At 42.6% G+C, this 140,636-nt stretch overlaps 5 protein-coding genes and 1 long non-coding RNA gene across 10 annotated transcripts in view; 2 read left to right on the top strand and 4 right to left on the bottom strand.

The window, feature by feature from the left end:
- Window positions 1–8,429: 8,429 nt before the first annotated feature.
- foxj1.2.S (forkhead box J1, gene 2 S homeolog) lies at window positions 8,430–15,528 on the bottom strand. 2 transcript variants are annotated; one of them, XM_041578770.1, is made up of 3 exons: window positions 15,366–15,528; window positions 10,828–11,313; window positions 8,430–9,789 (listed from the first exon to the last, which is right to left on the bottom strand). In XM_041578770.1, exons 2-3 carry the CDS (start codon window positions 11,284–11,286, stop codon window positions 9,136–9,138), a joined length of 1,113 nt encoding a protein of 370 aa, XP_041434704.1. In that variant the 5' UTR covers window positions 11,287–11,313; window positions 15,366–15,528; the 3' UTR covers window positions 8,430–9,135. The 2 variants fall into 2 exon arrangements, with proteins under 2 accessions (XP_041434704.1, XP_018094748.1); XM_018239259.2 differs by having other exon boundaries at window positions 15,239–15,374.
- A 5,423-nt stretch (window positions 15,529–20,951) lies between these two features.
- dnaja3.S (DnaJ heat shock protein family (Hsp40) member A3 S homeolog) lies at window positions 20,952–29,957 on the bottom strand. 2 transcript variants are annotated; one of them, XM_018239257.2, is made up of 12 exons: window positions 29,685–29,957; window positions 27,838–27,962; window positions 26,415–26,498; window positions 26,043–26,246; window positions 25,795–25,947; window positions 25,259–25,406; window positions 25,111–25,175; window positions 24,603–24,731; window positions 23,102–23,217; window positions 22,913–23,010; window positions 22,472–22,593; window positions 21,520–21,655 (listed from the first exon to the last, which is right to left on the bottom strand). In XM_018239257.2, the coding sequence occupies exons 1-11, from the start codon at window positions 29,857–29,859 to the stop codon at window positions 22,484–22,486; spliced, it is 1,407 nt and encodes a 468-aa protein (XP_018094746.1). In that variant the 5' UTR covers window positions 29,860–29,957; the 3' UTR covers window positions 21,520–21,655; window positions 22,472–22,483. The 2 variants fall into 2 exon arrangements, with proteins under 2 accessions (XP_018094747.1, XP_018094746.1); XM_018239258.2 differs by lacking the exon at window positions 22,472–22,593 and having other exon boundaries at window positions 20,952–21,655; window positions 29,685–29,953.
- Window positions 29,958–32,238: 2,281 nt separating this feature from the next.
- LOC121398762 lies at window positions 32,239–109,621 on the top strand. The gene is made up of 4 exons (XR_005964513.1): window positions 32,239–32,600; window positions 50,932–51,014; window positions 102,732–102,786; window positions 109,274–109,621. It is a non-coding gene; the product is annotated as an uncharacterized LOC121398762 (long non-coding RNA).
- vasn.S (vasorin S homeolog) lies at window positions 74,690–90,245 on the bottom strand. The gene is made up of 2 exons (XM_018239256.2): window positions 89,780–90,245; window positions 74,690–77,156 (listed from the first exon to the last, which is right to left on the bottom strand). The coding sequence occupies exon 2, from the start codon at window positions 77,147–77,149 to the stop codon at window positions 75,161–75,163; it is 1,989 nt and encodes a 662-aa protein (XP_018094745.1). The 5' UTR covers window positions 77,150–77,156; window positions 89,780–90,245; the 3' UTR covers window positions 74,690–75,160.
- Window positions 109,622–118,361: 8,740 nt separating the features above from the next.
- pam16.S (presequence translocase associated motor 16 S homeolog) lies at window positions 118,362–130,212 on the top strand. Of its 2 annotated transcripts, none has more exon segments than NM_001096816.1 (5): window positions 118,362–118,415; window positions 121,383–121,467; window positions 123,128–123,264; window positions 125,683–125,748; window positions 129,851–130,212. In NM_001096816.1, coding segments are annotated over 5 exon segments (369 nt in total). In that variant the 5' UTR covers window positions 118,362–118,412; the 3' UTR covers window positions 129,929–130,212.
- Window positions 130,213–136,555: 6,343 nt separating this feature from the next.
- The window catches only part of glis2.S (GLIS family zinc finger 2 S homeolog), a 25,673-nt gene continuing 21,592 nt past the window's right edge, over window positions 136,556–140,636 (bottom strand). The window contains 1 exon segment of one of the 2 annotated variants that reach the window (NM_001088623.1): window positions 136,556–140,122. In NM_001088623.1, the coding sequence (NP_001082092.1) occupies window positions 139,389–140,122 (734 nt within the window). In that variant the 3' untranslated portion in view covers window positions 136,556–139,388. 2 annotated transcript variants of the gene reach the window in all.

Genomic DNA, 140,636 nt, shown 5'->3' with positions numbered 1-140,636 from the left:
GCAGCTACACGCAGGGTGATCAGCTGGAGAAATTGTATAGATTTATGTAGTGTCGTTTGTAGATTCTACTTGGGCCATCCATGAACTCATGTTAGGTCCCAGCAAAGCTTAATTAGAGCCCCACTGGGTCCTCTACACTCTTACACCCCCCTCTGCAACCACAGGGTCTGCTTCCTTTATTGATATGCCTCTTGGAAACTCACTGGGCTCTCTACACTCCTACACCTCCCTCTGTCTATCAATACATTTTATTTGAGGTTTAGTTTCATCACATGATCACAGACTAGCAGGCCCAGCACTAACAGGGCATCTTAATTTCTATTATTTTTGTTAGTCCAAACACTGCCTATAGATTTCTTACTTATCACTGGAAATCCATATTGTCATTGACTTTTTGTTCCTAGCCCTCCACTGATGGCATAAGTCATGTACAATGTACTAATCCACACGAAAACCAACAAATTGTCTTGGGCAGCCCAGAGCATATCGAGCATGTGCAGTGTCACACCATGGACCAAGATCAGAAAGTCATGGAGCTGCAACAGAGAATTTTGTAGGTTTGGACATTTCCTGCCAAAGGGCAGCTCTAGTTAGGGGCTGGTATTATAAACTCAAGGCACAAGGGACATCATATCTTGGTTGGTTACTAACTACCCTTTTAGCTGGTGGTTTAAGCCAAGATGGCCTTTTAGGCTAAGGTTAATGCCAGACGAAGGAATGTATCCCAGGGCGGCACCTGACCTCATTGCACTTGTGACATCAGCAGAAGTGATGTCATGATGTACTGCACATACTCGTGATGTCACTTTAGCAGTATTCCAGACCCAATAACTCCCACCTCTGCCTCTAGATTTTATAGAAATACTTTATATCCAGCAGCAGGGGAGAAGTTTTTTGTATTTTGCAATAAAATGTATTTACCATATATGCATCTCAAGTGCCTATATGGTAAATACTAGGGATGCACCAAATCCAGGATTCGGTTTGGGATTCGGCCTTTTTCAGCAGAATTCGGATTCTGCCGAATCCTTGTGCCTGGCCAAACAGAATCCTAAATTGTATATGTAAATTAGGGGTGGATAGGGAAATCACGTGACTTTTTGTCAAAGAGAAGAATTTTTTTCCACTTTTTCCTTTCCTGGCCCTAATTTGCATATGCAAATTAGGATTTGTTTCGGTATTCGGCCAAATCTTCACCAAGGATTCAGGGATTCGGCCGAATCCCAAATAGTGGATTCAGTGCATCCCCAGTAAATACAACCCTGGCCAGACGGGGTATGAAATTAGCCTTCTGTAATACACAGACCAAAAATCAGCCCTACGTGATTATTATCCTCTTCTCAAGCTCTTTGGGTTATTGTCTATTACTCAGTGGAGTGTCAGATGCCAATGCAGCCAAATGGCTAAAATTGGAAATACACAGGTCAAAAATCAGCCCCTATGCCTGCATTAGCCTCCTCTCCTACCTGCACCCAGAACTGTTGTTTTAGCTCAGGGGATGAGAAACGCCACACACTAATTTTGAGTTTGCATTCCTGCGCCGAAATTAGCTGAATGTGCCTGCACCCAGGCCAACACCATTATTGTGGGTGCAGACAAGAGAGAAGGCTAATTCCCATGTGTATTTCAGCAGGCTGATTTCAGTCCTGTGGGTGCATTGGCATCTGACAGTCCACTGAGTAATAGACAATAACAGCAGCACTTAACCCAAAGAGCTTGATCCTTTCTGACTTAGGCCTAAATAAATGATTCCATGAGATGAAAGAACAATCCTTAGGGGTGTGACTGCCTCCTACATGTTCGTAACAGCTGAAAGTACCTCTTCTAAGAAGCTCCACACTCCCTGGATTCTTCTGATCATGGAGCTTGTACCGTCTCCTGTTGAGCTTTATTTATTAGCCTTTTTTTTTTTGGGGGGGGACCCTTTAAACTTTTTGCTTGGGATGGGACTGAAAGCAATTACAGGCCAATGTCACAGGGGGCTTAAAGCAGTAGACCAGAAATATGGTATCAAAGCGCTCCAAATCCTGCAGTGATGCAAATAATAGATTTCAGTTATAAGGGTTCATTTATTGATGCCATTCCAAAAAAAAAAACAAAAAAACACTTGTGCCCTGCATGGTCCTAGCATACCAGGGGGACCCCAAAATTACAGCCAGCCTGGACCTGGCACTACTTATAGAGTTCCCCTAGCAGATACCATTCTGTGTTTGGTCACTTAAATCCTATATGCAGTTTGTCACTATGGGGTTGAGCATTATAATGAGCCCAGTGTGCTCCCTGGTTAGCCTTATTGCAGCAAGGGGTTAAATGCATGCAGCGGAATGTAAGAAGCAGTTGAGGGAGGCAAGTTCGGGCAGGCCTGGGTGACTGTGCCCATTGAGTGACTGCCAGTCACACTGCCCCAAGAGGTAGGATTTGGGGCGGGAAACACGTGATGGGGATGTTTGTTTTTGTTGAACATTCCAGAGAGGAAGAAGAAATGGTTAACACCTGCCTGGACTTGTTTCTCCGAGTATAAAGGACAGAGCTGCGGCAGTACAGGATAGTCTCTTGCTACTGGCTCTTTTAAGGGTTAATGGAGAAAAGTGCAATAATGTCAGGAGCTCCTCACATATTATATGAAGCGTACATTTTCTGCACTACATACCCTTGCAAAACTATAATATGGAGTCTGTTAAGTAGGGCCTGAAAAAAAAGTGTTTGTAAAGTTCAAAGCAAAAAAAAAAGAAAAACATTAAAACCTGTGTCTTTTCAGTATATTTATGGTTTTAGGTGTCTGACAGGTATTTACAGTGCTACGCAATATGTTGGCGCTATATATATACATGTTAATAATAATAATAATAATAATAATTTATTGACTGATACACAAGCTGAAGAATCCCACGTGGATTTCATTGAGAGGCAAAATCCCCAAACCAACACCAATTAATTTCATACAATGTATAAGATGGAGGCACTATACAAGAGCTGCCACTGCATTTATACAATATGTCCTGAGGTTATTATGGATACAGTTGGCACTGTATTTATTCTGTTGTGTGTTCTGGGGTATTAACCATGGAATTGGCACTGTGTTTATTCTGCCTTGTGTTTTGGGGTATAATACCTGGAATTGGCACTGTATTTATCCTTCTATGTGTTCTGCGGTATTATACATAGGATTTGCACTGCATTTATCCTGCCATGTGTTCTGGGGTATAATATATGGAATTGGCACTGTAGTTATTCTGCCATGTGTTCTGGGGTATTATACATAGGATTTGCAACGCATTTATCCTGTGGTGGGTTCTGGGGTATTATACATGGATTTTGTACTGTATTTATCCTGCTATGTGTTCCTGGTATATACATAGATTGGCACTATATTTATCCTGTTGTGTGTTTTGGGGTATTATACATGGTATTGGCACTGCATTGTGTGTTTTGGAGTATAATACGTGGAATTGGCACTGCATTTATCCTGACGTGTTTCCATTATACATGAAAATGGCCCAGGGATACCTATACTGTATATGAAATTATATTGACCGCCTTATTAGTTTAGAAGTTGGATGAGAAAAAGGCCAGAGGTGGCTTTTATGACACTTGATCACGCTGACCCCATTGTGCTAAAAAAGCTCTGCTGGTCAGTTTATCTCCCTTTTTAGTGACTTTCTGGGCACAGGACCATTGTGAGAGCCAATAAGTAAGAGGGAAGGATCGATGCACCTGCAAGTGGCTGGGATAAGGTTAACTGCCTCTCCGACACATGATCCCTGGCTCGCTACCAGATGAGGTTACAGGTTTTGTTCTCTCACATCTGACACCAGGAAGGGATCCCAAAATGACTGCTGCACACTCACACAAGGAATCATAATTAAACCCGTGTGGGCTGTTTGTGCAGAAGAAACGTTACACAGGATCTGACTGGGTCTCCTATTTGGGCCTCAGCTAAGAGCATTTCATACAATATCTCATAGAGTCTGTGGGCAAACAGTTTGCTCTACACTACACGTACTGATAGTAATGATGTAGTATCTTGTATGGTTGTGTACATACATTAACAGTGTCGGACTGGCCCACCAGGGAAAGCTCCCACTGGGTCCAGGTGTCAGCGGTCCCTCCTGTTCAGCCAACCGTGTGGAGTCTACTGATATCTAGAACTAATCAAAGAGGGATTAATTTTGTGTATGGGGAGGATAATTAATGTTTTTTTCTACATGGATTCATTCTTATTACCCTAGGGCCAGTTCCATGTGTAATACCTTAGATCAGGGGTCCCCAATGTTTTACCTGTGAGCCACATTCCGATTTAAAAAGAGTTTGGGAGCAACACAAGCATGAACAAAGCCCCTGTGGGTGTCAAATAAGGGCCGTGATTGGCTATTTGGTAGCCCCTATGAGGACCAGCAGCCTACGGGAGGCTCTGATTGGCTGTACATCTGGTTTTTATACAACAAAAACTTGCCTCCAAGCCAGGAATTCTAATATAAACACCTGCTTTGAGGCCACTGGAGCAACATCCAAGGGGTTGGAGAGCAACATGTTACTCATGAGCCACTGGTTGGAGTTCACTGCTTTAGATAAAGAGATTGTGGCCAGCCTACCAGTCAGAATTGGGACAGGTTTCAAAATGAAGAATGCACCAGTTATACATTAACTAAACTAAACCCATTAATCATAGGGCACCTGGATAAGCCCCCGACCCTCTACTTAGAGAAGAGAAAGATGTCAGATGCATAAACTGAATAATAGGGGAAGGTAGGAAAATGAAGATGGCAGGAGGATGAAATTCATAGTGCAGGTGTATGGATCAGAATAATTAAGGAGGGTTGAACGCAGTAAAAGGAGAAGGAAGAAATCCCGGAATAAGATCGGAATAACCATCAGTGTGAGAACAACAGAAAGGTGAGTGATGGTATGAATGATTCATTTCACCTTAGTATATTAAATATTTACACAGGCCTGGGCTTTGTGTTGCGGCAGCTTGCGTGTGAGAGAGGAGAAATGCTGGCTTTAGAGTACGGTTTGGGAGAACAATGGGAGGCCTTTCCTATGGTGGGTATTGGTGTGAAGGAGCGCACTCAAAGGTTCTTTTACAAACAGAGATGGGGGGGGGGGCAAAATGCTACTGGCAATTGCTCCCAGTGCCCATAGGTGCAACATTTTTGGTAGCAGAAGAGTTTGAAGGGTTCCAGATCAGGTGAAGGATTTGGGTGCATTGGGGAGGATAGGGTGGCTCATGGGCATGGCCAGGTAGGTTTATGGAGCATTGTGATTCCTCAATGCAATTCTGTGGTCAGTCCATATGACACATTTAGCCTTATTTATCACAATCTACTGCTAAATTAAATACTTTGGTCAACATCTTCTGGGCATGCAAAAATTACTAAATTGGAGGCTGCTGTGCTGAGAATTCTGGAAGAAAACTTTGGTACTGAAAGTCATCAGTAAGACTAATTAAAAGAAGAGATAAGCACAGATATCATTGTACCGAGACAACCCCAGGGTCTGAAATGCCTTATTACCCAGAGACTTTAATTAATCTTGGGTCATTCAGGTCATAGCGGTACCTTTTCTCCCCCTGTGCCTCTCCACCTACACATAAATCCCAATACCTCCCCCATGCCGTGTAATTACACCACGAGTAACTGAGACCCTGCTGGAAATAATTAGCTGTCATCCGCTGAGAGAAGGGATGATCACATAGGACTCTAGGATTACACCGGGAACTTCACATTATGCAATATGACGGAGCCACTTGAATAATCTGCTTAAACTGTAGGTGCTCCTTAGAGTGTGGGAGAGTCAGCCGAGTGACGGGCCAATTATGCTGCTCAAATGAGGGGGGAACATCACAGTTGAAATCCTATAAAACCTCTGGGAATAGGGTTTTCAGCTTTTCTCCAAATTCCCCAGATTGTGAAAGGATTTAGGCTATTGATGAGCTCATTAACATTGGTACTGGCTAATTTATACACAGCATACTCCTGCTGGGACTTTGTGCAAGGGACCCCCAGAACCTTTAGGGCTCTTACACATGAGCGTTTTTTCCTGCGCCGAACGCAGGAAAAATGCAGCATGTTGCGTCTCAACCTGCGTTCGGCGCCTACATGCGCCTGTGTGAGTACAGCCCCATTTGAAATAATTAAATGCGTCTATTCCTGCGCTCCCCTGCGGCTGAACGCCAAAAAACGGAACGCAGGGGAGCGCAGGCAAAAACGCTTATGTGTAAGAGCCCTTATAATGAGTTAAAACTCCAACTTATTTGTCTGCATAAATGCAGAAATTCTGGGAAAGATCTTCTGCTGCAAAGTTCTACTGCACAGTAATTAATGGGATGGATGTTGATTGCTTGTACCTTGTACTTCTATTTATTCTCTGTCTATTTTGCCCACCAGCTCTGCATCCCACACACTCACATCCATTATATTCTTATATGTGTTTTCAGCAGGGCTCAAGTTGGAAACATGGTGTCATATTGGTGTTTCAGTCCATGCATGTCCCCAATGAGGCTGTTGATCACTTCTCTGACTCCCAATTGCTCAAAGCTTTTGAACTGTGCAGTTTTTTAGGGAGCACCTTAGTTTGTTTGGTAGATGAGTCACCACCTAGTAATATTGAAATAAGAATTAATTTAAAATTAACTGTGGTTAAAAATTATAATTTGGAAATCAAATATATTTTCTAAAAATCTAGTGGCAGCCATAGACAAGGCCATACTGCAAGACTGGCACCACCTTTCCCATTAGTAAAATATACATTTCAATTCCTGTTTCTGGTTGGAAGCATCAGTATTAAAGTTCTTCAACTTATGGTCCACCTACATTCTAAACATTCCCCCGTGTACCAGACACCTAACCAATGTCCCCATTCTGCCATATACAGGTATGGGACCTGTTATCCAGAATGCTCGGGACCTGGGATTTTATGGATAACGGATCTTTCCATAATTTAGATCTTCATACCTTGTCTACTGGAAAATCATGTAAACGCTAAATAAACCCAATAATCAGATTTTGCTTCCAATTTTCATTAATTAGATCTAAGTTTGGATCACGTACAAGGCACTGTTTCATTATTACAGAGAAAAAGGAAATCATTTTTAAAAATGTGGATAAAATGGGAGTCTATGGGCGAAGGCCATTCCATAATTCTGAGCTTTCTGGATAACGGGTTTCCGGATAATGGATCCCATACCTGTACTACATGGTATGATATAGAGAACCTGCATGGCAAAAAGCCACTATAATTAACCTAGACATATCAGGAATGGATTGTGTATGTCACCAAGATCCAGCACATCACCGCTCAACTATTGAACACTACAGACTGCAATTTGATTGGATGGGACCATATTATCTGACAGTCTTGTGTACGTAAGTCTATGTAATTGAATGTTTAGTGGCATAGCTATAACTTTTTATCATAGTGCACTTAATGTGTGTACAATAGAAAAATAAACCCATGTTTAAGCACAAAACATTTATAATTCTAGAAAAAAAATGCCTTCCCATGACAAGTGCCGCTCTCTTTAGAATATATGTGGCCCTCCTTGTCTGAAATGCCACACAAAAGAATTAAAAATTGTGTGTCATTTTATACTATAACACCAGTCTGGTATATGAAATGCATTATTAGACCCTGGTCCCTGTACCTTAAGGGTCTTCCATTCTCCATTAGTAGCATAAAAACCATTGGCCAATATATACGAATTGTGCATGTGGTGCTCATGACCAGAATGGTTTCTTGGCCAATGGTTTCTTGGCCTTGGTTGCCTTGAACAGAAATTGCCTTGGGTTAATCTCCAAAAACTACCTGCCCCTCTGATGATTTTCCATGGTGGCTGATTTGTTATATAAAACTTACCCAACACCTTAGAAGTCAAAATCCTTGTTTTTCTGGACAGTTTATAAGTAGTATAAATGAAATGTAACCTCTCACTTGGCTTCCATAATTGAAATTGGACTTCTGTTCATACTATCATACCCAAGAATCATGTGGTATAAGTATAAAGCTTGCATTTAGGTCAAGCACCATACTAACCAATCAAATGTTTCTTGTTAAACAGCCACCTCCTGATCGGAGAGCTCCAGTTTAGGGCACAAAGAGCCCTGCTGGTCTAGGGTTGCCAACTTTGTAGGAAATAAAAACATTTCTTCTTAACTCTATTCCTTCCCTACTGATGATATTGACATCAAGCATCCTATCCTGAACCTATGGCAATCTGACCTGAGCTCCCCAGTGCAACAGGGGTACCCGGGGGGGGGGGAAACTGAAGCTAAATCGTACAAAACAATTGTTCATTTTCATGTCTCCTGTTGCTAATGAGTGTTACAAAAAATAAAACCACACTCTGCAGTTTTGAATTATAACATCTGTATTAACAATTTAAAAAAAAAAAAAAAAGCCATATTGCCACAAATAAAAGGACAAATTGCACATCAAATTGGAAATTTGTATTCCCCTTATCATGCCATACACATTTAGGCTAACCACTCACAATAAGGCAACGTGTGCAGGCAGGTTACCAGTCCTGTAATTTATAACACAACCCCGCCTGCAGCCAAAGTCTCAAGTGCCCTATAATGGAGGCATGGTGTTCTGCAGCAGTTTATTCCCTTTGTCTTTTAACTTCAAAGCACCCAGCATCCTGAAAGTAAAGGCACTGCGGCACATTTATCACCAGAAAATTATTCCCTATTTGTTGGAAAATATCTGTAAAAAATATCTATATTCTCTGCCAGTTACAATAAAGATTTATCTTTCAATATTCTTCTCTCCACAGTTTCTCACAACCTTGCAGTGACCATTTTCCATCAAGTCCAAGGCCTGGAACAGGAAAGGGTTTGGTATTCCACAAAAAAGTGGCAGAGAAGCTCTATAGGTGTCATATGGCTAAGGACTCTCTGCACAGAGAAATGGATGGCAACAAAGTCCACAGCATAGTCTACAAGGACTTATTGGATCCATACATCATGTTATGTTCTTATAGTTGTCCGGAGCACCAATCTCTGTCTTTCTTTTGCAGTTTGGAGGTTGGCAGCTCTTCAAACAAGAGTTCAGAGAGATAAAATGATTGATGACGGTTTCTCACCCCTTTGGTTATGACTTCTGTCTCTGCTAACAAAGCTATAAATAAGTCTTAGGTCATAACAAGGTCTCCACTCGTTCCCAAGGCGGACACTCATAAAGCACATCTTCCACAAAACCAGTTTCACTGTACCACTGCTCCACCACAGGTTCTTCCTTTACCTGCTCCCAGGTCTGCTGCCCTTCAGTGGAGAGGTACCAGTGGTTGTCTTGCATGGGAGGATCCTGCTGATTCATGTCCATTCCTGAGGTGCCTGTAAGGGTGCTATTAAGATTAGAAGCCGCCAGATCTCCTTCCCAGCACATGGATATTAAAGCTGATTGTAAATCCAGATCATCAAAGTTGCTCCCTTGCAGGGGGTCTTCAGGAGTGAACAGGCCGTCCCCTTGTCGTTCTGGGGCTCTTAGTGCCGGCAGGACAGGATTGGGCTTCTCGTACCGGCGAGACTGCCTGTGACCACCGGATACATGCTGCATGTGATGGCTGCTGGGCCTTGAAACTGGTAGATAAGGATGGTGGCCTATGGCCTTGTTACAGCGTGGTGGGTCTAGGTGCGAGGAAGGCATTCTTCTCCTTTTCAGCACCCCATTGACAAACATGTCAGCATAGCGAGGATCCATCTGCCAGAATCCGCCTTTGCCTGGCTCGTCTTTGCCCCTCGGGACTTTCATGAAGCACTTGTTCAGGGAGAGGTTGTGACGGATCGAGTTCTGAAACACAGATCAGAGGGTGAACATGTGAAATAAGACTATTTGTTCATACTTTGTTGTAATCCCTTGATCATCAATAAACCAAGCCCTCACTAAACCCTAAAAAGTTATCTGGCTGCTCTTTCCCACAGCTCTGGCCACCGACATCACCCAAAGTATTGTCCTTCAAAGCTCTGGTTGGATGATGATCCACTAAATGCCCTATCCCTGCAAAAATAAGGCTACGTTTACTGACTATATTTGTTTATCATATGCAGAAGACCCAGAGACTTATAAGAGCGATCTGGGTCCCCTTATAAGTCTCCGGGTCTTCTCCTTTGTGAACTTTATGTTTGAGGAAAAATGTTCCATGCATATACTCACATCCCTTTATATTACAAAGCACTAATCCCTCATAATAACCAATTTATGCCCTTTTCTTCCCCAGATCAGGTGTCTCTCTCCGGCAGAAATGCCCCATTGTGCAGCTGTCTATGGGACCAGTCAGCATATGCTTGACCATTGACAGACACCTGGCTGGAGCTTGCACAAAGACTTGCCATGAATAATGCATGGGTCACAGACAGGAGAGCTGCTACCGGCAGACAGAAAGCATTTCATCTGCTGCCCATCAGTAATCAGCCAAAGCCCCTCAGACGCTATATATGTAGATAAAATGAATCATCAAACCCCCTAAAGCAACACTTAAACTAGACTTATCCCTAGTAAATTATGGCCCCTGGAAATACTCCCTTTTCCACGTGATACAATGGCCCAGCACCATCTTAAATTCATTTCACACACTGCCAGATAATACTATGTTTACCCTAAATACAAGCAGGAACCCACCAATGCTTTATGTACAGACAAGAAGTCAACCCAAAGTTATGGGACGAAAAAAAAAGCTCAATGATCTTGGCTTAAAAAAAAAAACACTGATTGGATGTTGTAAAACTGTATATAACATAAAGTCTCTAAGTATTCAATTTCAGTAACCTTGGCTAAACTGAGCATTCTGATTGGATGTTGGGTTCACCACTGCTAATGATCCTTACTCACCTGCCAGCTTGGGTCAGCATGCCGATAATAGCAGAAGTTCTGTGTGATCCAGTTGTATATGGCTGATAGGGTGAGTTTCCGTTGCTGGCTGGCTTCCATGGCCATGCAGATGAGGGTGGCATAGGAATATGGTGGCTTGACATTAGCATTGGTTCTATAATCCACCTCCTGTACAGGACTGGGGGATGGAGTTGGCAGGGAGGCCCAGGTGGTGGGAACTGTAACTCTCTGTTTTCCAGTTCGAGGAGCCTGGCAAGAAGCAGTATCACCCGCTGGTGGGCTACTTGGTCCCTGAGAGGCACGGGGAACAGGGGGGCGACTGTTGGCGATGGAAGACAAGTCTGTGCTCAAGATGGAGAAGTCCTGTAGCCACTGGAGGTTGGTGAGGCTGTCATCCTCCCGATTGCGATCCCATTGCACAGAGAGCGGGAGTTGGTGAGTGGTGGAAAGGACTGGCATGGTTCTAGGGCAGAAGGCACACACTTTCTACAGGGAGACAGAGAAATGGATGAGAGCTCTATAGACAATGCACAACCAGTGGACTTCATACATCTTGGGGTCTCCCATAGCTCATAACAAGGTTATAACAAGGTTCCAGGCATAACCACCCAATCTAACCCTGGACTTCAGTCCATGCCCCACCTAATGCGATAGGCCACCCTAGAGGGACCAGCCCCATAATTTGGGTATCTTAGTTTTCTACTTTATGATACATTGGATAGTTTTGTATGTGAGTAAGAACGTCATATATCTGAAAAGGGAGTGAAAACACATTATTAAAGGAGTGGGTTTGGGGCAAAAAGGGCTTGACTAATATGGATCAGGGGCATGGCCTATGTCCCTCTGAATATTCTATATGGGAATGCTGGAAGGTAAGTCAGCTCAGAGTTCTATAAAGGATCAGAATGGACTCCCGAGAGACTGGGAACAATCTGGTGGACTTTGACCATTATGGGAACAACATGGCAGCCCCCGGCCCACTGCCTGCCCAGGATCTGTGGTGGGATTGGTTTGCAGTTTCCAGTTAGATTCTAGCTAAGAAGGAACCCTGTGACTCAGGGGCACTGCCTCATAAATCTATCATCTATCTATCTATCTATCTATCCATCCATCTATCTATCTATCTATCTATCTATCTATCTATCTATCTATCTATCTATCTATCTATCTATCTATCTATCTATCTATCTATCTATCTATCTATCTATCTATCTATCTATCTATCTATCTATCTATCTATCTATCTATCTATCTATCTATCTACTATATCCATCTATCTATCTATCTATCTATCTATCCATCCATCCATCCCTCTGGTGAATACAGGAACCTGGTCAATCATTTCTGCTAATAAGCATATATACATACATATATAGTGAATAAAGTACCCCCTCTTGTAAAATATAAGGATATTATAAGTTACCAAGGAGTTTCATGACCATATAAAAACACGAGGCTGAAGGCCAAATGTTTTTATACAGTTCATGGAACTCCGAGGTAACTTCTGATATCCTTATATTTTTAACAGGAGGTACTTTATTTATTATAATACACAAGTTTCAGTGAGTCATGTGACAGAAATGACATCAGAACTCACCGTTTATAACTGATGACATCAGAACTCACCGTTTATAAGGATATAATTTACAAGATATTTATGGCTTTTGTGTATTATATATTTATATTTAACCTCTTTGAAAACCTGCCTGCTCTAGGAGGAATTGTTCTAACCTAATTACCTGCAGATCATGATAATTTGCAACTGCAGCTCTCATAGATTGCAAGCTCTGCTGAACACTGGTTGGTGCCTTTCTCATTACTAAATGAAAATTGCTCTTCTGTCTATACTATGCTATTCATTTAACGTACCGAGCACACAAATATTTTTGTATCTGGAGCAAGTATGGGTTTTATACAGTTGTGCACCTATGCAGGGCTCAGTTGCCTTGTTTGCCATTTGCTCTCCATTTAGCTGCCTCTTCCCTAATGAGGGTAAATATAAGCACATTATTGCCCCCACTGGGCCCTGAGAATGGATCGTCACCTCCCACTAGACTTCACCCCAGAGCCTGTTTGTTGCTCTGCACAGAACAAATAGCGCGTGTTCTGCCTGCTGGCGCGCGAGTCCCTAGGTCTCCCAGGGAGAGACTTTCTATCCGCTTGTTAACCCTTTCCTGGTCTACAGCAGTGAATGACAACACCTTGAGCACTGGCACAGGCAACAGTTAACCCCTGAGTGCTGTTAGTTCAGCAACATGCATCTCATCCTTCCCTTTAACTTGGTTACTCATGGCTCACTATGTACACAGCATGTTCCTTATCTGCATATTTCCATTGATACCCAGGGATGGAAGCTGCCACGCTGCTTGTCTAGGCTGACACATTCTTCATAGACCCTTGTAGACAATTTCTGTATATTTATTATAAAAGTCTTAGAAAAAGACACAGAAGGGCCCTACTACACAGCTATCACCTGAGTCCTTAAGATGTGGGCCAGTGTTATAGCACTGACTCTACTGTGTATAGAATTTTCTGAATCAATATGGCAGCTTCTACTCAATGTGCAGTGAAGGGACGTTACATGCATTTAGCAAGCCTTACCGTCACAGGTTATTTTCTTTAGTATAATAGTATGAAAAAAGATGCATTTCATTAGACAAGACCATCACAGCCCTCCCCAATAAAATGCAATAAGGATATAGCAGTAAAACTTACTGACATCCCAGTTAAAGGGCCACACTGCATTTGCCTGCATCCAGCACCCGTCAGCTCCAGGTGACATGATATAAATTAGAAATCCAACACTGTCTGGGCTTCTCCTGCAAATCTGCCATCAGAACCCACTAGACTTACTATGAACCCGACTCTGGTTAGATAATCTGTAGTGGCAACACAGCAGCGCATACTACTTTATAGGGTCTCAGCCTGACCTGTAATGTTGTAAACCAGTCCTCCTCATAACAACCCACAGGGTATCACGCTGAGTTTGATATAAACCCAGCACGTGTCAGCCGGTCCTGATAAACCAAACAGTGACGGTACAGAAATCCAGCGCTAGCTGAGCCTGTCTTGCTCATCTGGAAACTGCATAAATCTGAGGCTGCACTGATAAACTGCAGTCACATGGCCATAGAAGCCTGTCCTGTTAATCTGATGTTAAATGAGCAGTTGTACCTATAATATGAAGTCAAAGGGTCAGAGAAACCTGTCCTGATAAATTGATGTTGGATAAATCTGTCCCTATGATATGAAGTCAAATGGCCACAGAGGCCTGTCCTGTTAATCTGATGTTGAATGAGTGCCTGTCCCTATGATATGAAGTCAAACGGCCACAGAGGCCTGCCCTGTTTATTTGATGTTGGATGAGCCTGTCTGTAAAATATGTCAAAAGTCAAATGGCCACAGAGGTCTGTTCTGTTAATCTTATGTCAGTTGAGCCAGTCCCTATGATATGAAGTCAAATAGCCACAGAGGCCTGTCCTGTTAATCTGATGTTGAATGAGCTCCTGTCCCTATGATATGAAGTCAAATGGTCACAGAAGCCTGTCCTGTTAATCTAATGTCAGTTGAGCCAGTCCCTATGATATGAAGTCAAATAGCCACAGAGGCCTGTCCTGTTAATCTGATGTTGGATGAGCCTGTCCCTATGATATGAAGCCAGTGCATATTGCATGATACAGACATGCAATACAGAGAGAACCTGTCCTGTTAATAAATTACCTAATGGTATTTGATATTGTACCGACCAAGTTAGGATGTTCCCTTCACAGCCTTGGTCTGCACTGCCCTAGATAACAGTGACAAAGCAAGACGATGTAATGTCCCACAGCAAAGTCAATTTAGCTGGAGATGATCAGTCAGTGCCCCTATACCCCCTGGGCCCCCGTAGCAGTCACATACCCCCTGATGTTGTGCAGTAGGGGAGGTGACACTGTATGTTGGGGTTTTGTATCAGTCAGGAGACCATGTGATGACAAACTGACCAGGCAATCAGTCTAAACTCAGAGCCCTGAGCTGCATGCTGGAGGTTGTAGTTGAGCAACAGAGACAAACAATCTGATCTAATTGTCTTACACTTCCATAACCACCAACCAGGGCTGAACTACAAGTCCCAGCATCCCCAGCAGGACATTTTCTCCAGCAGTAATGCATTGTAATCATCTGACTGGCATCACCCTGTGCTTTTCTGGCAGGTTTCAGCCTGAATTCTTGTTCTTTCTGTATAAGATATATAGTAAAATGCATTCTGTGTTTCTATTGTGACAAGGACTAACTGTAACTGTGTATAAAGATATAGATATGAAATATAAAAACTGCGTAATCCTATGACGTCACCTGCCACCACTTGTGCGTTTTCTCCTTTTAAATTGCCTGACAGTTCCATAAATACAAAGCTGATTTGGCATCTTACCTCTGTAAGTTTAGCGCAGCCCCAAATGAAAAGCCTGGGCCGATAAGGAGACGTGTGTGTTGTGAGCCGTGTCCTGGGATCAATAGACACTGAACCCTCAGCAGATAACTAAGCAATGCCACCTTACCTCCCTGGGGGACCTCAGCCCTTTAAACAGATCTCCGGCATGTGATTGGCTGGCGGTTGCCTGGTATCCATTTTCCGCGCTGGCCAATAGCGTTCGCAGGAGCTTCAATTGTTAAGGGATTGTCTGTCAACTCCTCCCCCTGTTACGGGGCGCAGAATGAGAAGTCACGCTGGCTGAGCCTGTGGAATGTTACAGTTGAGGGAGGGGGGGATTCTGCGGGCAGGACCAAGAGGCGGTGCTGAGAACAGAACCATGTAGTCCCTACCTTTCCCAACACGGCATTTCTAGTGACTTTATTGCCTCCTGTTGCAGTTACTTTTTATTTAGATTCAGGGGTCTATTTAAGATCCAACCTCTGACCAGCCCCCCCCCTCTTCCTTCCTAATAAGTTGATCAATGTGAAGAAAGGACATACATAGTGACATAGTAAGTTAGGTTGAAAAAAAGACACTGGTTCAAGTTCAACCTTTTAAGTCTATATATAACCTGCCTAACTGCCAGTTGATCCAGAGGAAGGCAAAAAACCAGGGCCGGATTTACATATTGTGCGCCCCTAGGCCCACTGCCGTTTGTCACCCCTGTCCCCTCCCCTTTATTTGTGCATATTTTCATCATCTGGACTGGAGCAATTGGGATTGGTAGATGGGAATTGTATTTCCTGAGCATCACCTGTGTTTTTGAACCAATGTGGATGTGGTTGGGCAGCATGCCGCCCCCCTAAAATCCTGCCGCCCTAGGCCCGGGGCTAGGTGGCCTTTCCACAAATCCGGGCCTGCAAAAAACCCATCTGAAGTCTCTCCAATTTGCCTCAGAGGGGGGAAAATTCTTTCCTGACTCCAAAATGGCAATGGGACCAGTCCCTGGATCAACTTGTACTATGAGCTATCTCCCATATCCCTGTATTCCCTCACTTGCTAAACACCATCCAACCCCTTCTTAAAGCTATCTAATGTATCAGCCTGTACCACTGATTCAGGGAGACAATTCCACATCTTCACAGCTCTCACTGTAACAAACCCCTTCCGAATATTTAGCTGGAACCTCTTTTCTTCTAATCGGAATGGGTGACCTCGTGTCAGCTGGAAAGACCTACTGGTAAATAAAGCATTAGAGATATTATTATATGATCCCCTTATATATTTATACATAGTTATCATAGATCCCCTTAATAGGGTTGCCACCAGGCCGGTATTTTACCGACCTGGCCAGTAAAAATGTTGCTTGATGCCAATGTTATTTAAGAACACAAAAATAAAGGAAGGCCGGTATTTTTTTCCAGATAAGGTGGCAACCCTACCCCTTAAGTGCCTCTTCTCCAGTGTGAACATCCCCAATCTTTAGCTAAGATTTTCCATACCTTTTACCAGCTTAATTGCCCTTCTCTGTACCCTCTCTAATACAATAATGTCCTGTTTGAGTGATGGAGACCAAAACTGTACGGCATATTCTATATGGGGCCTTACCAGTGCTCTATACAGTGGAAGAATGACCCCCTCCTCCCGTGACTCTATGCCCCATTTAATACAACTCAAGACCTTATTTGCCCTTGATGCTGCTGACTGGCATTGCTTGCTACAGACAAGTTTATCATCTACAAGGACTCCAAGGTCCTTTTCCTTATTGAGTATTATTTGTTTATACCAAAAATATCTAGGGCAGCAAATAAGTATTCACCCTGAATCTCATCCCGAGTTGGTCATTAAGATGTACTTTCAGGAATATCCAAAAAACAGTAAATTATCATTTACCCTGGGTACCCTGAGGTGCACATGATTCTTAGATAGGACTCTAGACTGGAGAACCAGTTGCTGATTCAGTGATTCATTTATTCAAAATTTGCACAACATGTTTCGGGCCTAGTGGCCCTTCCTCAGGTGCTTGTACAAATACTGGGGGTAACCCAGATCCCTTTTAAACCCATCAAAAACAAACAAGTATGTCCATTCCCACGTGGCTAGACACATTCACATACAGTGTAACAAAATTCTCTTACAGAGCACTGCCATCTTCTGGCCTGCCCCGATATTGCACCACAAATTCAGTAATGTTATACATTCAGTATTCATTATGCAGGGCTGCTGTAAGATCTCATAGACACTCACTATTTATTGGGCCTGTGGGGCTGTTTATGCCTCTGTGTGCTTGAAATGCCAAGGCCAATTTTGAATAGTAGTTCAGCTTTCAATGGATTTTCTAGCACAGTGATCCCCAACATGTTGCTCTCTGACCCCTTGGATGTTGTTCTAAGTGGCCTCAAAGCAGATGCATAATTTTAAATTCCAGGCTTGAAGGCAAGTTTTGTTGCATAAAAACTGTGTGTTCTGCCTACCAGAGCCTCCTGTAGGCTGCCAGTCCACATAGGGGCTACCAATAGCCAATTACAGCCCATATTTGGCACCCCAGGAACCTTGTGCTTTCTTATGTTGCTCTCCAACTTTTTTACGTTTGACTGTGGCTCACCGGTAAAAAAGGTTGGGGACTCCTGTTTAGCACATATGAAACTTCATGGGCATCAGTTATAAGCAGTGGTGCTGAAGATGCCTGTCCTTTAGCAACCCCCCTAGTGCTCTCCTCCAATGTGAACAGGAATGAGGTGGGGCTGCACCCAGGGGTGCCTGTCATGAGGTAACACAAGACCCCTGACTAAGGCAACACTATCCCAGGGGCTGCAATAAGGCTCCCGTAGAAATGGAGTCTAGTTCCCATTTGGCAACTTCAAAGAGATGGTTAACTTCTAATATGTTATAGAATGGCCAAGTTCAAAAACTTTTCTATTGACCTTAATTTTTTCTATTTTATAGTTTTTTTTCTTCCGACTCTTTCCAGCTTTCAAATAGAAGTCACTGACCCCACCTAAAAAAAATGCTCTGCAAGGCTACAAATTTATTGTTTTTGCTATTTTTTATTACTCATATTCCAGTCTCAAAGCAAAGCAGGGTTGCTAGGTTAATTTGGACCCTAGCAACCAGATTGCTTGAATTGCAAACTGGAAAGCTGCTGAATAAAAAGCGAAATAACTCAAAACCCACAAATCATAAAAAACTAAAAACAATAGCACATGGTCTCAATATCACTCTTTATATCATTCTAAAAGGTCATTTAAACCTCTTAGGCAAAATAATATTACAGCTGGCCAGTTCTGATATTCTACTTCCATCCTTACATCCCCACACTGTGTGATTGACCCTCCTGGGCAGCCCAAAGTATTAAAAGAGACAGTGCTAATTAGTATAATATTTTAATGGGAAAAATGATATCTTACTATCTCAGATATCCCTGCCCGACAGGACGGTGATCTGTTTTATTATATCAGCTTAAAGAGATACTGACACCAGAAATTGAACCTTTTTTACATCTACCATAAAATTTACTTTGCATGCTTATAATTTTGCCATAAAGTATTTGCCCAATGCTTTTACATTATCTGACTCTCTGTGTTCCTCTATGAGGGGGCTGCCATATTTGTGCAGCAGGAGTCCGTTAGTATTAGAAACTCTAACTGACAGGCTGAGATGGGACAGTCAGGTTGACAAAACAGTCAGGTTTAGGAACTTCAACTAACACTTACTTACAAAAACAAACCTCTTAAAAACCTATCAGCATGACCTATAGGTTTTATTTAAAAAGTAGTTTTAGTCAGTATCACTTTAAATCCCTCTGCTATATATCCTGGTATTTCATATAACACATGTAGCTTCCCATTCTTAGCTAATAATAATAATGGCTCATTTATATCAAATGGAGGAGCATTAAATTCAACTATAGGCAGTTTTATGCAAGTGAATTTGGGGTTCTCTTTTGTCAGATACTACTATGATATATGCACTGTGATAAATCCTGACCCTGGGTGCAGTTAGCCACAGTAATCAAACAGTGTTTTGAATGGTGTAGGCCTACCATAGAATAGTGAAAGCAAATATCTGATTGGCTGGGTTAATGAACTGATCCAAATGAGCACTTATATTATTAGAAAACCCAGCCCTCTTATGTGTACAATAAAGCGTCACGCCCAGGACAGTAAAAAGAAGGATCGAAAAAAATACAACACTCTAATCACAGATTTTAGGTAGAAGAACTGCTGTTTATTCCATCCTGCAAGTGAACAGTAACATTGTCCTAGTGCAATAAGTGCAGAGAATAGCCTTGCTAGGTTAGGAAGTCTCCAGTTTTTTTTCTAACCTCAACCACTATACAAATATTATCTTATCAGAACAGCAACTGGCAGCCATCCCTACTGCTGCATTACAGTCCCAAATTCCCCCCAACACCTTTCAAGTAAAGGCAGGACTTTGGGAGAACTGCTGGTTGCCCTGGTCTAAATTAAAGAAACACTAAATAGCAATGTGCATCGTGTTCCCTTCCTGATGATGTCTGAGCAATTTTTATATATATATATATATATATATATATATATATATATATATATATATATATATATATATATATATATATATATATATATAATATATATATAATATATATATATATATATATATATATATATATATAATATATATATAATATATAGTCCACAAGGCCGGTGCACACAGAACACAAACATAATGCCTAGGTGCTGGAACAATCAGTCATAATATCATAAGCAGTAATGGATCTGCACTCATATATATATTTTATTTCTTCTGATATGGATAGCCTTGTGTTCCTGCTCACCACCTCCAAGGGACTGCCTCTCATTGAGATGCAAACAGAATTCTCCAATCAGCAAACTGATTCAAGGGAAAAATGCAGGGATCCAGAGGCAAACTCATTGCATTTAAATTGAAGGTGATCCGTATTGTGTTTTTAGATGGATTTTCTAGAAGCATCCTGGATTTGACACTAGATTTGGGAAACCTATCCATTGCAAGAGCTTGGCCTACTTGCTTATGAAAAAACAAAGTCAATGGCTGTTGGGTGCCCTCTACTGGTTACATTTTAAAATTAAAAAAAAAAAGGGAGGCTAAAATGTCTTCAGTCACTTGCAATGTTTATGGATCTTGTTATTTAAAACAAAAATATAAAACAAAAAAAGAAAACATTAATTTAAAGGACACACATGCCTAGGATTTAATGCAACGTGGCACCTGCCATTAAAGGGCATGTAAAGGCAAAAAAATAAAATCCCATTTTTACTTTCTTTAATGAAAAAGAAACCTATCTCTAATATACTTTAATTAAAAAATGTGTACCGTTTTTATAAGAAACCTGACTGTATGCAGTGAAATTCTCCCTTCATTTACTGCTGTGGATAGGAATTGTCAGACGGTCCCTAACTGCTCTGCAGGGCACAATCATACTTGTGAACAGCAGGGGGAGCCCCCGCCTTACTTCCCAGCCATGCAGAACTCAAGCAGCTTTGTTTATGATGATCCCTAAGCAGCCCAGACCACATTGAGCATGTGCACAGTCTTAGTCTTGCAAAGATGTTTAACAAAGTTACAAGATGGTGACTCCCTGTAGCCAACTTTGAAAGCATAAATTATTTGTTTGATTAAGCTTGTGGTGCAGTAAGTTCATATTTATATTTAGTATACAAAATACAGCATTTCTAGCCTTATTCTATTTTAGACTTTACATGCCCTTTAAGGGGCTTGACTTGCACAAAACATTTAAAGATACTGACACTTTATTCTATCAAAGAGAAAGCATCCTTATGGTCAGCTGGCCAAACGATCGCTGACTTTTCAGGCTGTGGGCTCTCAGCCTGCGGAGGTTCCCCCAAAACCACAATCCAGCCCCTATTTTTCCTATAAGCCCTCCATTTACAGGTACAGTAAAGCACACTGTTGAAAACACCATCCTTTTATGGTGATTAGCATGAACACAATTGTTTTGTAGCTAGGCTATGCTTAAACCTAAACTGAATAGGCTATCCCAGAATCTCAGCGGGAGAGTATACAGCATTGGCACTGCAAGTCTTCCTTTTTTAAAGGGAACATGTGTAAGGTTTTAACAAATGGGACAGAAGCTGTTACCTCACTTACCCAACTCTTGCCCACACTTGGCATTATTCATTTCCAAAGAACAGAAGAGAGAGAACATGACAATGTAAAGATCTACAAGATTTCTTTAAAGTTTGTTACAAGAATGATAAGGTGGTCTGTGCGGCAGGTGCCTCCTTCATTCAAACTAAGCGTCAGTCCTCGGTTATTCTGATGTGCCTGAGCGAGGCGCAACCGATTATGGTTTCTTCTGGCTGCCTGGGAAACGTTTACGCTTATTCCATATATTTGCTCCATCTTCACAGACAGGTTAGCCCTGCAATAACTAGCTTTCTTTTGATCGCTTTCCTGTGGGGAAAGAAAGAAGACACATTTTGAATAGGAGATAACAGCAGTTATTGTATATTATTTCACGATGGAAGGCTGTCATGGCCTGGGACATTGGCAGGTGAAATTTGAGAACATATGGAGGAGCCTCATTGCCCATCCCTGGCCTAAACAAATCAGATAATTATCCTATATTTAAGATGTAATAAGTAACAGCCATAAGCGAAAATCATTGGGAAAGGGAGAGGCAAAACTTAAACAAAACATGTATTTGTTATTGGTATTTTAGTGATCTCTGAATACTGCCTAGATATGTTTTCTCTGCAGTTCTTCATTTGAGCCTTTAGACTGGAGGGCTCTTGTTTGCACATCCCTTGCTCCTAGGGACGCACCGAATCTAGGATTCTGCCTTTTTCAGCAGGATTCAGCCAAATCCTTCTGCCTGGCTGAACCCTAATTTGCATATGCAAATTAGGGGCAGGGAGGGAAAATCTCGTAAATTATTGTCACAAAACAAGGAAGTACATTTTTTTCCCAATTCCCACCTCTAATATGCATATGCAAATTAGGATTCGGTTTACGAAGGATTGGGGGGTTCAGCCAAATCCAAAATAGTGGATTCGGTGCATCCCTACTTGCTCCTTACATTAACTGCAGCTAAATTGGTTGCCATTGAGGGAGGGAAGAGGCCTGAGGCTAGGCAGGCAAAGAATTAGCCATTTTATTACCTATAGAAAAAATCCAATAGGAACAAAAAAAATTTAATTGGCAAATTTCATGGCTAGTGGGTCATCAAGCTTGTTAGATTTTAGGGTAGAAATAAAATGCTGTTCCTACCTCACAGAGGTGTCAGGAGCTAAACATTCTCTTTAGTTTGCTTAGGAATCCCTCCTTGTTCTCCCCTGCCTGCTCAGTCTCAGGTCTCTCCTCCCCAGCTGCAGATTTGTGCTGGTTTCTCCCTGATGAGCACAGCAAAGAAACCTTAAAAACCTTGTATCTTACATGCAAGGGATTCCCCATGGCAAACACATGCATGGCAACACCTGTCACAGGATCTAGATCTGCCCAAGTAGATTAGATTATGAGCCCCCAGCTCTTCCCACTAGTAAAAATGGGCAATTTTATTCCATTGCTTTAAACCACAGCAACCAGTCACACAACTAAAAGTTTATTGTGGATTGGTTGGTATGTGTTGCTGCTCTGAGGCAACATGACAGAGAGTTTGTAAATAAGCCTACATAGTTCTATTGGCTTGGGGAACCTGTAAGGATCACTCACCTGTTGTTGTGTTAGTGATGCCATTTACTGTTCCTTCTACATCAGTCTCGTCTTCTGCAAAGCTAAGCATTAGCATCCGCTGCCTGTCAGTCAGATGCCTGCAAACAAGGAGAAACAGGCAGATCAGTTAGTTGGTTTTCATTCTCCCCAGCTTGGCATTTCATGATCTATTCTCAAAGGAACTCTCACCTGGGTACTCTGACCTTGATGTGGATATAGTGATCACCAAAGCCGTAACTGTTCATACGAGAGATACCTTTATCACCGATCCGAATCCTTTGGTCTGCTTGTATGCCAGCAGGGATCTAGGAAGGGCAGCAAGACATCAGTTTTAGGGGAGAGCTAAACAAAAGCCTTTTCAAAGATATATATACTAGGTATGCCCCACATTTTGATTGAGGGGGAATAACAAATATGGCATAGTCTGGAAAAAAATGTTGCTTTCAGTTGCCCAATGCTTTAAAGGAAAGCAAAACCCCCATTATATTTTTAAAAGTTCTGCACCTGAAAAGGACCCCCCGCCCCAACAATATCTAATCCTCCCCCTTGGACCGACTGTACTGCAAGTAGGGATGCACTGAACCCAGGATTCGGCCGAATCCTTGTGTCTGGCTGAACCGAATCAGAATCCTAATTTGCATATGTAAATTAGGGGCAGGTAGGGAAATCCTGTGTCTTTCACAAAAGAAGAATTGTTTCCTTTCCCTAATTTGCATGTGCAAATTAGGATTCGGTTCAGTATACGGCTGAATCTTTCACGAAGGCTTCGGGATTTGGCTGAATCCCAAATAGTGGATTCGGTGAATCCCTAACTTTAAGCAGAGAATGAAAAACAGCACAGCAAGGTTGATGGCCATGCGTAGGCTACAAGGAGTTGTTTGCCAGAAGAAACATGTGCACAGAAGCCAATTGGACCCTGGTATGATATGATGTGCATATTCCGTGTTGGTGATCAATGCTGGGAGACTGCAAATCAGACATGATGCAACCAGACATAGCGGCTGTTGCACTACTTTGTGTTCTCAGCTTAGGTGTAAGGCAGCAGCTGTGGCAGAAGCATTGGATGTGGTTCAAGAAGGAGCCCTTTCCTAGAGCAAGTATAACGGGGGTTATGTTTTCCTTTAATGTTACATAACTTCTGGATGTGGGTTCCACAGATGAGGAAGGGACAGACATTGTATTTGCTGTGATGTTGGTGTTATGTAAAGCTACTAAATAAAACACGCACTTTATACTTTTTTTTTTTTTTTTTTAATTCATTTTATTTTGCCGTGGGTTCAGTTTAGCTCTACATCAGATTCTACACTAAAGGGGCATATTTTTAATCTCCTAGTGAATTCTTTAACTCTGTCACATTTTCTGGCATCAATTATTTTCTTTTTACAAGATTTCTTTTCCCCCCTCAGATTTTTTCAAACAAATAAATAAACAAATGCATAAATAAAAAGCTTAACACCTAAAACTGGCGGTTTACTTTTCGGAAAAAAAACATGGAAGATATATCCTGCACGAAAATGCAGGAATTTTTTTTTAAAAAAAGCAACCAACGCCAGCAAATGTGAACAAGTTAAAGAAATGACTTGGATTTATCTCCTGAGCTAGACTCTCAAGAGTATATAAATATATCCAAGGTGTTGGGATTGGGCTCCTGGATTCCTCCTATTCGGATCAATCAATGGTTTATACTTACAGGGACATTGATGGGCTCATAAAGTCCTTGTGCGCGAGCAGAACCACCCAGAACAGCTTGAGCAATGGAAATATACAGGTCTGAGTGAATATCTGCCCCTTCTCTTCTAAAGCTTGGGCTTTTCTGCACCTGTAACAGATAAGAGGTTTCCAGTTTGCCAGTTGTTCAATGCCTCGGACTACTAGGGATGTTAAAGATTTCTAAGACTGAGAAAGCATTCAAAAATAAAGGTCATACATCTAGACTTTAAAACACGACCGAAGCCTGCATCTGAATCTTTATGGTGAAGGACACTAACAATGTAAAATCACCAGCAATACTGGATGAAAGTAGTTGATTTTACTATTGAAAAGAGAAAATATAACATGACTGATGCAAGACCCTGCAAGCAGCCTGCTGTGTATCTAAGGCACATTGCCAAAAGTTTTGCGTTACTGCCCTCTGCTGTGCAGAATGGGGTAGTATAACAGAGAATGAAAGCATTCAGGACCCAGGATAAATCACCTACCCGAAAAGTAATAAAAATCTCTTTCTTTCCCACTGGCATCCGAACTGTCTGTCCATCTTCCACACCTGTCAGGAACCAATAAGAAGATTTCACTGTACAGTACAAAGGGATAGTAAAATAAATATTTATTAACCCACAAAGCGCTTACCTGCAGGTACAGGCACAGTAACAGATCTCTTCTGCTTTGTTTGGCCAGAGCCCCTGCATGACAGGCATGGGTTTGTCATGGTAGAACCTTTCCCACCACAGCGCCGGCACGTAGAGCGCATCACAAAGGGACCAGTGTTGATAGTTTCCTTGTTAAAACAAACATACAGTCATTTCCAGCCGAACCCAAAACAACTCGGCAAGCAATGTCCCCTCTAAGGTGTGTGCTTGTGCTCACAAACAATTTGTGGTGCTCACGCTCAATTTCTGCTTGGCCAAACTGAATCCGAATTTGCATATGCAAATTAGGGGTGGGGAGTGAAATAGCGTGACTTTTTGTCACAAAACAAGGAAGTACAAAATGTTTTCCCCTTCCCATCTCTAATTTGCATATGCAAATTAGGATTCGGTTCAGTATGCGGCTGAATTTTTCGCAAAGGATTCAGGGGTTCGGCCAAATCCGAAATAGTGGATTCGGTGCACCCCTAAATTAAAGGGAACATTGGCGGCAGGTCCCTATACAACTGTAGTTCTTACCATCCCAGTTCCATTACAGTAGTGGCAGTGCTGCAGTTTGGTGCCAGGCTCATTGCCTTTCCCATCACACCTGTTACACGTGTCTGTAATGTTTACAGAGATCTCCTTGTTCACCCCCTTAGCTGCCTGAATGAACGTGAGGTCCATGATGTACTGCAAGAGAGAGAGAGAAAGAAATAAGCTTGCCTGGAAAATAAATGCCACGTCTCCAAAATATTACACATTTCTTATTGCTACAACTATCATACCTCTTGTGGCTGTTCAAACATGCTACCGAAGTCTCCAAATGGGGAGCCAGAGAATTCCCCGAAGATCTTCCGGAAGAGTTCCTCTGGATCGACAGTAGGACCTCCTCTCCAGTATTGTTGTCCTCCTCCGCCTGCTGCCCCGGCAGCGAAGTCTGCAGTTCCATAGGTGTCATACTGCTTGCGCTTGACCTCATCACTCAGGACCTGAGCAGAAAACAGACTTCAGATAGTGGCAAGCTATGGTCATTTGGAATTTGGGCAAGAATAGCAACCTTCCTGGCCATTAAAGTAAATGATAAACTTAAAGGCCAAGGGTGGGTGCTTTTCCACCAGCTTAACAACAACAAAAACTGTGCCCGTCAGAATTGGTACCTCATATGCTTCTGCCAACTGAGAAAACTTTTCTTTGGCCTGGGGATCCTCCTTGTTAGTATCTGGATGGTACTTTTTGGCCAACTGGAAAGGAAAACAGCAGCTGGGTTTAAACAACGTCTCACAAACAATTTCACAAACTTTGTTATAGAGTTGTGACAAGATGAAATGCAGAATAACTCCTACCTGGTTATTTTAGAAGTGGGGATTATCCTATACAAACTGGAAGCACATGTGCACCCACAGATTCTACATGTTATAGTGAGAGCCACCAATTAGCACACCCACACTTGCAGGCGACTGGCACTTTAAAGTGTGGCAAAATCTGTGGGTGCCACTGCTACACAAGTGAACAGGGGGTCATTGTGAATGCTTTGCCCTGTCCCTACAGAAAACCCACTTAGAATCTCTCCTAAAAAGTCACACAACAGACACACAGTTACATGGATTCAAACAACTGGATAGGGAACTTGACAGCTCTGAGAATAAGACTTATAAATTCCAGCAGTAGCAGCAGCGATTCTGCTCAAAGGCAAACGACCCTGTTAATTAGTTGCAATCAAACAGTGTTCTTACTTGAATCATTTTATTTTACTACAGAGACCTTTGCTAAGGAAATTACTTATTAAACCATTTAAAGGGTGAGTTTACTTTTTATATGTTAAAGAATGGCCATTTCTTAGCAACTTTTCAATTGGTGTTCATTTTTTATCTTTTTTTTGCCTCATTCTGGCTTTTCAGGTGGGGGGCACTGACCCCAACAGAAAAAAAAATATGGCGCCAACATTTTATTATGCTTATGTGTTTATGTTTCAGCTGCAGCAAAAAAATATTATTATAATATTATATATTATAATTATATTATAAGTCCAAGGGTTGCCAGCATTCTCGATAAAGTTACTTAAATTTGCCTGGGTGCAGTGCCAATAAATTATCCATAACTACTACAGGAAGGTCCACACTCTCAGGACTTATAAAAATCATAATATTTATTATAAATGACTAACGTTTTAGCTAGGTCCCTAGCCTTTCTCGAGAGTGCGGACCTTCTTGTATAGTATAATGTCTGGAGATGACTAAAATCTAATTTAAAGGCAGACGCCACCTTTAACAAGGAAAACACACAATATATAGACCCTGCTAAGAGAAATCAGTAGGGCAAAGCCCTCTGAAACATGATGCAACTAATCATTAGATGGAAAAGTAATAGGCTATTAATTAACCCCTTTCCTTCCCATATTGAGCAAGAGTTTAAACCAGTGCCAACATATTCCACAGCGCTGTACAACAGAAGGGTGAGTACATCACATATAAAGATGAAATATTAATACTGATTGATAGAGGAGGTAGAGAAGGGCCTGATCAAACTAAAAAATGGTACCAAACAGTTACTCTACTATGATAACAATACTATGAAACCCACCTGGTAATAGGCCTTCTTTATTTCTTTCTGGTTTGCGTTTCTCTGAACCCCCAGTACCTGGTAATAGTCTGTCTTGTTGTATGTGGAGGAGCTGGTATGGAACTGGGAGAGGCGCTCACAGAGGCCTGGAAGATAAATGAAAAAGCATAAGCCCATGTATTTGCATGCCACCATTAAGCAAAAAGGATCCATCAGCTCAATTAGCTCCTTTAGGTACAGAATGAATTAGTTAGTAGTAAGTTTGCGGCTGCTCCTTAATGACCTGCTGTGCTACACCTCTATTAGTAAAGCCATTGAAGGATGTGCACCCACTCCCTCCAGACACACATTTTCTTTACCATGTTCAATGGGGTGTGGTCTCTGACGGACCCAGAGTGAGAGCGAGGTAGTTACGCCACAGTCCATGGCGACATCAAGCGAAACACCAAAAATATCGCACTTTACCAATGATTGGGAGAAAGTCGTCATTCAGGGGACATGGCAAGGCTATGCACGTTAGCTACATAAGTATTTAGGGAGTTCCAATGACTGAGGGTTTAATACTTGCACAACATGAATAGTCCAGGTCAGGAAACCCCAACAGTGGGGTGAATCTCTGATAATCCTACTTACTTCTGAAGAGGAGTCAGCATCCCCTGTGATGTAGATAAAGTGCTCCAGTCTCCTTGACAACCATAGCTCTTGTATGAAACCCAGAGCACCCATTAAAGGAGAAGGAAAGCTACGGAGGCATTTTATTGCCAATAGATTAGCTGCAATAGTGCAAACTAGAACACTATATTTATTCTGTAGAATGCTTTACCATACCTGAGTAAAAAGATGTAGAAGCTCTGTTTGTTTAGTATAGCAGTTGCCATATTAGCTTGGTGTGACATCACTTCCTACCAGAGTTTCTCCCTGCTCACTCATAGCTCTGGGCTCAGATTACAGCAGAGATGGAAGGGAGGGAGGGAGGAAGGAAGGAAGAGAGGAAGGAAGGGAGGAAGGAAGGAGGGAAAGAGGAGCAAACTGAGCATGCTCAAGCCCTAGCCCTGGAGGTTTAAGCTGAAAACAGGTAGTTTGATACAGAAGCCCATGAGTACACAATAGAAGGAAAGAAATGCTGTGTTTCTTTTGACAGAGGACTCAGAGCAGCATTACTTTGAGGATTTACTGGTGTATTTATATAGACCTTTCTGATAAGGCTTACTTAGTTTTAACCTTACATTCTCCTTTAAACTACAGGGTTAGAAATAACCTATCCCATGGCTTCCCAACATTCCCATGTGGTGGGATTCAATACGAAAATCCAACCTGAACCCCTGCCCCCTCCACCACAAGGGTACAGATAGGGATAAGAACAGGTGTTGCTTATGAAATACACCTTTAAAGGAATTGTTCACTGTTAAATATGACGTACGGAGTGATATTCTGACACACACTGCAATTGGTTTTCATTTTTTTTATTATTATTTTTGGTTTTTGAGTTATTTAGCTTTTTATTCAGCAGCTCTCCAGTTTGAAATTTCAGCCATCTGGTTGCTAGGGTCTGAAAGCTGGAAAGAGTCAGAAGGCAAGTGAAATAATTAAAGAACTATAAAAATGAAGGCCAAATGAAAAGCTGCTTAGAAGTATCCATTGTAGAACAAGGCTACACCTGTCAGTTTCATGGTTACAGGCTTCCGTAGATCTGAGAGAGAGAGATCTGCAACCTATGGCTCTCCAGCTGCAGCTCAAGCTACACTAACCCTCTCATTCTCGTTATAACTAGAACACGTGTCCTTGAAGTTTACATTTGTTGCACAAGCTCAGAGCTCCAGTCAGAGGTCAGTCACTTGCAGCGCCACAAATATCCCATAATCCTTTACCCGCTGCAGCGGGTCCGCGGGCCGCCCTCAATGACAGCAGCGAAGCCGCCTCAGCCCTGGGCCATCGATGGACACCGGGAAAGACGTGGCCCCGAGCTCCAGACACTGCGACTAACAACCAACGCGACGAACAGCGAGCCGCCATCTTCCCAGGACAGGCCGGCGCACTGCACATGCCTATTAGACACACTGGGAAGGAAAGTCATTGAGCCACCGGAAGTACGCCATCTTACTCCTCTCAGTCCTCCTTAAAATGAATGTCTCGAAAGACAGGAAGTGGAGAAGTTTCCATATTGGCCCTCTCATGGGCTGTCAAGTGACGAAAGAGGCGACTGTCTAACTCAACCTTTTGGATGGAAAGTTGATGAAACGAACCTGTTTCCCATAGGAAAGTTTACTATTATTTGGCTTTACGTACAGTAAATATTCTGTAATCACAGGGACCGTGAGAGATTAAATTTGCCCTGGGCCTATTGGAGTATTTTGGGCCCCCCCCCACAGCAAAGTCATTTCAAGGAGAAGGAAAGTTATTCGTAGTTATTAGTAGATTAGCTGCAATAGTACAAGCTAGAATGCTATATTTATTCTGTAGAAATGTTTTGTCATACCTGAGTAAAAAGCTCTAGAAACTCTCTGTTTGTTTAGGATAGCAGCTGCCATATTAGCTTGGTGTGACATCACTTCCTACCAGAGTCTCTCCCTGCTTACTCTGGGCTCAGATTACAGCAGAAAAGGGAGGGGGGGGGGAGAGGAGCAAACTGAGCATGCTCACACCCAGGGCAAGGAGGTTTAAGATGAAAACAGGAAGTCTGATACAGAAGCCCATGTGTACACAATAGAAGGAAAGAAATGCTGTGTTTCTTTTGACAGAGGACTCAGAGCAGCATTACTTTGAGGGTTTAAGGTGGACCTTTCTGATAAGGCTTACATGGTTTTAACCTTTCCTTCTCCTTTCAGCCATTTAGCAATAAATAAATATACAGATGTAGGACCCGTTATTCAGAAAGCTCAGAATTTTAGGGATTATTTCCCATAGACTCCTTTTTGATCAAATTATTCACATTTTTAAAAAGGATTTCCATTTTGTAAAAGGCAATTCTCCTTTTCTCTGTAACAATAAAACAGAACCCTGTATTTAATCCCAATTAAGACGTAACAAATCCTCTTTGAAGGCAAAAACAATCATATTGGGTCTATCTAAAGAGGTGGTTCACATTTTTTATTAACTTTTTCTATGTTATAGAATGGTCAATTCTAAGCAACTTTTCAATTGGCCTTCATTATTTAATTATAATAGTCTTTAAATGACTTGCTGTCTTCTTCTGACTCTCTCCAGCTTTCAAATAGGGGTTACTGGCCCCATCGTTATTGTTACTTTTTATTACTCATCTTTCTATTCAGACTCTCCTATTTATATTCCAGTCTCTTATTCAAATCAGTGCATGGTTGCTAGGGGAGTTTGGACCCTAGCAACTAGGGATGCACCAAATACAGGATTCGGACAGGATTCGGCCTTTTTCTGCCCGGTCGAACTGAAACTGAATCCTAATTTGCATATGCAAATTAGGGACAGGGAGGGAAATTGAGTGACTTTTTGTCACAAAACAAGGAAGTAAAACACGTTTTCCCCTTCCAATCCCTAATTTGCTTATGCAGATTAGGATTCGGATTTGGTTCGGTAATCGGCCGAATCTTTCACGAAGGATTCGGGGGTTCGGCCGAATCCAAAATAGTGGATTCGGTGCATCCCTACTAGCAACCAGATTGCTGAAACTGCAAAATGGAGAGCTGCTGAATAAAAAGCTAAATAACTCAAAAACTACAAATAATAAAAAATGAAAACCAATTGGAAATTGTCTCACTCTCTACATCATACTAAAAGTTAACTCAAAGGTGAACATCCCCTTTAATTTTTAAATAATTTTTTTAGTAGACTTGAAGTATGGAGATCCAATTTATGAAAAAAACCCTTATCCAGGAAGCTCTAGGTCCTACGCATTCTGCATAACAGGTCCCATATATATATTAATAGGGAGTTCCCTGCTTGTCCCCTTATATGTCTTGAGTCCCTCAGCAGTGTAGGGCCCTCTGTATCTCATGAGGGAAAATGGGTAACTGTGTAACTGTGTAACAGTTAAAGGATATTTTTACTATAAACATCAGCGATAGGAATTCAACACCCTTTTGGACTGATTGATGATCAATAAGTGCTAAGTTAAAGGGGAACTATTGCGAAACTGAAAATTTTATATAAGGGTTCCTGTCCTACAGTGCAGTGAGCTGAGTGCCAGCACAGCCTGGGAATTCAAATAGCAGGAAGTGGAAGAGAAGGGAGGGATTATTAGGGTTTTTGCAGAAATATGTCAGGAAGTATCAAAAATAATTCATGAAGGGAGAAAAATACTCACAGTTCACCCCAGTCCATGGGTCAGGGGTGCAAATATCCAAAACAGCAAAAGGTTGTGAGTTTTCTCCTAAAGTAAAGCCCAAATTTAAGATTAAAAATTCAAATAATTTATGAGGACATACAGGTGACCGCCTAAAGTGTGTCATGCCTGAGTAAGTGCACCCAGTAGGCACGAAACAGGGTTACGTTTTGGAGAAAAATCACAACCTTTTGTTGTTTCGGATTTGTGCAGAAATATTCAATAAGTCATCCTGAAACACTACTTTTTTAAGCACAATTATTGTATATCTAAATAAGTATAAGGCACTGGTACTAATTTTTTTACACACAATGTCTCCTTTAAATTTCAATTTTCGCGATAGTTCCCCTTTAAATAATGTTTTTTTTTCAAGGGTTAGTCTGCACACTCACATCCTACTGTGCCTCTGGGCCTTATATTCATGTCTTTCTGTTGGCAGAATTAGAGGCTGAGAATCTTTGATGCACGCAACGGTACAGGAGCCATACAGGTAGGAATACATGTACATTATAGAGCTAATTCAATAATACAGAATTTGCAAACATGTTGTTTGTGCAAAATTATATTTGGATAAAGTAGATATAGCTGTTTCTTAAAACTCACAATAATATTATTTAAGGCAAAACCAGCCTATTGGGTTTATTTAATGTTTAAATAATTTTTTAGTAGATTTTTTAGGTATGAAGATCCAAATTACAGAACTATACCTTATCCAGAAAACCCCAGGTCCTGAGCATTCCAGATACCAGGTTCCATACCTGTACCCTCCCTGAAAACTCTACCCGCAACTCACAGTGTGCCTGCTTTTTTTGTGGGTAAAAAAATTCTTTTGTGTGCACATTTTTAAAAACTGTGTGCAAAGGTCACAATTAATACCAAATTTTGTGTCTTTAAAATTCTTTGTTCACATCACAGCCTCACTGCCCCCACCTTAAAGAACCACCTACACTGCTTCAAATAAATGTTCTGTTCCTCTAGTTTAAAGGAGGTGGCCTCTGGTGCGGTGATGATTTTTATGAAAAAAACATAATCCCTTGCTATGTCTTTAATGCCCTCTAATATACTTATAGTTTGCTGTGAATATTGTTGTGCCGTGTCACTTTGTAACCACAAGGTGGAGCCAAGTCTCAAGTATTTTAACCCAATTTGAAATCCTTCCCAGTATTGTTATTTTCCAAAAAAGGGTCATATATAGAAGACCTGTTAGGGGGCATCTTGATTAAAATTTAAATATCAACAGTTTCCCCACATATTATAATCTTGTTATCATGCATTTATACAGGCGTGAAGTCAGCACATAAACTCCATAGTCAGGGCTGAATTTGCTATATAGGCACCTGACTGCTCTGGCTTTGGGGTTTAGCTTTAGGGGTGCAGGCCTAGAATATGGTTATTTAGAATAGGCTGCTCTATAACATACTAAATATGAACTTTCCCTTTAAGAATGTTCTTTAGTTGCTAAATAGTAATGAATTCTGCATATTAATTAGAGATGTGTATGCAAAAAATCTGTGTACTTTATACAAAGCAATTTGCTAAAAGAGTGGTGGATCCATTGGCTGGACTTAATGCAGTGGTGGTAGTGACCAGGACCGCACCAAATTCTGAAGTGGCTCCTGAATTCATCATTATCGTCATCATTTATTTATATAGTGCCGACAAGATACGCAGTGCTTTACCGTCATATAACAAACAGGGAATAAATGGTGGATAACAAACAATGGTTTACAGAGTACAATAGGATTAGAGGGCCCTTCAAATTAGAGTTTACAAAGTAAAGGTTAGGGTACAATTGAGACATTAGGATTTTAGAAACAATTTTGTGATTTTTGTTACAGCAATGATTAATTAAGGCACAGTGAATAAGCTTCTTTAAACAGTTGGGTCTTTAAGGAGCGGTTGAGTTTGGAAAGAAGGAGAAAGTCTGACAGCTCGAGGCAGAGAGTTCCAGAGAAAAGCAGAAGCCCGAGAGAAGTCTTGTAGACGAGAATGGGCAGAAGTGATCAGAGGAGAAGTGAGGCGAAGGTCAGAAGCAGAGAGAACCTTGCGTGAAGAAGTGTATTTGGAGATCAGAGATGAAATATAGGGAGGGGCTAAGAGGCTTCACTGTTAAGGGCCTTGAATGTGAGTGTTAGTAATTTGAATTTGATTCTAGAGGAGATTGGGAGCCAGTGAAGGGACATGCATATGGGAGCATCTGATGTTGATTGGTGAGATATATGAATGAGTCTAGCGGCCGCATTTAGAACAGATTGGAGTTGTGAAAGGTGACTTGTTGGAATACCTGAGACGAGCAGGTTGCAGTAATCAAGGCGGGATTCAGTGCTTCCCTAGTGCATATAAATGCTGAGAGGTATAATATATTCTCACTATAAATGTCCTAAGGGATTTAATGGTCTTTAAGCTGTTAGATATGAGAATGGGCTGCGTAGGTGGGCCGCATGCTTCCTATAAGATCCTATGCACGGTGTTATCTTGTACAGATTGCTCTGGCGTGCCCCTGCCTCCCACCACAGATAAAAGCATTTGCCCTTTATCTCTAGAATAAGACACCTGCCCACGCCAAGCTGTTTGTTGTGTTGGCATTTTTTGGGCAAATTTGGCAGGACTTCAGCGGGTCCATGTGTCTGTTGGCACAGCTCACACTGCCACATATTAACAGGATAAGAATTGGCCAGCCTCCTGTGTGTGTGTTGGTCGCAGAAACCATTTCCAGATGTTACAGGGCGGCCCAGCATCCTTCAGCATTCAGGGCGGACGGCAAAGTGAGAGGGAGGAGAGACATTCTTTCCTTCAGCATCATGAAATTCCTGCTCTCCCCTCAAAACCCCCACAGCCCGCTCTGTCCAAATACATTCAATTTCCTTCTTTCTTGATCAAGGGGTCTGTGGGTCTGGGCACGGACTGGCAATCTGTGGGTTCTGGCAAATGCCAGAGGGGCTGCTATAAGGTGACATAGAAAGTCAGTGTTTAGTGGGCTGGTGGGGGCTGTTTGGGTTTCTGTGTGGGCTGATTGGATCTCTGTGTACCTGAAATGCCAGGGCCTATTTTAATTCTCAGTCTGGACTGGAGCACGAATGGGAGGGGAGGCTTATTTTGGGTTGGGATAGGGCATTGTCGTGGCATAAAAGGAGTTAATGCAGAGGGGACTGCTAGCCCATGGCAGGCAGAGGTTAAGGAGGGCAGATTGCGATTTTCTTAGAATAACCTCACAATTATAGGAAAAGTATGTAATTGCTGGCCTTCCTCTGTGCTTAGAGAGTGATGGTCTGGAGGCATCTGGCATCAAATTCCTCAGTGGAACAGCACTTGGATGGGGCTTGTTGCTGCTGCAGAGCATTCTGTGTTGTTGTGCAGATCAGTGTTATACGCCTGTATTGATCCAGTATAGGACCTTGCTTTGACTTGGGCTCAGTATATTTCAATATGTTTGTGTATGTGTGTATGTTTTCCAGAGTTCTGTCCAGATTATTGCAGGCTTTATTTTCACTATGTTTCTGCCATTTATTATCTGCCTTTAAAGTTTAAATAGGCCCATATATTATTATCCAGCTCTCGTGGATTTACACAGTAAGTCACTGGCTGCAGCCTGTGTGATTCCTTTCCTTTAAAAAATGTAATTCAATATATAGGCCCCCAAGGGCTACCCCGTTTATAGATGCTGATATCCCTGCAGTGAGCACCAAACATTTGGATTTTGTGAAGCTCCTCCACCGTTAATACAGGTCGTCTGTCTTGTGATAATATGGGCGTGGTTTAAAGTAGGTGTGGTTTACAATCTGGGAGTGGTTAACATTGACTTCCATTAATGGTCCTCCACCACATAGGCAAGACATATTCTAGCCCTTGATACCACAGAAGTTGGATTGAATTAGTGTATGGGAGAGATTTAGTACAGCTATGTAGTACAGAGGCAGAGAGGGGAGAGATGTAGTAAAGAGGCAGAGAGGGGAGAGATGTTGTACAGAGGCAGAGAGGGGAGATATATATATAGTACAGAGGCAGAGAGGGGAGATATATATATAGTACAGAGGCAGAGAGGGTAGAGATGTTGTACAGAGGCAGAGAAGGGAGATATATATATATATATATATATATATATATATATATATATATATATAAATAGTACAGAGGCTGACAGACATGGGATGTGTTTCTCAGTAGAGCAGGCAGAGGTACAGAGTAATAAAGTGCTGCAGTGTCGAGGTGAAATGTTCTGCAACTTAATTGTTGAGGGAAGGATTTAATTGCAGCCTAATTCTGCTCCTTGGCACACATATGTAGCAGCACATGGCTTCCATTAGCCACTCAAACAGCTTCTCATGAGTAAACTAGGCCCCCATAAAGAATATAGGCTCTGACCCCACACCAAGCTTTCTTATATCCTTCTACCACTGCTATGTATGTAAATAGAGAAATGTACCTTATATACAGAGTAGATTCCTCTTAATCAGGCCACCTACTTCTCTTCCCTCCTCCTAATACACAGACATCAGACCACCTACTTCTTCCCTCCTCCTAATACAGAGACATCAGGGCACCACCCCTCCCCTTCTTCTAATACACAGACATCAGACCACCTACCTCTTCCCTTCTCCTAATACACAGACATCATACCACCTACCTCTTCCCTTCTCCTAATACACAGACATCATACCACCTATCTTTTCCCTTCTCCTAATACACAGACATCAGGCCACCTACTTCTCTTCCCTCCTCCTAATACACAGACATCAGGCCACCTACCTCTTCCCTTCTCCTAATACACAGACACTAGGACACCTACATCTTCCCTCCTAATAATACACAGACTCTAGGACTCCTACATCTATCTTCCTCCTAGTACACAGATAGCAGGCACCTACCTTTCCTAATATACAGATATCAGGGCTCCTCTGTCCTCCTAATACACAGACACGAGGGCACCTACCATTCACCTTCCATCCCACTCTCACTTTCTCACACATTCGGTATGTTGCTCCCTACCACAAGCTTTTGGTGAGAATCCAGAACTGCCATAACTCAAGTTACACCAGAAATCAATCTTTATGAAGGGGAAGTCCAGCAACTTTTGCTCCCTGGAAAATGAGTCATTTTTTTTTTACATTCCCAAAAGGTTGGAAATGGTTGTGTAACTGCAGCCACGAGCAAGAAACATGATGTCTCCATCCCACCAATGAGACCAAATCCACAAATCCAAATCTGCTCTTTTTTGTGAAGAAAAACAAAAGAGCCGTCAACGGCTTTTTCTCAGATAGAGTGATTTAACACATTTGGCGCACAGCCCTAATCAGTCTGAATGAACCCGTTTTCTCATAAGTTCATTGATTTTTTTTTCTCCTTTTAATAGAGATGGCTGGATTTAGAGAAATGGGGACAAGACAAAGTGCCCTACCCACTGTACCCTAAAACTGGTACTGTTCATAAAACATCATATAAATTCTGCCCTAATTTAAAATTACCATCAAACATGTGTCTCTTCTGGGAGGAGGGGGCAGAACACACACACACACACACACACATATATATATATATATATATATATATATATATATATATATTTAGTTAGGGAAGGACTTTGGCATTCCCTGGCATCCATTTACCCTGAGCGACATTGAGGAGGCACAAGGCAATTGCTAGGATCAGTTGGCTTCAGATAGTTCACCAGAAATAAAGACATTTTCCAATTACTTTCTGTTTTCTATGTGTGAAGTGTGAAATGTAATTATTCCACCATTCTAAAGCAGCTTTGGGAGTTGGGGTCGCTGACCCTGTAAACTATTCTAAATGGATATATTTACTTGATACATTTCTTATGTTCATCCCTGCTGAGCAGAATCCCTGGGTTCATTACAGGCAGCTGTTAGAATTGATACAATAGTTGCTAATACTCCACAGATGCTGCTGAGAAATGTATCAACTAAGGGATAGATTTATAAGGGTCAAATTGAAAATTACAATTTTTTTTATCGTCAAAACTGTCAAATTCGACTAGGAAAAAATTCTAATTCAATTTTCGATATTTACACTGGCCCTTCCAGGGATCAATTTGGAGTTGTTTGCAGCTTTCCTGACATTTTAGTTTTTTTCAGAGAAAAAAATCAAATTGAGTTTTTAAAATTCAAATTCAAATTATAAAATTAGAATTTCGATTGGTCAAATTTCAAGTTCATGGGAGTTTATGGAAGTTTTAAAAAACTCATATGAATTTGAAATTCGACCCTTGATAAAGGTGCCTCTGAATGAGTCTGCGCATGAATTACTGAGCTGCCAGACTGAAACACCAGAGACAGGAACATTCAACTTTTAAAAGATTAAAGTTTAAAGATTTTGGAAAAACAGTAAAAAAAAATAAGGCAAAGCAACTGAAAAAGTCTTTATTTCTGGAGAACAATCTGAAAACAACTCAAACAAAAAAGAAGGAAGGTGGAAAAACCCTTTAATGGCTGCCTTCGGGACTAGGCACTTACCTCTTCTTTTGCCTACCCCTGGTCCGGACTTTTTTACTCCACTGCTACTTGTCTATTCGTGCTCCTCTCCTCTTGTGTTATTACTGCTCATGAACATGCTCCTTCTTCCATGTGTGTGGGAGGGGACGAGGTGGCCGGTTGGGTAACCTAGGGGTACCCCTATTGCAAAAATTTAAATTTAAAGGAGAATTCAACCTGAAATAAAAAAATACCCTGCGCATGTGCCGAAAGTCACAAAAATTTCCGAAAACTTTTCAGCGCATGCACAGTGGTTCGGGACTGGAAATTTACTCCAACTGCGCATGTGCCGAAACTTCTGAAAAATACCAAAGAAAGAAGATAGCTGCCGTGAACTCCGAGGCCAGAATCTGCACGGAAGGGTGAGTAAAAGTTTAGGGGCATTTGCCCGGGGGGGGGGCAGGTAGGCTGGGGGAAGGAGGTAGTTGGAGTCTACCCAGGGTATGGGGGGAGGGTTTTTTTTTTATTACAGGTTGAATTCTCCTTTAATATAAGCTTCGGCATACTGAAATAAGAACCTATCTCAATACAATCAATTAAATATTCTGCATCGTTTCTGAAATAATCAAGTTTATATTCACTATCCCTCTCTCAGGATCTGTTTCTCTTCATTCTCTCTTCATGCAGCAGTTGGGTGTCAGATATTCATTGACAGTTAGATCCAATATATCTTATAGGGGGGCTCCTTGTACCTAAAATATGTATTGGAACTCACTCTGTTAAAATCACCAGACATCGTGTCTCTCTACATGCAGAATTTGTGCAAAAGGCAGTTATTTTGTTAGATTTTGTTAGTACTAGAATCAGTTATTTGAGTGAGCTTTAATACATCTGCTAGGAAAGGGAGTCCCCCTATAAGATATATTGGATCATTCATCTGACACCCAACTGCTGCATGAAGACAGAATGAAGAGAAACAGATACTGAGAGAGGGATAGTGAATATAAACTTGATTATTTCAGAAACGGTGCAGAATTTTTAATTGATTGTATTTAGAAAGTTTCTTACTTCAGTATGAGGAAGCTTATATTAAATTTTCAATTTCGCGATAGTTTCCCTTTAAGTACTGGACTCCATGGCACCCATGCAAGCTGACACTCTGAAACTAGTGCCAGACTTTTAATCTGGTTCAAGGTGCAGAACACAACCTGCACTGCAGTGTTGGCCAGGTTGACAAATTGCTAACCTGAACCCAACCTTAACTTGCCCTCTCCCAACCCGGACCTTACCCAACCTGCTCTGCCACTATCACTAATATACACACGCGCACCCTGCCCATCTCTGATTTTATAAGGGCAGGGCAGGTGCAAGTTTATAAATAAAAGCAGCAGACGGGCAGAAAAAGGAATGCCCGAGGGACTGGCCCGGAGAAAAAAATGTTTTGTTGGCCCAAAATGCCTGTTTCTGGGTTTCGGGTGGTTGCACAACACTACAGTCCCGGCTAATGCTGGAGTGAAGTTCTTCCAGTGCCGGAACTGGACAACTGCTTGTGTATGGGCCCACTTCATTCATTTAGCCAATCATTGGGGTTTATTTATCAAACAGTGAAGTTAGAGATCGCCACAGTCCTCTAGAGTGAAATTCCGCCACTCTCCATTCATTTCTATGGGATTTTTAAAAGAGTATTTATCAATGGGTGAAAGTTCATCGTTTGATAAATACGCCTTTCAGAAATCCCATAGAAATGAATAAAGAGTGGCAGAATTTACCTCTAGAGGACTGTAGCGATCTCTAACTTCACTGTTTGATAAATATACCCCCAAAACGGGAAATAGAAAATGGATCAATGACACTAAGGGGCAGATTTACTAACTGGTGGAAATTCGCCAGCGTCCACTTCGCACCCAGTGCAACACTTCGCCAGGCAAAAATTAGCTCAGACTACGCTCATTCACTGAATTGTGGAGTTTCGTCATGGGTACCGAACGCTGGTGACTTTTCACTACCGTTACTATGGCAATGCGAGCATTTGATAGTGAAGATACGCTAGCGTTCATTTCTGCCTAGCGAAACTTCGCTAGGGATACTGCTCTCAGGTCAATTTGCATAGGGCGGAAAATTTAAAGTATAGATGTCTTTATGTTAAATGTTGCTGCATATACTTACAAATGAAACTTTTTAAAACACATGCCCAGGGAACCTTAATAAAGACAATAGAGTTAGTCTGATGCCCTACACATGAGCCCACTGTAAAATTAATGTTCCATATGTTTGCAAATCTATAGGGAAAACCGGTTACCCAAGAAAAGTTCAAGTTAGGTTATTTGCAGGCAATCAGGCTGAAAAAAGGAAAAGTCGCCAGCGTTTTTTGGACTTTTTTGGATGCATTTTTCAGCTCACAGAATATAATGTAAGTGACAGAAGATTGAGGAAGATCCAGTATCGTAACTAGAGGGGGGCGGGCCCTGGTGCGTGATGCGCAGCCGGGCCTCCGCCCCCCTCCGTACGGACCGCGTTTCAGTGGCGCGGGCTGCCGGGGGGCCCTGGCCCGTTTGCACCCCTGCTCCATCCGTAGTTCCGGCACTGGGAAGATCTAGCTACTTTAATGCACTTCGCCTGGTCTGAGGGCGCAAAGGCAACTCTGGCGAAAGAGGTAACGTTTAGTAAAATCCACACTTTAGTGAATTTGTGGAGTAACGTCCATTCACCAGAGCGAATTTTCGCCTGGCAATAGAGTGCCAATGACCGCTATCAACTGTCTCTTTCGCTAGTGAATTGGCACCCGCGCCCTTTAGTAAATTGGCGATGTCCCATGCGGGCGGTAACGCTAGTGAATTGACGCTAGCATTAGCCACTTTGCCCTTTGGTAAATCTGCCCCTTAATGCTTGGGTCATTGGTTGAGAACTGCACAGGCCGCACTGCTGACAAGGGATCCCACTAATCAACTTTGGGGCCAATCCGTGGGATCTCTGCAGTCAGGCCGCCCAGGTGTGAGCAGATTGTGCTGATATGTTTACCATATGGATACCCTACACATTGGCTTCTATTCCAGGTACAGGAATGGGATCTGTCATCCGGAAACCCGTTATCCAGAAAGCTCTGGATTACAGAAAGGCTGTCTCCCATAGGCTCCATTACAATAAAATAATCCAAATTGTTAAAAATGATTTCCTTTTTCTCTGTTATAATAAAGCAGTACCTTGTACTTGATCCCAACTAAGATATATAATCCAAATTACAGAAAGATTCATTATCCGGAAAACCCCAGGTCCCGAGCGTTCTGGATAACAGGTCCCATACCTGTAGTTTGTCCTGTGTCCTTGGCTATACTGTGCAGTATTAGAGGCAGGTATTCCACTATATGCCCTCTATGTGAGCACTTTTAAATAGGAGTTTCCCCAGCGACATATTTATTTATAGGTAATAGTACTGTATCAGGAGCATGATGTCAAATAAGACTTCATCTCATATGTGGCTATATTTTCCAGGTAACATATTGAAATAAAATCAGTAATTACTATGGTCGCCATTCTGTTCATTTAGGTTGTACATGTCTGAATTCCTTAAGTGTAACAATGGTACCGGCTGTCGCTGGCTGAAAGAATCCCTCATTAGTGCAATGGCTACCATTGTGTACAACTCATAAGCCACACAACTGGGAATGCCATTCTCTGACTCTCTCATATTAGTTCTGTGTGGGGAGAATTGTTTGGAATGGGGGCCCGTGACAGTCACAGCTGTGTCCCAGTTGCCAATTCCCAAGGCCTTCATATTTGCTTGCTGATACCCCCACCGAGATCTCAGGATAGAGGGTCTCTGTTGCCATGGTAAAGTCAACGGTGGGGTCACCTAGTAAAATGAAGAGTGCGCAATCGGGGGCTTATGTTGGGAAGTTTACAGACAGACAATATTTGGGCTTTAATATTGATCGCTAAATCACAGCTTTGTGGGTCATGTGGACAGAAAGGATGACAATGATCCGTATGAATGGCATAGATCCTGCTTTCACAATAACCCCTGTACTTAATACAGGTATGGGATCCTTAATCCGGAAACCCGTTATCCAGCAAGCTCTGAATTACAGAAAGGACGTCTCCCATAGACTCCATTTGACCCAAATAATACAAATTTCTAAGAATAATTTCCTTTTTCTGTGTAATAATAAAACAGTAGCTTGTACTTGATCCCAACTAAGATATAATTAATCCTTATTGGAAGCAAAACCAGCCTATTGGGGTTATTTAATGTTTACAGGATTTTCTAGTAGACTTAAGATCAAATTAAAACCATTTTAAAGAAAGATCTGCTATCCCGAATACCCCAGGTCCCCAGCAATCAGGACAACAGGTCCCATACTTGTATATCTGTCTAATATACATTATCCTGTATGGTATAAGCCTTATATACTGTGCTGGGCATCTATTTGTGCTTAGTGGCATCATATGACTAAATATGCACTAAATAATGCACATCCAGGAAGCTCGACTGCCACCAAAGGGAAAAAGAGAAGAGTCTGGGTTTCTCATTGGTGTAGCCAGGCAGGTGTAATGGGTCTCCAACTATTTTTGGCAACCCTGCGAGTGACATTAGCCTTAGTGACTCATTTATTTTCCTCAACCACTACAATATGCTTGGCACAACAAAAGCATCAGCCTTGCTCATGTTCTCCCTCTTTCTTTCTTTCATTTATCCAAAATGCATTAGGCAATCATTTAATAAAGTGATATATTTAGATATTTGTGAAAGGAAGGATCCATATTATGGCACCTTATCATAATGGTTTCCTTGGCTCCTCGCTGGCCTGGATTGATGGAAAGGCCACAAAGGTCTGGGCCAATGGCAATAAGTTTTTATGTTTGGCATCATTGATGGAACACATATACTGCTAGTCATAGAAAGAAGGGGTCTGCACTTGGGTGTGGTGTACATTCTACAAGCAGGAGGCTTGAGTGCTCCCTACACCAAAATCAGTTTGTACCTCTGCCTCCCAACCACATTTGGCGAGTTTATACTTTTTGCAGATAGTAGTATATGAAGAGTCAAAAACAGTTACCAGTTCAGTGGGGAACACAATTACAGGTCCAGAGATAGGCCCAAAGAGTGCTCTGCAAATAGCGAGTGATTATGACATCTTACAGCAGCCCCTCTGGCATTTGCCAGAACCCACAGATCAATACGCTTTCAGCACCCCGCTACAACACCCTTATGTCATTCGCGGACATTGCCGCGACCACGGATCGTCGGGCAGACATGTTTAGCTTCTCTGTGGCTGAAAGAAAGAAAATCCTCAACGTTACACATAGGGGAAGATATACTAAGCTTGAGAGAATAGTTCGAATCCAAAAATATTCGAATTTCAAAGTAATTTTTTGGGTACTTCGACCATCGAATTGGTTAAATTCGATCGAATCGAACGATTTGAAGTAAAAATCACTCGACCATTCGATAATCGAAGTACTGTCTCTTTCCTTTCCTTCGACTCAATACTTCGCCAAATAAAAGCTACCGAATGGAATGTTAACCTATGGGGACATTGTAGATAGGTTTTGATACTTTTTATGATCGAATAAAAATCATTCGATCGATTGCTTAAAAATCGAGATTTTGCGCTAAAATAAATATTCCAATTAGAAGGATTTTACTTCGAGAGTCGAATTTGGTTTTTTTTAACCCTTGAAATTTGACCCTTGATAAATCTGCCACAAAGCCTTTCCGACAACGGCCGCACTAAGTGGGACTGAATTTCTCCATAAATTAGAAAATCTGAAACGACTGGAAATATCATGGGCATTGGATATGTCCTCCCTCGCGGAATATGCCAAGGCACAAAGGATCCCACACGGGTTGCGGGTTATGTTACAACCAGCACTTTTCAAAGACAACCAGGAATTTCTGCAGAAGTGGCAAGGCATCCTGAATCGCTGCAGCTTAGACCTGATTACCCTCACTATTCAACAGCTGCAAACAGGAACGAAAGCGTTAAAACAGCAGCTACCTACCATATTGAAACAGCGCAGAATCCAACGCCATGCTACTACGAGAATTAGAGGTGAAGTAAAGTTGCGCAAATTCAGGCGAGACATGGTTGATTACAGCAAAGGGGAGGTCTACTCTTGGAAAGACTCCAGACGTACTACACGAAAATATCGCACCTCTTCAGCGATCTCAACAGACAGAGCCTCCGAGCAATCATCGGAACTTACACAGACATCGCCGGCCGGATCTCAGCACTCTGCGGTTTCTTTTTTAGGGGAAGGCCGTCGCACACAAAGCGCAAAACCAGGAGGGGAAAGAAGATACGAGACAGCCTCTCTACAGAGCACACGGAAGAAAACGAGCCGCAGGTAAACACCATCTTCAACCTCTCCAAATACAGACCTAGTAAATCCGAACTTACAGCGCTTAGCAAAGAGCTTAACTTCGTACCCAACTACAGAAAAAAACAGCCTCGAGTAAATATAAAAAAGAAACATGGCTCGCCAGACATTTTTTCACGAATGGCCATCGAGTAGCATAACTCCATTGGCAAATCCTACAGAAACTAATAGTACACCAAGGACAGGATAAAAAAAGAATTGTATTACAAAGAGAGTGTTACTGGATTTGGCTACTTCAGACCAAATACCCTAAAGGTCTTAATGAAGAGTTTGGTATGGCTGGTTACTTATGAATGTATTATATCTTGTTTCAATTACCGTATATACTTGAGTATAAGCCGAGTTTTTCAGCCCCCAGAATATGCTGAAAAACTCTACCTCAGCTTATACTCAGGTCAAGCGCAAAAACGGTCGCTGGCGTCTAAGAATAGTCGCCGGCGCCTAAGAAAAGTCGCTGGCACCTAAGAATAGTCGCCGGTGTCTAAGAATAGTTGCCGGCATCTAAGAATAGTCGCCGGCGTCCAAGAATAGTCGCCGACGTCCAAGAATAGTCTCCAAGAATACTCACTGGCGTCCAAGAATGTTCGCCGGCATCCAAAAACGAGACGCTGGCACCTCCAATGGGAGCAGAAACCCTCAATTTTTTGATTGAAACTTACCAGAAGCTGCTGCATTTCTCATCCCAGGCTTATACTCGAGTCAATAAGCTTTCCCAGTTTTTGGAGGTAAAATTAGGTACCTCGGCTTATACTCGGGACGGCTTATACTCGAGTATATACGGTAAATTTTTACAGATAAGAAAACTATATACAAAATCCTGACGCAGGGACAGGTATTTCCCCCTTTTTTTTCCTTCAGAGTCAGGGTAAAAATATTAAGTTACAAATTGTAACCATTTTTGTGTCCATGTGTTTGTCTTATAGGTACTGTACTTTGTTACAATTGTTTGCTACACATGAAACATTGCATTCAGATACTTTCCCTCTGGACTATGAACTTTATTACCTGGGAAACTAATCAGAGACTATTATTTGCTTTTGGGAGACTTTTTATGCATTTTTTCACCTTTTTCCTTATTATTTTGGACTAATAAAAAGTTGTGCTTTCAAGTGTTCTCTATACCACTAATTAATGTAGACTTGAATTGATTGTTGCACCTATAAATGTACCGATTTACAGAGATCCATTATGTTTGACAAAGGGGCGTGCCCCGAAACGTTGCACTACCGGTAACACATTATTTACAAGTGACAGGTAGGTGCAAACTCCAGACCCACCTTCCTCATCTCTTTGTACAAATACACATGGCTGGAGGATGCTAGTAGTCTGTTGCTAGCAAAAAAGGACTAGTACATTAGAACCCTGCAGCCCCTCCATCCCCCCTATTTGATGCATGTTACAATGAAATGACACACAGGGAGTGTTTTGTGTCCCCGCTCTGTCTGCAGGAAGTGTGTGGGATTGTAGGGAGCAGGGTCGTGGGAAGTGCTGGCCGAGCTGGGGGTGAAGTCTAAAAATAGTAACAAGCAGATCCCATCCCAGCTACAGCACCCAAGGAACATGCATATAGTCACATGTATATATTCCTACTAACATACACTGAGCTCTTACCTGTAACTGATGCACAAGGCTCAGCAAAACTCACTACATTTTGCAACATTTTTCCCTGGAATCCTGGGGGGGAAAAAAAAGCATATGGGAAAAGAACATGTCAATACTTTGCACTTAGCCCCAGGGTTGCCATCTTTTCTGGAAAAAATACAGACCTTCCTATATTTTGATGGTTTTCCCTATAAATAACATTGGAATCAAGCAACAGTCTTACTGGCCAGGATGGTAAAATACTAGCCTGGAGGCAACCCTACTTAACTCTGAGGCCTAGCAATGCAGTCTGTACATCTGTCTGATCAATCTTGCGGGCAGTGGTGCTGCTGCCAGGATGCGAGTTGAGAAACATAACAAGTTTTTCTGCCCCTGGCAACTAAAAAAGACAAAGTTCCAATTTTGAGATCAGAATTATGGCCATTCTTGTGCAGAAGGCACTATTGCACTATTTTAAATAGCAATGCGGCCCCAATTCACCCATTCCAGGATAAAAAACTAATATCGGAGGGGCAGCATCCAATAGTCCACTTCAGGGCAGCCAGGATCGGACTGAAGCCTTGGGGCCCACCGGGGCTGCAAAAGAAGGGCCCATCTGGCAGTCCTCAGGGACCCCCTCAAGACCTCTTACTCCCTTGCCTGGCACGTGTGCTGCGATATGTGTGCATGCACAGACCCTGCGTGCTGCAAGCACATGCGCAAACACGGCGAGCTGTGCGTGAATGTGCGGTCAGGCTGCGCAGGATTATTTCTTTATAGGACAGAGGGGGATAGGTCTGGGCTGGCAGGGGTCCATGGGGGCCGGGACCCACCGGGTTTTCTCCCGGTGTCCTGCCGGCCCAGTCCGACACTGAGGGCGGCACCTTTCCCCAAAATGCCCCTACTTGTGGACACACAGCACATACTATCCAAGGGACATGTCCCTGAGGCTCATTTATAATGGCATGGTAAGGTGCATACAACAGCTGTCACCCTGTCTACTTTACTCTGCTTCTGATTGGATGTATTTATTTGTTGAAATCTTCCTAATAATATTGCCAGAGCTTCTGCTTGCAGCAGTAAGGAGAGTTCAGTCCTCCCTGTGCTAAGGTGCAACCCCTCTAGAATAAAGGAGTTTTCAATCTTTAAACGCAAACACAACCTCCCCAACTAAATGTTCCATAATTTTCTCCAAATAAGACTCAGCACAGGCCCAATTTTCATTGACGTCTGATGGTCACTACTTCAAGAAAGCTTGAATCACTGCCTACATTCTATGCCCACCTAACCTGAAGTTTAAATTGCCTGGCCTCCTAGAGCAATGGCAGAGAGACATAACTGTACTATCATAGGATGAGTGGCAACATCAATTGCACAGAGCACCAGCCAATTCTATTAAAAACAGTCCTTTATTGGTAGCATATTAAAACATGGAGATGTTATGAACCAGCTCCTTTTCAAAATCTATATCATGGCAGACATGTTAGGGACCCTATATAAAGAGGTCGTTCATCTTCCGACACCTTTTTCAGTTCCTTTAGTTTCAGAAAGTTCACCAGAAACAAATACTTTTTTTCAATTACTTTCTATTTGTGACGATTTTTCTAATATTGAAGTGTAAAATTTCATTTTTAGGGGGTTAGTTCACACGAGGAGATTCGGGGAGATTTTGTCGCCTGTCGACTAATCGCCTCGTCTTCTGAGCAACAACCTCCCCGAACTGCCTCAGCGTGTTTTCCCATAGGCTATAATGAAAAGTCGACTGCGCTAAAGCACACGCGGCGATGCAATGCATTTTCCATAGTCGCCCCTGAAGTTTCCTCCGTGAGGCAACTTTGGGTGACTATGGAAAATTCATCGCCGCATGTGCTTTAGCGCAGTCGACTTTTCATTACAGCCTATGGGAAAACACTCTGAGGCAGTTCGGGGAGGTTGTCGCTCAGAAGACGAGGCGATTAGTCGCCAGGCAACAAAATCTCCCCGAATCTCCTCATGTGAACTAACCCTAAAGCAGCTCCGGGGAGGGTCGCTGACTCGTTAACTAAATTGATACATTTAGTTGCTACATTTCTTATCTTTGTCCCAGAGCAGAGTCCCTGAGTTTCATTAAAGGCAACTGATAGAATTGATAAATATGTTGCGAATATTCCCATCTACTTATATAGCAAATTGTAACATATTCTGAAACTGCACCTGGATCACTGAGGTGCCAGACTGAAATACCAGAGACACTGTAACTGCAAACTTCAGTTTTTGAAAAAAATCATAAGCAAGTTCCCTTTTTGCAGTTCACAATTTTGAAACCTCAGTTTGAACATTATTGGCTGTGCAGGTTCGTATCATCCTCAATAAATCACAAGGAGCATCTGTTTATTTGTCAAGCTGAATACACACTCATCATGTGCGTGATTTATTATTCTTGCACCAGGCACACACATACTTGTGTTATAAACTATTCCCTGGCACTAAGGCTTGTATTATAAACATAAGTTGTATGCAGGCATATTTTCTACTCAGGATCCAATAACATTCAATAGAAGTAAAAAAAATAAACGTATGAACAGGCATTACATGTATCAAGTAATAGTATAAAACAGACATTAATATTCTTAGACAACTTAAGCTTGGTCTGATTTTTGTTTTATGTCCCGTCAGGCAACATTAAAAAGATTGTTCCCCTTTAAATTCACTTTTATTATGATGTAGAGAGTGGTATTCTGAGACAATTTGCAATTGGTTTTCGTTTTTTTTTATAATTTGTGGTTTTTGCGTTATTTAGCTTTTTATTCAGCAGCTCTTCAGTTTGCAGTTTCAACAATGTGGTTGCCAGTGTAAATATTATCCTAGCAACCATGCATTGATTTGCGTAAGAGACTGGAATATGAATAGGAGAGGCCTCAAAAGAACGATGAGTAATAAAAAGTAGTCATAACAACAGATTTGCAGCCTTATAGAGCATTTGTTTTTTTGGATGGGGTCAGTGTCCCCCATTTGAAATCTGGCAAGAGTCAGAAGAAGAAGGCAAATAATTCAAAAACTATAAAGAAAGAAAAAATAAAGACTAGTTGAAAAGTTACTTAGAATTAGCCATTCTATAATGTACTTAAAGTTAACTTAAAAGTGAGTCATTATCACGCTAAATGGTCGGCTGCTTCTATAATGAGGATATGTAAACATGGGGGGTTAAGCTGGCCATAGACGCAAAGATCTGATCATACGAATCGAGGATTCGTACGATTTTCGAACCGTGTGTGGAGAGTCCCGACATTTTTCGTCCGGCGGAGATCGGTCGTTTGGTCGATCGGACAGGTTAGAAAATTTCTGTTGGCTGCCGATAATATCTCTTTGCGTGTATTGCCGAACGTATGACTTTCAGTGGGAGACACCAGCTTTTGTCGGACATAACTTTCGTACGATTGCTGTCAGGGGCAGAACATTGCTGATCTGTTCTTTAACTACTTTATTTGATCTGAATGGTTAGTGGCTGGTCTGAGATGGGAAAGTCCGATCGTACGATGATTCGTACGATCGGATCTTTGCATCTATGGCCAGCTTTAGGGAGTGGACAGAAAGCCAGCAGCCCCTATTAAGTAATCATACATTGACTGTGCTGTCAGTATCGCCTTTCACATGTATCTCCATTAAGACTATTATTATAGTTTTATCCTCTCATGTATATGTACAATTAGGTAGAGAGATAATGTAATTCCTTTCTACTCTACTGTGTTATAGTTAATAAAGGGGAACTAAACCATACATATGTTGTACCAATATTCTGTACCAGCCCAAGGCAACCACAGCCCTTTAGCAGTAAAGATCTGTGTCTCCAAAGATGCCCCAGTAGTTCCCCATCTTCTTTTCTGCTGATTCACTGCACATGCTCTGTGCTGCTGTCACTTACTGAGCTTAGGGACCCACTCACAATATACAGTACACATAGAATAGAAATGTCACAATATAAGGCTGATTAGTAATTAATACAGATAATTACTACATGGCAGCACAGAAACCAGTGCAATTAGCATCAGAATTTAATAATCAGCCCTGTAGCATCAGCTTATATTACAGACAAACCTCATTTTTTGCTTGATCATTTGTGACGAGCCCTAAGCTTAGCTTCTCAACAGCTGCTCAGAGCCCACTGAGCATGTGAGTGTCACAGACACTTTCCAAGATGGTGACCCCCTGTGACAAGTTTGAAGTCCTGGATCATTGCTGCTATTGACAAGCTGAAACTTTAGCCTCGTGCAATAAGTTCAGTATATAAAATATGGCATTTTTAGCCATATTCATTTTTAGTATTTAGTTCTTCTTTAATGGGAGACGGCCATATTGTTCTGTTCAACTTTATAATTTCTCTCTCTTTGGTTTTCCTTGTTTTTTTCTTCTTGAAATATTTTCTCACCATTTTGTTGTGACCTTCACACATTCCAGGTCAGGGACACAGAGCTTCTGCTGTGGGACATAAGCAGCTTCAGTCGGCCATTGACCTCCTTCACTCTGAATGCTTCATCCGGGTAGGAATCTGTTTTCCCTAGAATCCATGACTGACAGCAATACAGGAATGAATCTCTTCCTTGTGATATGGCTTATTCCCATCTATTCCTCTTTACGTTTTATTATAGGGTGATAATCCACCCTCTTTTCATTTTTTCTCATAATACCTGAGGGCAAAGGCACATGGAGTGTTGGGTGTTGGATGTGCTTCTCCTGGCCTGTGTTTTTTCTACAGCAAAGAGAAGTGAATCTGCTCTCTTCCGCATCTCTGTGTATCTGCACTAAAATGAACAGCTGCCAACTGAGTACAGGAACACGGAACAGAGATCGGCCTGAAAAATACCTCTCTCTAGACAAGCAATTTATTGTTGGGGAAAGGTTTTCCATCTAATTTTAAATTCTCTTTGTCCTTTAACATCCCTTTTAAGATTTCCTTGTTCCTCAAATACAATGACAACTTAATTAGAAAATTAAGATACACTTATAAATACCATTAACATATTTATGGAGTTACTGACTGACTGAGAACAAGTTTGTGGTCCAACTCTACAGTATCCAAACAACTACTGTATAGGATGGGACATTTGGCATGTGAATGTCATCTTTAATGACCTGACAGCCTAGAGCAGGGGTCCCCATTTTATTTTTTACCCACATTCAAATGTAAAAAAAGTTGGAGAGCGACAAAAACATGAAAAAAGTTCTTGGGTGTGCCAGATATTGACTATTTGTATGTGGACTTGCAGCCTACAGGGGATTATTTTTGGCAGAACACCTGGTTTTTATGCAACTACAACTTGCCTTCAAACCAGGAATTAAAAAATAAACACCTGCTTTGAGGCCGCTGTGAGCAACATCCAAGGGGTCATAGAGCAACATGTCGCTGAGGAGCCACTGGTTGGGGATCACTGGCCTAGAGTAATCTTTAGCAACAGCAGTTCTCATTCACTTGGACATTTGGGTCTCCCAGTATTTTTTCTGTCCAGAATGAAGTGTGGCTTTTTAGGCATCCAGGAGGCTCCATACAGTGATACTACATCTGTCTCTCCTTTTTTGCAGCCCTGTCTAATAGGTGTCTGGTCAATGTACATAGGGTTCAATACACTCACAGTTTGTTGAAATATGAAAAATTTTCCTTGGTGCTGCTACCTTTAAATCGCAAAGCTCTGTGTGAGAATTAGCAATAATGAAGAAAAAAGAAGAAGATGCACCATATTGTTTTTCAGTGGGAATGACTTCATCCTGTAAGAGTTAGACTCTGTCACTTACATGCTGTGTGCCTTCAGCTGTTACTGATCTATAGCCCCAAGCTCCTTCTCACCATTGTTTGCTGAAGGATGCTGAGAGTTATAAGTTGGCATCAGCTGGGGTGACATGGTTTGCACGTTCCTTCCAGAGAAAGTGAGTGAGCTATGTGCATGCTGTCTAAGGTCAAGGAGCAGACTGTGCAAAAGTGACTGCATGCATTTTGTAGTTCTTATACTGTAGCAGTCTGGAGAGCTCCAACCAGCGCCCTGGACCCTTAGGTTTCATATTAATTCTCAAGAAAATGGGTAATTTAGAGGTTGTGAGGGCCATATAATACAATTCTTGTCAGTAATACAGTTTTAACATAATTTATAATACTCAAGGAATCCACAAATTTTACATGTTGTTGTGGTCTACAATTAAGCTTTTTATTGAAAACTTTACAACAGAAGGTGGGCAGTGGTATAGGAGCAGGCAGGGTCGCCATAAGGGGGACACAGGGGGTACTGTTGTGCCTAAAGGGGGGCCCAGCTGTGCTGCACTTTTTCAAAATAGTCAGGCCCCCCTTTACAGCGCCAAAGCCGTGCCGAATCCGTGCTGAAGCTGCCGAAGTTGTGCCCAACTCGCCAAAGTCCCGAAGAGCTGGAGTCCCAAAGCCGCAAAAAGACCCAAAGCCATAAAATGAGCTGTAGTATTAGACATAGTAGTAAGTTTGGCATCTCGAGTGTACCCTTAACTTCTTTATCCCCTGAGAGTTTACCTCCATGTGAACACCACCCATGTGAGCCCTTCCATCATTAGTATCACCTGTAACATATATTACTTTTCTTATGGATGTAGTGGGATTGTGCTCACAAGGTGGTCTCACTATTTTTCAAAATGCTATCACTGTCATCTTCTAAAATCCCGTCTATGTACATACACACATTCATTTAGCTTTCACTGTTATGTATCTATAACCTCTTTAGCAACCTTTTGAAAGAGTCCTGCAGCAGCTTGGGTTCAATAGGGGTTGTAGGTAGGAAATCTGACGTTTGGTGTCAGATCAGTGGGAAAGGTTGCAAAATAGGCTCCTTGATTTCAGTTCCATCCTTCCCTTCACCTCCAGTTTATAATGACATCATTTAGGTTTATGATGATGATGATGTCACTTCTGATTTTATGGGAGCCAGTCAGTACAAGTTTGGGTGACAGGTAAAGCTGTTATAAATCCGTGGGTACAGGGGAATGTGGGTTGCATTTCTACCTGATTAGACCACACAGAGGTCTCTACCATCTGGGATTTGATGTAGTACCGGAGCCAGGGGTAGGCAGCAGAGGCAGCTCCTAGGGTGCAATTCTGACCAAGAGAGTGAATGACTGGAGGGTGGGAGGGTGTGAGTACACAAGTGGAGGAGGAGATGGCGCAAATACTACTCATTCAACTCTGATTTGATGTCAAATGTTTCCTAATGATGCCGTGTTCTACTTCTCTACATGGACAGAGGGCGATTTTTGTGTTGGGAGAGGCTAATGAATGGCATTTTGGCACAGGTTCCTTCTCAGTATCTAAGGGCCAATGCCAAATATAATACCACAAAACACGTGTAAGGCGCCCCTGCAGGACTTGTGCGTTTGCTTACCTCTATGCGCTCCGCACTCTGTTTGGCGCATTGATCCCAATGTTATTAATAGGGAAAAAAAGATAAATATATAGGAAGGCCGGTATTTTTTCCAGAAAAGGTGGCAACCCCAACCACTTATTGTTGGCTTGCTGCTCACAACCAAATATCTGTCCATGCAGACAGAAAGGTACCCCATACCCTTCCTGTGCAGAGCTGGTGCTATAATAACTATAGCCAGGGGCTAGTGTAACACCATGTTTATGTCCACAGGATGGGAGGAGGCTGTTTATTACACACATATTGGGCACTTAACAAGGAATGTCTTTTCTCTTTTTATGGAGGTCAGAGGCCAAAAGTCTTGTGGCTGCATTTTGTTGTGTGCACTCAGTCCCTGCCTAGGGCTACACACAATGTCCCAGAGACAAGTTGGGTCCAGCAGTGCAATAAAAGACAGATAAAGCCTGAGACATCCAACGCTAAACAGATACAGGCCTGTTATTTTTATGGAATCATAAAGAATCTCCAGGTTCTGAATTTAGCATTACAAAGTGACCTCAGATACAATGAAGTGATTATGTTTTGTTCCAAGCAACAATGATAGTATTGCGTTATTGAATAGGGGGTCAGCTGACCAAAATGACCCCTACTCAAATAGGACACACCTGTACATAATAGCTATATATTATGTATATATATATATATATATATATATATATATAAATACAGGCATAGGATCCTGTTTATCCAGAATGCTCCATATTACAGAAAGCTGCCTCCCATAGATCCCATTTTATCCAAATAGTTCACATTTTTAAAAATAATTTCTATTTTCTCTGTAATAATAAAACAGTCCCTTGTACATGATTCACACTAGGATATAATTAATCCTTATTGAAAGCAGAACTGCCAATTATGTTTATTAAATGTTTATATGATCTTCCAGTATAATTAAGAAATGAAGATCCGAATTATGGAAAGAGCCGTTATCCGGAAAGTCCAGCTCCCAAGCATTGGGTAATGTAATAATAATATAATAATATACCTCCAATAATCCTGGGCTCCCGCACTACATTATGGTTATATGTACAGTTATAATGACAAAAAGGTTATGGGTGCCTTGGGGTAATGTCATTCGTGGGAAGTTTTTACAGCAGCTTGTCCCAGGGGAAAATCTCAGTGACAAAAACATGTCTAATTGGCACTAGCTTTAGTGTTGGGGTTAATGGGGAAGGTTGTAAGTAAGCAATAGGGAACATTTATCAGCAATAATGCAGGCTGGCACTCCTTTTGTGAAAATCAATGGCCTAACTAAAAAGTGACTAGGCCTCATGCACCAGCCACACCCACCTATTCCCAGATGATTTGTTTGGCAAACAGTACTAAAAGTTGTGATCCCCACTGGTCTGTCTGGAGCACTCAGTTGTGGGTGGGGATGTAATTAGGGATGATTGCACTACCACAGTTGTAGGAAGGGATGATGTATAGCGGTTTTGCCTATATAATCCCCCCTGCTGCTGCAGTTACACTTCCCAATCAAATCCTGGAGAGGGTACAGGGCTATTTTTGTGATCCCGGAAGTGATGTACATCTGCATTTACATCACTTTCGGGATCACAAAAAAAAAAGCCCCGTACCCTCCCCCGGCACAAGGTGTGCGTGAATGTCATTTCACATGTTTGGGGTTGCAGTAAAGGTCTGGTGCCTAGGGTGGTACTGGACCTAAATACATCCCTGGCTGAGGTTGATATGGGTCATAGCCATATGTGCTTTGGATATATTATTTCCATTGGGTCCCCATTCTACTTGTCAGCAGGGCACCTCGCCCAAGAGTCCCACAAAGGGTTGGCACCTTTTCTGTAAAAAACATACTGTCCCTCCTATATTCTTGACGTTTTTTCCTATTAATAACATTGGCATCAAGCATCATTTTTATCGGCCAGGCCGGTAAAGTACCGGCCAGGTGGGGCAACCCTAGTCCAATGTGGCCACTGGGCTAATAATTGGGGCTCTGTGGAGGGGGCCCCTAATTTAGTAGTATGGATTCCTTGATTCCAGAGGGTGACCCTACTTCTGATTAGGGTTACCACCTTTTCTTCTGGCCTGTACTGGATGATGATGTAAGGGGCAAAGCAGAGAGGGGAGGAGTTATAGCCATAAAGGGTGTGGTTGTGATTAAAAGGGGTCGGGTTGTGCTACAAATGGTCTAAGCTGGTTGACAGTCAGGATTTGGGGGCATAGAGGGGTAAGGAAGATTAGGGCAGATTTATAATACTGGCCCCGGGCTTGGCTGGTATTTTACTGGCTAGTCTGGTTAAATACTGACCCGTGGCAACCCTACTTCTTATAAAAACTATCAAGTGCAATGTTTGCTTGAAGCCTAACTGCTTTGTCGTTACCAACTTGGGGGTGCCAAATGTTAGGCACCCCCAAGTGAATGTATTTACTTACCTGAAACCCTGGGCCGATGCTGCACCGGCCCGGGGTTATACCAGTGAGCACCACGGAGCGATCCACTTCCAGCTTCTTCTTTCTTCTTACGGCTGCGCATGTGCATTAGAGTGAACTTTAACTATAAATTTGGCTTTTTCATTCTACTGTGCATGCGTCGGCCCAGGGAAATTTGAAAACAGACAAAGGTGGAAGAGGATCACTCTGTGGTGCTCACTGGAATAACCCGGGGCCGGTGCAGTTTTCTACTGATAGGAGCAACGGCCCGAGGTTTCAGGTAAGTAAATACAATCACTTGGGGGTGCCTAACATTTGGCACCCCCAAGTGGTTCATTTGGCACCCTCAAGTGGTTAACAACTTTCGTCTCCTTTAATTAGTCTGTGATTGTCCTTGTTACAACGGTAAGGGCTCTTACAGATGAGCGTTTTTACCTGCGCTCCCCTGCGTTCCGTTTTTCTGCGTTCAGCCGCAGGGGAGCGCAGGGATAGACGCATTACATTTTTTCCAATGGGGCTGTACTCACACAGGCGTGTGTAGGCGCCAATCGCAGGAAAAATGCAGCATGTTGCATCTCAACCTGCGTTTGGCGCCTACACACGCCTGTGTGAGTACAGCACCATTGGAAAAAATGTAATGCGTCTATCCCTGCGCTCCCCTGCGGCTGAACGCAGAAAAACGGAACGCAGGGGAGCGCAGGTAAAAACGCTCATCTGTAAGAGCCCTTACACACCAGCACTTTCATATCTAGTTCTGTCGGCTCCAGCCCACAACTTGGGAGAGGTTCATGAAATGCAGGTCAGAAGAGGGAACGTATATATGAGGACAAAAGAAAGAGGAGGTTGAGTTGCGGGCTGCTCGGAGCATATTTTCAGATTCCAGACAGCACAGCCGGCCAAAACATCGTTCTGAGCAGGGGAACCGCAGATTAGAATCAGACAGGAAGGTGAGGGTTCAAGCAAGAGAACTGCAGACCTGGTGAATGTGACAGTCAGTTCAGTGGGAGAGAATCATTGAGTTATTAGGTGCTGATGCCAATTGGCCCCAAATAATTACGGACAGTTAGGAAGTTATTTTAAAAATCTCTCATAAAAATTTCTAATTTGTAAAAAAAACTTTGACCAAACTCCCATCCACATTTCTACCTTACTTATCAATAAATTAACTCAAACAAATCTGATGCGGGAAAAGACTTGCTAGAATTGTGAAAAAATCCAAATCGTGCGTATTTTTTCGGATTATCGCCTGAAAACCATTAATTATTTAGATTCTCATACAAAACCCAGCTCAGATCATGATATCTTCCAATTGTAAAAGGGACATTTGCCATTGACTTCTACACGACCTCAGCAGGTTTAAGATGGAGTACTTTTTTTATTCTGACTTTTCACAGCCTCTGGTTTAATAAATCTAAAGTTTTTCTCCCCAAAGAAATGGCGTTTTGCCCTTTAAAATTCCGACCAGAAAAAAACGGACTTTAGTAAATAACCCCCTTAGCCTCGATGTAAACAGTGAAGTGTAATTGTAAGGATTCCAGATCTGACTTTACAAATAGATTAAAAGAAGAGACGACCCATCTGGGGTTGATACGAGAGGAAGGAGTTAAGGTGGCGATACACAGAGAGATCCGCCATAACACAAATGACCTGTGATTTATCCTAGCGGCAGGTGGTGACTTGTACCTTTGCCTACACCTGATAAGTCACCATGATTAGTCGTCACGACCACGTTTTAATAAAAGTCGCAGCGACGAATCACGTGTCTTGGCCCTTATGGTCAAAAACTCCATGGGGCAAATTCACTAACAATCGTAGTTTCGCCAGGCGCAACTTCGCCGCACTTCGCCAGGCGTAGTTTCGCCAGTGCTTCGCAAATTCACTAAAATCTGAAGTTGCGCACAGGGGTAGCGTAAGGTTGCGAAGTTGCGCTAGCGTTGATTCGCTATGTAAAGCGAAGTTACGCTAGCGAAGGCTAATTTGCATAGGGCGCCAAATTCAAATTTCAATGGAGGAATACGTATCAGCACTACAAATGCCTAGAAAACCTTCAATTCATCAAATAAAAATTTTATTTTGCCCTACACATGTGCCCACTGTCTAGGTAAGTTGCCATGAGTCAGGAAATGTAGGCGGGAAGGAGGGGAGCCCCAAAAATTTTTTCGATCTTTTTCAGCCTATCACCCATAATGTAGAAAACACGCCAGCGTTTTTTGGGACTTAGAAAAATTTTGACTTTTTTTGAAACAATCCCTATCTACTCTATTGCGCTTCGCCAGGTCTGAGGTGGCGAAGGAAGTCTAGCGTAAAAAGTAGCGTTCAGTACACTGCGCGCGTTAGTGAATTTGCGTAGTTACGTCGCTAGCGAAAATTCGCCAGGCGTAAGGGTGCGAAGTAACACTAGCGAAACTACGCCAGCGTTCGTTAGTGAATTTGCGCAGTAACGAAAATGCCAAACGCTAGCGAATTAACGCTAGCGTTCGGCGCTTCGGCGCTTAGTGAATTTGCCCCCATATGTATAGGCACTGTAATGTTACAGGGGTAGCATGATGTAATACCACAAGGATAGGTACAGCGGTATTGTGTAATAGATCAGAGATAGAGACAGGGAAGTAGAGACAGGGATCATGTAAAGGAGTTAGGGCAGATTTAACTAAAGCCTAAAAATGAATGTGGCTAAAAATGCCATATTTTATATAGTGAACTTATTGCACCAGCCTAAAGTTTCAGCTTGTCAATAGCAGCAATGATCCAGGACTTCAAACTTGTCACAGGGTGTCACCATCTTGGAAAGTGTCTGTGACACTCACATGCTCAGTGGGCTCTGATTGGCTGTTGAGAAGCTAAGCTTAGGGCTCGTCACTAATTATCCAGCAGAAAATGAGCTTCCCCTGTAATATAAGCTGATGCTACAGGGCTGATTATTAAATTCTGATGCTAATTGCACTGGTTTCTCTACTCCCATGTAGTAATTATCTGTATTAATTACTAATCAGCCTTATACTGTGACATTTCTATTCTATGTGTACTGTATATTGTGAGTGGGTCCCTAAGCTCAGTAAGTGACAGCAGCACAGAGCATGTGCAGTGAATCAGCAGAAAAGAAAATGGGGAGCTACTGGGGCATCTTTGGAGACACAGATCTTTACTGCTAAAGGGCTGTGGTTGCCTTGGGCTGGTACAGAAGCCCAAAACATAATGTACAACATTTCTAGCTACTTCTTTATTTACGTTTTAGGGGAATCAGTTGCAGGTAAGGTACAGAGTAGTTATAGGGAATGGGGCCTCTAATAGAGAAGGGGTAGGTATTTAGCAGTAAGTAGCTAAAGGGCACCTATTGAAGGAGGCATTCTATAACAGAGCAGAGTATATGAACAGGGTCGTTATAACAAGAAGGCAGGTAATAGTACAGGGTAGGTATAAGGGTCTTTATGTTTTTTATTGAAAACTTTACAACAGAATACAAACATAATTTAGACTAACATTACAATAAAATTACCTCATACAGAACCAAACCCCTCCCCCCAGTCCACTGGCTTAATATCCAAATGAGACCATGTGGTATAAATACATATAAGGACTGCATACTCAAATTTTAAAAAGGCAAAAATGTATTACATCACAAAAATTTACACTTACACTTCAGCTATGGCCCATTAGTGGCCCTACGCATTTCGACCAACACGAGTGGTCTTCATCAGGGGCAAAATCCATAAGTTATTGCAAAAAGGCAGAAGGAATGTGCACATTTCACAGGTTTAAATACCTTTAAGATTCCTTCTATGATCTCCCATCGCATGAATATTGGCGTGTGACGTCACATCGGCCCCTGTAACAGAAGCGTGCAGACTCGGAAGCGCGTTGTAACCAAATGGAACGCAAATGCATTTCAACAGCGCCTGCTGCCCACCTCATTGGTAAAGAGACAACCCCCATTGTAAAGAGAATTGACACAATGTCTCATCATTGAGAATTATGGGAATTGAACAAATCACTAATACAGTTGGCGGAATAGATGGGAATACACTTCCTATTGAGCAGCGCCGGATTTCTTTGTGGGTCCTAGCGCCCGCCTACACATCCCCTTCCCAGCGCGCCGGCGAAAAAACGCTGGTGCAGCTGGTGTAATTGAATGGGGACACACACGTCCCCATAATGCGGCTGGGCAGCATGCCCAGAGCTGCCATCAGAAATTGCGGGGCCCCGCACAACAAAAATTTTTAGGGCCCCCCTTCCCCAAACACACAGGCACAAGTGCTAAACATTTAAGGCCCACCTTCAAGTTAAATAAAAAAAATTGGTGGCCACGGAGCACCCCCTACAACTTATTAAAACAGTGGCTAGGACCCCCCTACAAGTTATAAAAAAACATTAGTGCCTGGGTCCCCTACAAATTATTGAAAAAAATAAAAACATAGTATAACAAAGCAATATAAATGAAATTCCTGGGCAAGGCACCTACAAGTTATATTAAAAAAAACTGGTGGCAAGGGCCCCAATAAGTTATATTAAAAAAATGGTGGTCAGGGCCCCTACAAGTTAAATAGAAAATAAGTGGCCACGGCCACTACAGGTTACATTAAAAAAATGGTGGACAGGGCCCCTATCTGTTATATATAAAAATTGGTGGCCAGGGCCCCAACAAGTAATGTGAAAAAAATTGGTGGCCAGGGCCCCTGTAAGTTATTAAAAAAAAATAAGTCCTTACTTCAGCTGCAGAGTTCAGGGAAACTCCGGTGTCTGTGTCTTTAGCTTTCCTGTGCTACGATTTGCCAGTGAAATGTAAGTCCCGGTAATTTTGTATGGTGATTGGATAAGCTGGAGGGGAGGTTCAAATTTCACCCATCCAATCACCATGTGGCTAAACCGGGACTTACAATTCATTGACAAATCAGAGCAGTTAGAAGATACAGGCTCCCGCCCACTCTCCCTTCCGTAGTCTCCAGCTTAGTGACAGCGCGGCCAGCTATCCAGGCAGCACAGCCGGGCCCCCCTCCAGTCTTAAAACCCTCCGGGCCCGGTACAACACTCCCCCCTGTCCCCCCCTGATGGCGGCCCTGAGCATGCCGCCCCTATTTTTTGCCGCCCTACGCCCGGGCCTATGCGGCCTTGCCGCAAATCCGGGCCTGCTATTGAGGAAGGAAGCGGAGTGGATTTATCAGTTGAATACTATTACGCCACATGGTCTTAATGATTCCTTAAATTTGTCTTGTTTTTTGCAGAACAGATAGTTCCTATATCACACAAGAGTTTGCTCTTGACACTCTATTCCTCTTGGATATGAATTGTTTCTTTATGTCCTGGGTAGGTATGATTGACTTAGGCTACTATTGTGATGTCTTTATAACACTGAGAGACCCACAATCCTTCTCTCCTACAGGTGATGACATTAATTTGAGAATTGGATTGGGACATTAATTCTATCTTCATTCCCACATGACGAATTATGCTTGGAATTGTTTCCTCTTGATTTTCCTTATTATTCTCCCGACATTGTGTCTATATATATATATATATATAAATATATATATAGATATTTTTTGTATATTTATATTTCTATTTTTTCTTTTTCTCTTTAATTTTGTTTAGTTTTTCATTTTTTTGTTTTTTTTATGGGAAATTACACAGTTCTGCATTTAGTATTGAGGATCAGATGAGGTTAGGAAGTTCGTCTAGCTTATTGACACAATTTTGGAACATATATTACATTGAGACATATATTTAAATAGATGGTGGGATGGTCATTCCCTCCTGTTTGAATTCAGTTGGCTCTATTTACTTGGAACGCATTTGCCTTCCAACAAGTAAGCATTTGAAACTTCCACATATCTCTGCCTTTTATCCTTTTTGCATTAACTTATGGATTTTGTCCCTGATGAAGACCACTTGTGTGGTTGAAACGCGTAGGGCCACTAATTGGCCATAGCTGAAATGTAAGTGTAAATTTTTGTGATGTAATAAATGTTTGCCTTTTTAAAATTTGAGTGTGCAGTCCTTATATCTATTTATACATTTATCTTTAGGAGACTTCATTTGGGCGGTCTCCATGGGACAAGCACCTCACCATTGAATCTGAATTGGGTGTGCACCTAACAAAAATCTAATTTGGGACATGTGGTAATCCAAGGACAAGATTATGGGTGGGGGGGAGCTGACTCTAATAGTTATGGGGGGTCACCCTATAATAGGACAAGTATAGGAGCAGAGCGGTTTAAAGGGCAGGGGTGCAGGAAGAACAGTCTGTAATAGATCAGCATAGGCACAGGGCAGGTATAAAGAAAGGGACTCTGCTGTGGGGCAGACATAGGTATGGGGGGGTATAGCTGTAGCAGTACAACATAATTCAATGGAAATTGAATATGAAAAGTTATATGAACAGTGTAGCTCTATTTTTACTATAGATATAAAATGAGGTGTAGCATATGTTGTTTGTCTGAAACACCCTCAGTGCTTTTCCTGAAGTTCTTACTATATTATTATATGATATATTGTATTTGTACTGACATGTGTATACCTTGGCTGCTTTCTCCGCTTTTCCCTTTCATACATAGCTGCTAAAGTCCTTTATTTCTCATCCCTCTACCTTCCTCTTCTTCTCCCCCCACCCCTCGACTTTTCCTCCCCTCTCCTAGTCTCCTGGACAGATCTGGGTTTATTTAACAGGGGTGATTTCCATAGCAACCATTAAATAAACAGGTCAACCCAGACCTAAATTGTTCTGTTTCCTAATATGAGCCCCCCCCCAGCTGAAACGGGGCCCAAGGTTTGTTAGAGCCATCAAGCCGTTGCCTGGGACATTTAGCCGGGCTCTGATCCCTTGGCTTATTTAGGGGCACCCGCCTGCTTTCCACCTTCCCCTGCCTCTTTTTCCTCACTCTGTGTCCCTATGGGGCCAGGCCAACCCCATCATTAGATCAGAAATAAGTTTTCCTTTCCTGCTTACCTCACCCCCCCTCCACCCCCCTCTCTCTCTCTCTCTCTCTCTCTCCGAGTTGGGTTCTGGCACATTTTAATGTCAGTTCAGAAATGGCTCCCAGATGCTGCGCTTGGTCATAATAAGAGGGGGGGGGAGAAGACGGCTAATATGAACCAGTTTGTGTGTGTGATACTTAGGGGTTAACCCTCTCCACTGTGAAACTTTTGAAGAGTCTTGGGGCAAGTGATTAGGGTCAGTTTTAGGGCAAGATGGAGGTTCTTGGAAATATGTACCGTATTTTGAGTATTTTGCTAAAACCTGCAGCTATCCAGATATCCATTCTCCTTTTGTGGGATGTTGGAAGTTGTAGCTCAATGAAAGAATACAGTAATGCAATTTTAATAATCGTTCCAGAATACATTTATACTAAATGCACCAAATTAAGGATTTGGTTCGGGATTCGGCCAGGATTCTGCCGTTTTCATAGGGATGCACTGAATCCACTATTTTGGATTTGGCCGAACCCCTGAATCCTTTGCGAAAGATCCGGCCGAATACTGAATCCGAATCCTAATTTGCATATGCAAATTAGGGGTGGGAAAGGGGAAAACATTTCGTACTTCCTTGTCACAAGATTTCCCTCCCCGTCCCTAATTTGCATATGCAAATTAGGATTCGGATTCAGTGCAGCTGGGCAGAAGAATTCGGCCGAATCCGAATCCTGCTGAAAAAGCCAGAATCCTGGCTGAATCACGAACCGAATCCTGGATTCGGTGCATCCCTACTTTTTCAGCAAATATGCAAATTAGGATTCGGTTCAGCAAATATGCAAATTTTCAGCAAATATGCAAATTAGGATTCGGTTCAGTTGGGCAGAAGAATTCGACTGAATCCGAATCCTGCTGATAAAGCCCGAACCCTGGTTTCGGTGCATACCTACTTTTTCAGCAGGATTCCAAATCCTAATTTGCATTTGCATATGTTTTTCGAATGTTTTCCCCATTCGGATTCTGTTCAGCCGGGCAGAAGGATTTGGCCGAATCCTGCTGAAAAAGTAGGGATGCACCGAATCCAGGATTCGGTTCGGGATTTATCAGCAGGATTCGGATTCAGTTCAGTATTCATGCGAATCTTTCGCGAAGGATTCAGGGGTTTGGCCGAATCCAAAATAGTGGATTCGGCGCATCCCTAATTCATACATATTTACATATTAAATAATATGTAAATGTAATTGCTATTGGAACCAGTATCTGGCCGTTTATATTCTCTGAACTCCTGAAACAATGTAGCAGAGGCCAGCTCATGTCTTCCCTGTCTTATTTCATTGCTCTGTTGCTTTCTTGTGACACCACCCATTTCTAAAATATGGGTTATACTGTTTTAAGAGTCACAAGCTTTGGGAAGGCAGGGGTTAAACGAGTCTGGAAGCAATGTGATTGACATGAGCATTATTAATGGGGAAAAGATTTATTACTGAGCCTCTGATCTGTTCTGCAAGAGAACTTCTTAAGGGGAACAAACTCCTTATTAATAAGCAGAGTTCAGTGCTATGGCACACAGGGAGTTTTGTTTGCAAGGGTTAATGTAGCTACCCCCTGTGTGCAGAACCATAGACTTGGGCATTTACTCTGTGGGTACCTGAGAGGCTGGGTAGGTCCCTGATAGGACAGTGAATTAGAGCTGGAAAAGTGGGGATATTTTAATTTAGAGGATCAAGTCTCTGCAGCTCTTTTTGAAAGAAAAGGGTTAATGGAGTGCTGCCAGAGTGAGGGTAGCGATTCTGTAGGAGGAAAGGTTTCCTGGCAGTGACCCAGACCACAGAGAGTTAATAATAAGACATAAGAGAGCTTTGTGCTGGGCACAATATCCCAGCATGCTGTTCAGCTCAGAGTCTGGTTTTTAATTTGAGGCTGAAAGTTGGCGCAGGTTTGAGGGATTGGAAAAGAGACACGTCCAGAGCGAAAATATTTACACAGCAGCAAATTCCAGAAGGAATCCAGGGGCTTGTGCTTCAGATCCAGACAAAGGCCTCTTTCTGAGGGTTCACTCATTCCTGCATGCTCACTGCTCTGCCCTTTGTGCTGCGCTCACTCACTGCTCTGCACTCTGACCTGCACTCTGCCTGGAGTCATTTACTTACACTTCCCCATGTGCTGCTCTCACTCACCTCTCTGTCCACTGTGCTGCACTCACTCACCTCTCTGTCCTATGTGCTGCACTCACTCACCTCTCTGCCCACTGTGCTGCACTCACTCACCTCTCTGCCCTATGTGCTGCACTCACTCACCTCTCTGCCCACTGTGCTGCACTCACTCACCTCTCTGTCCTATGTGCTGCACTCACTCACCTCTCTGCCCTATGTGCTGCACTCACTCACCTCTCTGTCCTATGTGCTGCACTCACTCACCTCTTTGTCCTATGTGCTGCACTCACTCACCTCTCTGCCCTATGTGCTGCACTCACTCACCTCTCTGCCCTATGTGCTGCGCTCACTCACCTCTCAGTAACTGAAGTTCTTACTTAATGAGTATATTGTGCACACTCAGCAGTCTGACCTCTAATATGGGCAGCATTCAGTTATGTGCTCAGTGTTCTACACTAACTTCCAGTGTCGGACTGGCCCACCGGGATACCAGGAAAAGTCCCGGTGGGCCAAGGTGTCAGTGGGCCCTCATGCTTCTAGACATTTGGCCTATTTCATGGCCATTCCCTATTTTTATGAGAACAAAGTGGCTAAATAGATGGAATAACAGGTTATAGTAGGTAAAGAAAAGAGACTAGGAGAAAAGAGGTTGAGTGAGGAGAGGAAGAATAATAGTACTAAGAGTGGACCTCTGGTCTAAGATTAATTGGTGGGCCCCTAGTCAAAGGTTTTTGGGTGGGCCCCTGGTGTCCCAGTCCGACACTGCTAACTTCTCTACTGTGGGCTGCACTCATCCATCTCATTCCTTCTCACTTTTGGCTCACTAGTGCTGCATTCACCTATCCCTTTCCACTGAATCTTTTCTTCATTTTCTGTACTCCTTTGTACCTCTCTCTATTCCTCTGCACTGCAACTCATTCCTCTGCACTTAGAGCTGCGCCCACTCATCTATACTGTGTGCTGCAACCTCTGCTATGTGCATTGTGTTTTAAAGGGCTTGTTCGCCTTTAAACACACTTTTAGTATGATATAGGGTGATATTGTCAGACAATTTGCAATTGATTTCATTTTTTATTATTTTTGGGTTTTGAGTAATTTAACTTTTTATTCAGCAGCTCTCCATTCACAGTTTCATAGACTGGAATATGAATAGGAGAGGCCTATATAGAAAGACGAGTAATAAAAAGAAGCAATAATGATTTATTTGTAGCCCTATAGGGCATTGATTTTTAGATGGAGTCAGTGATCCCCTTTTGAAAACTGGAAAGAGTCAGAAGAAGAAGGCAAATAATTAAAAAAACTATAAAAAAAAGACAAAATTAAGCCATTCTATAACATGCTAAAAGTTAACTTAAAGGTGAACCACCCCTACTCTCTGCTGTGTGCTGCACCCCCTACTCTCTGCTGTGTGCTACACCCCTACTCTCTGCTGTGCTCTGCACCCCCTACTCTCTGCTGTGTGCTGCACCCCCTACTCTCTGCTGTGTGCTGCACCCCTACTCTCTGCTGTGTGCTGCACCCCCTACTCTCTGCTGTGTGCTGCTCCCCCTACTCTCTGCTGTGCGCTGCTCCCCCTACTCTCTGCTGTGCGCTACACCCCTACTCTCTGCTGTGCTCTGCACCCCCTACTCTCTGCTGTGCTCTGCACCCCCTACTCTCTGCTGTGCTCTGCACCCCCTACTCTCTGCTTTGTGCTGCACCCCCTACTCTCTGCTGTGCTCTGCACCCCCTACTCTCTGCTGTGTGCTACACCCCTACTCTCTGCTGTGCTCTGCACCCCCTACTCTCTGCTGTGTGCTACACCCCTACTCTCTGCTGTGCTCTGCACCCCATACTCTGTGCTTTGTGCTGCACCCCCTACTCTCTGCTGTGCTCTGCACCCCCTACTCTCTGCTGTGTGCTGCACCCTTAGTCTCTGCCGTGTGCTGCACCCCCTACTCTCTGCTGTGTGCTGCACACCCTGCTCTCTGCTGTGTGCAGCACCCACTTTTCTGTACCATGTGGTGTGATCAATGTGCTACACCTACTCTATTTAGTATATTCAGTTTTCTGTATTGGGTGCTGCAGTTAGTGCCTCCTTATAGCGCAGGGGTGCAGTGAGTAGCTGTAGTAAGGCATGTGTCCCACATTAATATGGAGGTCTGGCCATGTTACTCTTGCTGGGCTGCCAAGGATTGTATCCTGAGAAAGAAATGCTGCTTTGCATAGGATTATATGCCGTGTCCTTCCCATGATTGCACTCAGATGGCTGGAGAAATGCTAACTATGTATTATAAAGTATGTATTATCCAGGTCCCGCTATAAATTCTTGTGGTTTCATCAGAAACTCTAGTGGCGAGGGCATTGCTGTATAGGGGCAGCTTATTCTCAGGGCCCCCCAGGGAAGGTGTTGGCTGCAAATTGAGTTCCTTTGTATAATATAGGATCACCCAATTATATCTTCTTTATTTTTCCTACTGCCATAGTTTGTTTCTTTAGCCCTCTCTCTCTATTCCTCCACATGGCCATCTGCACCCCCAGCCCCCAATATTTGGATAATATCTCCCTTGCACAGAGAAACCTTTCTTCCCCTGTAATATAAAACATCCCTTCAGGATGCACACACCTGCCCCCACCCTCCGGCTCACTCCCCGCACGCTTGCCATAGATTAGCCAAGGACCTCCTGCCCCGGGCACACATAATCACTTCCAGAAAGCCCTGCACACTCACTGCCCACAGCCAACTCCATAGATTTCATTCAGCTTAAAGCTGCTAAGGGGAATTAGCACTGAAATGTGCTGCATGTGCCTGTATTAAAGGAGAAGGAAAGTTTAAACCTAAGTAAGCCTTATCAGAAAGATCAACCTTAATATACCAGTAAACTCTCAAAGTAATGCTGCTCCGAGTCCTCTGTCAAAAGAAACACCACATTTCTTTCCTCTTTGCCCCCCTTTCCCTTCTCTGATGTAATCTGAGCCCAGAGCAGGGAGAGACTCAGGCAGGAAGTGATGCCACACCAAGCTAATATGGCAGCTGCTATCCTAAACAAACAGAGAGCTTCTAGAGCTTTTTACTTAGGTATGGTAAAACATTCTACAGAATAAATATAGCATTCTAGCTTGTACTATTGCAGCTAATCGGCAATAAAATGCCTCCGTAGCTTTCCTTCTCCTTTAAATCTGGCACAATGGCACCCCACTTGGTAACTTAGATTAGATCAATCTAAGCCAGAGACCAATGTCATAGGAGCTTTTTAACATGAATAATTTGTAGACTAAAAACAACAAAGGGGATGTAAACCTATAAATAGAATGTGGCATAATGGAAGCAAGCATCATTCTAAGCAACTTTCCAATATGCATTCATTTAAAAACTTTAATAGTGGCTCAAAAAGTTATGTGCAAAGGCAGTCACCATTGAAAGTATTGTATGTTCCTTTTTGCACTGCTTGTTCTGACTCTTGAAATGGTGAAGTAACGCTCTGCAAGCCATAAAGATAACCGTACAGGCGTAACGCTCTGCAGGCCATAAAGATGACCAATAATTGAAAAGAAAAAGAAATGACCTAATACATTGCACCTTCCCATCCCCCCTAGTCCAGAAACTCAGTCATGTGTATATAGACGGCATAGGTTAAAACATAACTTTTAATAAATACCATTAAAATAAGTAGAGGTCCAGTATTTCACAATAAAAAATACGTTAGGTACAGGGAGGCGGAATACCAATAGGTAGTGGGTTTGTATTAATTATTTGTGGCAATGTGTATGTCAGGCAATTTCACGGTGAGATAAAGTGGCATGTTAATAGGTACTAGTGCACATACGAGTGACTGGGAGGGTGTCCACTGCGGGTGAAGGGGTTGGTTTGGCAAGGGTTGGTAAACTGTACCACGTACTATCACCGCAGTGCGCCTAGGATCTGCACTTACTAAGAATTTTTTATCGGTCTAAGTGCAGCAGCCTGCTACAGTTTAAGCACATAAGACGATATGCGCTGCAGGAATTACAATTTATGCGTTTAAGACGCTATTTACAGTAGACTACTATAATTTATGCACAAAAGATGCTGACACTAGTACCTATTAACATGCCACTTTATCTCACCGTGGAATTGCCTGGCAAACACATTGCCACAAATAATTAATACAAACCCACTATGTATTAGTATTCCGCCTCCCTGTACCAAACGTATTTTTAATGGTGAAATACTGGACCTCTACTTATTTTAATGGTATTTATTAAAAGTTATGTTTTAACATATGCCGTGTATATACACATGACTGAGTTTCTGGACTAGGTAGGATGGGAAGGTGCAATTTTCTACATAGTTAAATTGGGTTGAAAAAAGACAAAGTCCATCAAGTCCAACCCCTCCAAATGAAAACCCAGCATCCATACACACAGCCCTCCCTACTTTTAATTAAAATTCTATATACCCATACCTATACTAACTATAGAGTTTAGTATCACAATAGCCTTTGATATTATGTCTGTCCAAAAAATCATCCAAGCCATTCTTATAGTCATTAACTGAATCAGCATCACAACATCACCCGGCAGTGCATTCCACAACCTCACTGTCCTGACTGTGAAAAACCCCCTACGTTGCTTCAATGCATTAGGTCATTTCTTTTTCTTTTATTTATTAATCATTTGACCTTGCACACCATCCGTTGTTTACTACTTGATGGTAGGTGCTCCCCAACACCACTTATTGAGCCATAAAGATAACCACATTGGCTTAATGCTCTGCTGGCCATAAAGATAACCACACTGGTGTAATGCTCTGCAGGACTTAACGATAACCACACTTGCTTAATGCTCTGCTGGCCACAAGGATAAATGCACTGGTATAATGCCCTGAAGGCCATAAAGATAATTACACTGGCTTAGTGCTCCGCTGGCCATAAAGATAACTGCACTGGTATAATGCTCTGCAGGCCAGAAAGAAAACCACACTGGCTTAATGCTCTGCTGGCCATAAAGATAACTGCACTGGTATAATGCTCTGCAGGCCATAAAGATAAGAACACTGGTATAATGCTCTGCAGGACATAAAGATAACCACACTGGTGTAATGCTCTGCAGGACCACACTGGTGTAATGCTCTGCAGGCCATAAAGATAACCACACTGGTGTAATGCTCTGCAGGCCATAAAGATAACCACACTGGTGTAATGCTCTGCAGGCCATAAAGATAACCACACTGGTGTAATGCTCTGCAGGACCACACTGGTGTAATGCTCTGCAGACCATAAAGATAACCACACTGGTGTAATGCTCTGCAGGGCTACAGGAAATGGACTGATGCTCATACAACCTTCACCTCTGTGTTATTGCAAAGAAACAGACAGACCCCCAAATTCCCAAGGGGCTTCACTACTGTGTAGTCTGCTGCCAGGGAACAGCTAAGGAGCAATATGTTCCAGCCATAACTTGCAGTGAAAAGGTTAACAATGAATCATAAGGGGATTTTTTTGGGTTTCACGTGCAGGCCTGCTCCCCCCTCTCCCCACCTAAGCCCCCTCTCTCCTAGCAGTGTGATTTGGATCTGATCGCTCTAACAGACTTCTGCAGATACCTCACATTTCCCTCTGCTTTTATATAGTGCAAAAGTAAAGTGAGCTGGAAGCTTGTGCCAGAAGGTTTGCTGGATGTGAGTGTGTGCCTGGTGGTGAGGGGCTACCCTGTGCCACAGCTTGCCCAGGCCTCTTATACAGTATACGTGCTTGTTCAAAAAGATGGGGGGTATTTGCAAACTTCCAATGGTAATAAATAGGCCCCGCAATGTTGCGTCCTGTTGGGATTTATTAGACAATGACAATGTTTTATCCCTGCCACTTCCAATACTGACTAGGGGGTCATAACTCGGGATAGGACAGCCACTCACCTGCTGTAGTTGTCAGATAACAATACCATAGTTGTCACCACTGGGTTAGGGGCACATGGAGTGTTGGTTCCAAAGTGGACCCATGTTTGCAGGCGGAGAGAAGTAGGCCCATTCCCTGGCCCAGCTCTGTTAATCGCTACTTTTCAGGGCAGCCTTTAGTGTAAATACAAAATGTGCAAGAGGACACTATTACACCTGGCCCACGAGGACTTCAAGAGGGGCCATGTGGGCCCAAATAACTACATTTAAGATTGGATTGGCCTATCTGATAACCAGAGGATCTCCAAGTGGACACTTTTCAGTGCAGCCCTTTAGGGTAAATACAAAATCTGCATGAGGGAGCTATTTTAGCTAGCCCATGGGAAACGAAGGGGGCCATTTGGGCTCAGATAACTGCATTTATGATTGGACTGGCCTATTAGGTAACCAGAGGATCTTCAAGTAGGCCTCAATCTAGGACAATTTCCATCAGCCCATATCTATTTCCATACCTATACCATTTGCTACTATATCTGATTGCTGTGAGAGTGGGCTCACGCATCAGGTGGAGACAGTCCGACACTGACTTTAGTGGGATGTCCAACCCCAAACATGGCATTGGAATAATATGAAGGAATAGGAGAGGGAGAATGTGGGGTTTAAAGGTGGAGGGGGATAATGGCACTGTAAGTCAGTCTTAATTGTGTCCACATACCTGACCGTGCTTTGTTTAGGCTATGGATGGTGTTAAATAAAACAATTATTTACTATAGAGCACACTGGGAAGCTAACCCCAACTGTAGGAATGTCTGTGTGGGTCTCTTCTGGGTACCCTGTGTATAGGATTAGTGAGACCCTTCAGTCATAGACGCACATTTGGTTAAAATGCACTTGGCTTTAAGCAAAGGAAAATGTAGGGACTCCAGTTGCTGCAGAATTACACCTGGTGGTAATCGACTGCTGGGAACTGTAGTTAATGCAGCCTTTAATGTATAACACAAATGTGGGACAGCTTTTATCTGTGGCCTTGTTAAGTGCTTAGGGAATATACATTGTGCCCTAGTTGGCCCTGATCTTCCTAATTCCTCATTGATTTATTCCAAGAGCGTCAGATCCCTCACCATGTACTGTAATGTGTTTCTTATCATCATCTATGTGGGTGGTGGTGGGAAAAAGGTTTTCTTTAAATTTTGTTATTATCTATTGTAAAAATCAAATTCTCACAACATTATAAAAGGGCAGATATACCAAGTCATGTTTTCTTTACCCTAAACACACAATTACTTATGAGCACATAGCTTACAGTTTGCAAAGAACACAACTTTTGTAATCTTCAGCCGCTGTGAGTATGTGTAACGATGGCGTATGGCACACCTTAGCTCTCGGGGATCGTTTTTGGACAGGGACTGCAACTAGACTTTGTATTCATGCTCAATGATGGGCTGCTGCTATAACGGTCCAACTATTACCGTCCTAGGAAAAACTTATTGGTAGATAGATGTAAACACAACAAAAAGTAACTCCAGCACAGGTAACTTGCTCAAGGGATTGCTCCCGTGTTTAATGTCAATCCAACAAGAACAACGTTTCGGGGGCGTACCCCTTCGCCAGGTGTGCGTGTGCAATTTCTTGCCTAATAGATAGATGTAAACTCTTTGGGGGATCTGACTTCACTCTTGTATAAATGAGGCATGTTTAAAGGTTGTTGGGCTTTTCACTCCCTTGCAGGTTTAGCCTTTGGTCAGGGCCACCTTAAGCTCATAAGAAGGTTACTGACATAGGAAAATATTAGGGTATTCACTGTTTAAGAAGCAAATAACTCACATACAGAGCGCTGAACAAAGCATACCGAAGACGCCTTTTACAATATCAGTGAGGCTTTATTTCTGCATACAGTGCGATACATACAGTGGGTGTATAGACAAGTCCTACGCGTTTCGTGCCCCTATACCAGGCACTTCCTCAGGGTACAATGTGCATCACGTGTGAGAGTATTTAAATAGCTTCAATCAACCATTTAAAGGTAAAGTGCATGTGAGCGGAATAAATATTTAAAAGTGTTATATAAAACCATCAATGCAATTGTTGTGTAAAATACATAAAGTGCTGGTGCTAAATAATAATCAATTTTGTCATATGTAGTGATGGGCGAATTTGCGCCTTTTTGCTTCGCCCAAAAATGCGTGAATTTCCAGCGAAATTCGCAAAATTTATTCGCTGGCGGCGAATGACGCAAATTTGCAGCGATTAATTCGCCCATCATTACTCATATCATATACTATTACTATAAAGGCCTTCGTTTTTTTAAAAAAAAGACAAATTTAAAATTACTATAGATAGTCATATTATGATTGTGATTTGTGTATATAATTCATAAATAAATGAAATGAACTAATCAATTATATGTCTCATGAATTCATAAAAACATGTCCTATATATATAATTCATAAGCGAGTTGAATGAATTAAATGAACTGATCAATCATACATTCTATGAATTCATAAAAACAATTACATGAATTTAATTTTATTCCTTACTTCACTATTGCTTTTCTATCCTAACAGTTGTGGTAGGTATATATATATATCATTTTTTTGTAATTATTCCTCTATGTTATCCAAACACGTGAAACGTACCTCTAATTAATTTAGATATATGAATATATTATGGTTCAGGGGATATCCATTGTACTTTTGTTATTTCTACTACATGTGTAACTATTTTATTTTATTCATTGCAATTATCACAGTTCTCTTTATTGGTCAGTATATGTATATGGACAGATGCAAATCTCCAGTATTAGATATTTTTTATATTACAATTAATCCAAATAGTACCTGATATCACATTCTTTATTTAGCCCTAACGGTGTAACTGTTTCTAATAGGGACATCCACTTGATCTGGAGTGCACCAGCACTTTATGTATTTCACACAACAATTGCATTGATGGTTTTATATAACACTTTTAAATATTTATTCCGCTCACATGCACTTTACCTTACGCACTGTATGCAGAAATAAAGCTGCACTGATATTGTAAAAGGCGTCTTCGGTATGCTTTGGTCAGCGCTCTGTATGTGAGTTATTTGTAGCTAGCGACCAACAACGAGACGCCGTGACGCGTTGAGCTCCACCATCGGCGCCTCATATTACTAAGAAACGCTATTCGCTTGTTAGCCCTGGTTCCTGGAATAACTAGGGCAGCAAATATGTTTTCAACCCAAATCCCAATCTGGTTGAATTTCAAGCCTGGCTTTCCAGTGTCGCCCTCAGACTGAGCCAAACATTTTGAATTAAAGGCACATGCTCGTCAACTCAATTTCACATTCTTCTTAGGCTTTATAAGGGGATCTCACACTAATACTGTTACTTCTACATTTACTTGACATTATCTGTGAATATAAAGAATCTACAGCACAAAGATTGGCTTACCCTAAAGGCCACCGCTGGCTCATAAGCAGAATCATGTAAAAGAAAAAATACAAGGGCTTGTAAGAAAGTCTTTATTTATTAAATTGTGCCCAATTTTGCATCCTGGAATGAAACATTACCAAAAGGCCCCATCTTGTCCAGCAGTAGGAGCCTTAAATTCCAGGCCCGATCAAAACCTGACTTTTCCCCTTCACAGGTCCAGCCTAAATCAATCCCTACAGTCTCTCCAAACTTAGTAGGGTATCAGTCTGAAAAAAAAGACCAACTCTTCCTTAATGTTTAGAGTCTGTGACTAGCTATCTCTTGGACTTCTTTGCCTCTCCAAGTGGTAGCATGTGTAATACTGTCACCCCAAGCAGTACATAAGCACTTCAGGCTCACTTTCTATAACTCTTGACCAAAGATAAGAAAGCAGTTGTTGCACTTTTCAATGCTGTGCATTAAGCTCTTTTCATAGTCCAGTCGTCTTATGACTGAGAGTGTATACAGACCACAAAGTCTTTCACAGTCACCATATCTGTGCCTTGATTAGAAATATGAATGAGGGAGCCTGCCTGTGGGTACATCATTATTGTTCCCAATCCTTGTTGATTCCATTAGAGGCTCCTCTGATTCTGCAATATTTTTTTCAGACCCTGGTGGACCCTCTGACAGTTTTTTGATTTCCCCCATGCTATCCAGTCCTTTTTTTACTCCATCCATTTCTAGAGGACCACCATCCTCAACAGAGTGTCCCTTCACCTGACGTCTTCTAGCATAGCAAGCTGCAGCTGCAACTGCTACAGACAGAAGGATTCCTGCAGCCACCGCAGGCACGAGCACCAGGGTAAGGTTTCCTTCTTGAGAGGGGGTGACTTGGGGGCTGTGCTTTGGAGGTTCTCCTAAAGTGTGAATTTCAGTGCACAGATCATCTTCTGAACCTCCCTCACCCTGTGACCCCAGGCAAAGCCAGTAGGTACTGTTGGGGGACAATCCCCATACTGTATATTCAGGCAGAGTAGGCGGTAAATTATATATCTGAGGCCGGTGGTCTGCACCATACAGATTACGTACAGTTAATCGGATTCCCCCTAGTCTTTCTTTGTTTTGGCTGTAACTCTGAAGATCAACTTGGATAGAGCTAACTGTCACTTCAATGATTTTCACCTGTTCTGTGTTTATTTCTGTAAGCACAGCTGGCGTGACTGGACCAGTCTCACAGTAGGTGCCTTGGAATCCAGGTGGGCATTCACATTCCAGTTGGCCAGTATGATCTAGGTGGCAAGAACCCCCATTCAGACAAGTCTGAGGTGGGCACAAAGGGTCTTCAAAGTCAAATGGAAATGGTTCAGTATCTTCTTCCTGCTCCTGATAAAGTATGGTGGTAGTTGTTGTTGAGGCAGTAGTTGGGGCTTCTGTCTGCAAGGGCTTAGTGGTTATAGGTGGCCCAGTGGTGGTGCTTGGTGCCATTGTTGTTGGCATATGAATAGTTGTTGGTGCTGGGCATCCATATTCAGAATCCCGCAACTGTCTCAATGTCTTGCCGGCATTTTTAGGAGGAAAATGGCAGCGAGTTTCATCCGGCCGCAGTAGTACCACTCCACTAACACGCATCCATTCAGATAACCAGCCTAGCGAGCAAACACAGTTGAATGGATTTTCTGCCAGGCTTATAGTCCGAAGGCGTTTGGAAGACTTAAATAAACCCTTTGGTAGGGTACGTAAGCTGAGCCCACTTAAATCTAGCTCTTGTAGTGCAGGAAGGTTTACAAGGTCATCCACTTGGATCTGAGAGAATCCAAAATTACCAGCAATGCTTAGCTTTGTCAATCCATGCAGCCCGGGAGGTACTTTGTCCAGCTGGTTGTCGGACAGGTCAAGGTCATGAAGGTTCTTGAGGCCAATCAGCAATTCTTCTGATATATCTTTCAAACCAAGACCAGCAAGACGAAGAGTCTCAATGTTGTCTGCATTAAAGACCCCTGGTTGGATGACAGGAATTGCATTGTAACTCAGATCAAGGAGCAAGAGATGGGGCAAAGAAAAGGCTGGAGGTGTTATCAGTTGGTTGTTGCTTAACTTGAGTTCCAGCAGACTTTCGAGGCCCTTAAAAGCATCTGGGTGAATGTTGCGGATGCGGTTCCCATTGAGGTACAGCCTTTCCAGCCGACTCAGACCCTGAAAGGTGTCTGCCGAGATCTCTGTCAGCTGGTTGGATGTAAGCTCCAGATTGCTCAGATTGGTCAAGCTCCTAAATACTCCCTCTGGAAGACTAGATAGTTGGTTATGGGAGAGGTCTAGGAGATGCAAACCATTCAGCCCAATAAAACTGCTCTCCTCAATGGAACTGATGCCATTCTCAAATACATACAGATTGAGAGTGTCTGGTGGCACACCAGGTGGGAAGTTTGAGTTCTTGCGTTCCAGGCAGAACACATTCTGTGGCGGATTGCACTGGCAGCCAGCTGGGCAACCTTCAGCTTTCATCACTCGGGCATTGGCAAGCAGAATAGTCCATACTAGGAGATGCCACATCATGGGAAACCTGCAGTGAGAAAAAAAGCCATGTTACTGATCAAGTACCAAAAATATTCCCTAGCTCTGCAAAGCAGGGCTATTATTATCACTGACATTGCAGTCTTATGTTGTCCATACAGTGTTGAAAGGATGTTTTTATCATTGCCTCAGAGGCAAAGAGCAATGACCTGCAGAGGGCAGGAAAGGAGCAACATTCTACAGCAAAAACAACAAAAAGAGCAAGAACATGATTGAACTCCTCCATAGCTAGCCTATTACATATCCCACTCATGCAGGGATTAATTGTTTCAAACAGCATCATCTTTAAATAGTTAGCTTTCAGCCCCAGCAATTTGGACCTTATCATTTAAGCTTGATGGCCTTTCACCTCTGGCTTAAGAAAGGCTTTTGCCTGTCAGGCCCTGTCCTTTGTGTATATACAAGAGTCCCTATGGTATGCAGCCTGCTCCACCCCACCACCACCATTTACCATTCTAATGTCATCACGGTGATAGAGAAGCCATGTGGCGGCCATCTTTCTGCAATAGCAGGAACTACGACTTCCAGAATTCTAGCTAAGGCTGCTGGAAGTAGTATTTCTGCATCTGATGTAAATGCCAAAAGAAGGTGGGTTCAATATGGGTCCACTTAGGGCTGAGTTGGCATATTGCATACTGCCTGGTTGTGCCCGGCTCTGTGCCTCTCAAATAAGTCTGTAGTCTGTGGATTTTGTATGCATTCCAGTTCAGAGGAATGCAGGGGCAGCCCTAGCTTTCTACATTAGGTCTGGGCAATACATGGCATTTTGTATTTAATCATAGAGTATTTGTGCGAGTACATTCTGCATGGCTGTGTGTGTCGGGCAGCATAGGTGGATACAGGGAAGCATGAATATACAATGGTGCCTTGTGCTGACAGGGTTAATGATGGGGTCAGTGGGAGCAGGTAATATTTTGAGGAATGTGCAGCTGTGAGGGGGGTAGAACGGAGGTGGAAGGAGGGAGAAATAGAGAGGGAAAAAGCCAGGAATAGGAGATGTTACAGATGGTGGAAGGAGGCTGGGCAGGCCCACTAATTACTGTCAGAGGGGTGTGCAGGTCTTGTGAGTCTGGAAGAACTTGGGGGGTAAATCCTGTCTGGATTTAATAATCTCCTACAGCAGGAGATATACAGTAAGGCCTTCATGTAAAATAGCATCAAGCAAGCATTAAATGTTAAAGCCCACGCCTGTAGGGCTGTATTTATATATATATATATATATATATATATATATATATATATATATATATATATATATATATATATATATATATATATATATATATATATATATATATATATATATATATATATATATATATATATATATATATATATATATGGATTCTGTATATGGACATAATCAGAGGTGTATCTAGTTCTTGGGACCCTAGAATTTATTTAAGGTCCTACCTAATGACAGCCAACTTTCCAATATACATGCATTATACATTTGTTTCCAAAGTTATTTAAATATAACGGCTGAAAGTGGTATCTGTCTGTCCCTTTCAAATCTGTGCAGTGCTGGTCCTGAAACAATGTAGCCAGCTGATTAAAGGAACAGTAACACCAAAAAATAAAAGTGTTTTAAAGAAATGACAGTATAATGTACTGTTGTGCTACACTGGTAAAACTGTGGTATTTGCTTCAGAAACACTACTATAGTTTATATAAACAAGCTTTTGTTCAGCCACGGGGGAACCATTCAAGCACAGGATACACAGTAGATAACAGATAAGTACTACTATAGTTTATATAAACAAGCTGCTGTGTAGCCATGGGGGCAGCCATTCAAGCACAGGATACACAGTAGATAACAGATAGGTACTACTATAGTTTATATAAACAAGCTGCTGTGTAGCCATGGGGGCAGCCATTCAAGCACAGGATACACAGTAGATATCAGATAAGTACTACTATAGTTTATATAAACAAGCTGCTGTGTAGCCATGGGGGCAGCCATTCAAGCACAGGATACACAGTAGATAACAATAAGTACTACTATAGTTTATATAAACAAGCTGCTGTGCAGCCATGGGGGCAGCCATTCAAGCACAGGATACACAGTAGATAACAGATAAGTACTACTATAGTTTATATAAACAAGCTGCTGTGTAGCCATGGAGGCAGCCATTCAAGCACAGGATACACAGTAGATAACAGATAAGTACTTCTATAGTTTATATAAACAAGCTGCTGTGTAGTCATGGGGGCAGCCATTCAAGCACAGGATACACAGTAGATAACAGATAAGTACTACTATAGTTTATATAAACAAGCTGCTGTGTAGTCATGGGGGCAGCCATTCAAGCACAGGATACACAGTAGTCTTCTTTGGGGGGCGACTAATCTCCCTGAACTGCCTCCCGCCGGCTAGAATGTAAATCGCCATCGGGATGGCTCTCGTAGCGCTTAGTTTCTGAAGTCACCCGGTTACCTCGTGAGGCAACTTCGTAAAATGAAGCGCACCAATTGCCATCCCGCCGAGATTTACATTGTAGCCGGTGGGAGGCTGTTTGGGGAGATTAGTTGCCCCGAAGAAGAGGAGATTTGAAGCTGGGCGACTAATCTCCCCGAATCTGAGCGTGTGTCTCTGCCCTAAGGCAGGTTAATATTTGTAATCTTCCTCCCTGTTTATTAATGTCAGATAGTTGCTGTATTGACATTTAAAGGTCAGCACACGCTTGTGAACTTGTTGCATGGTTAAAGATCAGCCAGGTCCTTCATTTGAGTGAGATCAAGATCATAGGCCACAGGGAGCCATTCAGTCTCAGCCGACAGAGAGGAATCTTGTCTTACAATCACCTCTGGCAATATGGGCATGAATTGGTCTAACAACCCCCAGCTCTTCCTTTCTACCCAGTCCCTGTCCTGCCCACAGGTGTCACTCACATCTGCACAATCAGTGTGTACAGGCCACAACACGAAAGCACTTCTGTTCTACACACCCACCCCCTCGCACACACAGACCCCTTTGATCGGCTCAATTCTCCCCCCTCTGTTCTTTGTAGAGGTAAAAACAAATGCCTTAGTGTGAAACAAAAGGATAGAAAAGTGTAAGAAGCTAAAGCTCCATGAAACCTTTTTATAGAAACCAGTCGGGTTTAACATGATGGTGAATCAGAGAAATAAAACACTTTTATGTGAAACTGATCCAGGGGCATTTGGCTTCATTGTGAATCAGTGATCTAATTCGTAAACATACACCCCTGACGTTTTAACAGGTAACAGCAGACTTGCAGCTCTTCTACTTGCAAACCGTAGTTCCGGGCTGCCACGGTTCTGACAATTTTTGGGCTCTTAACCATGTACTTTTTACGCTGCTGTTCTATACAATGTAGTATTAAGTCTGATTCACACTTTTGACTATGTGCAGCGGAATGCTGGAAAGTAGGTTCTGTGTTAAACAATTATCAACCCTGTGAGGATATAGCCTTAAAGGGGAACTATCTCAATATATGAGTCAGCACACTGAAATAAGAAGTTTTCTAAATTAAATATTCTGTACCGTTTCTGACATAATCAAGTTCATCTTCACTATCCCTCTTTCAGCATCTGTTTCTCTTCATTCTGTCTTTATGTAGGAGTTGGGTGTCAGATATTTATTGACAATTAGATATAATATATCTTATAGGGGGGCTCCTTTTGCCTATTATATTAGAGCTCAATCTATTAAAATCACCAGACATCATGTCTCTCTACATGCAGAATTTGTGCAAAAGGCAGTTATTTTGTTATATTTTGTTTGTACTGGAATCCGTTATTTAAGTGAGCTCTAATACATCTGCTAGGAAAGGGAGCCCTCCTATAAGATATATTGGATCATTCATCTGACAAACAATTCCTGCATGAAGACAGAATGAAGAGAAACAGAGGTTGAGAGAGGGATAGTGGAGAGAAACATGATTATTTCAGAAATTATGCAGAATATTTAATTGATTGTATTTACAAAGTTCTTATTTCAGTGTGATGAAGCTTATATTCAATTTAAACTTTCGCGATAGTTCCCCTTTAAGGTGGCCATACACGGCAGATGTAACCTGCCAGTGTCGGACTGGGACACCAGGGGCCCACCCAAAAACCTTTGACTAGGAGCCCACCAATTAATCTTAGACCAGTGGCCCACTCTCAGTACTATTATTCTTCCTCTGCTCACTCAACTTCTATTCTCCTAGTCTCTTTTCTTTACATAATATAATACTATAACCTGTTATTCCATCTATTTAGCCTCTTTGTTCTCATAAAAATAGGAAATGACCATGAAATAGGCCAAATGTTTAGCAGCATGAGGGCCCACTGACACCTTGGCCCACCGGGACTTTTCCTGGTATCCCGGTGGGCCAGTCCGACACTGTAAAATGCTGATTTGGGTCATTTAGACAGATTCAGCAGCGTATCTGCCTGTGTATGGAGCCTTCCAACGGGCCTCCCCAACCGATATCTGGCCAAAAATTCGGTAGATAACGATCAGACATGTTCGATTTTCCACTGCAATTGAGGACCACATGAGCTAGTTGATGCGGCCCTCGTCCTGTCTGCACCTACTTCCATCGTTGTAATCTGATCATTACCCCCACCCTTGGGCTGAACACTTGGATTAGCCCAATATCGCCCTGCATTTGGTCGGCATATTGGGGGAGAGATCTGCTCATTTGGTGACCTCAAACACAGAACACCTTGAATGCATATTAAAAATGGAATGGAATTTTAGGGAGTCACATATATGTATATACCCCCTACACAGGGGGAGCTAAGGGCATGGTTGGGGCATGGCTAATATCACCTGAATATAGTTCCTTGGAGGTTAAGTCTTTGGTATTTTCATCTTTATTTTGTAGTTATGGGGGACCAAATATTACACACTGGGGCATGAGGGCATGAGAAATCCTTATACTTTTATACGAGTGAACCATGTAGCTTACTAATGTCTGTTATTCCAAATTGTCTCGGACATTTATTTGTTTCCAAGCACTCGTGAGTCGATTGTACAGACATATAGGTTATGTATGAAGACAATAGGTCGAGACACGTCTATATGGGCTACATTATGTATGCACCAGCCTTATTAGTAACAAACGAGACGTGGAGCTTTTACCAGGTGGTTAACACAACATTTCTTTCACAATAATCAAATAATCAATCTTGCTTGTATTTAGGATAGGCCACGTTTGCTGCATTTGTAACATTCTTTAAACTTACGCTGAAAAATGTGACCCGGGCACAGGAAAACTTGTTTTGTCCAGGTGAAATGAGAGCAGACATTGTCAGCGTTCATACCTTTACTATTCCTCCTTAAAGGGCATGTAAACCCAAAAAGAAAATGTTGCCTAATGGAATAAAAATGTAATTCTAAGCAGCTTTCCAATATACACACATTACACATTCTCACTGGTTATAAATGTTTTTAAGCAGTATTTGCCCCTTTCTATTTTCTGCACTGCTGGTTCAGAGTTTCCAAATAAAGTAGCCAAAGCCAACCTGTAAAGAAGCATACAAGACTGTCTTCCGTTACATTATTTCAAGGTGCAAAATGTGGCAGAAGAAATAGTTCAACTAAGTGATTTATGAATGTACTGAATGATGAGGAGCATGCCCCTAAGTAGGTGGGAGTGTATACATGGGCGGCTATTTCTAATAAGTACATTTTTAGTGTGTTTATATAGTTATTGACCTTCACTTTTATATAAAAGCAACTTGCCTTTAAAGGAGAACTATAGCCTAACTAAAGAAGTAGCTAGAAATGTAGTACATTATCTTCTGTACCAGCCCAAGGAAACCACAGCCCTTCAGCAGTAAAGATCTGTGTCTCCAAAGATGCCCCAGTAGCTCCCCATCTTCTTTTCTGCTGATTCACTGCACATGCTCTGTGCTGCTGTCACTTACTGAGCTTAGGGACCCACTCACAATATACAGTACACATAGAATAGAAATGTCACAATATAAGGCTGATTAGTAATTAATACAGATAATTACTACATGGCAGCACAGAAACCAGTGCAATTAGCATCAGAATTTAATAATCAGCAAACCTGTAGCATCAGCTTATATTACAGGGGAAGCTCATTTTCTGCTGGATAATTAGTGACGAGCCCTAAGCTTAGCTTCTCAACAGCCAATCAGAGCCCACTGAGCATGTGAGTGTCACAGACACTTTCCAAGATGGTGACCCCCTGTGACAAGTTTGAAGTCCTGGATCATTGCTGCTATTGACAAGCTGAAACTTTAGGCTGGTGCAATAAGTTCACTATATAAAACATGGTATTTTTAGCCCTATTTATTTGTAGGGTTTCGTTCTCCTTTAAACGTTCTGCCATTTTAGAGCGGCTGGAAAGGTTGCGCGATGCAGCCCCATATGTTGGCGAGGATTCGCTTTGCAGTTGCTCATTTCTGGCATGCTTCTGCCATTGCACAACTTCTTCACAACAGATATTATGATTTCCCTGGAAACCTGAGTTTGTGATACAAACTGCAGAAATATAAAGGCTCCAAGGAAACCAAAAAGGAGTGAATGTGGATTTGATGTGTTCTTGCACACTAATGGGTCACACTAATGTCTCTCCTTCTGGTTCCAGGGTTGAGGGCCCTGGAGCGCAGGGTGACAGGGTTAACATCACAAAGGCAGCAGGTCATTAATCCTTCCCTCTGTCCCCCAGATAAGGAAAATAAACATTGGGGCAGTGACAATATCACCAGACGGTTCAAGGGAAACTATGCCATGTGAGTGAACTTTATTTGACATTAATGAATATATGTTGCAGTGTGTTGTGGGCAACCCCTTGTAAGGCAAAGCAAAATGGAAATTATTATTTGTGCAGGGAGTTGTAGAACTTAAGATTGTAAGCTCTCACGTCAAGGCAGTTCTATTGTTGCTTTCAATTGAGAGAATGATGATTTTGCTTTAACAATCAGCCATAAAGAGAAATAATTATCCGGCTGGGCCAGTACCACACATTGCAGTTTGTTTATTCTGAGATTATCACACAATAACCATCTGGAAAGAATCAGGCTCTAAGCCATATGTGACTGCAGAATATTGCAGCCGGCTCTGTAACAAAATCCTTTCTTCCTCTTCCCAGGTTAGTACTTTATCCCACGCTGACGTGGCCATTGTCCCCAATCGGGCCATTTCTGTCTACTGAGCCTCTATTCTGCCTGTTGTGGAACTACATCTCCGATAGCTGTTTTTAACGGGTGTAAATAGGGGTCACCACCCCTTATATTGGGGCCATACAGAGCAGCAGCTGTAGGACAGAAAAAAGGGGAAGCAGGTTTAGCCTTACAAGATGTCTCCCAGCAGCAGCAGTCTTTAGCTGGTAGCTTTATACAGAACAAATTCCGTCTCAATCCATAAAGCAAAGGCCAAGCTATACCTGCATTCCAGGGTAACACATCCACCTCTGTGCTGAAGCTGAATCCAGTTCTCAGGCCCGGGCTGAATACCGTAATTAACCTGTATGATTTCATTGTAGAGAGCACAATCGCTCCAGACTGCAATACAAAGCCTATTATTAGGAAAAAACATGGGCTGGCACCCAAGCTGGCATGAGCCCTTTCTGTGATGCAACAGGGCTATTGTCCCATTGCTCATCATGGAGGTACAGGCAGGTAGAGCCGCCTTCTGGGAACATCATTAAACTGTGTGTTTTGGCTGTAAAATTACAGCGGCTTAAGCTGTTTTCCCCTGAATAGAAGCCTCTTTTATTGTACTTTGTAATGATGCCTGGGTGTTGAGAGGCAGCCTTTTATTTCATATACAGTAATGGAACAAACAAAACGCTAATTAGGGCTCAGCATTGTCTTAACCTGTTGGGAAGAGCTGGAAGTCATTGTGGACCTTTTTCAAGAATAACTCGAACTCATAGCATCTTTTCTGCCAGCTAAACAGGCAGTAGGGTTGCCACCTTTTCTGGAAAAAAATACCGGCCTTCCTATATATTTAACTTTTTTCCCTGTTAATAACATTGGGATCAGCCATCATTTTTACCGGCCAGGTGGCAACCCTAATAGGCAGAGGGATGCTGGGAGTTGTAGGCCCACCCATCATGGGGTGCACCAGCAAAGGACTCACAGCCGGAAGTCAGAAAGAACCATACTGCTATGCTCATAGATTCAACTCTTGTTTTGCCAAGGCTTGCCAATCTCTGCCCTATACTTTCATTCCACCAAATGATTACTCTTCCCCCTGGCACATAAGAAAGCAGCTTGACTCAATGTTGTAGCAATGGATTTTGGGAAACCCATACACTCATACCACATGGAAAAACAAGCCGTTTAGGGCTGCAGCAAAGGATTGTGGGGAATCAAAACCACCATGCTTGCTCCATACTGATTTCGTAGCAAAGGTTTAAGGTGGCCATACATGGGCCGATAAAAGCCCGATGGGCTTCCCCAATCAAGATCTGGCCAAAAGTCGGCTAGATCTCGATCGGACGGGACTAAAAATCCCGTCGGATCGCGGCAGCATCTGTTCGTTAATGTGGTCCCACGATCTGACCGCCTGCTCCCATTCGTTAGGATCAGATCGTTGGGCCCTAGGGCCCACAATCGGATCAACCCGATATTGCCCACCTAAAGGTGGGCATATTGGAGAAAGATCCGCTCGTTTGGCGACATCGCCATCGTGTATGGCCACCTTTAGTGTGTCCCAGGCTGTTTCTTATTGGAAAAATAGAGAAAAGGAGACATTTTTCATCCTGAAAGTAGCTGAGAAGACAAGCCTTGTGCTATTAACGTCAGAGGGTGCGAAGGCCGGGAGAAATGAGGAAGTGCTTGCTTAGAAATCACAGAAAAATGAGAGAAAGGGACAATTGGTCAATAAAAGGCAATAGACCTGTCACGGACTAGAGTCCATAGGGGTAAAAATAACAAGTGCAAAGTTTGCTATTACTCTTGTAACCCATAGCAACCAGGTAGCTGATTTAAAGCCAATACCGTGTGGGTTACTCGATGTCAGGCCAACTTTGCACCTTTAATTACGCTGATTCCATGGACTCCGTTGGTTACAAAGCCATTTTGGAGTTGTTGGTGCTGCAGAGGGATGCTGGGAGTTGTGGTTTGCAACAGCTGCAGAATTTGTTTTCCTTAAAACCAACAGTGCCACGTGCGCTTGGAGCAGGCCAGGGATGGGACATCTCAGCTGTAATCTGTATATTATTGTGTATATAAATACACTTTAGTGTGCTGAGGCATAAGGGGCTCCATTCCCCCCACGTAAACTATTCCAGGCATCACATCACAGCCTGCCTGCCCCACCCAGCCCCTTAATTAGGACCACTCCCGGCAGTTCAGCCGCAGAGACTGGGATGATGTTCAGTGCTGGCAGCTGCATTACTTACACCCGCCCTCAACCAAAACAAACAGAGGGTCCCATTGGAATAAACAGCTCCAACGCCTTACCCGTGCTCTGCCACTGTCTTTGTGTGTGACCCCTCACTCCTTAAAGGAGAAGTAGACCCCTTATTAAAAAAAAAAACCCTACCCCCCTACCCTACATAGACCCACCTCCCTCCTCCCCCCAGCCTAGCTGCTACCCTGGGCAAATTCCCTTAACTTGTTACTTACCCTTCAGTGCAGATTCACGACATCGGAGTTCACGCGCCATCTTCTTCGGTCTTCATCGGGTCTTCTTCTGGCGCTTTGGCAATTTTCGTGACTTTTGGCGCATGAGCAATTGACAAAAACCTGAACACTGCTCCAACTGCACATGCGCCGATATGGAACGTACTTCCCGATGAAGACCGAAGAGAAGAAGATGGCTGCCGTGAACTCCGATGCCGTGAATCTGCACTGAGGGGTCAAAACATAATTGGCATGTGCTTTATTCAGGGATAGATATCACAATCTGATTGTACTTTATTCAGGGATATATAACAAAATCTGATTGGGTTGTGCTTTATTCAGGGATATATATCAAAATCTGATTGGGTTGTGCTTTATTCAGGGATATATATCAAAATCAGATTCGTGTGTGCTTTATTCAGGGATGGATATCAAAATATGATTGGCTTGTGCTTAATTGAGTAATGCCAAAATCTAATTGTGTTTGGTTCATGTCTGCTAATTTATGGGTGTGTGGCAAAAATGAAGCTGGGCTTTTCATGTGCAACTGATCCTTTTAATTAAAGTGAGGTTATAGTATGTACGTGAGCTTTACATATATTTATATATATTTATAGGTTCCAGAAATAACTTTTCATTTCCCATACAAAAATGGCATTTCATGATGTCATTTCCTCAAGAACATTGCTCTGACCACAAAATTGTATTTAGAAAACACACAGGCTTAAATTCTGGGTTTTCAAAGGCGCGCTTGTAGTTGTTGTAGTAATTAAACCCTGTCACTATAGAACCACCCTCGCAGCATCTAATTATATAGAAAGTAAAATACCCAGTTGAGTATATTTGGTTCCATTTCTCTGTATTTCATGCTAAACTTGTGGGATGAAGTCATTTTCTAAAAAAAATAAAATGAGTTTTGGGTTTATGGGCCCTAAAACGCAAGGTGTCACTGCTAGAGCTGGAAATCCAGTAAATTCAACAGAAGATATGATCTGTTACAGGACACATATACTGTGCATTTTATATTTATCTCTGCCCTGGCCTATGGAGTGTAGCATGTAAGTCCCATTTGCAGACTTTTGTGAAAATAAAATCACAGTGTTATGTTCATTGATCTCCATCTGATCTGGCAGGCTGTGCCCAAATGTGCTAACTTTATTCAACACTGATGCCTGCTCTTATTGGGACAGACTGAAGTTAATCTGCTTGTAGCCTTAAGCATCAGTAGCACAACCAGTTGTACGGTCATTAATGGGGTCCTGACTGATACCCATCTTAAATATAACATAGTAAGTTAGGTTGAAAAAAGACACACGTCCATCAAGTGCATCCTTTTACCTCCGATTTGAAGCCTATCCAATTTGCCTTAAAGGGAAGAAAAATTCCTTCCTGACTCCAAAATGACAATCGGATTAGTCCCTGGATCAAAAAAAAAAAATATATATATATATATATAAATATGTATTGGCCAAAGCCTTCAGTTGGGAGATGCTATTAACATTGACCTCTGGTACATCTATTTAAACCACAGAAAGTCCCAGCATCTCGGGCCAAGCATGGCCTTGGGGTTTGCAGTTCCTCCCAGTGTGAGAACAATGGGAATTATGTTCTATGAGTACAAGATACAGTGAGAGTTGTGGTTGGGAGCAGAAAGGTGTTGGGTTGTGCAATACATAATGGGAGAAAGAGACAGGGAAAGTAATTGGGGAGAAAGATCAAAAGCTATGGGAGGGGTGCCAATCAGGCAAAAACTTTGCCCTGGCACCATCTTACCTTATTATATACTCCAAACTTACAGCCCCTTCCCCAACAACATCTTGCGTTACTATACACAGTATCTAGCATTGCTTACCCCAGAACAGTTGAATATCTGCTGTTGCACATGGTCACCCCCCTACAGACAGCTCTGCTAGTTGCAGAATTGTGCTGTATAGGAGATCTGCTTTGCACTAATATGGTGAAGAGGCAAATATTCGGTGGGTCATTGGCTTCTTGGAGAGGGTGTAGGGGGTGCTGGGCGGAGGGGTAGAAGATAAGATGGGGGGATGAAGAAAGAGTCAGCTCTGGGGAATGGGGGAGGATGACTGATGGGTGCTGGGTTTGGGAACAAGACTGAAGATGAAGGGAGCGGATGAACCTCACAGTGACTCTCTGCCCCCTTAGACTACATGTCAGACCCTGTGGCTGCCAGCTGCAAGAGATCTCATCCGAGCATAATAATAACTTCACAGTGTCATGAGATCAAACAGAATGTGAAGCGGCGGCAGCTCTGTGTGCACAAGGGATTGATAGGAGCGCTCAGACTGTGCAGCCTCATTAGTTCTGTGCCAGTTTTGTACAGTGTGTGTGTGTGTGTAACAGACAGTGGGTCTGTGTGTGCTCCTGTGACTTTCTCAGCTTCTGTGCGACAAAACACTCTGCTCTACATTAGACTTTTGTACAATAGAACACTCTATTAGAGGGGACCCCAGCCTCAGAGTCTTACACTCTAAGGCCAGTGATACCAACAATACCACATCTGGTTCTCTCGTCTTGGTTACTACTTGTGCGACTACACAACATCTCTAACCAATTGTTGCTCTGTGGTTAAAAACCCCATTGTTTTCCTTCTACACTCACAGACCCAACATCTTTTTCCCTCCACCACTTCATTACTTCTGTTATTGTCCCAACAGCAACTGCTTGTTGCACTACAACTCCCAGCATCCTGCGACAGCCAAGCTCTATTGGGGGATGCTTGGAGTTCTAGCTCTGTCACAAATTTTAGATGCCCAAATTACATTGCTGTTTCTGGACAGTTATTATATTATTATGTAATGGCGTGAAACAAGAGTAGACAAATAATTCCTGGGTGCCTTAAAGGCTGACAGAGGGTGCGGGAGTTTTTTTAAGCTTTGCTTGAGTGTGTGTGGATGTGATTAAGAGTTGGCTGCACTGTACAATGGAGCAAAGTGGAGTTGTTTGTACTCTATAGAGCAGCGGGTCAGACAGATGTGGGGACCTGTGAGTAGAAGTGTGCACTGGAGTAGTAAACAAATAAAACACTGCTCTTACCTTATGTGTTGGCTCTGTGTAGAAGTTCCAGCAGACAAATGATGGGAATGTCTCTGTATCACGGCTCTGTTGTCTGCCACCTTTCCTAAGATGTTTTCTCTTCTTCCTTTCTATATGTTTCCTTCCTTTTTTTATTACCCCTTAGTATCCCCTTTCCCGTCCTTCTCTTACCCAACTCACTAATATCTTTTTCCTTCTCTCTGTGTTTCTAATATCCCTCTGGCAGATCCCCCATCTTTCCCCCTCTCCTTTCCCTAAATCCAGCTTTTCCTTCTCTCTGTGTCTCGCTCCCTCTCTCTCTCTCTCTGGAATGAAAAAGTGATAGTTTAGCTGCTCCTGAGCTATGTGTGCCTGGGGCATTGAAGGCGTCACCAGGAGAGGGGCAGGTCTAAGCTTCCCTTCAGTGATTGCTAAGCAGCCATTGGTTTGCTCTAACCCCCCTCAGCTACACACACACCTCTCCCCCCCCTTACACCTTTCACAATTCACACTCACCCCATACCTACACTCACAAAGACATTGGCTTATCCAGCAGTGCAAACCCTTTCAGGGCTCTATCTGTCACATTCCTGCATACCCAGGGTACTTACTACCTAAACTACATCTCAGCACTCTTATTAGTGGGGTACAGACTAATGATAATGGGGTGGAACAGAGCTGAAGTGGATCCCCTAGGTTAGCAGTAGCACATATATAACAATACTAAGATTGATGCCTGCAAAAGGGGATTATCCAACGTCTGCAAAGGAATGTTATATATAGGATTCTAGGTCATTGTTATAAGTGGGGTCCTGTCTGGAGGTGCAAGGGTTAAACCCGCCCCCCCCCTCTGGATTAAGACAGACCCCTCCCAAACCAATGCAGGGTTAGTTATTTAGACCAGATGATTAGCAGATGTTCATTTCAACAGCGCCAGGGTCAGGTTTTAGCAGATACAGAAAATTTGATCATTTGTAGGGATATAGCACCAACACGTGCTGCAGTGTTGTACCCAAGCAACACTCAACAAAACTTTACTTACCTTTAACATGAGACCAAAAGTGGCCAAAACAAGCCATATTTTTTTATATATATAATTTGTTTCAATCAGGAAGTGCGGATAAAGCAGTGGAGCAAAGTAGCAATTTGTAGTCATTGTGAGGGCAATGACACACAGTGCAGTTTTTCCACTTTTGGGGGATAAGTTACTGGCTCCAAGCCCCCAGCACCCCTTGCATGTGACTCATGGCAGCCCCCCCATTTGCGCACTCAAAAGCCCTACCACCTCCACCCCCTGGGCCTTCTAAATTCACAAGGTGTGCCCCCCCCTGGCAATTGAGCCACTGCAACCACTTTCCTAATTCCAGGGGGTGGGAAGGAGAATCAGTAAGAGTAAAATAAAAACAATGCTCCATTTGTATTATATCATGAAAAAATTAAGAATGGATTATCTTAATAAAAGAATAGGCAGAATACATTTTGGTACAGCGAATACAGGTAATTATTGCCCATTTAACTCCCTAGTATGCCAATCCAGGAATATACATTAAAGAAGCTCTGAACAAAGGCTGGCCATCCAAGGGGAACTTGAACCAGGTCTAATAAGTGCTGGTCTAGGCGGATTAATGGAAAAAGGACTCACTTACCTCTGTGCTACAGATAATCAACCTTTGGCGCGCCAGATGCTGCACATGTACCACTTTCTGTGTACAGATAAGCTGCAGACCTGGCAGATGATTGGAGTTCTACATCTGCAAAAGTCTGGGGTTCTAAAGCTAGATGCCCCTAAAAACTAGATGCCAGTGTGTCAGGCTGGCTGGTACTTTGATGATTGGGTGGAGGAGTGCAGATAGTTTTATTGCTCTCCTGAAAGCCTCATTTCTGCTTTTCGAGGCTTAAATGATGCTGTTTATGGTATTTAGCCCATAAAAGTAGGTGTGAGCATGGGAGAGGCTCGGGACTACCAGGAGAATGAGATGCTAAAGCTGTGGATACTATGGGGGTGATTTGTGAATTATAATTTATTTACAAGTTTAGTTGCAGGACATCGGGTGTTATTAGAGAGCTTAGGTTTCCCTTTAATGGTAAGGCACACAGTTACACCACGCAAGAACACTGGAGCTGCCAGCAGCAGGGGAGACAGCATGGAGTGACATTGCTTATATTCAACATTAGTCAAATACTTGGCCATTCACTTGGTTGGCTAAATAGCAGTGATCCAGCTGTGGTGTAAATAGTATGTAGAAGGCTGCTTCTCGTCTCACCTATGTGCCCATCCAGCACAGATCAGGGCCCATTTCAGCTACTGCTGTGTGTAGTCAAACTGGGCAATGAAATTCCCATTGGGCTGTCAGGTCAGACAAGGAGACGAGTGAATTCTGTGTAGTTCCAAATTATATATAAGATAAACTGCAGCTCGCCAATAGAGGTTCCTTTGCTGGTTATCCCGCAGGGTATCCTGTGTTAATACCCCAATTGAATATGTTCAAAGGAAAGGCTGAAGTGCAGGACAAATACACAGCAGTAGTCTAAAGGTGGCCATAGACTCAAAGATCCGCTCATTTGGCAACATCGCCAAACGAGCGGATCTTTCCCCGATATGCCATTAACGAGAATGGCTATATCGGGGGTAATCTGATCGTTCGGCCGCATGGCCGAACGATCCGATTACAATGCGCAATGGGCTCCGGCGGGATCAGACGGGTCAAAATCAACCCTGACCAAACGACTGATCTCTGCCAGACGAAAGATGTCGGCACACGCCACACACGATCCAAAAATCGTACGAATCCTTGATTTGTACGATAGGATCTGTGTGTCTATGGCCACCTTTAGACTGCAAATAATCCTTTTATTGGTGTAGTGAATATCATAATATCACCTCAGTGATATTGTGATATTCACTTCCCCAATAAAAGTATTTCTTCGGGCAACTAATCTCCCCTAAATGCCTTCCCACTGGCTAGAATGTAATTCGCCGGTGGGATGACACTCGCATTGCTTTGGCTTTCTGAAGTCACCCGAAGCGTCCTGAGTGCCATACTGCCATTGGGAAGGCATTTAGGGGAGTTTAGTCGCCCGAAGAAGAGACAATTTGACGCTGGGTGACTAATCTCCTCCAGTAGCAGCATGTGCTACTGCCCTTAAAGTGATACTGACACTAAAAATTGTCTTTTCAAAATATTAATCTACATTAAGGGGGTTATTTATCAAAGTCTGAATTTATCTCAATATTTTCTGATACAAACTCCGATCAAATCTGCTCTGGTTTTTTACGCTTATTTATTATTACATTTTCCACAAAATTTGCTTTGCGGGAAAAAGTTTTCACCTGAAAACTCGGGGTATTGCACAAAACCCATCGCACATCAAAAAATCACTGGGACTTCTCTCTTTGACTTATATGCAACCTGAGATGCCGGATTTTTAGATTCAGACTTTTCCATCCTCAGGGTTTAATAAATTCCGAAAAGTTCGTGAATTTTAAAAATACAGATTTTATAAAAAAAAAATCAAGATTTTTTCGTGATTTTTGCATTCGGAGTTTAGTAAATAACCCCCTCAAAGTTATCTATAGGTCATGTTGATCGCTTTTCACTGATACTTCTGCTTTTGTAAGTAATTGTCGCTTGAAGTTCCTAAACCTGACTGTTTTACCAACCTGACTGTCCCTTCATATAGAGTTTCTAATGCCAACGGACTCCTGCTGCACAAATATGGCAGCCCCCTCATAGAGGAACAGGGTGGTAAGAAAGGTAATGTAAAAGCATCAGGCAAATACTTTTACCACAAAATTTTAAATAGCATGCAAAGACAATGTTATGATAGATAATAAAAAAAGTTATTTTCTGATGTCAGTATCTCTTTAACCTTCTGTGTATGACTGTACTCTATAAGATATTGTATTTCTATGTGAATATCACATTTAAACCATTGCTTGTCATGCTGGGTTCACTGCGAGGAGACCTTAGCCGGCCAACGCCCTGAGGAATTATTGGGTAATAAGTAAACGTAACCCGCCACAGCCTTTCAGGTGCATGCTGCTTCTTGCCAATTGTCTGGGTGACATTTGTGGGACTGGCCGGACCTGTTTTGTGCGCCGGGGACAGCAGGTGCCGCACGCGTGTCACTTTTCTGACACATCAACTGGTTTGTGCGCTGGGAAGGGGAGAGCCATTGCTCAGCACAAAGGAACCACTGAGCTGCCTGTCATCTAAAAATAGAGAGCGGGCCCAGCCAAACGCATAGGGGCTATGCTGTCATTGGTATTCAGAGCACGGGCGGTGCCACAGATCATTCCTAAACCTTCTGCTGTCAATAAGGGAGGTGCTGCCATACCTGTACTCTTCCTGTTACTATATATATATATATATATATATATATATATATATATATATATATATATAGAAATTGCACACTCACAGGGTTTGCATGAAAAATCAATCGTTCCTAAACCTTCTGCTGTCAATAAGGGAGGTGCTGCCATACCTGTACTCTTCCTGTTACTATATATATATATATATATATATATATATATATATATATATAGTCCAACAAATGAAAGCACTCACAGCTCCATTATAAAGTTGAAGTTTAAAAGGTTTCTTTATTAAACCCACATCAGATCAACGCGTTTCAACCCCCACAGGGCCGTCATCAGGATCAGATCCTGATGACGGCCCTGTGGGGGTTGAAACGCGTTGATCTGATGTGGGTTTAATAAAGAAACCTTTTAAACTTCAACTTTATAATGGAGCTGTGAGTGCTTTCATTTGTTGGACTTTATGATTTTCTGGTTAGCACCCAGCCTTGATGCTAATGAGTGGTGAGTGCAGTGACGGCAAGTATTTTTCTATATATATATATAGAAATTGCACACTCACAGGGTTTGCATGAAAAATCAATCGTTCCTAAACCTTCTGCTGTCAATAAGGGAGGTGCTGCCATACCTGTACTCTTCCTGTTACTATATATATATATATATAGTAACAGGAAGAGTCCAGGTATATATATATATATATATATATATATATATATAGTAACAGGAAGAGTCCAGGTATATATATATATATATATATATATATATATATATATATATATATATATATATATATATATATATATATATATAGTAACAGGAAGAGTCCAGGTATGGCAGCACCTCCCTTATTGACAACAGAAGGTTTAGGAATGATATATATATATATATACCCCTTTTCAAAAATAGACATGCAGTATTAACTCTACTGTGGTGTTTTTGATTTTCTGTTGCTTATCTTTCTTATGCACAAGAGACATTTTCATATCCATGACCCACTCAGGTCAGAACTCTCTTCCCTGGCTGCAGCTGCTTTCACTCATGTCAGGGTTAAACAAGCTTCCTATGGTAGGTGCAGGGGCAGACGGGCATTGTTTGAGTATATTAAAACAAATGAGTGATGCCCACGTGACAGTTCCAATGCATGCTGTGGGTTTCCCATTCTTTCTTATAGACTGCAGTGGCAGAAAAGAAAAGCCATGTTCATATAAGGCAGTGTTGCTACTGTGCTATACTCAACTTGGAGCTGATTGATTGTTTTCTATGTGCCGCATGGACTATCCATTATAAAGCAGTGTATTAGAATCAGGCCTGGACTGGGAGTCAAAATAGGCCCTGCCATTCCAAGTACACAGAGGCTCAACCAGCCCACTATATGGTAACTTTCTATGGAACCATACAGCAGCCTCTCTGGCATTTGCCAGAACCCACAGATTGCCAGTCCGGGCCTGATTAGAATTGCTGTAGACATATGCAGCAAGGTCAGTTGAACAGTTGATTTCCTTGTCTCTGGTAAAACCAAAACCATACCCATTATTTTTTTATTGAAGCTCGAGCTTGCTTCATCATCCAAGTGCCTGTGTCACACACAAGTGCAAGGGTGCAATGGACTCAGTCTTAAAGGAGAATTAACCCCTAACAATGAATAGGGCTAAAAATGCCATGTTTTATATACTGAACTTATTGCACCAGCCTAAAGTTTCAGCTTGTCAATAGCAGCAATGATCCAGGACTTCAAACTTGTCACAGGGGGTCACCATCTTGGAAAGTGTCTGTGACACTCACATGCTCAGTGGGCTCTGATTGGCTGTTGAGAAGCTAAGCTTAGGGCTCGTCACTAATTATCCAGCAGAAAATGAGCTTCCCCTGTAATATAAGCTGATGCTACAGGTTTGCTGATTATTAAATTCTGATGCTAATTGCACTGGTTTCTGTGCTGCCATGTAGTAATTATCTGTATTAATTACTAATCAGCCTTATATTGTGACATTTCTATTCTATGTGTACTGTATATTGTGAGTGGGTCCCTAAGCTCAGTAAGTGACAGCAGCACAGAGCATGTGCAGTGAATCAGCAGAAAAGAAGATGGGGAGCTACTGGGGCATCTTTGGAGACACAGATCTTTACTGCTAAAGGGCTGTGGTTGCCTTGGGCTGGTACAGAAGCACAAAACATCATGTACAACATTTCTAGCTACTTCTTTAGTTAAGCTTTGGTACTCCTTTAAGGTGGTCATAGACGTAATAATTACGATCTTTCCAAGAAAGACACACACATGTAAAGCTGAATCATCAGATATACAGGTAGAAACAATAGAATTCTTTCTGTATCTGACAATTCAGCACTGATCGTGGCGATGTTCAGGTGCCTTCAAAATGCCCCCAATCCAAATTTTCCGCCTGGGTCGATCAACTAGTCGACCGATATCCAAGGCTTCTGCTGATATCGGTCGGCTCATCTCCTGCCATAAGCTGGCCATAGTCTTTCAGATTTACCTTCATATTGGACGAACGATCGTTTAGTGCCATCTCCCGACCTGCCACTAACCATTCAGATCAAATAAAGTAGTAAAAGAACAGATCAGAGGATGTTCTGCCCCAGACAGCAATCGTACGAAAGTTATATCTGACAAAAGCTGGTGATCCCACTGATATCGGGATGTCAGATCGGCAATATACGCAGAGATATTATCAGTAGCCGACAGAAATTTTCTAACCTGTCCGATCGCCATGGCACGAAAAATTTCGGTACACTCCACACATGGCCTGAAAATCGTACGTAACAGAGATTAGTACGATCCAATCTTTACGTCTATGGCCAGCTATACACTCACCGAATATAGTACGATTTTTTTTTTTTGTACAATATTATCGGTAAGTATATGGTCACCCTTAGAGATGCTTGGGAGTTGTAGTTCAGCTACAGTGGGAAAGTCTAATCAATTAGGAGCTTGCAGGACCATATGCCGTATGTGTTCTCCTATTCACTCCCACATTCATCCTGCAGAGACCAAGCTGCTGCTCAATATAATGACCTCCCGTCCCTTTTTCTTCCCCTTTTTTATTTTTTCACGTCCCCCTTCTCTCATGCTTTCCTTTTTTGCCTCTTTCACACAAATGCAAATCCTCTTCCTGTCCCCCAGCCCCTTGTCTCTCACGCTCTCCCCCCTGCTTTACTATACTTCAGATATTTCCAGAGATAAATCTCTGCCGAGTAGTGTTTGACAGGAGAGATGTGTGAGAGAGTTCCCCGGCCGACCAAAGGGGTCATTGGAAGAAGATCATGTGCTGTAGACAAGGCCTCTGTACCAAACACGAGCCCAATTAACCTCAGTGGTTTTATGTAGACTTTCCCAGCTTTATTTACACAACAGCCATAACATAAATAGAAAATTCCTTTCTCTAACCCACTACTGCATATCTGTCGCCATGGTTACGAAAGCCAAGCGGTGGCCATTTTGTTTCTACATTTGTTTACATTGCATGTTTGGGATAATAAAGGCCACTGTCCTGGGAATTGTATGTCAAGCATCCATTTTGCACAAATGCTTTAGAGGGTACAATGAGCAGAGCCACTCCTGCCATGAGGTAAAACAATAACCTTGTGCTGCTGGATACCGGGGACAGCTAAGGTTGCTACCTGGCCGGTATTATACCGGCCGGGTTGGTAAAAATGATGGTTGATCCCAATGTTATTAACAGGAAAAAAACATAAATAGATAGAATATGCATAGGGCCTTCCTCACCTCTTTGTACCTGTATTGATTGTGATGTTTGTTACTCCATATATTCTATGTATGTAATTCATGTGATGTAGTTGTATAATCACAGTTACTTTACAGTGCTACGCAATATGTTGGCGCTATATAAATACATGTTAATAATAATAATAATAATAATAGAAAGGCCGGTATTTTTTCCCAGAAAAGGTGGCAACCCAAGGGACAGCATAAAGCAGACTGTGCTAACTAGGGTTGCCACATTTTAATAAAATTTTTACCGGCTGGTGGTGGGGACGGGAACAAGGGACTGGCCGTGGCGTAAAAAGGGGGTGGGTCATGACATAGAAAGGGGTGGGTTGTGATGTAAATGGGCGGAGCCAGTACGCCATTGGCCAGAAGGCAGAAAAAAAGGTAAATTTTGAGTGGGTTGGGGGCAGGCCGAGGACTTTTTAGGAGTATTACAAATTTACCAGCAGCTACATTGCTGGTAAATTTGTAATACCGGCCCCGGCCTTGGCAGGTGTTTTACCGGCTAGGCCGGTAAAATAACGGCTGGGTGGCAACCCTACTGGCAACTTTAAGGTCAAGGGCACACTTGGCATATGTCTGCTTCTCTCTGGCTGTGTTGTGGGGTACACTACTGTGTAGAGAGCCTCTCTGGTCTGTAACTCCACTAGATGGCCGAAATTCATTTTTTCAAAATGGAAATTCGGCTCTTCTAGCGCAGAGATCCTAAGCCCTCTGGCCCTCCCTGTCACCCTCGTCGACCCCTAGGGTTGTCACCTTTTCTGCCAGTGGAGACCTGCAAGGGACGGGGCTGTGACGCGGCAGGGGCCGGTCTGTGATGCAGTGATTGCCCGATTGCCGTGTCATTCATGGGGAATACTGCCTGGTTTTCCTAATTTGGAAAACTGGGCAGAAAGTTTTGACCAGGCAGTCAAAAAATTACTGGACTGTCTGTATCAAAACCGGATAGATGGCAACCCTACCGACCCACCCCCCCCGGACCCCCTCCAGCACAAAAAGGTGAATGCACGGGGGGGTGGGAGTGGGGGGGGCAGCAACAGCAAGCTGCCTCAGGTGGCGGAGCAGCCAGGATCGCCACTGGGGAGCTGAGTAGGGGTTGCCACCTTTTCTGGAAAATAATACTGGCCTTCCTATATATTTATATTTTTTTCCCTATTAATAACATTGGGATCAACTATCATTTTTACCAGCCAGGCTGGTAAAATACTGGCCAGGTGGCAACCCTAGAGCTGAGAGGGGCGGATCATGAGTCGGGCCAGGCGCAGAATAATAGGGTTTACAAATTTATAAATTTGTAATACCAGCCCCGGCCTTGGCTGGCATCTTACGAGCTAGGCCGGTGAAATACCAGCTAGGTGGCAACCCCAGTCAGAGGGAAAGAAGTGCTTTATGAGTACTAAGGGGAGCACGCTTCTTTTCCAGGTCCTTATAAATAAAATCCATATCCATAAAATATCCATCTATTTCACATCATGCACAATAAGGATAAAATGCCACTCTATGAAGTGCCTCATGGTGCTGGTACTCCAATCCAGTGGGTAACTTTTAAAATAATGTAGACAATAGTATTTTAAAATAGTTTGCAATTGGTCTTTTTTTTTTTTTTTTTTTAGATCTTTCAAAGAGGGATGCACTGAATCTTGAACTGAACTCTTATTTGCATTTGCCAATTAGCGCCCAGAATCGGGGGGGGGGGCAAAACCTGCAAAGTTTTTAAATGTGTGACCAAAAACCACTCAATGTTTAGGGTTTGGATACAGTTCAACCGTTCATTTGGATTCAGATGAATCCAGCTGAAGAAAGCTTGGATTTTGCTGAATCCTGGATTCAGAGCATCTCTACTTTAAAATATCTTTCCTCAAATGTCCAGCCTCAGATTTCAGGTACTAACTGGTTGGTTTGGTTTAAATACCCTAGCAAAAAAGTTATCCGTTAGGAAGACAGAATGGAAGGTCTGGGGGAGAGGAGGAGAAAAAAAAAAAGAGAAGCCATTGAAAATAAAAATAATCAAGTTGAACTCTCACAGTCATTTTTTTGTTTGTTTTATTTGGTTGCTGGGGTCGCTGACCCTGACAACCAGACAGCATGTTTGATTGAAATGCTTAATATTAAACAAATAAATAATGACCAGCTGAAAAGGTACTCAGAATAGGCCATTTATAATCTTAATTGGGAACTATTATTGAGGATTTTGTGGCACGGATGGCACAATCTCTTGTACTGGATACTTTGCTGCTTATCCAGAGAGCTGATGGGTTCTGGATAATGTGCGTATTGGTTAGCACCCAAGCCTTGGGAATACATGTAATTTTTTGTCATATGAGCCATTTGACTGTCTGAGGAACGTCACAATTAAGATTTGTTGCTTTTTCTTCCCCTTCTTTTTGGCCTCTGTGTATAACATGGGTGAGTGGTAACTGTTTACTTCCCACGGGCCTGTGGTTCCTGGGGAAGAGTTCCCAGCCCCGGGGGGGCATAGGAGAGGAGGAGTAAAGAGAGCAGAGGTAGAAATTTGGGAATCTGAGATAGGGGGCAAGTGTGGGAGAGGTCTGGGGAGGTGATGTAAATGGAGAGAGAGAGGAAAAAGAAAATTTTATTAATGAACATCCTCCTGCTGCTGCTTAACTTACTGATTCCCAAGTCTGCCTGGTGCTGGATTTATCCATGGGGACTGCATGGAGCAGAATAGGTCATTTAACCCTTTTTGCTTTATGTTTGTGTGACGCTCTACATACTATTCACAACTGTATTTTCAGTTAACCTCTTCACTGCTGTTTGGAAAATTTCCCTTTTCATTTACTGTATGGCTAGCTAGGAGTGCTTAGCTGAGCACCCAGAACTAATTGCCCCTTGTCGGATTACTTTGTGGGTTTGCTTTCTCATACGCCCCCTACCTGCATAGACTGGGGATTACATCTAACCAGACCCTGCATGGCTCAGTCAATCTTAATCAGGGATATATATATATATATAATATATGACTATAAGACAGGGGCAGAGCCAAGGGATCATGGCAGGCAGTAGACAGGGTCCAAAGTCAGGCTGGTTCAAACACAAGGAAGCAGCAGCAAGTACAGGTTAGGAACTCTTATCCCCAGCAATCCATAGCAATAAAAATAGGTTGATTTCCTCTTTAAGCCAAAGTGACCTTTAAATATTTGTGCAGCCTCAACATCCAATTAAAATGCAGAGGTTTCTCATGTTTCTTCGTCAGTGTCCCTGTGCCAGTGTGTTTTACCTGCCCAGTGAGACGTAAAATGGCAGTCGGCATGTGAGCTGGGGCACCGACCCACCTGAGGAAATAGCGTATGAATATAAGGATTGTTCCCACAATCAGAGCCCTGAAGACAAGCTGCTTCCGTACAGGTCTGGCCAGCCTCAATCCACAATGGACCTATTTATTGTGATTTGAGAGGGGGGATTACTTTGCTCGAGTTACGTAGGGATTTCCAAGTGTAGTTGCTTATGACTCTGCTCACTACAGGGGGCATGACAATCTGACGCACGTCCTGCACAACTTTCTTCATCTGACTGATGAGCGGAATTCTGATATGAGACTGAATGGTGCCTGTTATCTGTCATGGGTAGAGTTACCACCTTTTCTGGAAAAAAATACTGGCCTTCCTATAATTTTATGGTTTTTCCCTATAAATAACATTGCCATCAAGCAACATTTGTACCGGACAGGGCAACATTACCAGAACATCAGAGACTTTTTTTAGTAAAGGTTGCTGGGCTTCACTCTTTTTTAAACTGGTGCCATTTAAATTCTGTGCAGCCCTTCTGGCTGGCTATTCTAGCCGTGAATTCTTCCTACAATCCAGTTACCTTTTTCACTACTACAGGTATGGGACCTGTTATCCAGAATGCTCGGGACCTGGGGTTTTCCCAGATCTTTCTATAATTTGGATCTTCATACCTTAAGTCTACTAGAACATCATGTAAACATTAAATAAATCCAATAGGCTGGTTTTCCTTCCAATAAAAATTAATTATATCTTAGCTGGGATCAAGTACAAGGTACTTTTTTATTATTACAGAGAAAAAGGAAATCGTTTTAAAAAAATTTGGATTATTTGGATTAAATGGAGATGGCCTTTCCGTAATTCGGAGTTTCTGGATAATGGGTTTCCAGATAACAGATCCTATACTTTTACTAGTATAAAACTATTTGATTATTCACGGCTAGTGTCCTCTGCCCCCCGGTGTCTATTCACTGGAAGTGCAGGAGTCGTCTCCAGCTTCAGTTTTCCTGTTCAAGGGATGTTGGTAGAAAATTGATGCAGAGCTTTTATTTGGTTTATTTTCCACTTGTATAGGCTCGATGTGGGTTACTAACAAGGCAGCATATTAGGGAGACTTTTTTCCAGTCTATCTGGTTTAAATAGACCAGGTGGCTCCTGGTAACTTTTAGAGCCAAATTTCCAGATAATAAACAGGAATGTTGGCTCTTCTAGTGATGACGCGACATAGGTAAGAGAGGTGGGAAAGGATGGGCTGCATTGCTGTGCCAGTATCAGGATGCCTTGGTCAGAATCACCCCTGAATTTAAGGTGAATGATAGTGACTTACTTGGGAGCTTTCTGGATAATAGATCCCATACTATTACTAACAGCAGCGCTGAAGTGATATCATTGGCATCAGATGTTCTTTAATCTAAAGACAGAAGAAGCAAACCCTACAACTACTGGGGGGACCAGGAGGTAGAGGGGCCCAGGGGGTTCTAATTGGGAAACAGTTTCAATATATTTTCTTAAATGGTGTTGCTGTGGGGCCTTGTACTAGTGAAGTCAATGTGCTATAATAGGGAACATGTTCATTGCTGGTGATTGTTAGTACTGTAACCTTGATGTGTTAGTAGTGTAACCCAGTACCAGTAAGTAACCATATGTTCCCTCTCTCGGCAGACTTCTCATCCCCCTGTATGATGCCGACTCCGGGCTGCTGATGCTTGGAGCTCAGGTATACACAAGTCTGCATGCACAGCATTACCCAGAAGCCCACTCTCCCCTATACTAAGCGCTGCTTGGGCCAGCCACCCACATGGTTCCATTTTAGATGAATTCCATAGTCTCATATTTAGTTGGTTAAAGGAAAACTATACGCCCCAAACAATGTAGGTCTCTATAAAAAGATATTGCATAAAACAGCTCATGTGTAAAATCCTGCTTCATGTAAATAAACCATTTTCATAATAATATACTTTTCTAGTAGTATGTGCCATTGGGTAATCATAAATAGAAAATTGCCATTTAAAAAAATAAGGGCCGCCCCCTGGGATCGTAGGATTCACTGTACTCACAAACAGACCAACAAACTATACATGTCAGGTCACATGAGCCAATTAACAGACAGAGTCGTGTCTTTTGCTTCCACACTTCTTCCTGTTACAGTTAGAGTTGAAGTATTTCTGGTCAGGTGATCTCTGAGGCAGCACACAGACCATCACGAAATGGTGGTTCAAGGCAAGAGATGTAAAAGGGCAATATTTACTTAAATATATATTCCAGTTTGGTAAGATTCTTTAATATGCCACTTAATATGATATGAACTATCTGTTGCTTAAATGTTCATTTTGGGGGTATAGTTTTCCTTTAATGTCTGTTTCCTTGCACTGCAATACTTAATCCAAGGAGCCTATATAAAATAATGCAAGCAGCCTTCCTATTCAGTTGCTGAAATTAACCCTTCAGCTTAAAGGAATAGTAACACTAGGGTTGCCACCTTTATGTCTGGCTGAGACCGGGCGGGGGCGGACCCGTGATGTCAGTGGGCGGGGCTATGACGAGGCGATCAGCGATTGGCCGATCGCTGTGTCAATCAAGGGAATCCCGCCCGGTTTTTCTTATTTGGAAAACCAGGTAGGAAGTATAGACCCGGGCAGCCCCTCAAAATACCGGGCTGTCCAGGTCAAAACCAGACAGATGGCAACACTAAGTAACACCAAAAAATGAAAGTGCTTTAAAGTAATTAAAATATAATTTAATGTTTCCATGCACTGGTAAAACAGGTGTGTTTGCTTCAGAAACGCTACTATAGTTTATACAAACAAGCTGCTGTGTAGCCATGGGGGCAGCCATTCAAGCACAGGATACACAGTAGATAACAGATAAGTACTACTATAGTTTATATAAACAAGCTGCTGTGTAGCCATGGGGGCAGCCATTCAAGCACAGGATACACAGTAGATAACAGATAAGTACTACTATAGTTTATATAAACAAGCTGCTGTGTAGCCATGGGGGCAGCCATTCAAGCACAGGATACACAGTAGATAACAGATAAGTACTACTATAGTTTATATAAACAAGCTGCTGTGTAGCCATGGGGGCAGCCATTCAAGCACATGATACACAGTAGATAACAGATAAGTACTACTATAGTTTATATAAACAAGCTGCTGTGTAGCCATGGGGGCAGCCATTCAAGCACAGGATACACAGTAGATAACAGATAAGTACTACTATAGTTTATATAAACAAGCTGCTGTGTAGCCATGGGGGCAGCCATTCAAGCCTCAGGTTACATAGCAGATAACAGATGCATTCTGCTGAATACAATTGTATTCTAGTACAGAGCTTAGCTGTTATCTGCTAAATAACCTGTGCCTTTTCTCCTTTTTCAGCCTAAATGGCTACTACATTGGCTACACAGCAGCCTATTTAAATAAATTATAGTCGTCTTTCTAAAGCAAACACATAACTATTACCAATGAAGGGCATCAGTACATGATATTTTAAATACTCTAAAATGTATTTATTTCACCTGCCCTGAACATACCCTGCCATCTTCCTCTCTTCCTCTATTAATCCCCTGCCCTGTACATACGCTTCCACATGATTCTATTCTAAGACATCTGCCTCCCAGGTACATATGCTGCCACATTGCTCTCTTCTATCCATTACCTGCCTCCCCCATACCTTCCCATAGTACCACATCTTGGCCTGTACTTAGTGAGGCAACTTCGGGCGACTATAGAAAACGCATCTCCGCGTGTGCATTAGCGCAGGCAACTTTTCATTGCAGTTCGGGGAGATTGTCGTTCAGAAGACGAGGCGATTAGTCGCCAGGCGACAAAATCTCCCCGAATCTCCTCGTGTGGCCTTACCCTAAGTCGCTAATGTACATGGAGATCTTAGTTTGTCTAGTATTGTACTTACGTTTCCAGGTACAGAAAGAATGAACAGCAGGAACATGACATTGTAGAGCCTAGTGTCAGCATTCATATTTTATTTGGTAATATGTGTCCATCACGTGCTAGAGGGGTGAAAGTGTTATTAGATACTTGTAATACCAGTGGATTAAATAGGTTATGTCCCCCAAAATTACTTAATGAGCTGGATGATTCATAAAAGCCTACTGACCCCACTTACCCACTGTCATTATCACCTACGCGTGGGCTGTATGCTTCCTTAGTGCTCTTTTGTTCTGATCTTTGTTCTAGGATCTAGACTGTTCCCCCCACCAGATGGCAGTATTTTCCAGTAGCTAATGTGGAAATCCCAAAATCTACTAATTAGTGGTAAAAGAAGAACTTGCACAAAAGGGGGGAGAAAGCCTTTTATGCCAGTAGAAATCATAGAGAGCTTGGCATCCATCTTGTTGAAATAGCAAAGCTGCCATAGATACTTAGCCAACTTAGGGGACCAGGAGAACTGTGTTTAAAGGATAAGTAAACCTTGAAAAGAAGTGAATGTAAAATTGATGAGGGTGCTATTCTAAGCACTTTTGCAGTGTACATTTATTATTTATTTATTTTTAATTCCAAGATATTAAAGGTTATATTTACTGTTAACATGAATGAATGACAATGTCACCTGCTGGTCATTGTCTGACCAGTCTGAGTTATGAATGGCCGTATGTAAAAATTGAGCAGGCACTTCTAGGAACCAATCTTCCAAGCAGACTTTTCTGTTAAAAAGTATTTATTTATCGGAGAGCACTAGGACACAACCTAACGCGTTTCGTATCAACAGGATTCATAATCATCAACATGATCCTGTTGATATGAAATGCATAAGGTTGTGTCCTAGTGCTCTCCGATAAATAAATACTTTTTAACAGAAAAGTCTGCTTGGAAGATTGGTTCCTAGAAGTGCCTGCTCAATTTCTACATATGGTTATCCGCTCCCTTAGCTGAAGGTTCAGGGCGGTGCACCTGGACCCCGTCCTTAAACTGGTGAGTGTTTTTCACTTTGTTTATGAGTTATGAATGGGTTTTGTTTGATTTTAATTCAATGAAATCTCTAAAGGTCCAAGTTCCCATCTCTGGCACACTCAGGGCACAGTCCTACAGAGTGACCATCACATTAGCAACCTACGGGGGATAAGCCAGAGCACTCCAGGAGAAAGTGACAGCTTCTGTATTAAAGGACATACATTTTTTAGTATAGAATTCACTCTATACAACTTCACTTGGAAAACTCATTCAGTCATTTGGACTTCAGTATCACCTTTATGCTGATAACACCCAACTCTACTTGTCTACTCTTGATCTTTCTAATTCTGTCCTTTCCCAAGTCACAGACTGTCTCTCTGCTGTCTCCTCCTGGATGTCACAGCGCCACCTGAAACTGAACCTTTCTAAAACAGAACTCATTATATTTCCTCCAAAATCTTCCCCTGTCCCTCAGATATCACTCACCGTAAACAACACCACCTTTCATTCCACCACACAGGCTGCCTAGGAGTCATCTTAGACTCTCATCTGTCTTTTTCACCACACATTCAAACACTTGCAAAATCTTGCTGTATTCAACTGCGCAACATTGCTCGAATACGACCCTATCTCAGTTCAGAATCAACTAAAACACTGATTCAGTCTCTCATCATCTCCCGCCTTGATTACTGCAACTTACTCCTCACAGGTATTCCAACAAGTCACCTTTCACAACTCCAATCTGTTCTAAACGCGGCTGCTAGCTGCTCCCATATGTATGTCTCTTCACTGGCTCCCAATCTCCTCTAGAATCAAATTCAAATTACTTACACTCACATTCAAGGCCCTTAATAATGAAACCCCTCCCTATATTTCATCTCTAATCTCCAAATACTCTCCTTCACGAAACCTATGCTCTGCTTCTGATCTTCGCCTCACTTCTCCTCTGATCACTTCTGCCCATTCTCGTCTACAAGACTTCTCTCGGGCTTCTGCTTTTCTCTGGAACTCTCTGCCACAAGCCGTCAGACTTTCTCCTTCCTTCCAAACTTTCAAGCGCTCCTTAAAGACCCATCTGTTTAAAGAGGCTTATTCACTGTACCTTAATTAATCATTGCTGTATCAAAAATGACAAAGTGTTTATGCAATACTAATGTCTCAATTGTACCCTAACCTTTTAGTTTGTAAACCCTATTGTACTCTGTAATCCTTGTCTGTTATCCACCATGTATTCCCCTGTTTGCTATAACTGCAGTAAAGCACTGCGTATCTTGACAGCGCTATATAAATAAATGATGATGATGATGATGATTAGTATAGAACGACAAAAAAAACACAAGGACAAATTAAACTTTTAAATCTCTAAGTCTTTATTTAGAAATAAATTACCAAAACTCGCTTGCGCTCCTTTTCAGAAAAGGTGATTATAGGAGATAGGAGCCAGGCAGGACAAATTGAGCGCCGCATGATGGATAGTCGCCATGTCGCCTTTTCTGAAGAGGAGCGCAAGCGGAGTTTCAGTAAGTTATTTCTTAATAAAGCAAATTAAATTTAAACATGTCTTTGTGGGTTTGTTTTCTTTCTATACTAACGAATTTTTTTTTTAAATTTATGTTACTGATCCTTTAACTACCAGAGACTGGCTCTACCATTGGCTGCCCCAGGTGGCAGTAATAAAGGTAAGCAGGCAAGAGCAAAATCATAACTGTGTATAAATTAGGGATACACCGAATCCATTATTTTGGAATACCGAACCGAATCCGAACCCTAATTTGTATATGCAAATTAGGGGTGGGAAGGGGAATATTTTTTTACTTCCTTGTTTTCTGACAAAAAGTCATGTGATTTCCTTCCCCGCCCCTAATTTGCATATGCAAATTCAGATTTGGTTCGGCCGAATCCTGTTGAAAAAGGCCGAATCCTGAACCGAATCCTGGATTCGGTGCATCCCTAGTATAAATATACAAGGGCACTATACAATAAATATAAACTCTTTGGTGCCTTTTTTTTTACCTGTTTCCAGAGAACAAGAGAGCATGCCTTTAAAGAACTAACTAAGAGAACTAAACCCTTAAAATGAATATGGTAAAAAATACCATATTTTATATACTGAACTTATTGCATCAGCCGAAAGTTTCAGCTTGTCAATAGCAGCAATGATCCATTAGGGTGTGTCCCTAAGCTCAGTAAGTGACAGCAGCACATGTGCAGTGAATCAGCAGAAAAGAAGATGGGGAGCTACTGGGGCATCTTTAGCGACACAGATCTTTACTGCTAAAGGGCTGTGGTTGCCTTGGGCTGGTACAGAAGTCCAACACATCATGTACAACATTTCTAGCTACTTCTTTCATTAAGCTTTAGTTCTCCTTTTGAGGTGCATAAAGGATATTTTTTCAGCTTGTTAGAAGCTGTGGAATTCTCTCCCTGAAGCAGTAATATCGGCAGATACATTTGGATCAACAAAGTGTTGTTAAACATTACTACTCATAAATGTGTCCCTGTCTCTTGGTAAACAAAAACACTGCCAATCAGAAAGAAATGTTAGCGGGGTGAAGAGCCGTGCTTAGTCTCTGTGATTTTAAAGCAGCACCTAAAACAGATGTGGGTCCACTTATCCATGTGTAAAAATTAAGCAATCAAGGGAAGGTACCTTGGTAATCGAGTACCCTGTACCTAAAAGAAAAAGCAATCCCGATAGTGTATTAAAGGAGACATATAGGATAAATGAAAAAAAGCTTAATTTTGTAGGCTATTATAAGTAATATACGGTGTTGCTTTTACATGGTGCTAAAAATTAATATTATCTTTAAAAATTGCCCCTTTATTAGAGCTCCCTATAGATGTTCTCTGGTCCCTGTCTGTGTGTCAAATGAGGGATGGGCGTGTCCTAACGGTCACTGCCAGAAGCACAGTAGGAGGGGGGACAGCCAATCACAGCCCTGCAGTCACACAAGCACAGACAGGCTTCAGTCCCCTATCAGGTCCTGCTAGCTGCTGATTGGTTCCTGTCCTACAGTGCCGCCGGCTCCCCTGCACAGCCTGGGAATTCAGGGAGCAGGAAGTGGAAGAGAAGGGAGGGATTATTAGGGGTATTGCAGAAATATTCAATAAATCAGCCTGAAACACTACTTTGTTAAACACAATTCTTCTATATCTAAATGAGTGTAATGCACTGGTACGTTCTTATTTTTTTACACAATATGTCTCCTTTAATAATACATGTTAATAAATAACAAGAATAACCCAGACTGCAACTGTTCTCATCGCTGGCTTCTGTTGTCTCACTTGCAGGATTAGGACTGACCTCCCGCGCTCCCAGCTGCATCCTCACCCCTTCACCTCTCTCCAGCCCCTCTCCCATGTAACTGGAATTCATTTGGAAAGTCGCCGAGCTTCTGATACATTCCAAGCCCACGGAAAATAAACTCAGGCCAAACTGTTTACATAATACCAACATTCCTGACCGGTCAGAAACTGGATCTTCCTCCACACCGGGGGCTACATACCATATACATGTTCCTGTGGACATACAGAGTGGGTCTGCCTGCTGTTTACATTATTAGTACCCATAGTATTTGTATAATAGGTAAATTGTCCTCTATCACCCAAAGTGGGGGTCAGCATTGTCAGAACTTTCTTCATGACATCACAGATGACATCACCGCACCTGAAAGTACACTGAGATGTTCAAAGCTACTTTCTATTCAAAAACATTCCATAATACAGTTTCTTACACATAATGCTGACCAATTGAACCGCCTCATGGGATCATCCAATCACAGTCACTGATACAACTTCAGTGCAACTGAAGGAAAAACAAAGCTTAGTAGCTTCCCCGCTAATGTGCTGCCTTATGTTTACTTATGGAGAAGCCATACACTTTACTAACAAAGGAACTATTTACGGCATTGCCAAATTTACCCCGCAGAGCAGGGCCCGCTTGGTGATGTTTAATAAAACGTAATGAAACATTATGATCCTTATTATTTCTACAGCCTCTTCTATTAATATTGTACAATATATAGCGGGAGTCCCCAACCGTTTTTTTACCCGTGAGCCACATTCACATGTAAAAAGAGTTGAGCAACACAAGCATGAAAATAGTTCCAGGGGATTCCAAATAAGGGCTGTGATTGGCTATTAGTATCTCCTGTGGACTGGGAGCCTACAGTTGGCTCTGTTTGGCAGTACTTATAGTTTTCATGTAGCTTAAGTTTGCCTTCAAGCCAAGAATTCAAAAACACGTACCTGCTTTAAGTCCACTGGGAGCAACATCCAAGGGGTTGGTGAGTAACAGTTTACAAGCCACTGGTTGGGGATCACTGATATATGGGAATTGTCCAGGTGTTAATGGGCCCTCCTGCTCCATCCAACTCTTTGCCTTGTATTTCCATACCATGACTGTTCCACATTTCTATATGAGAACAAAGAGGGGAAATGGAGAAAGGGATAGTAACAGAGTAAGTTAGGTTGAAAAAGAACCGTTTAAGTCTATATATAACATGCCTAACTGCCAGTTGATCCAGAGGAAGGCAAAAAAACCCCATTTGAAGCCTCTCCAATTTGCCTCAGAGGGGGAAAAATTCCTTCCTGACTCCAAAATGACAATGGGACCAGTCCCTGAATCAACTTGTACTGTGAGCTATCTCCCATAACCCTGTATTCCCTCACTTGCTAAAATGCCATCCAACCCATTCTTAAAGGAGAACCAAAGCCTTATTAATAAAAACCCCTACCCGACATAGACCCCCCTGCTCCCCCCCAGCCTAGGTGTAATTGCCCCTAAGTTTTACTTACCTCTCTTTGCAGATTCAGTGCAGTGGAGCTCATGCGCGCCATCTTCTGGCTCTTCGGTAATCTTCATGTCTTCTTCCAGCACTTCGGCAATTTCTGTCACTTTCGGTGCATGTGCAGTTGTCAAAAACGAACTGCGCATGCGCTGATACAGCGCTTACTTCACGAAGAAGACCAAAGAGAAAAGATGGCGCCTGTGAGCTCCGCTGTGCCGAATCTGCAAAGAAAGGTAAGTAAAGACTTAGGGGCAATAACGGAAGATTACACCTAGGCTGGGGGGGGGAGCAGGGGGGGTTATGTAAGGGTAGGGTTTTTTATTAATAAGGGTTTGGTTCTCCTTTAAAGCTATCTAATGTATCAGCGGGTAAATTATTTGTGGGACATAATTGTGGGACCAAAAGAATTGTGAAAAATGAGGGAACATTTTAAATCTAACATCAGGGGGTGTAAAGTTGAGGTATAAAATCCATAATACAAGGGTGATCAGTAATTAATGCAGATTACTTGGCAACATAGAAACCAGTTGGTACAGTAAGTACAGTATAAAAAAAGATGAAGAATAAGCAAAACCCAAACACTGTTTTTTTTATTCATCATTTGATGAAAAGGTGGAGATTTTCCAAGTGCAGACAAGGAAGAAGGCTGATGCCAGCGTAGGAGCTCATTCTTGCCCTTCTTTTTTCCACAAGCTGACAGTTGGCTTCGTCTGGCATTAGCCTTAGAACAGGCTATTCCAGTTAATCACCCGAGGGTGTGGGGGGCTTCCTTACTCCAGAAAACTGGCAGTAAGATTTCTCTTTGCATCAGCATTTTTCTGTAATTAGACTAATGGCTGTAATTCTATAAACCCTTGGGTGATTGAAGTATGTACAGTTGTTTCTGCCAACAGCATTTCCCTCAGCCCTCAATGACATTTTCACTGCCCTTAATGTGAAGCCCCATTTCCTCTGCTGCAGGTGGAACTTATTTCTGATCTTATAGAAACCCCTGAAGATGCATAAAGTTATCACGTCCCACTTCTCTGCCTCTTTTCTGGTGTGAAATAGAATATTCATACGTAAATTCATACGTAAAAATAACTTTTTACTTGACTATAAATCCCAGAATACGTTAATCTATAATAAAGGTTGAGGCATGCTGGGAGCTGGAGTCCAGCGACATCAAGGTTGTATTCTTAAAGTAGAAGTAAACCCTACCCCCCTACCCTACATAGACCCCCCCCCCCCAGCCTAGCTGCTACCCCGGGCAGATTCACGGCATCGTAGTTCACAGCAGCCATCTTCTTCTTTTTTGGTCTTCATCGGGTCTTCTTCTGGCGCTTCTGCGATTTTCGTGACTTTCGCCACATGCGAAGACTGCTCCAACTGCGCATGCGCTGATTTGGAACTTACTTCCCAATGAAGACCGAAAAGAAGAAGATGGCTGTCGTGAACTCCGATGCCATCAATCTACACCGAGGGGTAAGTAAAGGGGCAGCTAGGCTGGTGGGGTGGAGGAGGGACTATGTAGGGTAGGTGGTAGGGTTTTTTTAATAAGGGGTTTACTTCTCCTTTAAAGCAATATTGCACAATAAAACGTTTCCAAAACTTTTTTGTAAATCTCCAGTCAGTGGCTGCATTAAAATGCAAAAAAATCCTTCAATGAGAATCCCAGCTGATCTGTATCAATGCGACGCAAACTGATCGGAATCAGGGGCGCTCCACCAATGAGGCGAGTTGAGACACTCGCCTCAGGCGGCAGCGCCCCCCTGGTTGCCAGGTGCGGCAAAAATGCCGCTACTGGTAACGAAGAACCAAATTTCCGGTTTTCAAACCGGAAATTCGGCTCTTCTAGTGCAGAGAGCGCAATCGCACTCTCTGCACTAAGCATCGTGGACCGCCCCTGCCCTCTCCGGCGCTGTAAAGGTTAGTGCTGTGTGGAGGGGTGGGGGCGGCGAAATAAGGCAGCCTCAGGTGGCATAATAGCAAGAATCACCCCTGATCGGAATCCTTAAAATCCCATGACTGTTTGTCACACAAATATGAGAATTACAATTATTTCCTTGTGCATGTAGCATGTTGTTCTTTTGATCCATTATCGCTGTAAGCTACTGATGCAAATGATGCTTTGAATTTTGGGATTTCAGCCAAATACTTAATGAAAAATTCTGGTCAAATCCCAAATTAGTGGATTTGTTGCAGCCCTACAAGATATAAAGGGACAATGCCCCTACCTGACAAGATCAAAATGGAATTACTATATTCCTTGACAAATAACATTACAATCTATTTAGCATAAAATAATTGAAAGATGTCAACAGAGCCGGGCCAAACCGGCTAGACACCATAGGCAACCTGGCCGGCCGCAGCGCCAGCAGAGTGTGCGCTTGCGTGAAATGGAGCATGTGCAAAAATGAAGTGTGCACATGCGCAGGAGCACTATAGACGAAGAGAAAGCAGCGACAGTCGGGGAGAGAGGGGACCAGACATGGGGGAGGTACGTGCCTGACGCCCCCCCCCAACATTGCAAGTCTCTCATGAGAACTGAGTCTCACAGCTTAAAGGGGTTGTTCACCTTTGAGTTAACTTTTAGTATGATGTAGAGCCAGTGGTGTAACTAGATATTACTGGGCCCCACAGCAAATTATTTTTAAGGCTCCCAAAATGTCTAGAGGTTGACTTGTTTTACCAATATTTATTGAATTTGTACATGAGTTGGTACCAAGGGCCAGAATTTTTCTGGCCTATGTGTTAGAGGACCAATAGCGAAAGCCAGTGTTAACCACTCCCACTTTTATACCACACCCACTTTAAACCAAACCCATGTTATTACAAGAACTTCTAAGACCATATGCACATTAATGGTGGTAACACACCAAAAACAAATGTTGAGTGCTTACTGCAGGGATATCACTCATATGTTAAAAAAAGAGTTCATTAAAGGAACAGTAACACCAAAACATGAAAGAATTGCCCTGCACTGGTAAAACTGGTGAGTTTGTTTCAGAAACTCTAATATAGTTTATATAAACAAGCTGCTTTTAGCCATGGGGGCAGCCATTCAAAGCTGAAAAATGAGAAAAGGCACAGGATACACAGCAGATAACAGATTTCTTTAAGTCATACACTTAAATCTTTATGGCTCCTCCTTGGCTGTGGAGAGCACAAAAACACCCAGCACATAACCCCCAACAACTTTTTCCAAATGTCAACAAACCCTCATCAGGCTCACCTCCCACAAGCAGAGTAGGTCAGGCAGAGTTTGGCACACACAGGGAACAAAGGGAAGGCAGATTATGGCACACACATGGAACATAGGGAAGGCAGAGCATGGCACACACAGGGAGCATAGGAAAGGAAAAGTATGGCACACACAGGGAGCATAGGGCAGACAGAGTATGGCACAAACAGGGAGCATAGGGAATGCAGAGTATGGCACACACAGGGAACATAGGGAAGGCAGAGTATGGCACACATAGGTAGCATAGGGCAGGCAGATTATGGCACACACAGGGAGCATAAGGCAGGCAGAGTATGGCACACACAGGGAGCATAGGGCAGAGTATGGCACACACAGTGAGCATAGGGCAGACGGAGTATGGCACACACAGGGAGCATAGGGGAGGCAAAGTATGGCACACACAGGGAACATAGGGCAGGCAGAGTATTGCACACACAGGGAGCATAGGGCAGAGTATTGAACACACAGGGAGCATAAAGAAGGAAAAGTATGGCACACACAGGGAACATAGGGCAGGCAGAGTATTGCACACACAGGGAGCATAGGGCAGAGTATTGCACACACAGGGAGCATAAAGAAGGAAAAGTATGGCACACACAGGGAGCATAGGGAAGGCAGAGTATGGCACACACACAGGGAGCATAAAGAAGGAAAAGTATGGCACACACAGGGATCATAGGGCAAACAGAATATGGCACACACAGGGAGCATAGAGCAAGCAGAATATGGCACACACAGGGAGCATAGGGCAGGCAGAGTATGGCACACACAGGGAGCATAGGGCAAGCAGAGTGTAGGGGCCCCTACGGGTTAATCTGCCCTGCAACTTTAAGGCCCCCACCTTTTTCTTAGAGTGATCTGCCAGAAGAGAATGACACTCCCCTGCTATATAGTGTGTGTAGGGAGTGGCCACTTCCTCTTTGGCCTGTGGATGGTGATCCAGCTGGGTGAGCTCAGGAGAGCCTGGGTACAGCTAGGCCCAGAAAGGCCCATGTGCTTTGGAGAAGAAGTCGGGGACCAGGTAACCCCGTGAATGAGGAATAGTTACACTAGGGCAGACTTGTCATAGTCTCTCTAGGAGAGAAAGGCAGAGAGGTGAGAGAGAAAGAGCAGCTGAAGCTCCAACAAGGATTTGCAGTAAGGGAGGAGCTTCCCAGAGGCTTTATGTGTTGCCTCCAGTCAGGGACCTCAGTGAAGAGGGACTGTAGGGTACAAGCTGCTTTCCTGACAACTTCCAGGAGGGAATGTGTGTGAATACTGCAAATGTCTAATGGAGACCTTTCCTCTGTGAGAAATGCCTAATGCCTGCAGCTCTGTGTGAGTAAATGTGCTATTGCCTCAGCTCCTGTGTGAGTACTAAACCTGTGGTCACTTGCCTTGTGCATAGTTAAATAAACCGTTTCTGTTTTACTGTAAGAACCTTCTGGTGCCCATCTTTTGTTGTATGCACAGTAGCCTGGGGGATGTAGTTGCACTACACCATAGAGGGAACACTTCCACATGGCGAAGGCCCTGACCCTGTTGTGTGAGTCGCAGTGTAACCCATGCTTCTACTGCTAGCTGGACAGTTTAACTATTTGTGTGCTATGCATCCCAAATAGGTGTTACAAGAGTATGGCACACACAGGGAAGGCAGAATAGAGCAGGAGACAGGGAAACCTATCAGGACTCTAAGATGGACAGTTCATACTGTGGTACATACAGCGACACAATGCTGGTGCCCCGGCTGAGTTGTGAACAGTACAGGGCTTTAGGGTGGTGGCACACCTGAAAACTGGGGGAAGATTAGTGATCCAGCGACAAGTCTCCTCTTCTTCGGGCGAATAATCTCCCTGAAATGCCTTCCCGCAGCCAAGAATGTGAATCGTCAATGGGATGGCATACGGATTCCTGGCATAAGTTTCCTTTTGAAGCAGCTTCGGAAAACAAGCCCTCCGAGTGCCATCCCGCCGGCAATTAACATTAGTCGGCCGAAGAAGAGATTTGTCGCTGGGCAACTAATCTTCCCAGAACGCTACGTGTGCCACCATTAACAAGGGAAGCAGTCACAGCATGTGGACTTTCATGTGGGGGTCACACAAGGGGGGGGGGTTGTGGGCTAGATGCGGCCTGTGGGCAGCCAGTTGTACAGCCCTGATAAAGGACATAAAACTGCCGATTGGACAGCATTGATATACAGAGTGATATTCTGAGATAGTTGGCAATTGTATTATTTGTGGTTTTTGAATTATTTAGCTTTTTATTCATCAGCTCTACAGTTTTCAATTTCAGAAATCTGGTTACTAGGGTCCAAATTCCCCTAGCAGCCATGCACTGATATAAATAAGAGACTGGGAAGTGAATAGGAGAGGCCTGAATAGAAAGACTTCCATTTGAAAGCTGGAAAGAGTCAGAAGAAGGAAAATAATTAAAAAACATTAAAAAATAAATAATGAAGACCAATTGAAAAGTTGCTTAGAATTGCCCATTCTATAACATACTAAACATAGTAATAAACCCCCCCGTACCAAAAGCCCTCCTAAACTACCTGCCATTACCCCCATCAAAAAACAACCCCTTAAAGTAGAATTTAACCATTAACTAACCCCCCCACCCTACATAGACCCCCCTCCCTCCTCCTCCCCCCAGCCTAGCTGCTATCCCGGGGGAAATGCCCCTAACTTTTTTTTACATACCCCTTGATGCAGATTCGGGGATTGGAGGTCACGGCAGCCATTTTTTAGTGTCTTAGTGTCTTCTTCCGGTGCTTTGGCAATTTCTGTCTATTTCGGCTCATGTGCAGTTGTCGTGAACCGGGAGATTGCTCCAACTGCGCATGCGCCGATCTGTCTCAGATTACCGAAGACTCTGAAGATGGCTGCCGTGAACTGCGATCCCTGAATCTGCACCGAGGGGTAAGTAAAAAGTTAGGTGCATTTCCCTGGGTTAGCAGCTAGGCTGGGGTAGAGGAGGGGGTCTAGGTATGGTAGGGGTGATAGGGTTTTTTTTAGTTAAGGGTTGGAAAAAAAATCGGACCCGGTTGTAATGTTTCTTCACAATCCTGCAGACTGGGAATTGTCCAGTATATGCAGCCCCTGAGTAATGACAATGCAACCATTTATACTTCATTTTTAGAATTGAAAATAAAAAAAGTTTTAATTAAAAAAAAAAAACAGACCCTAAAATGCAGCGCAGCGGCAAGCAGTTAAGGGGGGCTGTTTTGCAGCGGCAGCCCAGGCGGCCATTCGCCTTAGGGAAACTGGCCGGTCACAGCACTCGTGCATGCGTGAAAAGATGGCCGAATGGATGTGCAATGCGCACAAATAGGTACCAGCCAGAGTGGAGAGAAGGGAACCGGACTGGGGGTAGGAGGCAGAGAAGGTATGTACCTGGCAACTAGGGTTTCCACCTTTTCTGGAAAAAAATACCGGCCTTCCTATATATTTATCTTTTTTCCGTATTAATAACATTGGGATCATCCATCATTTTTACCAACCAGGTGGCAACCCCCTCTGCTTTGATCCCTAGGCACGTGCCTACTCTGCCTCCTAGTGTTGCCACCTGGCCGGTAAAAATGATGGTTGATCCCAATGTTATTAATAGGGAAATAGGATAAGAATATAGGAAGGCTGGTATTTTTTTCCAGAAAAGGTGGCAACCCTATCTCTACTCCCACCCCATCCCCCCCCCCCCCCTAGTTCTGGCCCTGCTTTTTTGCTACTGGGGTTTAGTTCTCATTTAAAGGTGAACCGACCCTTTAAAAGGCAATTTCATGTTCATTAGAAAAAAAAAGCCGGCGTAGGGACCATGCAGCCTCGGGGAGCTGCTTCATGAAATTTGCCAAGTGTGATACTGCACCCCCTTTCTACCCTGACCCACCCCCTGCCAAACTCCCTATTTCAAATATTTTTGAATATTGAACTACTTCATTTAATATGACTTTGCCTTTTCTTCTGTGTAAACTGAGAAAAACGACAAAACAATTCAGTCCCCAATAAAAACATTGTAAGAGCAGCCCAGGACACTGTGTTAACGAATAACGAAAGAAACACCTCCACAGAAGTTTCAATATAACAATTCCCAATTATTGTGATCCTCAGCTAAATAAACCTAATCACAAACCACTTCCTAACCTTCCCCACTAAACTATTACTGGAGCTGTATTATGGCAGTAAAGGCGCCCACACTCTCAAGAAGTAACATTGCTCTCTGAGAGAACAAAGATGGCGCTACTGCACATCCGGTTGTACAGCATACGCGATGTTATTGGAAAGGCTGCATTCTGTCACGTTACATCAGCCAAAAGGGGAGCTGTCATGGTAACCCTTGCGGACGAAAAGGGGGACCAAGATGGCCGGCTAGCGTCTTCCGGTTGCACTATTCCCTCAGTTCCCGCAAGGATAACCTTGAATTTTTCAGCGCTAGGCGCCGAATCACGATGGTAAGTGAGAAATAAGAAAAGGGGGCATTAGATACAGATCTGTCTAAGCGCGGGGATAGGACACGTGACGTGCGGAGATGAAAACTCACGTGGGGACAGGTAACCAATGTCATGTGGCGCTGACACCAGTGAGTGGCATTTGTTGTTATTTTGGCCAGACTGTACCATGAATCGGCCTAATGGATACAGAGCAGGGTTTGTCCTATTCCCTTCCTCGCCTCGTCACTATATAACAGGCTTGTCAGCTTCCTGGCAATTGTCCTTCAGTTTCACTCTGTGAAAGTTATAGTATTTTATACATACCTCCCAACTGTCCCTTTTTCAGAGGGACAGTCCCTCTTTTGACAGCTCAACCTACAGTCCCTCATTTGTACTGAAAAGTCCCTACTTTCTCTGCACTGAACAGACAGAAGAAGAAACATAGTTTCTAACTTAATTGGCTTTTAGCAGAGAGCACAGAACAGGTGCAAATAAGATACTTTGTAACAATTTTGAGACACAAAAAAAAACTTTAGATAAGGAGAAATACTTTCATAACCTGCCAAATTATGTAAAAGAACATGGTAATTAGGGGGTGTGGCCACAGAAAAGGGCGTGGTCAAAAAAATCGCTGTTCTACGTGCGAAAAAAAATGTCCCTCTTTTTACTTCCAAAATGTTGGGAGGTATGTTTATAATTCTAGTCTGTAAAGCAGCAGCCTGTCCCCTAGAGCTGTACAGTACAGACTGGGGAGAACACAAGACAGACAAAATAATGGCACAAGCATTAGGGACCTGCCCACAAGAGCTTACGATCTAGGGGTGCCTGACTGTAAGTCTGATATTCGACTTCCATTCTTGGATATTTACTCCTTTTGGACACATATGAGGAATACAGCATCCGTGGCCAGTGCCGCTGTTCTTCTTTCAATGTGGGGTACTTAAATAGAAGGAAAGGTCTTTTAACTTGAGGGTGACAAAAGTTAGGCACCCCCAAGTTATTGCACTTACTTGACACCCCGGGCCGGTGCTCCTATCAGCAGAAAACTGCACTGGCCTGGGATTCGTCCAGTGAGCACCACGGTGCGATCATTTTCTTTCTTCAAATTTCCCGGGGCAGATGCATTCGCAGTAAAACGAAATAGCCGACTTTTTAGTTAAAGTTCAGCTTTACACTCTACTGCACATGCGCAGCCGTGAGAAGGAAGAAGAAGCCAGAAGACGATCGCTCAGTGGTGCTCACTGGAAGAATCCTGGCCTGGGGCAGTTTTATGCTGATGGGAGCACCAGCCCTAGGTTTCAGGTAAGTACATGCAATCACTTGGGGTGCCAAAAAAGACCTTTCCTTCTCCTTGAAAACCCTCAAAGTAATGCTGCTCTGAGTCCTCTGTCATAAGAAAAACTGCATTCCTTCTATTGTGTACTCATGGGCTTCTGTATCAGACTGTTTTCAGCATAAACGCCCCGGGCATGAGCATGCTCAGTTTGCTCCTCTCCCCCCCCCTTCTCTGCTGTAATCTGAGCCCAGAGCTATAAGTGAGCAGGGAGAGACTCAGGCAGGAAGTGATGTCACACTAAGCTAATACTACAGCTGCTATCCTAAACAAACAGAGAGCTTCTAGATCTTTTTACTCAGGTATGGTAAAACATTCTACAGAATAAATATAACATTCTAGCTTGTACTATTGCAGCTAATCTATTGTCAGTAAAATGCGTCCGTCGCTTGCCTTCTCCTTTAAGGGGAAATTTGAAATAGAAAACAAAAGAAAATTATGGGAATGCAAATGAATGAAAACTTTCAACTCTCTGGAGAAGAGACTGAACCTTGGCTTTGGATCTATAGCTACTTATGTGGATTAATAACAGCCTGCGCCAAGTCACAAACAGGCAGTTGTTGGGACACATGTCTAACTGCTCACATGGAATTCCTTTTATTTCACACTCCATTAATTCAGGCCACATTTATATTCAGCCACTTTGATCCACATTATCTTGTACCTTATTGTTTGGTGGTTCTGTCCCATTGTATGTGACTTTGCTAACCCCTCACTCAGAGATAATATAATAAAAAAAAATTCTGGATTTGTTTCCATCTTGGTAAGAGGTATAGATTTTCTCTTTTAAAGTTTTCTATTTGTTTGCTCTGTCAAAATTGAGCTTTCTTATCATTTTACGTTTCCCTGTCAATCCTTAGCAGATTTAGATTTGCACATGTGCAACAGAGTAAAGCCATTGACTGGACATCCACGAGTCTTAGGGCGAGGTCACGTGGAGTTTTTACACTGCGTTTTTAAAAACGTACAGCTAAGTGTAAATACGCACTTAATGAAGCCCTATCGAAAATAATGGAATATGCACTATGGCAATTCCCGCAGGGCACTTGCAAGCCAACATCCACCACGCAATGCCAGTATTTGCATTTTTTTAGCAGAAACACCAATACGCCATAGAAATGCCATATTATTGAACTCTATGGGATCCGCAGGTTTGGAAATACACTTTGCTGAAATAAGCCGCTAGGCAGCTAAATGGATTGCGCATAAATGCATTTACGGCGTTGTTTGTTGGTGACATAATTGCGTGGCGTATTGACGATCAGTACGGTTACATTTTGCACGTAAATTGCTTTTCCACTTGGCTTTTTTTCACAAAAGTTTACTAAAATTCTGAGTGATATTGTGGGGAATGAGAAAACCAGAAATGCATGTTAGTGGTTTCACTGGCATATTTATGCTCGACCGAGTGTTTTTAAAAACGCCATGTAAAAACACCTGACCTTGCCCGAAGTCTGTGCTAGGGGCACCTGGGAAAAGTAAGTATAATGGCGGTGCTCTATTGCTTTTATTCCCAGGGCAGATTTTCTTCTAAAACAAGCAAATGAATGTATTGGGGGGGAGTCTAACCTATTACTGATGCCAGTGAATTTACCTTTCTTTATCTTGGAAATCTTTTTATTTACACCCTGTGCCCTTTGTGATTTACTCTACAGGCCAAGTACTTGGCACAGATCGTGTTGATGGGTGTGCAAGTGGTGGGCCGGGCATTCACACGTGCCCTACGTCAGGAGTTTGCCGGTAAGAATATAATATATATGCATAGGCACTGGATCCCTTATCCAGAAACCTGTTATACAAAAAGCTCTTCATTAACACAATGACTACCTTCCATTAAGTACATTTTAAGCAAATGATTTTTAGCAGACTTAAGGTGGCCATATACGGGCAGATTAAAGCGGCCGATATCGGTCCTTTAGAGCTATTGGGCTTATCTAATATGTGTATGTGGGCTTCCGATGGGTCTTCCCGATCGATATCTGGCCACAATATCGATCGGGAAGGTTTAATTTTTCAGGCAATCAACCTGTCGGAGCCCATTGCTACTCATTGCATTCCCATTGTTCGGCCCTAGAGCCCAATGTTCGGAATATAGCCCTGTGTTGGTGGGCATATTGGGGAAAGATCCACTCGTTTGGCGGTTGTAGCCAAACGAGGGGATCTATAGTGTATGGCCAGCTTTACCCAGTTTACAGAAAGATCCATTATCCGGAAAACTGCAGGTCCCAAGCATTCGGGGTAATAGGTTCTATATCTGTATATATTATTTATCCATGAGGGCTGTGAAAGAGTTTCATTAAAATGCACAGATTTTATGTACTCCATTTAATTTCCCCCAGATTGGACTTTTTTCATACTCTAATGCAGTGATCCCCAACCAGTAGCTCGCGAGCAACATGTTGCTCTCCAACCCCTTGGATGTTGCTCTCTGTGTCCTCAAAGCAGAAGCTTATTTTTGAATTCCAGGCATGGAAGCAAGTTTTAATTGCATAAAAACTAAGTATAGTACCAAGTAGAGCCTCTTATAGGCTGCCAGTCCACATAGGGGCAACCAAAGAGCCAATCACAGCTCTTATTTGGCACCCCAAGGGACTATTTTATGCTTGTGTTGCTCTCCAACTCTTTTTACATTTGAATGTGGCTCACGGGTAAAAAAAGGTTGGGGACCCCTGCTCTAATGCATTTTAGTGATCCCATTTCCGGTCATAATTTTGCCCCAATTTCCTAAAAAAAAACAGGTCGTCTCCTGTCAGTGTGATATTTGGTAGTTTACACTTTTTAACTACCCCCCCCCCCATTCTCCATTTTCCTGGATTTTGTTTTCTTTTTACAGGGTTTTACTATATGGGACCTAGCTGCTTTTTAAAGTCATTGTGAGAGATATACTTTGCATTTATATGTGGCTACGTCTAGTTCCACACATTAATATTGCCCAATAGAGCTATACATGCATATACAAGAGATTATAGATATATACAGTAATAACTGACCACTTGTCTCATACATGGAGCAATGGTCCTGCTGTGTCACTGGCCATCAATATCTAGTATGTATAGCCAGTCAGATAAGGGGGCGGCTTTCATTTCAAGCAATTTAAAGTAAAATTGCCAAACGCTCAGCTTTTACTTCCCCTTTAAATACGAGGCATCTCTTATCTCCTAATTATAGGAGGAGATGCTGAAGCCAAGGGTTGAGGTTTTCTGCGTGAGCTACAACAGAATATCACCATCTGTCCATGACCACTAGGGCTGCTTTTGTAACATGTCTCTGTAAGAGAAACCTTATTTATGGAGTCACAGTAGGTCCATTTTCACAGTAATGTTTCACAGTAATGTTCATTTCTATATGAATTTCATTATTCATTAATTTATCTTCTTTTCCTATGATGTGTATGTTGCAGCAAGCAAGACAGCAGCAGAAGCTAGGGGACGAGCTGGGACAGAATCAGCAGCAGTCAGCAGCCTGTCTGGGATAAGCTTTCAGGAGGCCCAACAAATCCTTAATGTCTCCAAACTAACCCCGGAGGAGATCCAGAAGGTATGGGTGATATATGATATGAGCTGTGCCTAATATATATCTACATAGACTTGGGGCACTTGGGGTCAAGAAAGTACCCTATAAGTAGATCACAAAGCGACTACCTTCACCTTCTCTCCCCTCTCCTTTATCCCTATCACTTTTTCTTTCTTCGTCATCCTCATTTGGTAAGTTATCCTCATTTAGTATGTTTTATACAGGTACCCAGTATCCTGAATTACGGAAAGGCCGTCTCCCATAGACTCCATTTTATCCAAATTTTTAAAAATGATTTCCTTTTATTTCTATAATAATAAAACAGTAGCTTGTACTTGATCCAAACTGATATATAATGAATCCTTATTGGAAGCAAAACCAAATTGGGTTTATTTAATTTATACATGATTTTCTAGTAGACTTAAGGTATGCAGATCCAAATTACGGAAAGATCCATTATCCGGAAAACCCCAGGTCCCGAGCATTCTGGATAACAGATCCCATAACTGTACTTACATTAACATATTAACAAGACACAGTTATAATACCAGTCATGGACGTTGCCCAGGCTGAAAGAAACAAAAGTAGGATACAGAGTATTATGGTATATAGTAATTAATAGGCTTAATTCTACTGCAATGCTTAAAAATGTCTGCTACGTGGGACTGAGAACCATTTCTGTAAAAACATGTTGCATCTGAATTTCTCATATTGTGTACTACATGCTCAATATTCATTGTGTCATATAATTTCACTGATGATACCTTTTTCTATATTCTGTTATTTTATGAATGTAAAAATTGTTTAAATAAATACTGAAAAAAATAAAAAGAGAGATTGCTGCAGTTGGACTGGAGATTTTGGGTAACTTCAGTGCAGAGGTATGTTAAGAAGAAGAGTTAAGAAGCCCTTGGCATGCACTAGTCCCTAGGAAATACACAACTGGTTGTGACTGAGAGCTCTTAGCGCTTCCTAATAGTGGCCCAAAAGCTCTTAGGGGTAAGGTCACACCTGGAGATTCGGGGAGATTTAGTCGCCCGGCAACTAATCGCCTCTTCTTTGGGACGACTAATCTCCCCAAACTGCTTCCCCGTGTCGTCCGTCTGCTTCAATGAAAAAACGCCTGCGCCAATGCACTTGTGGCGCTTTGATTTCGGAAGTTGCCAAAAGTTTCCTCACGAGTAAACTTCGGGCAACTTCGGAAATTGAAGCAGACGGAAGACACGGGGAAGCAGTTCGGGGAGATTAGTTGCCGGGCGACTAAATCTCCCCGAATCTCCAGGTGTGCCCTTACCCTTAGCCTCTATAATTTTGTCCCTCCAGGGGAATAGACAGCAAATAAATAGCATTTAGGGGGTTTAGACTCCAGTAAGAAAGCCTGCTGCATACAGAAATGTCACCCTCCTCCCTGTCTAGGGCTGGATTGCATCATATCATTTTAAAGGAGAACTAAAGCCTAACTAAAGAAGTAACTAGAAATGTTGTACATTGTTTTGTGCTTCTGTACCGGCCCAAGGCAACCACAGCCCTTTAGCAGTAAAGATCTGTGTCTCCAAAGATGCCCCAGTAGCTCCCCATCTTCTTTTCTGCTGATTCACTGCACATGCTCTGTGCTGCTGTCACTTACTGAGCTTAGGGACCCACTCACAATATACAGTACACATAGAATAGAAATGTCACAATATAAGACTGATTAGTAATTAATACAGATAATTACTACATGGCAGCACAGAAACCAGTGCAATTAGCATCAGAATTTAATAATCAGCAAACCTGTAGCATCAGCTTATATTACAGGGGAAGCTCATTTTCTGCAGGATAATTAGTGATGACCCCTAAGCTTAGCTTCTCAACAGCTGCTCAGAGCCCACTGAGCATGTGAGTGTCACAGACACTTTCCAAGATGGTGACCCCCTGTGACAAGTTTGAAGTCCTGGACCATTGCTGCTATTGACAAGCTGAAACTTTAGGCTGGTGCAGTAAATTCAGTGTATAAAATATGCCATTTTTAGCCATATTAATTTTTAGGTTTTAGTTCTCCTTTAACCCATGCACACACATTATACCTTTGGGTGAAGTCCTATGATATATTTGTAATAATGTTAATATTTAGCTTGGAGCTGCATTATGAATGTTACACTGTCTGTATGTAATTACTGTGAGATGTCGCTAGTGGTGGGCCCCGAGCAGACCCAGTCCAACCCCGTCTCTGTAACGTTTCTACCCTCTTGTTTGTAGATTGTCTTATACCCTACTTTTCTGTGCTTTCCTAGAGACAATAACCTCTCGGCTCCCTCAGGCGTAACTCCTCAGTGTTACATGACATTGGCATCAATAATGAACGGCACCAGTGAGGTTATTGGCATCAGCCCATTATCCTTGTCCTTCTCACTCACAGGCTGTTTTATTCTTCTATTGTGACCTCATCTCTTCTTTTTACAGAACTATGAGCACCTGTTCAAGGTGAACGACAAAGCGGTGGGAGGATCCTTTTACTTGCAGTCTAAGGTGAGGTGCCACCCAAGTATGGGTAACCCTGCAATGCCCAACCTCTACATATATTATTCCACCATTTTACATGTACAAAGCAGGTTTTGGAGTTGTTTGTGACTTACCTTCTTGGGTTTCTTGGTGTGATTCAATGCTGCAAAACAACCCAACAAGAGCTCTTTCATATGGAATGGGGTTCATGCATTGATATATTTTGTAATACAGGTATGGTATCTGTTATCCGCAAACCTGTTATCCAGAAAGGCCGTCTCCCATTTTATCCAAATATTCCAAATTTCTACAAATGATTTCCATTTTCTCTGTAATAATAAAACAGTAACTTGTACTTGATCCAAACTGAGATCTAATTAATTCTTATTAAAAGCAAAACAATCCTATTGGGTTCATTTAATGTTTATATGATTTTCTAGTAGACTTAAAGGGATACTTTCATGGGAAAAAGTGTTTTTTTTTTCAAAACACATCAGTTAATAGTGCTGCTCCAGCAGAATTCTGCACTGAAATCGATTTCTCAAAAGAGCAAACAGTTTTTTTATATTTAATTTTGAAATCTGACATGAGGCTAGACATATTGTCAGTTTCCCAGCTGCCCCCAGTCATGTGACTTCTGCCTGCACTTTAGGATGGAACTGCTTTCTGGCAGGCTGTTATTTCTCCTACTCAATGTAACTGAATCAGTCTCAGTGGTACTTGGCTTTTACTATTGAGTGTTGTTTTTGGATATAGCAGGCAGCTGTTATCTTGTGTTAGGGAGCTGCTATCTGGTTACCTTCCCATTGTTCTTTTGTTTGGCTGCTGGGGGGGGGGGGTGGAGGGGTGATATCACTCTAACTTGCAGTACAGCAGTAAAGAGTGATTGAAGTTTATCAGAACACAAGTCACATGACTGGGGGCAGCTGGGAAACTGACATTATGTCCAGCCCCATGTCAGATTTCAAAATTGAATATAAAAAAATCTGTTTGCTCTTTTGAAAGATGGGTGTCAGTGCAGAATTCTGCTGGAGCAGCACTATTAACTAATGTGTTTTGGAAAAAAAACACGTTTTCCCATGACAGTATCCTGTTAATTCTACTAGAGCACTATTAAAGGGAATCTGTCATCATTTTAAACTTTTTTTTTTTTTTGCCTTTTTATAAAAAGTACACCTCACTAAACACTGTCTGGCAACTAAAATGTTAATTCACAAATTCATACACAAGTTATTACAGTTTTTATTGTGTCATGGGGGCTTCCATATTTGCTCATTATACATTCATCAAGCGCTGCACTTACAGCAGGCACGGCATTACCTGTGTGCTTGGAGGCAGCCAGCCTCTGTTGAAAAGCCAAGTCGCACTACGACATGAGATCCTTCTGTGTACTCCCCCTCCCCTTCTGTGTACTCCCCTCCCCTCTCTGCTCATTCGTGTTATGTCACCAGGAGAGCGGTCACATGGTCTGCAGAGCAGCTACTGCTTTTACTTTCACACTTCCTGTCTGCTCTCCAGCGTCCACGAGCAGCCCTTCTCAAACAAGTGGCTATAACAGCTCCTGTCCTCCGGTAAATTTACAGCTCTGCATTCCATTGAAGTAACGTTTGCAGAGTTGGGAGGGGGGAACTTTTACTCATTGCTGCCTTCATTTGTTTATTTGAGGCTGGTTACAAGATAAGGTGATAGAGCTGTGACCATGTTCCCTCTGCTTTCCCACCCCCACACAGACCTCACTGTGCCTGCAATGTTTATGTTTTGATTAATTACCTACTGCCATCCCTCTCCATTTATGAACTATACAAAGTAGCCCTGAACTATTTAACCCTTCCTAGACTTTATCGTTTCCCCCCTGCTTCTCAAGTATGTCCTTATTTTTTCATTGTTCTGTTCCCTATCATCAGTCTTTATAAGGTCACAGAACAACCCCTCAGTGACTTCTAATATCCTTATCATTTACAGTAGGGGGTACATTATCCCTTATAATACATGAGTGATACTCAGAGTTCCCTGTATAACTCAGCCTGCAGCCTTGTGCCTTTATATGGTCACAGAACAACCCCTCAGTGACTTCTAATATCCTTATCATTTACAGTAGGGGGTACATTATCCCTTATAATACATGAGTGATACTCAGAGTTCCCTGTATAACTCAGCCTGCAGCCTTGTGCCTTTATATGGTCACAGAACCACCCCTCAGTGACTTCTAATATCCTTATCATTTACAGTAGGGGGTACATTATCCCTTATAAAACACGAGTGATACTCAGAGTTCCCTGTATAACTCAGTCTGCAGCCTTGTTTTAGTCAAAGCAAAGCACTGGTAACAGCAGGCAGCTACAGAGCTCCTCTCAGTCCAATCAGCAGAATCCTTCTGAAGAGCTGTCAGTGAAAGCTGTTATCTTGATACCTGCCTATTGTTCAATTGACAGGCTAAGCAAACAAGGCTCTGTTTACATTACATCAGCTGGTAGGAGGGAGGGGGTGATATCACTCCAACTTGCAGTGCAGCAGTAAAGTGTGCCTGAAGTTTATCAGAGCACAAGTCACATGACTGGGGGCTGCTGGGAAAATGTCAAAATGTCTAGCCCCATAGCAAATTTCAAAATTAAATATAAAAAAATCAGTTTGCTCTTTTGAAAAACGGATTTCAATGCAGGATTCTGCTGGAGTAGCACTATTAACTGATGCATTTTGTAAAAAACATGTTTTCCCGCGACAGTATCCCTTTAACTGGTGCGTTTTGAAAAAAACATGTTTTCCCATGACAGTATCCCTTTAAGGTATAATAAGATCCAAATTATGAAAAGATGTTATCCAGAATACCCCAGGTCCCGAGCATTCTGGATAACGGATCCCATAACTGTATTTGTATTTTTCATGTTTTCTTCCTTTAAAACTGCTTCAACCGGGGCCATTGATGTCTATGAGTGCAGTGAGGAAAGTGCAATTTTGAGCTCAGTTTGCCATGTTTTTTCCCCATAATTCAGCATTTATTCCCTATAACTGCAGTTGCAACGAGACGTTGCACCTGACACAGTTGTGGCGTCACAATTACCGCAATTCCGCTTGTACTTTTGCCATAAATCAGATGCAATTGCCCTGATAGTTTTCCAGCGCTGTGTTCGGTAGATGATTGACAGGTGCCCACTTCTTTAGATGCAGGTGAGCTCTGCCTATCGGCACACGGTGTTGAGGGAACCCTGGACAGCTACTGGCTGGTCCGGAAGTGGTGGCAGTTTCAGGGTTCATCTGCGTCAATAGGTGCAACTGTGTTACATTCAGATCGGGAGTCGGGAGGGATTGAGCAGCGCCAACACAAGTGCATTTGGGCACAGGCACCTTTAATGAATTGGGTTTCACTGCAGGGAAATTTGAGCGCGAGCAACTGTGCTTGTGTCGGAAATGACTCCTTCCATTTCTCACTTGCTGTAAGCTGCCATCTTACTTTTCTAGACCCTCCCACAGCGACTCACTGATTGACAACTACCTGCTGATTATTTATGGCACAGATATACCAATGCCCAGGTTGTACCATGTGATACATGCACAATAAGACCTAGATCCGTTTGTTGCCAGCATTGGACTGGAGGCCCATGACAGTATCTCTTTAAGCATCTTGGTGGTAAAGATGGAAAAAAAAGGCATAAAAGTGCTGTATGTGTCTCCAGGCCAAAATGCCTGACAAGCCTGAAGGAATCCGCTGTAGAAGTGAAACTGATCAGATAATGGCCTCGCTAAGTAGCAAATTGCACCTATTGGTTCCCAAGTAACTGGCTCAGACTTTGTCATTGGGCTTAAGCTTCTATAAAGCCTAACACGGAGCCCAGAACTCTGCCTGTGAATTCATCCATGCGGGGAGATTAGCATCTGACATGTAAGGATTTGGGCATCAAGCAGGAATACGTACTCATGGCGGCTGACAGTTTGGAATTTTAAAAGCTACGATGTTTAACTGCTTTTAAAATGCACTCGATGCTTTATGAGTAGGAAATGTTGCTGGTTGTAACAAGATGGCCGCCACTAGGCACACACATGTATTATGTATATTGGTCACAGGTACAAATCTGCCCATGGATTGGTTATATCAGTAACAGGACTGATGGGAAATGCTTTGCCTTCTCTACAGGTTGTTCGAGCCAAGGAGCGATTAGATCAGGAGATGGAAATTCAGTCAAAGACGTCCAATCCAAAAGAAGAGACGTGACTGGCAGCGCAAAATGCGTTGTGTCCCGATTCCTGTCCTGTTACATTTGGACCACTCTAGAAGATTGGATACGGCTTCAGTTCTCTCCAAGCAAAGTGCAATCAGCTGTAAGAAACACACAACATCGTTTGGAGAAAAGGTCACTAGCGCAATACGATGGTTTCACCAATGTATCATTCCTTGTGACATAAGGGAAGACTTGGTGCCAGAATATTGCTGTGTGTGAGCTGCATTATTGGTTCTTGTTTTTATGGTCACAATAAAAAGCCTCTTAATGATCTGCATCCACTTGTGGGTGATTCCATATGTTCCTTCATTAGCTGAACCCCTCCTGTTAGCTTATTCCTTTAAGTGACATTAAGGGGCCCATTCACTAAGTTCGAGTGAAGGAATAGAAGAAAAAAATACTTCGAATTTCGAAGTGTTTTTTTGGCTACTTCGACCTTCGACTACGACTTCAAATTGAATGATTCGAACTAAAAATCGTTCGACTATTCGACCATTCGATAGTCGAAGTACTGTCTCTTTAAGAAAAAACTTCGACCCCCTAGATCGCCACCTAAAAGCTACCGAAGTCAATGTTAGCCTATGGGGAAGGTCCCCATAGTCTTGGCTATCTTTTTTTGGTCGAAGGATAATCCTTCGATCGTTGGATTAAAATCCTTCAAATCGTTCGATTCTAAGGATTTAATCGTTTGATCGCACGATTATTCCTTCGATCGTTCGATCTAACTATTTGCGCAAAATCCTTCGACTTCGTTATTCGAAGTCGAAGGATTTCAATTCCCCAGTCGAATATCGAGGGTTAATTAACCCTCGATATTCGACCCTTGGTACATCTGCCCCTGAGTAAGATATTGCTAAGAGGAGCCCAAGTGCTTAAAGGAGAACTAAACCCCTAAAGTTAAAAAAACTCCTACCCCCCATAGACCCCCCTCCCTCTTCCCAGCCTAGCTGCTACCCCGGGCAAATGCCCCTAAGGGCAGAGACACAGTCAGATTCAGGGAGATTAGTCGCCTGGCGGCAAATCTCTTCTTCTGGGGGGACTAATCTCCCCAAACTGCCTCCTGTCAGCTACAATGTAAATCACCGGTGGGATGGCAATCATGAGGAAGTGCCATCCCGTCTGCAATTTACATTCTAGCCGGCGGGAAGGCAGTTCGGGGAGATTAATCGCCCCGAAGAAGAGCAAATTTGTCGCCTAAACCTCCCCGAATCTGACCGTGTGTCTCTGCCCTTAGTCTTTACTTACCCCTCGGTGCAGATTCTGGCCAGATCTCGATCGGTGAAGCCCGTCGGGGGGCCCCATACATGGGCCAATAAACAAACGTCTAAACGAATATCACTGACCCTGAAAACTCAAATCGAATTCAACGGAACTTGAATCGGGTTTTTTCTCTGAAAAAAAGCTGTCAGGAAGGCTATTAACATCTTGAAATGTGTCACTGGATCTCTGCCATTGACTTCTACATGAACTCGGCAGGATTAGGTGGCATACTATGGAGTAGTCATTATAAAACCCAGGGACGAGGTATGATAAATCTTAAATTTGAATTCGAGTTTGGATTATTTTTAACTTGAATTTGTGAGTTTTGACCAAAAATCCAACTCTAAAATTCGAATTTACCATTCGAACCTAAATAAATCTGCCCCATAGATTTGGAAATAGTTTTGTTGCTTCATGTCATGATGATTATTGGCTGCAAGCACCGCACTGCACAACTAATCCTCCTTTAGTTCATAATAACCATCTAAATGGCATGGATGTGTAGCATTTAAAGGCAGTGAAAGCTCAACCTTGGCCCCAGCCAATACTTTTAACCCCCCTGGATCTGGATAGTCCGCCCTGCAATTTGAGAACCATATTCGTTTTTACACTGCTAATATAATGAAATTGAAGCAACGGCACCACCTGCTGTTTATTTTGGACAAGATGACACTGATCTAGTGAAAAAAAAAAATCGGATGACTCTTCCATGCTCACTAACTTAATTTTTATAGCAGAGCAGACCACAGAACAGCAGGCGACACTGTTTTGCTACATGGTCTCAACAGTCAGAAGAAGTACAGAATTCTGCAGTGGGTCGGGTATCCATAGGGTATTAGATTGGATGTAAGTATGAAATGTGGATATAGGTTTGGGTTGGTAGGAGTGACAATATAGATGCTATATTGCACCCATTCAGTGACCCATAGCAACCATTCAGCTCAATGTCTAAGCTACACTATGTTACAGCACTGGGAATTTGGCTCATTGGAACATTATATATTTTATTATATAGGCCAGAAGATCGTTAACCACCGTTTCGTGATGGTCTGTGTGCTGCCTCAGAGATCACCTGACCAGAAATACTGCAGCTCTAACTGTAACAGGAAGAAGTGTTGAAGCAAAAGACACAACTCTGTCTGTTATTTGGCTCATGTGACCTAAGAAGTCTAGTTTGTTGGTTTGTTTGTGTGCACCGTGAATCGTATGATCCCAGGGGGCGTTTATTTTTTAAAATGGCAATTTTCTATTTAGGATTACCCAATGGCACATACTGCTAAAAAGTATATTATTATGAAACTGGTTTATTTACATGAAGCAGGGTTTTACATATGAGCTGTTTTATGCAATATCTTTTTATAGAGACCTACATTGTTTGGGGGGCCAATAAGCTGCCGACACATTTGCAAATCGATTCCATTGTATTCTACCTGACTGTACTCATGAGTGCGTTTCTAAACAAGCGTCATCAGTGCGTTTGTTTAGACGCAGCATGTTGCATCTTCTGGGAACAGAAGAGCCGGGTGAGAGCCCTTATGCTCACTGCTACTTCATTCTATTAATGCTGCACAGGTGTAAACCATAGAAATACAGGGAGCCATTCAGTGGATTCATGACTCATAGAAGCGTTTACCTTTCGCAGCCAGGCAGTGGTTTGAATGAGAGACTGGAATATGAACGGCAGAGGGCCTGAATAGAAAAATAAATAAGAAAAAGTAAAAATAATAACATTTAAATTCACACAGCAATAGATTTTTTGGCTGCCGGGGGCACTGACCCCTCCATTTGAAGCTGAAAATATGTAGCAGAGGAAGACACATAATTCAAAAAGTTTCTAGGATAAGGAGATTCTATAACAAGCTTAAGGGAAGGACTACATGGACGTTTTTGACGCGATCCGATGCGCTGCGGCAAAAAAAATCAATGCTGCGTCTGACATTGTGTCACATCTGATCAATGCTGCGACCCCATGCAATAATACATTTAAAGGGATACTATCATGGGAAAACATGTTTTTTTCCAAAACACATCAGTTAATAGTGCTACTCCAGCAGAATTCTGCACTGAAATCCATTTCTCAAAAGAGCAAACAGATTTTTTTATATTCAATTTTGAAATCTGACATGGGGCTAGACATTTTGTCAATTTCCCAGCTGCCCCTGGTCATGTGACTTGTGCCTGCACTTTAGGAGAGAAATGCTTTCTGGCAGGCTGCTGTTTTTCCTTCTCAATGTAACTGAATGTGTCTCAGTGGGACATGGGTTTTTACTATTGAGTGTTGTTCTTAGATCTACCAGGCAGCTGTTATTTTGTGTTAAGGTGGCCATACACGGGCCGATAAAAGCTGCAGACAGACCGTGTCGGTAGCTTATTGGCCTGTGTATGGGGCCCCCCGACGGGCTTCACCGATCGAGATCTGGCCAGATCTCGATCGGATGGGATGAAAAATCCCGTCGGATCGCGGCCGCATCTATTCGTTGTTGCGGTCCCGCGATCCAACCCCCCATTGCTATTCGTTAGGATCCGATCGTTGGGCCCTAGGGCCCATGATCGGATCAGCCCGATATTGCCCACCTCAAGGTGGGCATATCAGGGAGAGATCCACTCGTTTGGCGCCATCGCCAAACGAGTGGATCTCTCCGTGTATGGCCACCTTAATGTTAAAAAAACCCTACCCCTCCTGGATCGCGGCCGCATCTATTCGTTGATGCGGTCCCGCGATCCGACCGCTCATTGGTATAGGGCCCACAATCGGATCAGCCCGATATTGCCCACCTTGAGGTGGGCATATCGGGGAGAGATCCGGTCGTTTGACAACATCGCCAAACGAGCGGATCTCTCACGGATCTCTCACGGATCGTGCCAAAAACGTCCATGTAGTCCTACCCTTAAGCTACCATAAAGCTGAAGCACCTATTTAACATAGGCCATAGAGCAGGGGCAATTCTGGGGCTGCTGCCGCCCCCCACCCCCGGTCTGCACTTAAAACTTTAGCATCGAAGCAGGTGAAAGGGGGGCTGCATCACTAGTGCAATGAGCGACGTTATAACCACATGTCATATATGCAATATGGTACCAGTATTAAATGTATGTTTGCAAATGTGATTGGTGTGGCCAAAATATGGCGGAATGAGTCACATGACTGGGTAGTTAATGTTAATGCTTTACTTTATTTCGGAGGGACAGAGGCAATAGAAAATGAGGAGGGGTATGTCTGTTAGGCAGGATTTAAAAGCTCATATAAAGGAGGAGGTTATGTTAGAAAATGAAGCCTTACCGCTCTTCACCGATTATAAAGAGTCCATCAAATTAATTGTAGGCGTATGCTATAGACCCCCTAATATAAGTGATGAGGAGGAGGCAAAGCTCCTGATGCAAATAGAAAAGGCTGCTAGTTTAGGTAAAGTAATGATAATGGGAAATTTTAATTACCCAAATATTGACTGGAGCAACCGTACTGCTAGATCAGTTAATGGGAAAAAATGTATAAACTTGTTACATGACAATTTTATGGCACAGGTTGTTGAGGAGCCAACCAGAAAAAAATGCTATTCTGGATCTAGTGATCTCAAATAACCCAGAACTTATCTTAAATGTCCAAGTCATTGAACCCCTGGGTAATAGTGACCATAATGTTATATCATTTAATGTCTGGTGCAAAAAACAAATATATACTGGGACAACAAAAAGCTGTTACATTCTCTACGTGGAGTAAGGTTCTTAGTGGGGTCCCCCAGGGCTCAGTATTGGGTCCACTTTTATTTAACTTGTTCATTAATGACTTAGGGGAGGGTGTTGTAAGTAATGTATCAGTGTTTGCAGATGACACAAAATTATCCAGCCCAATTAATTCCATCCAGGATGTGGCACTTGCAACAGGATCTTGACAAACTGGCAATCTGGGCAGCTAAGTGGCAAATGAGATTCAATGTTGATAAATGTAAAGTCATGCACCTGGGATGTAAAAATATCCACTTATACCCTTAATGGGACTGCACTAGGCATAATAATAACTGGTAACTGGCCACTGAGACAAGGTTCTCAACTTACCTCATAGCAGTAGGAGATGGTGCTGCTCTTCTGGACAATGAAGCACAAAACTAAAAGTTCTGAAATGTTTAGGTTTGACAACAGGCAAAGCACTGGGCAAAAACTTCTTATCTTTTCAGATCAAAGCCATGTGACGCTAATACTGGCTTTATAAATGTATTTCTTTGACGATGCTGTGATATATGGAGCTGGCTGAAGTGGACGCAGTGTAATGTGAAAATCTTGGGTTGGCCGGGGAATCAAGGCTCGTAATGAAACTGATAACACAGAAGTCTCAGAGTGAATGGCTGCAGGGCTAGAACTAGGGGTTGGCAGAAAAGTAGGTGCACAGAAAAACAGAGAGGTATGGTGTTCTCCCAGAGAATACCGCCACAGGATCGGTTAAGCAATGGATAACAGATTACTTTCATCAACAAATGTCTCATTTAATTCTTTGCAAAAGCATAATTTCCCTTTTACATCTGCCATCCATTATAATACCCTTTATTTATTCTGGTAAAGCCTCTCTACGCCACAGGAGAATCATGAGTAATGTTAATATGTTAATTGTATTCCAATTATACAATCAGTTTTGGCCTCAGGGTACAGCCAGCCACTGATATATTTATGGGCTCCATGGCAGACGGTTTGGACAGACCACCTTGTGATTCCGCCATAATGCAGCAAATCTGTCTGGACAAAAAAATCTGACCTGCCAGTGCCTATCAGTGTGTGATCACTATGTGATACTCATTGGCAGATCCAGAAGGGATCTGGCTTTGTTGGATGATAGCAATGTTGGTTCATGTGTGGGCACCTTGAGAGCAAAAATATCAACTAACCCCACAGCTTTATGGTGATCCCAGATGTTTGTAACCCTAATGTCTCTTCTAGATCAATTGTGCCCAGACTGTGGGGCTGTCCGCGTAGGGGATTCATGGATTGGTGGCTGAGTGGCCTCAGCCTGAAGGCCATTTAGGTTTGGCTTTAGGAAGAAAGCATATTTACTCTTTTAGGGACACCTAAAATTCCAGCATGAAGTTCAACGTGGATGACATTTGATGTGAATACATATCTGCTGTCCTAGATATTGTTGAAATTATGGTGGAATGGCTGATTTTTTCCTAGATCTCTAACCTTATTATAAGCTACAGCAGGCCCTGACCACACGTTGGACCATCAAAAGTGCTATGAACGAAATAAATAAATCTCCAACATGGTAACATCAAGAAGGCCTGGACCAGAACATTAACCTGGGGTTAGGGGACATCTAAGAAAGCAGTCACTGGTGGTTCAGATGATCAGAGGTGTAAGACAACAACACTGGTTGGTAGTTCACTGATAAAAGATCAATTTTATTGGCTGTTGGAGGACTTAGGAATTGTACCTCCATATGGAGGCATTCGTCTCGTAAGCAAATTGTAATCTTACAGATATATATTTGCGAATGTTACAAAATACCTTTGTATAGGAGCAGCAAGTAGATTAGCTATAGTTTTCTTTTAACCCATTGGATGGCTGGGGTCACATGTCCAGGAAAATAACAAATCACAAAAGAGAAAAAAAAAAGACATTTTTAAAACCAAAGCTTGCTTTGTTTTTAATAAGATTTAGTCGGACGTATACACGCTCCTCACTCAGAGAAGCGTCTCGTTGGCAGCTTGCCCCGTTGGGCGCACACAGGACAATCTCCGCACTCAAGGGGCGGTCTCGTCATGATGCAGTCACTCAAAGAGCTCTCTCTCTCTCTGCATCTCACACACATTCTGACACAAGGGTCACATCTCAGCCACCGAGGAGTTAAGCACACACTGGGTTGGGGGACTAAGAAGATTAGTTATGATACAGAAGGCACTTTGCTTGGTTGCCTGCAGATCATCACTCCTGTGACCTCAAGTCACACAGAGCATCACTCCCTTAAAGCAACAGTCCATTTCCCTTTATTCTTCACTGAGCATGGAATGCTCCAATTCCTTGTACCCTTATTGCAGAAAATTCTCCAGTCCTCTTGGTGGCACTACGATTGCAACCTGTGTCCCCTCTAAAGGGCTATCCCTTTACCTGCAGTAGAACTTACAGACCACTACTAGGTAATAAGTGAATATAATCTGCCTTCCCTGACAAAAGGATTGCTGCTTTAAGCTCCAACCGAACCACTAAACCTCTCCCATGGCTGAATTCACACCTGCTGTCCCCCATTGTCCCCCCAAAAAGATTGTACTGTAAATCTGTAGGCTAGTCAGAGGGAAATCCTCCCATAAAGCACCAATCGCACATCATTCACACAGTCTATAAAATAGCTTGGGTTGCTCCTTCACTGCCGGAGCCTGAACATATCCTCCTTCAAACATATATGGTAAATGAGTGATATATATATTTATATATACTGTATAGGAAATTTGACTGGTTTTTAAAAAAGAAAGCAACATTTCTGTTTGCTCTCCAGAAAAGCGCTGAGAAGCAGCATTCACTGCTCCTGAATGCGTTGTCATTGGGTATCCCGAAAGCGAGAGGATAGGGCGCTGGGTCAGTCATCAGTAGAAAAGAAGAGGGAACATGAAAATTGAAAGAGGTGAAAGATAGAAGGTTCTAGAGCAGAGGACTACGAGGAGCATTTTGAAGGGAAAAAAAAGAGGACAAACAGTGAGAATTTAATAAGAGGGACATGCAGAAAGTGACATAGACAGCAGGGACATACAGAACAAGAACAGAAACAAGAGAAGTCTGCAGTAGCAGACTTATATGGTAACACAATATTCTAGCTTCATGTAGAAACAAAGAACAGAATAGATGGAAGAGACAACATTTAGCTAATATAACAAGAAGTTTAGGAGTAGACCAGACAGAGCAAGTAATGGAGACAAGGGGTGGAGGATGGGGGTATGGTGGTACAACAGAATGGCATAAGTTAGATTTCTGGATAAAATAAATGGCAAAAAAGGAGAAGACAAGAACTAATAAATGGGTAGGAGAAGTAGAGTGTGTATGTAAAGAAGAGGGAGTATAGGAAAAGCCTAGTAGTATGTGGCAACACTTTGGCTGAGCATGATAAAAGTAGGTGAGAGCAAAGGGTCAGGGAGAAGAAATTAGAGAGACAAAACTAAAAGTATACAGACAAATAAAAAGACAAGAGTTTTGAGTAAGAAGAGCAAGTGGGTGGTAGAAGAAGAAACCAATGTAAGCAAGAGTAGAAGACTGAGAAACCATTAAGTGAGAAGGTATGTGTGAGGCAAGAGCAGAGGACTATGTGGGAAAGGTAAAACTAATGGTATGGATTAAGAATGAGGATGGGGAAGAAAGTTAATTTAGATAGAAAGGAGCGAGTACGGAGAAAGCAGAAACAGAGGAGCAAGCAAAGCAGTGAGTAGGTGGCAGTACATGCAGGGCAGCATACCCGGTGTGTAAACGATTTAAAGAATACATTTGTGAACTAAAATGCTTGTGTGGAACAAGTCTAGAGAAATTAATGTACTATGAATGAATCATGGGAATGCGAGAGGAAATAGAATGCGGCAAAGTGGATGCTGTGTACAAACCAACAGACTGGCTTTGCACTGGAATGGGGAAAAGGCTTGAGAGTGTGAGAGAATCAGAGCAGGTCCCCAGACAAGTCCTCCTCCTCTCCCTCTTGTCAAATTCAGCTCTGTCCGAGCGTCTCCCGCATTATTGCTTTTCTCAGAAGGGATTGTACGACCTTCACTCGTGAGTTTCCGCAAACCAGGTTTGCAGAGGTCAAGAGTAGCATCACCGGGCCCCACAGATCGGCCGAGCATCACCAAAATATAGTGCTCCTGTCATAAACCACTTCCCTCTGCACAAGTGTCCTGCAGGAATGTCAATGCTTCCTTGTTTTTCAAAGGAGTTGCCATTTAAATTTTGATGGTTTTTTTTTTTTGGTCCCAAAAGAGAAATAAAATCCATTCAAATGTGAATGCAATTTAGAAAAAAAGTTTCTGCTGCCAGAATCTAACACAGTGCTTTGTTTATATTCCATGTATCTCAGACTGTGGCAAAAAAAATCTGCAAATATCAAAGTCCAGGGTATGTTTCTGTGAAATGCCTCGTCTTGAAGGGAGTAGCCCCGTGCCCAACAGGCCTGTGCGTTCATGTCAGCGGCAGATTGGGGGCACAGGGTACAGGTGGACAGTTTCAGGGGGTACGGATTTAATTGACCACGGCTGGTTTCAGTAATACGGATCCTGGAGGAATGACCACCCATCCTGGCAGCAGAGATTCTGAGCCCACTCCGGGGGAGAGATCTAACACACCTCTGGGCAGCAGAGAGAGACCTTCAATTGAGCCAGGCCTCAACTTTGACCCGTCAGTTCTTTCACTGCTGTCTCCCCTCTGACCCTTAGGGCGCTTCTCATTTTCAACTTTCCCTGATGTTACCAAGGAGATCAGAGGTAGGCCGAGGCCTGCGGCAGAGTAAGCCTGTGACAGAAGAGACCCTTTTGCCAGATTTAGAGGAGACCCTGCAAGTGTCAGCATAGGATTGGGGAGACCGGCCAGAGCGGATGCCACGCTGCTGCATGCCAGTGAGCTCAGGTCCAGGGGCCCAGGAGTCAGAGGAATGGGTAGCGACTGGCTGCCAAAAATGGCTGCCGGGTTAGGAATGATAAGCTGTGTGCCATTGGTGTAATTGCTGTCACCTGTAGCTGGCAGTTTCGGAGGCTGGTGTATTTTAAGCAGCTGCCGCTGCTGGTGGGAGATGAAGTGACCATGAGCCTTAATATGCTTGCGCAAGGAGCTGGGATCCGTGTAGCGTTTCTGGCACCCTGGCATCTTGCAGTAATAGGGCTTGTCCACGTAATGCGTGCGCGTATGCTTGAAGCGGTCACTCGAGTTGGAGTAACGCTTGTTGCAGCCCTCGTAAGGACACATGTAGGGTTTTTCACCTGCCAAGGAAATAACAGCGGCCGAATTAGAAGCTGATTTACCATTGATAAACGATTAAAGGAACAGTAACATCAAAGAATTAAAGTGTAATACAAATATAATGCAATGTTGCCCTGCGCTGGTAAAACTGCTGTGTTTGCTTCAGAAACTCTACTATTGTTCATATAAACAAGCTGCTGTTTAGCAACGGGGGCAGCCATTCAAAGGAGAAAAGGCTCAGGTTACACAGAAGATAAGCTCTGTAGAACATAATGGTGTTATCTGTTATCCACTATTTAACCTGTGCCATTTAGCCTTATTTCAATTTCAATTTCAATAGCCACTGTCTATCAGGAAGGATGGCTACGAGTTTCTTTACCACCTCCCACAGGTCTCCTTCTGTGTTATGAACACAATTCAGGAACGTCAATGGGGGGTTAAATTAGATCACTGCAGATATGGTTAGCTATGTGGTTGTAAAAACAATTCTGCATAGCAAGGGCAACTGGTTAGGTCTTCTCCTATACTGGGGGA

Source organism: Xenopus laevis, chromosome 9_10S, assembly GCF_017654675.1.
Source record: "Xenopus laevis strain J_2021 chromosome 9_10S, Xenopus_laevis_v10.1, whole genome shotgun sequence".
NCBI classification, from domain to species: domain Eukaryota; kingdom Metazoa; phylum Chordata; class Amphibia; order Anura; family Pipidae; genus Xenopus; species Xenopus laevis.
This window is presented reverse-complemented; position numbering and strand designations above follow the sequence as displayed.

Bases quoted from the DNA above. Each gene is read 5' to 3' on its own strand.
- vasn.S (XM_018239256.2), bottom strand. From the start codon at position 77,149: ATGATGTGGCATCTCCTAGTATGGACTATTCTGCTTGCCAATGCCCGA.
- foxj1.2.S (XM_041578770.1), bottom strand. From the start codon at position 11,286: ATGCCAGTCCTTTCCACCACTCACCAACTCCCGCTCTCTGTGCAATGG. The intron at 9,790-10,827 runs GTGAGTAAGGAT...TCTGTGTTTCAG, and splicing joins ATGCTGACCCAAGCTGGCAG to AACTCGATCCGTCACAACCT.
- dnaja3.S (XM_018239257.2), bottom strand. From the start codon at position 29,859: ATGTGCAGTGCGCCGGCCTGTCCTGGGAAGATGGCGGCTCGCTGTTCG. The intron at 25,948-26,042 runs GTATGATAGTTG...TCTCTCTTGCAG, and splicing joins TGTTTGAACAGCCACAAGAG to TACATCATGGACCTCACGTT. The intron at 23,011-23,101 runs GTGAGAGTTCCT...CCTTGTTTGCAG, and splicing joins ATCAAGGTCAGAGTACCCAG to GCATCTGACTGACAGGCAGC.
- pam16.S (XM_018237640.2), top strand. From the start codon at position 118,493: ATGAAAACTCACGTGGGGACAGGTAACCAATGTCATGTGGCGCTGACA. The intron at 121,468-123,127 runs GTAAGAATATAA...TGTATGTTGCAG, and splicing joins CCTACGTCAGGAGTTTGCCG to CAAGCAAGACAGCAGCAGAA. The intron at 125,749-129,850 runs GTGAGGTGCCAC...CCTTCTCTACAG, and splicing joins CCTTTTACTTGCAGTCTAAG to GTTGTTCGAGCCAAGGAGCG.